Source organism: Schistocerca cancellata, chromosome 7, assembly GCF_023864275.1.
Source record: "Schistocerca cancellata isolate TAMUIC-IGC-003103 chromosome 7, iqSchCanc2.1, whole genome shotgun sequence".
Classification (NCBI taxonomy): domain Eukaryota; kingdom Metazoa; phylum Arthropoda; class Insecta; order Orthoptera; family Acrididae; genus Schistocerca; species Schistocerca cancellata.
In genome coordinates, this window is record NC_064632.1 from 193063182 (window position 1) to 193207360 (window position 144179).

The 144179-nt window shown below is 42.3% G+C and overlaps 1 protein-coding gene across 1 annotated transcript; it reads left to right on the forward strand.

Annotated features, from left to right (window-relative positions):
• The first annotated feature begins 28820 nt into the window (after nucleotides 1–28820).
• On the forward strand, nucleotides 28821–95986 carry LOC126092697 (leucine-rich repeat-containing protein 24-like). Its single transcript, XM_049908420.1, has 5 exons — nucleotides 28821–28920; nucleotides 47779–50027; nucleotides 70370–70553; nucleotides 82447–82620; nucleotides 91002–95986. The coding sequence occupies exons 2-5, from the start codon at nucleotides 48353–48355 to the stop codon at nucleotides 91333–91335; spliced, it is 2367 nt and encodes a 788-aa protein (XP_049764377.1). The 5' UTR covers nucleotides 28821–28920; nucleotides 47779–48352; the 3' UTR covers nucleotides 91336–95986.
• The last annotated feature ends 48193 nt before the right edge of the window (nucleotides 95987–144179 follow it).

Consider the following 144179-nt stretch of genomic DNA (forward strand, 5'->3'; position numbering starts at 1 on the left):
CTCCCCCCTTCCCTAACCCGATCAGTGTTTCGCGCGTTTCTAGCAGCAGATTCCCTGAACGGTGACGGCGTATCCTCGTAATACCTTCGACATTACGTAACAACAAATAAAATTAATCCTACTAGTTTATACGTTTCCATTGCTTCAGGATCCTGTCTCTATGAGTCTCTGCTCACTGTAGCTGATGATGTCGTTGGGTCATCATGGTATACTGTAAAAAACCAGAATATTTGAACAGTATCTATAGAACTGAATGCTGGCTAATAGTTAAAATATTAATTGAATGTCTATAAGTGTTACTGGCCTAGTAAGAAATTATGTTTATAGTCCATCAGATGCAAGGCAAATTAAATTGAATTAGTAATATGACTAGATTCCTCTTCTTCAGAAAGAAATTAACTCTTTATCGTGCACCTGGTTTTGTGATCTCTGTCTTAAATATCATATAAATCTGAATACCGTTAGCTCTTGTAATTCAGCAAACATCAACACTGTGCATGGGGGCTTATTTTATATAAATAATGCAAATATTTTTAGTAGCTGTAAGTCCGATTACGCAAGTCTCGTAAACGGCTGGCCCTGACTAGTATTAGTACGCAATCTGACTGCTTAGAATGACAACAAAGAATGTAAGAAAATTTTCGTTAACACAGTTAATTAATTAAGTCCCCAGCAACTATAAAACCTACCAAACAACAAACTCAAGTGTAGCTGTTCTGTATGTGGAAGTATGACTCAACGCACATCTGGCACGGTTCTTCTCCAACAAGACAAGAATTTTTAAATACCAATTATACTGACGTGATAAAAGAAAATTAGAAATACTATAATTGTTCAAGAAAACCAAAATTACACTCTAATAGAAGAACAAAAGCCAGATGCCTTGTTGACTGAACCTGTAATGGCACATTATTCAGGACACACAAATAATAAAAGAATAAAAGAAAATACCTCCATATATATTGACGAAATGCACTCTGACCATTACAATATCTCTATTAGAACAACATCTGCTATCTCTCCCATCAAACCACTGCATAAAACATGGAACAACACTCTGCACTACCACATCTCACTCTAACTTCAGCTACAAGCAGTGTCCACCACAACTTCTCGGCAAGAACTGCTTGCCGCTACGTCTCAATAATCACTGCCAGTGGAGGCGGCGGAACAATACTCTCTGGCGCGATTTTTGGCGCTGTGGCTCAGTGTAGCCACCTTTCATATGCCCTTCCTCCACGGGCTAGAATTTGATGGTATTTTTGCCAGCATTGGTGGTGAAAATACCACCAAATTCGTCAAAAAAAAAATACAGACAAAAATAAAAGATAATATTAATACGTAAGTATCATATAACTAGATAAAATTTTGGCTTTGCACTGACCTTTCAATAGCCTAATATATAAAATACACTAAGCAAAACAAATTCTTTCATACATGTGACTTTACATAATAGTTTACACAAATATCATGTGGTTAAACAATTCAATCGATAGCGTCAGCAATGACGAATATGTACAGGTAAGAGTCTCATAACTTTTCACAAACAGTAATACACAAAAAATCTGTTTATACAAATTTTCACAACAAGTAGTTCACAGTTCCAGCAGTAGCACCCAGCACTGTTGAATAGGTGCTGACAGCAACAAGTGACATCATCTCAGTAGAAGCAGTCCATCGGTGGCACCCAGCATTGTGGAATAGGTGCAGACACCATCAGGTGACATCATTTCAGTAGAAGCAGTCCATCAGTGGCACCCAGCATTGTGGAATAGGTGCAGACACCAACAGGTGACATCATTTCAGTAGAAGCAGTCCATCAGTGGCACCCAGCAATGTTGAGTAGGTGCAGACACCATCAGGTGACATCATTTCAGTAGAAGCAGTCCATCAGTGGCACCCAGCATTGTGGAACAGGTGCGGACTCCATCAGGTGACATCATTTCAGTAGAAGCAGTCCATCAGTGGCACCCAGTAATGTTGAGTAGGTGCAGACTCCAACAGGTGACATCATTTCAGTAGAAGCAGTTCATCAGTGGCACCCAGCATTGTGGAGTAGGTTCAGACTCCAACAGGTGACATCATTTCAGTAGAAGCAGTCCATCAATGGCACCCAGCAATGTTGAGTAGGTGCAGACACCATCAAGAGACATTATGTCAGTAGAAGCAGTTCCATCAGTGGCACCCAGTAATGTTGAACAGGTGCAGACAGCAACAAGTGACATCATTTTAGTAGAAGCAGTCCATCAGTGGCACCCAGCAATGTTGAGCAGGTGCAGACACCAAGACGTGACTTCATTTCAGTAGAAGCAGTCCATCAGTGGCACCCAGCAATGTTGAACAGGTGCTACAGCAACAAGTGACACCATTTCAGTAGAAGCAGTTCCATCAGTGGCACCCAGCAATGTTGAACAGGTGCAGACAGCAACAAGTGACATCATTCCAGTAGAAGCAGTCCATTAGTGGCACCCAGCAATGTGGAGTAGGTTCAGACTCCAACAGGTGACATCATTTTAGTAGAAGCAGTCCATCAATGGCACCCAGCAATGTGGAGTAGGTTCAGACAGCAGTCCATAATATTCACTATCACTGACCACACAGTTCATCAGCAGAAATTAAACATGTCCTAGTGGCACCAATCATGTAGAAAAAGTACAAGTAACAGTCCATAATTTCACCATCACTAATCAGACAGTTCAAGCATGAACAATAGTTTGAATGTACATACAAATGCTTTTACAATGCTCTTACACTAAACATACAAATCATAACAAACACACAAATGATCTCAGATAATTGTCATATTAACTACTACAAATACACAAACATCAGTAAACCTATAATATTTATGGGTGTCAGTGCAAGCCACTACAAACAAATAAAATAATATTGAGGAGATAGGTGGGTAGGATTAGGAAAGGAAAACACACAAAACACACTCACTCATCTTTCATCCACATTAAGTACTACTGTGTAATTGAATAGTGTTAACTGTGTACATGCACTTCTGTCAAAATTTCATGTTCATCATGTGTATCAAGTAATAGTGGCAGCAATGTATAACAGTCAATAATAGTTAAGTCAACGTCATAGTCATCATGTCAAGACCAATGTTTGCCAAGCCAGATCAAAATGTACGGTTGCTGAACAACTGTCAGTGTGCCGAGATATGCAACTTCCTCTCTCCAAAAAAAAAGTACATACTGCTTAGTGATTTAACAAAGTGTGTGTAGACAATCTTCCTTCCATTTTAGTGTTCTAGTCTGCTATCTTCATCCTCCTTGTTCCATATAGACCAACAAAAAAAAAAAAAAATATGCACCTCACTTATTTTACCTCTTATACACCATAACTCCAATCAACTTCATATAATCTCAATACCTCCATAATACCTCTTCAATACGTCGATACATATAAACCTTATTGCCAGTATCATTTCACTCCCATAACAACTCTTTCCTCTAGTCAGTCTCCTCGATCGAGTACAGATAAAATCCTAATGCAAACCTCCTCATCCCATACAATCCGAAGACACACTGTCAACACACAACCTCTGTGTAATCCATCTGACCAAAATCTTCTACTCATTGTGAATTATAAACAAAGAATGCATACATGACCTCTAACAGACTTAGTTCGAATAACTCTCAGTAATTAAGTACGATTACGGAGTGTGAATGATCCTAATATTTCACAGTGTGTACACCACTTCAAGAATTGTGGCAAACAGAAGCAAACATGTGGAGTATTTCTTGTGTCAAGTGTCACTTCCTATTTCAATTGCTCACGAAAAATGCAGTGTAATGACTGTGTTGGTATGTCATGTCGTTAGCTTCCTTCCTATTGGCATACATTTATACAGCTTTCATAAAACCTCCAGCTCATGTGACTTCTATGAAGTTTCTTGTACTAATGTCATTCGTCGAATTATAGCAGTTCATTTTCTTATCTTAAAAATATAAAGCACTGAGCGTAAGCAAGGCAAGCAATAGCGAGTAAATATACCAGTAGTGAACAGAATGTCAACAAGTGGATGCAGCACAATTCTTACAACGAGGCTCTGCCAAGCGAACAATCTTTAACTAGTACCATAGTGTAACCTAAACTCTATGTTTGTTCACTGTACATCAGCATTGCTATATACCAAATTAAAGTATAGTTATGACAACAAGCAGAAATGTGTAAATGTGCAATCCATACGCATAGCAGTAAACATATATCTTACGTACTAAACAGGTCATTAGCATCGTATCTTTATAAGTAAACATGAAGGCGCAAGCAGATAAATCACAAAGTATAACTTACATACCTAACCACATCAGCACAATTAATCAGGTGACAATTATAATTTAAATAAATAAGCACAGCAGGCACATAACAAAAAAAAATATAACATCAGTGAAAAAGCAGTGCAGTCAAGCGATGCATAATATACACAAGTTACAACCCAGTTCATTAATAATCATTGTCTTAATCAGTTAACGTACGTAAGCACGTCGCTTCACAAGTAATTTCATAGAACATGAAATTTAGCACAAAGTATGAATCACGTAATCGCGAGCAGCAAATTACGTCTAAAGTACGTACCTAAGTGGAAATATGTTACCTGAAAAATAAACTCAATTAATAATTACCTTTTTAGTTTATTACTTTCTTCTTCGAAATGACATTTTTCCTGAAAATTTCTCGATAGCAAGTCGTCTTAACGTCGGACACGCACAGAATTTACCTGAAGTTCTTAAATATCTTATAGAACCGTATCCTGAAAATTACTGAATGTTAATAACAGAATTCATCAAGTCACTATAGCTTTATACTGAATTTAGTCGGAGAAATTAGACTGTGTATTTATTTACGGCTGTCAGTGCATTCGCACTGAGCGCTCGATCAGCTGTAGGCGCGTGACGTAGAAGTGATTGTTTGCGGTAAACGACTGCCTTGTGCGGCGCGCAGACTTGACTGTTGCTTTGAGTATATGCCGCCGCCAAAACACAGCGCGGTATCCTTGTATTCTCCGTGTGTTTACATACAACTGTTAGTTTCTCAAAAGTATGACATTCTACAAAAATTTTTCAAAAGTATATCATTCCACAAAAATTTTAACGTTAGATATATGATGTATTCCTTTAGAGCGTCGTGATTTAAGAGTTTCTACTTCAACAGTGTTATCATGAATAATTTTGCGAATTCTATATGGGCCGTTATAAAGCAGAAAAAATTTGCGACACAAGCCTTTTCCTTTGTGAGACAAACGATGAGCCTTAATTAACACCTTCTGACCAACTGACAAGATTTTTAAACGACCAGGACGCTTAGCTGATTTCTCTCTTCTAGCAGCCGCAGATGCAATATTTTGTAGAGCCAGGTTGACAACTTCAGAATGCCGCAGTTTCCGTGTAGGCAGAAAGGGAACGATTTCAGAAATGCGATTTGTCGGTGCTTTGTTTTTTAATATCAGTATAGGTGGTAAAGAAGTTGAGTCGTTAGGAAGTTCATTCAGAATGTTTTGAAAAATATAAAGATACTGATCCCAAGTTCTGTGATTCTGATGACAATAAAGACGACACAATTTATTGATTTCCTTCATCCATCTCTCTGAAGCGTTAGATTGAGGGTGAAAAAGTGAAATGAAAATTGGTTTAATTTTACGACGCCGTAGAGTACGAAGCCAAATTTTAGAACGAAACTGTGATCCATTATCTGATATAACCTTATCAACATGACCCACTTCTTTAAGAAAATGGTTAATGAAAGCATTAGATACTGAACGAGCTGTTGCTTTGCGTAACGGTGTAAAACACACATATTTTGATGTCAACTCCACTGCTACGAAAATGTACGCAAAACCATTAGTAGATCGAACCACTGGACCGAACAAATCAACTGCAGCCATGTCCTTTAATTTTGCTGGAATGATGGGAAACAACGGTGCTCTGTGAGAAACTGTCGGCGCCTTAGCCTTTTGACATAATTTGCATTTGGCAAGAACAAATCGAATACGTTTTTCCATATTATTGAAGTAGCAATTTTCTCGTAATTTATGAAAGCATTTTCTGGGACCAAAGTATGCATAACTGAAATGCGTATACCAAATCAGCTTATTAACCCACTCATCAGGAATACAAACTAACCAAACAGAGTTGTCGACCGATTTTCGTTTAAAAAGAACTTTCCAGATAGATCGCAAAAACGAGGTGTGACAAAATTGTCCAATCTAACAAAGCGTCTAAGACATTACAGACACCAAGAAAACTACGAACATCACGTTTTGTGGTAGGAACAGCATAGTTACGAATAGCGTCTAATTTTTCTGGATCAGGAATAATACCTTCTGTAGAAATAATGTGACCGAGAAATTTCACCTGAGAACGACCAAATTCAGATTTTTCCAAGTTCACTGTAGTGCCAACTCTTGCAAAAATACGTAATAATGAATCCAAAATTTTGTTGTGCTCACTCCAAGAATTCTTTAGCAATAAGAATGTCGTCGACATAAGAAGTAATATTGTCACGAAGATAAACAGGTAAAATTTCATTTAAACTACGAATGAATGCTGCTGAAAATACACTAAGTCCAAACGGCAATTTTCAAAGTCACTTTTGGGTAAAATAGTCATATCCGGTTATTTTTTAGCGTCTCTCTAGATAGATTGATAGTCGAAGAGTTGTTTTGATAGATGCAAAGAATAGTAAAAGAGTAGGCAGCGGTACAGAAAACTAAAAGAGAAATAGCATCACTACAGCTCGGGGCCCTATGCTCGCTACGGCACATATTCACTTAGAGTAGTGAATCCCCTGAGGACTTTAATAGCCGCACATAAATTCTAGTTTGTGACTTCGTGGCAAATTTGGCGGAAGTGCGTACAGAAATTGAGCTAACCATGAACATGGATGTATGTCATTCTTAGAATTGCGGAAGATCTTAAATTTCCGAACAGTCACAAAGTGTTTATAGTCGAAGTTTTCGCCTCGTGGCGACAAAGACTTACCGCGTCTGTCCCAGTCCCAATGCCGATTATTGTCAAGTTCGCGCGCCTGGCGCTCTCTGGTTGCATCCCGTAAATGAAACAAATTATTTTCTTCAAACCCCTCTGGTATCTGTGATTCTAAATTTCTTTTGCCGTCTTTTCCTACGATTTCGCCTTCAATTTGTTTGACTTGCTTTTTTAATGCCTCAAATTCCCTTTTCACGCGTTCATAAAATTTTCCCTGATTTTCAACATCTTTATTTATGCTCTGGTACTCTTCGGTTTCTGAAAATGGCAATGGAGCTGTGTCATCTGAATCTCTGTCCCCGTTTAAACTAAGATTTGTCAATTTATCTGAAATCTCCTCCACTCTTTCCGATAAGTCACCAATTTGTTCTATCTGTTTATTTACGTCTTCCGTAAGTGTCGCGACTCGCGTTTCAGTATTAACGCATTTAGTAGTTAACTGTTCATACTGTTGTGTTAGGTTATTTAATCTGTCATTTGGTACGGATTCCTCGATTCTCTCAAATATTTCTTCCTTATCTTTTGCACGTTGTAAATTTAACTCTGAAAATTTCTGTACTATCACGCGATCTCTTTCTTCCTGTTCTCTATCCTGTTCCCTTTGTCTAATCTCTACTGCACTTAATCTATTATTGTGAGAATTCAAAATCGGTTGTACTTCTTCTCTGATTTCTTTCTTTAATTCATCTTTCATATTTTTGAAACATGTCCCTATTCGTGAGTCTAACCGTGTTTCCATTGTTTCCGTATCAGTTTCTAATCGTGTTGCCAAAGTTCCCATCTGTGATCCCAGTGAGTCTAACCGTGTTTCCATTGTTCCCATCTGTGTTTTTAATTCAGATCTAAACCGTTTTTCCATTGTTCCCATATCAGTTTTTAATTCAGATCGTAACTGTGATCCCATTGTTCCCATCTCAGTTTTAAATTCAGATCGAAAATTTAATATTGCACTCATCAACTGCTCCATACTAACTTGTTCGAGATTCCTTTCGCCCCTAACATTTCCCAAAAAACCAGCTTCCTTCGTCATGGCTGTAAAGCTATCTGTGTTCGATACTATTCCAGAATCTTCTATCGTTACTCTCGTATTCTGTGAATTTTCTGATTGAGAAAACTCTTGAACTGGTTCCGGACTGTCTTCCCGACTTATTAAATTGTTTTCAACTCCATTATTCATGATACTGTTGTCCTGTGTTGGCGAGTTCGCCAGGTTAACAATTTCGTCATTCTGACTATCTATCATTTTCGCCTTTTTCATCGATCGCGTAATCATTTGCAAAACATACAAAACTCGTTACAATACGAAAATTACGGAGAATTTAACACGTTATCACCAACAATACCATTCACACGATATGCTTCCCTCAAACACGATTAACGAACCATTGAAATAATTGCACTAAATTATCAAACCCGTAGACAACACAACAAAAAATAAATAAATTTTGAAAAATACCATTAGAAGAATACCAATTACCAAATCTACACATGCAATATAGACTACAATTACTAACTCAAATTACTACGACAATACTACGGTCTACTATTTTTACAATCAGAAGATTCCAAGGGACGATCCTGGCAGGGTCACCACGTGCGTGGGGGCTTATTTTATATAAATAATGCAAATATTTTTAGTAGCCGTAAGTCCGATTACGCAAGTCTCGTAAACGGCTGGCCCTGACTAGTATTAGTACGCAATCTGACTGCTTAGAATGACAACAAAGAATGTAAGAAAATTTTCGTTAACACAGTTAATTAATTAAGTCCCCAGCAACTATAAAACCTACGAAACAACAAACTCAAGTGTAGCTGTTCTGTATGTGGAAGTATGACTCAACGCACATCTGGCACGGTTCTTCTCCAACAAGACAAGAATTTTTAAATACCAATTATACTGACATGATAAAAGAAAATTAGAAATACTATAATTGTTCAAGAAAACGAAAATTACACTCTAATACAAGAACACAAGCCAGATGCTTTGTTGACTGAACCTGTAATGGCACATTATTCAGGACATACAAATAATAAAAGAATAAAAGAAAATACCTCCATATATATTGACGAAATGCACTCTGACCATTACAATATCTCCATTAGAACAACATCTGCTATCTCTCTCATCAAACCACTGCATAAAACATGGAACAACACGCTGCACTACCACATCTCACTCTAACTTCAGCTACAAGCAGTGTCCACCACAACTTCTCGGCAAGAATTGCTTGCCGCTACGTCTCAATAATCATTGCCAGTGGAGGCGGCGGAACAATACTCTCTGGCGCGATTTTTGGCGCTGTGGCTCAGTGTAGCCACCTTTCAACTGTCAACTGGAAACTTTGCTGAAATCAGTTATCGGCGAATGACTGTCTCTGTTGTGAAACACTGCGTCTGAAATGTTGGGAGATCATTTAATATGTTATGCCGGCCGGGGTGACCGAGCGGTTCTTGGCGCTACAGTCTGGAACAGCGCGACCGCTACGGTCGCAGGTTCGAAACCTGCCTCGGGCATGGATGAGTGTGATATCATTAGGTTAGTTAGGTTGAAGTAGTTCTAAGTTCTAGGGGACTGATGACCTCAGATGCTTAGTCCCATAGTGATCAGAGCCATTTAATACGTTATGACGAAGCTCATTATGGAGGGTAATCAGGTATTCTGGCCATATTGTTCATTAACATGCAATTCCGTGCTTTAAAAATTTATGTGAATCGCAAGAGATGCGCCGCAGCACTCGACCAACCCGTCAGAGTTCACAATTCGCCGTATCTTACATAAAGAAAGCTATGGCACATGAAATTGGACTGAGTAATTACCTAGAGATCCACTGAACGTTTCTTGATTAGTGTAGACAGTTATATGGCTTCAGAATTTCCACAGTTCACAACGTTAGTATCTTTTAATGAAGTGAGTAGGTCCTCCTCCCACATCGGACGTAATTTGATGAATTACAACCATTCCCTTAACTCGAAGTAATCTGAGGAAAATATCTTAAGTTCGTAACGCTGTCTCATGGATAAAGTACACATCGTTCCAGAGAGTGCATAGCTAACTCGTTGCAGTCACTTTTATATCATCGCCGGCCGCGCTCAAAGAATAGAAATATCTGAGTGACCATGTAGCCAACATTAAAGTGGAATTTTCACGTGTTCTCGAGACGGTTGGTCGATTCACACTGGCTTTCAAGCCGGGTCATGTGACATCAAAACATTTCTCGACGCATTTCAAATGGTTGCATTCACACAGGTTGTCAGAGGATCGGAACGTCGTATCACGGCACGTCAAGGTGTCTCTGGAAGAGAGTTTCGGCGGTACCGTCATCTGACAACATTGTAAGTTAACCTATTCACTAATGTTTTTGTAGTGGATTTTCTGCTTTTCTTCCTTCGTAATATTTATTTTATTATAGCTCATTGGTATCGTGTCAAATTGAAAATTTTCAATGACAACTTGCATTTTTTTTTCATTAGTATTCTTACACAAGCGAGTTCACATATTTAAAATGAAAAATTATTTAGGTTTTACAATAAGAAAACAGAGCTTGTGCCCACAATGTATATAAATAAGAATATAAGTCGACGAAGCAATTTCCATTACATAACATTTTAATGAAGGAGAAAAATACAGTTGCTTATGATGTGATTATTTACGTAAGAAAAATAACGGATAACGTAAACAGGACGATTTATACCTTTATACCTATTGTTTGTCGTCTTTGTACGCCTATATTTCCCCTAGCAAATAAATACAAATGTTTTGAATTGTTTTGTCACTTCTTAGCTGTTTACCAAACAAAACTGATCATGAATATACATTATGAAGTTTGCTTTGGCCATTAATAACATTTTTCTTTCTTAGTTCCTCAATTCACTGACATTTTATATTACAGTAGGTGACTCACAACCCACTTTCGCCGTTCGCTAATGGGATAAGCGAACTTAAGTGATATGACGTGGCGGGCAGCGTGAATACACCCTGAGCTGACAGTATTGTGATGTGATGCCCATTCGTTTTACTCATAAGAGATAAGAGCTCAGTTTAGTTCAGATATTAAATACAAATTGTTATGGGGTCTAGAAAACGGCTGTACAAAATCCGCAACATGTACGAAGGGAATCTGTCTATACTAGCGATATGACGACATTAAAAATTTATAGGGTTCATTACGTACAAACCAACGCCATTCCGAAATCACGTGACCACGGTAGCAATGAATACTGACAACATAAATTCAGTTTAACGCATCAGAATGCTCACTCCAGAGGTATTTCTACTCAGTGGCAGCGCTCACCCGCGCAGGAAAATTTCACAAGATATGAACTCTACATACTTACCGAGAAATTCGTAGAGAGATGGAGATAACATAATGGGAACACGCAAGGGTTGTCTGCTGCGGGGCCCCATGTTTAACAACTTGCGCAGAACGGTATCATCCGAAATACATGGGTCCACTTCATCAGATATGACACAGATCGCAGCGTACCCAGCTTTAGAAAGGAGGCAAGCCACCTACCTCAGCGTTATTTTATGAGCCGTGGACGTCCAACGCCTTGCCTATGCGTGGTTTCACCCCCCTTCAACCACGTTCTACAACGCTCACGACAGTGGCACGCGAAATGTCGTCCAATTTCGTCATTTCCGAGACTCCCGTTACTAAACACAGGGCCGTAACATGCCTTTCGTCAATGTCGCTCATGTCAATGAATGTCACAACCTTGTCGCCACTAGAATGATTCCCCATTCGTCTCTTTTCCGCTCATTGAGGGTGATCAGAAACAGTCTGAAAACTTGTAACGGTGTCGCTATAACGGTTGTGCTGACAAATAATTGTTAAGAAAATGATTGTATACCTTGAGCCGTTTCCGAGTTAATTGGCATTGAAGTTATCCAACCAGGCCGTTGCTTACGCATATCCAATCGGCTCGCTGGATAACGACTGATGTCAGTTGTTCTCATAGCGTAGATGATAGCCCACGAGGCTGCTCAGACTTGTGGTAGGGTTCGATCATTGTTGCCGTCCTATGCCGAATATTTGTATCGCTCTCTTGTTCGGTTTTAGGAAAGAAAATGAGGAACACGTTTGGTGACACTGTGTCTGATAAGCCACTTGAATTTGAGAACACAACGGCCTGTTTAACTAACTTTAAATCTAACTAACTCGGAAGCAGTGCATCGTGCTTAATACTGCTCAGCAGTGTGGGATCCGTACCAGATAGGGTTGATAGAAGAGATAGAGAAGATCCAATGGAGAGCAGCGCGCTTCGTTACAGGATCATTTCGTAATCGCGAAAGCGTTACGGAGATGATAGATAAACTCCAGTGGAAGACTCTGCAGGAGAGACGCTCAGTAGCTCGGTACGGGCTTTTGTTGAAGTTTCGAAAACATACCTTCACCGAAGAGTCAAGCGGTATATTGCTCCCTCCTACGTACATCTCGCGAAGAGACCATGAGGATAAAATCAGAGAGATTAGAGACCACACAGAAGCATACCGACAATCCTTCTTTCCACGAACAATACGAGACTGGAATAGAAGAGAGAACCGATAGAGGAACTCAAGGTACCCTCCACCACACACCGTCAGGTGGCTTGCGGAGTATGGATGTAGATGTAGATGTATCTAACGTTTTTCTTCTTAACAATTATATTTCTCAGTACAACTTAAAATGCAACAATCTTTCAACCTTTACAGACAGTTCCTGACGGTCCTATATACTTTCCATACCACGTTAGGTTACCAACTGTGTTGCCCAGGAAATTATGGCATACGACTCTGCTTTTTACCGGATTAAGTGCTTGCTCAATCTCGCGTTGCGCAGTGGTCACGTTTTCGCACATCATTGTACATCATACGCGAATTTCGATTGTTTTACCTTATATTGTTTGGAGAAAGGGTCTTTAAAGCTATTTTATATGACCGTCGCAACATTTGACCTCGAAAGTCAGATGCCCACTAATTTAAATCACACTCTATAGGTGTAGTAGGTTTAGTGAATTATACTTCTTACTGAGTTCAAAACTAAGCGTCCTCCATGTACTAGAGAAACAATTTAGGATTGAGACGGGTCATAAGATTCGTTCTACTAGATTGTTCTAAACGACAGGTATCTTTGAATAATTGATATTGTATCATTTCCTTTACGCTAGGTTCCATAGCCGCAAAGAATGTGTTACAAGCAAAAATCAAGATTCTACTGGTCCTGTAAACTTTCGTCAAGCTTAAATGTTAACTTATATTCACTCCAGGCTCCTTTCGGGTTTTAAGTCATTTTCAAGTGCTACTTGCACCTACACGTGCCTTTGTAACGTACACTATGTGATCAAAGGTATCCGGACACCTGGCTGAAAATGACGGACAAGCTGGAATTCAGTTTGGTGTTGGCCCTCCTTTAGCTCTCATAACAGCGTCCACTCTAGCAGGCATACGTTCAATCAGGTACTGGTAGGTTGCTTGGGGAATATCAGCCCATACTTTACGGAGTGATGCACTGAGAGAGGTATCAATGTCTGTCGGTGAGGCCTGGTTCAAAGTCAGCGTTCCGAAACGTCTCAAAGGTGTTCTCTAGGATTCAGGTCAGGATCTTGTGCAGGCCAGTCCATTACAGGGATGTAATGGTCATGTAACCAATCCGACAGAAGCAGTGTGTTATGAACGCGTTGGAAGATACAATCGCCATACCGGAACTTCTCTTGAACAGTGAGAAAAATGAAGGTGCTTGAAACATCATTGTAGGACTGTGCTGTGACAGTGCCACGCAAAACAACAGGAGGTCCAAGCCCTCTCCACGAAAACCAGTCCACACCATAACACCAAAGTATCCGAATTTTACTGTTGGCACTAGACACGCTGGCAGAGGACGTTCACAGGGTATTCACCATATCCCCACCCTGCCATCGAATCGCCACATTGAGTACCGTGATTCCTCACTCCACACAACGTTTTTCCACTGTTCAAACGTCCACTGTTTACGTTCCTTACACGGAGCGAGGCGTCGTTTGGCATTTACCGGTGTGATGTGTGGCTTATGAACAGGTGATCGTCTGTGAAATCCAAGTTTTCTCACCTCCCGCCTAACTGTCATAGTACTTGCAGTGGATCCTGCTGCAGTTTATAATTCCTATCTTATGGTCTGGATAGGTGTCTGCCCATTACACATTACGACCCTGTTCAAATGTCGGCGGTCTCTGTCAGTCAACAGACAAGGCCGGTCTGTACGCCTTTGTGCTCTACGTGTCCGTTCACGTTTCCACTTCACTGACACATTGGAAACAGTGGACCTATCGATGTTTAGGAAGGTGTAAATCTTGCTTACAGACGTATGACACAAGTAACACCCAATCACCTGACCACGTTCGAAGTCCGTGAGTTCCGCGGAGCGTCCAATTCTGCTCTCTCACGATTTCTAATGACTACTGAGGTAGCCGATATGGAGTACCTGGCAATAGTGGCATCATAATGCACTTAATATAAAAAACGTATGTTTTTGGGGTGTCAGAATGCTTTCGATCACATAGTGTATCTGAGTTGAAGCCTAATAGAGCTGTCACTCATATGTATACTTCAACGGACCCATTAGCACATATACATCAGTACATACGTGGGCGAAAAGTTGCGAAGAAAAGTATAAAAGCCGTTGCCAGTTTTCAACTGTGAAGTGCAACTTGCTGTTGCCGGCACTGAAGCTAAACTACTGAAATCAACAGCGGCAGCACTCATACGTTGACACTGCGACGTACTCATAACCGCGTTAAATGACTGACAGCGTCACATGAGAGAAGCAGTCGCACCAAGCCCACTAAGAGTGATGACTATTCTTTCACCACGTATGTAAGTCTTCGTATGCATCAACACGTCTGTCGATACGTGGCTGCCTATTATGTAGTTCCGATGTCAAGGGATGGCTCAGTATCTATTAACAAAAGTGTTTGCAATTTGACTTTTCTATCAAATTATTCACAAGTCAACTTATTATTAATGCATACAGTTGTCAGATTTTTAGACCGTAATTATAGAGATTGGCTCACGACAGACACATTCAAGTGATCGTTGGTGAGTCGAATGCATAACTGAAAATATAGTCAGTGTAGAAATGTTTTCACGATTACGGTACATGGAAGTATAGTTTGAAAATGGATTAACAGCAGAAACAGGTCATTTAACTTTTTCTATACTACTGGCCATTAAAATTGCTACACCACGAAGCTGATATGCTACAGATGCGAAATTTAACCAACAGGAAGAAGACGCTGTGATATGGAAATGATTAGCTTTTCAGAGCATTCACACAAGGTTGGCGACGGTGGCGACACTTACAACGTGCTGACATGAGGAAAGTTTCCAACCGATTTCTCATACCCAAACAGGAGTTGACCGGTATTGCCTGGTGGAACGTTGTTGTGATGCCTCGTGTAAGAAGGAGAAATGCTTATCATCACGTTTCCGATTTTGATAAAGGTCGGATTGTAGCCTATCGCGATTGCGGTTTATCATATTGCGACATTGCTGCTCGCGTTGGTCGAGATCCTATGACTGTTAGCAGAATATGGATTCGGTGGGTTCAGGAGGGTAATACGGTACGCCGTGCTGGATCCCAACGGCCTCGTATCACTATCAGTCGAGATGACAGGCATCTTATCCGCTTGGCTATAGCGGATCGTGCAGTCACGTCCCGATCCCTGAGTCAACAGATGGGGACGTTTGCAAGACAACAACCATCTGCAAGAACAGTCCTACGACATTTGCAGCAGCATGGACTATCAGCTCGGAGACCATGGCTGCGGTTACCCTTGATGCTGCATCACAGAAAGGAGCGTCTGCGATGGTGTACTCAACGACGAACCTGGGTGCACGAATGGCAAAACGTCATATTTTCGGATGAATCCAGGTCTGTTTACAGCATCTTGATGGTCGCATACGTGTTTGGCGACATCGCGGTGAACGCACATTGGAAGCGTGTATTCGTCACCACCATACTGGCGTATCACCCGACGTGATGGTAAGGGGTGCCATCGGTCATCTCTTGTTCGCATCGGCGTCACTTCGAACAGTGGACGTAATATTTAAGCTGTGTTACGACCCGTGGCTCTACCCTTCATTCGATCCCTGTGACACCCTACATTTCAGCTGGATTATGCACGACCGCATGTTGCATGTCCTGTACGGCCCTTTCTGGATACAGAAAATGTTCGACTGCTGCCCTGGCCAGCACATTCGCCAGATCTCTCACCAATTGAAAAGGTCTGGTCAAAGGTGGCCGAGCAAATGGCTCGTCACAATACGCTAGTCACTACTCTTGAAAACTGTGGTATCGTGTTGAAGCTGCATGGGCATCTGTACCTGTACACGCCATCCAAGCTCTGTTTCACTCAGTGCCCAGGCGTATCAAGGCCGTTATTACGGCCAGAGGTGGATGTTCTGGGTACTGATTTCTCAGGATCAATGCACCCCAATTGCGCGAAAATGTAATCACATGTCAGTTGTAGTATAATATATTTGTCCAATGAATACCCGTTTATCATCTGCATATCTTCTTGCTGTAGAAATTTTAATGGCCAGTGGTGTATTAATTTCAGTGGGAACACGCCACTTTGTAATAAAATGTGTGATGGATTTCACAGTAGCAGGAAAGAGAAGAAGCTTAGAGGTGAGCGGACCATTGACAATAAAATTATTACAATTGGAGCTTAGGCTGGGGGAAACTTGAGAAATAAAATCAGCCTTTTTTTCATAGTAACTATATATATATATATATATATATATATATATATATATATATATATATATATATAACTTGTTTAAGGAAACACCTTAAAATTTTGATTGTGAGATGGCGATGTAAACCAACATCCTCCGAAAGGTAAGGGCAGAATCTCACTCTCCAGAAGACTTGTTGGGTTCAATCGCTTTCTGTTAGAAAGGAGGTGAAATGCACGTTGCTGGCGAACAATTTGTCCACATCTTAAGAGGTGCATTCAAGTTCTAAGGCCTCCGATTTTTTTTCTCCGGACTGGAAAGGGATAGAAACATGCGCATTGTTTTAAAATGAGGCCGCGTTCGTTGTCAATACGTCCCAGAGATGGCAGCACCGTACGGCAGATGGAATTTTACCGCCAGCGGCGAGAATGACAAGTGTTTTAAATACCTAAAATGGCGACGTTTTCCTTACTTGAACAGCGTGCAATCATTCGTTTTCTGAATTTGCGTGGTGTGAAACCAATTGAAATTCATCGACAGTTGAAGGAGACATGTGGTGATGGAGTTATGGATGTGTCGAGAGTGCGTTCGTGGGTGCGACAGTTTAATGAAGGCAGAACATCGTGTGACAACAAACCGAAACAACCTCGGGCTCGCACAAGCCGGTCTGACGACATGATCGAGAAAGTGGAGAGAATTGTTTTGGGGGATCGCAGAATGACTGTTGAACAGATCGCCTCCAGAGTTGGCATTTCTGTGGGTTCTGTGCAAACAATTCTGCATGACGACCTGAAAATGCGAAAAGTGTCATCCAGGTGGGTGCCACGAATGCTGACGGACGACCACATGGCTGCCTGTGTGGCATGTTGCCAAGCAATGTTGACGCGCAACGATAGCATGAATGGGATTTTCTTTTCGTCGGTTGTGACAATGGATGAGACGTGGATGCCATTTTTCAATCCAAAAACAAAGCGCCAGTCAGCTCAATGGAAGCACACAGATTCACCGCCACCAAAAAAATTTCGGGTAACTGCCAGTGCTGAAAAAATGATGGTGTCCATGTTCTGGGACAGCGAGGACGTAATCCTTGCCCATTGCGTTCCAAAGGGCACTACGGTAACAGGTGCATCCTACGATAATGTTGTGAAGAACAAATTCCTTTCTGTACTGCAACAAAAACGTCCGGGGAGGGCTGCGCGTGTGCTGTTTCACCAAGACAACGCACCCACACATCGAGCTAACGTTACGCAACAGTTTCTTCGTGATAACAACTTTGAAGTGATTCCTCACGCTCCCTACTCACCTGACCTGGCTCCTAGTGACTTTTGGCTTTTTCCAACAATGAAAGACACTCTCCGTGGCTGCACATTCACCAGCCGTGCTGCTATTGCCTCAGTGATTTTCCAGTGGTCAAAACAGACTCCTAAAGAAGTCTTCGCCGCTGCCATGGAATCATGGCGTCAGCGTTGTGAAAAATGTGTACGTCTGCAGGGCAATTACGTCGAGAAGTAACGCCAGTTTCATCGATTTCGGGTGAGTAGTTAATAAGAAAAAAAATCGGAGGCCTTAGAACTTGATTGCACCTCGTTTAAGTACAGTACTAAAGCTTTTTATCTTCAATAACAGCGTCAGTTTTGTCGCTTCGCAACGAACTCGTACACAGACTGTTCCAAGGATCCAAGCCTCCCCGATATCCTTACAAAGATTTGAATGTTGTGGATTTTACAATCATTACTGCCTACTGAAACCACTGCGAAAAGTAAATATGATATTCTGGAAGGTATATCAACTGTACCAGCATTTGCAACTAGAACATTATGTCTAAGGTCTAAGTTAACTGCATAAAACCACTTCATAAAAACAACCGCCAAACCAAGATGCCGCAAATTTTAAGCATTCGTGTCTTTTCTGCCACTCTGAAGAGATATAGTCCAGTGCAAGTAGTCGTCTAACTATAGGATCGCGCCTACTGGTAATCACCAATTTCGTTCAGATTATATAGTACACTGAAGTCCGATATTAAAGCAAGAAACAGCTATTTCGCCGTCCTGTGCCTAATTGACGATGTAATGATACAAACTGTCAACAGATGTCGTTAAGATCATGTTCTGTACAGAAGATGGCAGTCCGATCAACGGTCAACCACGCCAGGAGTGACGTCAGGGTACCTGTCAAGCGCGATGGTGATTACGGGGTAGTCCCACATCCACAATCGCTGTGTACACTGTCGCAGACGGTGCAGTACGGCACAGAGAAGACGCCCAGCGACTGTCTGCTGGGGAGAGCCGTAGGAAGATTGGAAACAGGAGAGTTGCAAACTGATGTGGCTTAATGTGAAACGTTCTGCTGTTTCTCGGGTTAGGCGACACTTTATAGAGACCGAAACTGTATAATTAAGACCAGGATAGGGATGACCACGTATGACATCACAAAGAGTGGACCGTTATTTGGCTGTAAGGGCACGACCATACCGCCTTAGTACTGGCGTCTGACCTCGCAGCATCCCCTGGTCGTGTTGTATCGAGACAAAGGGCGTACAAAAGGCTTCAGCAGAACGTCCTTTACTGTCGGAGACCTGCTATGTGTTTACCTCTTCCGTGTCTTCACAGAAGGGAAAGACTGATGTGGAGACGACTACATCACACTTGGACGTGGGCCAATATTCTTTTCACAGATGAGTGATTCGCGACGGATTCGCATCTGGAGGGCAAGTGGAATACGATTTACGGACGAAAACATTATGGAAAGAGATCGATATCGACGAGGATCCATAATGGCGTGGGCTGCGGTTATTTTGACTTCTCGAACACCTCTTCATGAAACTGTACGGGTGAATAAGAAAGATTTAACTACTGTCAGATTTGAATCCCGTAGAGCATGCATACATATATACATTAATACTTGTTCCACAGATCAAGAATACGAGATTTCGTAATGATGTGGAACGTGTCACTTTAACATAAGTATTCTTTACACAAAATAATCAGTGCTTTTCCTTCGTTTAACAGTTACTACTTCGTATGTAAAAATTCGTCTATTGAGTAGCATGTCTAAGATGCGCTAGCGAGACGGGTTGCATCACGTCAGAATCCACCAATCACTCTCCATGATTTGGTAGCAGCTCTGCGGGTATAATGGTCGTTATTGCCTCAACATGAGATTTATGACGTCATTGTCAGTATATTCCCTCATTGCCAAGCCTGTGTTGGTGCCAGCGGAGGTCACAGCCCATACTGAGCACATTAACCTTTTGTATCCCGCCTGGATAGGCGGTGGGTGAGTCTGAACCTGTGAACAACTTCTGTAATACAGGCCGGGAGTGAAGGAAGCAAGTAGGAGCAGGAGACGTGATGCACTTCGGTACTGCATGTAACTTTGACTCTTTTAATACAGTCAAAAACACAATTAAATATCAAATCCTTACATAACTTTGGCTAGGATCAGCACGTAGTTGTGGAGCTGTAGCCCATGTCTAATCTTGTGAAGTTAGGATGATTATTCTGTATAATATCAAAACTGTCCAAACCTTAATTGAAAGTAACTAATACAAAGTCTCAATAGCAAGCTAGCCCACCTGGTAGTAGAAGCGATATTTCCAGGCCGTCTGCTCTTGATGAAATGGGGAGAAATCAAGACGGCACTCGCTGAGCTCCACAGCGTCGGTCAGAGGGCGCTGTGGTCGGCGTAGTTGGTCTTCTCTCGTAGTGCCAACTTACGAGAGCGTGCTCCTACGTTGTGGCAACGTAACTATCGACGCAACAAACCAGTTGTCAAAATGAGTGTGAAAATCCCTTCAGTTGAAAAAAAAAGAGAAAAACATTTTTATCCACCACTGTGCATGTTGCAGTTAATTATGCTCTGTATTATTTACGTTGTTTCTACTTTACTATCTCCTGTTTTTACTATTTTGCGGCAAAATATACCCAGTATTCCCAAATTTCCTTTTGTTCCTTTAATTTTGGACGCCACTGTATATGCAAGACTCGGCCAGAAATGAAAGCGACAGAAGTGGAAGCTACAGATCGTCAAGCGTTTGCAAAAAAAAATATCATTTTTGATGCGGGTTGGACGAGACAAGAGGTAATATTTATTCTTTTCTCCTTCTTATTTGAGTCATCAGTCACTGACTGGTTTTATGCGGATCGCCACGAATTCTTCTCCTGTGCCAACTGTTCCGTATCAGAGAATCTCTTACAACCTACATCCTCAATTATTTGCTAGATGTATTCCAATTTCTGTCTTCCCCCACAGTTTTTACAGTCTACGTTACCCTCCAATACCACGGAAGTCAATCCCCGATGTCTTAATAGATGTCCTATCATACTGTCCCTTCTTATTGTCAGTATACATATTCATTTACATGCCGAATCTCCTGAGAACCCCGTCATTCCTTATCTTATCAGTACATGTCGTTTTCAACATTTTTCTGTATCAATGCAACTCAAAGGGTACGATTCTCTTCCATTCCGTTTTCACACAGTCCATATTTCTCAACCATACAATGCTGTGCCCCAAACGTACATTCTCAGAAATTCCTTTCTCAAATTGAGGCCTATGTTTCATAATAGTAGACTTCTCTCGGCCAGAAATTCACTTTTTGACCCTGCTAGTCTGCTTTTCATGTCCTCCTTGCTCCGTCCACCATTGGTTATTTTGGTTCCTAGGTAGCAGAATTCCTTAGCTTCATTTAATTCGTGAATACCAATTCTGATCATAAGTTTCTGGCTGTTCTCATTTCTGCTACTTTTCATTACTTTCATCTTTCTTCAATTTACTGTCAATCCAGGTTCTGTACTCATTAGTTTGTTCATTACATTCAAGGGGTCCTGTGATTCTTCTTCGCTTTCGCTGGGGATACCAATGCCGTCAGCGAATCTTATTATTGAGATCCTGTCACCCTGAATTTTAATTCCTCTCCCGAACCTTTCATTTATCGCTGTCTTACACCCTTTCTAATCCGAGCCCATCGTTCTTCGTCTCCCATTGTTATTGCTCCTTCTTGATTTTTCTTCAGCCTTGCTTTCATTATCAGCCGCAACGTCAGAACTGCCTCTGTGGTGCCTTTACCTTTCCTAAAGCCGAAATGATCGTCGTCTAATAGATGTTCACGTTTCTTTTCCATTCATGTTAATGTAATGGCCAAGCAGCATTTGGCACAGCGGTGGGTCGTCGTGAGGAAACCATTTTTTTAAGTTCAATTTTTACGCTTCTTGCGCCACAAATAACCGGAATAATCCTCAATGTACTGTATTTATTCTATTAGTGTAAAAGGTTTGAGGTAACGGGCGAGCTGTGGCGCCCTGGAAATATTCTGTGTTCGGAGCTGGGGCGGCTGCACAGGACGCTCGTCAAAGCCGCGGCTGATTAGCAACCGCGTGATGGCGCACAGTAGCTGGACCACGTGGTGGCGAACGTTAGCCGGGGTCCAGGCGTGGCGTGGCTGCGAATTCCTTGGTGACGCTGTGTCGAGGAAAGAGACTGGTATGTCGAGAGTGCCAAAGATTGCGGACTTTGTGAAACCATCATGGCAGACATTTCACAGTTCGTATAGAAATCAATAGTAGCCAGATGAATCATCACATCTCAAACATTACTATTAATTGCACGACAATTCCGATGGTGTAATCAGATTTTCAATATCTTTATTAGTTTAAAGTTTAGTATCTGACTGTAAATTATACAAGTAACACCAAGCAACGAATTTCCAAAATCTAAACAGTTCATCCGATTTTGTTAGTAGACATGTATTTAGAAAGCTATTAGTGTAAACATTAATCTGGTATGAATTACAGGCATGTAACGTGAATAGTAAATAAGTTATTGGAGGTCAAAGAGGCCGATTACTATCGATCGCGTCAGGCCATAAGTACTCCACAGTTACACGGGAAAAAGAAAAAAAAAAACGGTAGCTGCATGCTTATAAATATATTTATTCATCTATGTCTTTGTTTATATCCTATATATGCTATTCATAAATAAATTGGTCAATTATTTATTGTTAATACAATGTAGGCTCTCACGGCCGGTGTTGTCTTCAGTTGAAACGTCTGTGCTGAGAGGCCGTGGTCGATGTATAAAATTTCCACCTGTCGTTTCGTTTCCATCTGCGGGGGCATCTTCTGAGGTCATCCGGCTACTGCTACTGAGGCTCCAGGTACTCTCGCATTTATAGAGCGCATAGGTGACACCTCCATTCGTCACGTGCTGCCGACCGTATGCCTATCATTGGAAGGCGTCATCATTCTCGATGAAGAGTAATCGATTGTCATTCTGCTGGCGCAACGTCGACATCCATATTTTGTCCAACTTCAGAACTTCTTCTTTTCTATTACAGTTATTATGGTGTTTGTGAATCTCTATTGCTTCTCTATACATGCGCGCCTGATAATTGGATGTTCGTGGTAGAACGCTTGTGTCATGATGCTCAAGACACCTTACCATAATGCGGAGAAAAAAGTGCATGCCACACGAAAAACGTACGTGAAAACGAATATAGGCGCGAAATATCGCCAGAAACTAAATTAAATTCTAGATGATAGGTTAACTCCCAGCAAAATTTATCGTCAGCATCGTTTCGTTGCAGATGACAAGCTACCTGTAGTAAATAATATACAACTGACCTGGAAAAATCATGCACACCAAGTGTAAAGGTATTAAGAAAAAGAAACCAATTATTGCTTGAACTAAACATTCACATAATTTTGTAATAATTTAATAAAAATGTTCACAGTACAGAATAAATAAAACGGAAACCCACTGATGATGGCACAGTGGTGCTGAGACCTGTTTGTGTACTCATAAAAGGCTGGCCGAAGTGGCCGAGCGGTTCTAGGCGCTACAGTCTGGAACCGCGCGACCGCTACGGTCGCAGGTTCGAATCCTGCCTCGGGCATGGATGTGTGTGATGTCCTTAGGTTAGTTAGGTTTAAGTAGTCCTAAGTTCTAGGGGACTGATGACCTCAGCAGTTAAGTCCCATAGTGCTCAGAGCCATTTAAACCATTTACTCATAAAAAAACAGTGTTTTGCATATCTGTCGGACCTCACATCCTACAATTTTAACTGCAAACAGGGTCAACACAAGGAGCTGCAGATCCAAATGATGAGTAGTAGTGATGATGTACAAATTTTAGATTTTGCTGTCGCATTGCGCTGTAATGATGAAGTGCTAATTCAGCTTTAGAATGAAAAATTAACAGAATTGTTAGACGAGATGGGTTTTCGAAATGATGCTTTCTCTGGATAGAAATCAGGAGGGCGAGAAATCAGGAGGACGAGACACGAAGGTTATGTACTCACTTGTGCCGAAGGTACCATTTCTTTCGGAGTACGTGAAGTCCAAAGTCTGTGACCTGGTCTACAGTGTAACGCGCTGCCCGCCGCTCAACCAGGTTTGGTTGTAATTTGGCCAGTGTTAATTGTCCACCCTCTCCTTGTTATTAACCGCTTTACTTAACACTGGCCTGTAACTCTCTTTCATGTATTGCTCGGAAATGCTATCGGTCATCCGGTTGTGACGGGAAATATCTTCATCACTTATCTAAATATAGTCACGTTGCAATTGAAATCAGCGCACTTTGCAACCTTGCTGTGGAAGCGCAAAACTGGTCGTGGGAAAAAAAATGTCCACAAACCACCACAACCCCCAGTTAAGTCATTAATTTTACTGACAACGAGAACGAGACAGATGTGACAGGGCCGACAGAGAAGGTGACAGAAGGTGCAAGCGAATGTTGAGAAGCAATAGTTAAACACTAGAATGTCAACCCTCCTAGTCAGGCAGCATCAAATTCCTCATCAGTTTCTTCTTACACATTTGATGTTTCGACCCCTCTTCTGGGATCTTCCTCGGAATATTCTTGTATACCCAGTTAGCTGAACACTGATACCAACAGAGGGCTCTAAACGTCGACGTTTTAATTTCAGGATGACGCGATCTAACAAGCTGAAAAGGATTTGCCTTGAATGACAACGGTCACAAATGACTGCAGAGTTACATAAAAGTTAAGTAAGTCAGTGAGTGGTGCGCACAATGCCAACACTTCGCCGAGTGGAGCAACATTCGTGTGTCTCCAAAAAGCAGAAAACGTAAAATGCGATAAGTGTTTCGTTGATGGTGGGAATAAAAGTGTCGTTAAACGGCAATTTCTACGGTATTATGAGAGGCGTGCAGTAAGTAATGCGACACATTTTATTTCTCGGTTTAATTCTTTTCGAAGAACGTGAAGTATGAGGTGGAACATCGTGGAATATTCTCACTTCAGCTCCTGTCGTTTCATCAGGTTCCGACAGGTGACGGCACTATACGTACCTGTCAAAATGGCTCTGAGCACTATGGGACTCAACTGCTGTGGTGATAAGTCCCATAGAACTTAGAACTACTTAAACCTAACTAACCTAAGGGCATCACACACATCCATGCCCGAGGCAGGATTCGAACCTGCGACCGTAGCGGTCCTGCGGTTCCAGACTGTAGCGCCTTTAACCGCTCGGCCACTCCGGCCGGCCGTACCTGTCAAAATGGCGTCTGTAACGGAATTGGATTCCAAGCAGAGAGCTGTCATTGGGTTTTTCTGACGGAAAACCAGAGTATTGCAGATATTCATAGGTGCTTGCAGAATATCTACAGAGACCTGAAACTCAACAAGACACGGTTTATCTCTGGGCGAGACGTCTGTCATCGCCGCAACGCCACGCAAGCCCTTCCGGTCTCCCGTGTGCCAGCTGCCGCCACACAACTGTGACTCCTACAACGTTGGAACGTGCGGTCATTCGCATTCGTGGTGATCGATGGGTCAGAATCAAACACCTCGCTGCTCAGTTGGACGTGTCTTTTGGTAGTGCTGTCACGCACGTCCGTCAGTTGGCGTACGCAGAGGTGTGTGACCGCTGGGTTCCCACCACCAAAGCCGGCCGCGGTGGTCTAGCGGTTCTAGGCGCTCAGTCCGGAACCGCGCGACTGTTACGGTCGCAGGTTCGAATCCTGCCTCGGGCATGGATGTTTGTGATGTCCTTAGGTTAGTTAGGTTTAAGTAGTTCTAAGTTTTAGGGGACTTATGACCACTGATGTTAAGTCCCGTAGTGCTCAGAGCCATTTGCACCATTTGAACCCACCACCAAAAGAAGACCATAAATAGCAACGAAGTACCATCTGCGTGGAACTGCTTGCGCGTTACGAGGCTGATCGTGATAACGTTTGTCGAAGATCATCACAAGTGATGAAACATGGGTTCATGATGGCAAACCGAAGGCAAAACGGCAGTCCATAGAGTAGCGCCACACCACCTGTCCTCCAAAGACCGGTAAAATCATGTTGACTGTCTTCTGGGACTCTGAATGGGTTATTCTGTCTGATATCCTCCCTCATGATCCAACGACAAGTAGGAAGCGCGTCGTTTTAGCCTCAGGAAATCGAAGAAACGACTTCAACCTATTCGTTGCCACAAAAATGCAAACTAGCTTCATCCCCATGGCAACGCGGGGCTTGACACAAGCCTGTGTACCCGTGAGGAGCTCACGAAACTTCGTTGGACTGTTTTTCCTCATTCACCCTGTAGCCCGAATCTGACAGCCTTCTGTTTGGCGCAATGAAGAATGTACTCCCCGGGAAGCAGTGCGTGGATGATTGGGAAGTTATTAATACAGCAAGACGTCTGCTTCTGACGACTCCCAATAGAGTAGTACCACGCGCTCATATACGCTCTCCTAACTAGGTGGCGTAAGGCCAACGCATTGAACGAAGAATACGCTGACAAATAGCGCTTACTAGCCAAAAGAATAGAGAATAAAATGGTGTATGGGAATCCTGAATAAGACCAACCTGTTTTTTAGAAAAACGTGATACGTTACTTATTGAACGACCCTCTTCGCAGCTAATGTCGCACCGTAATGGACTTCCAGGCTAGAAGAGTACTCAAAAAAATGGTTCAAATGGCTCTGAGCACTATGGGACTTAACAGCTATGGTCATCAGTCCCCTAGAACTTAGAACTACTTAAACCTAATTAACCTAAGGACATCACACAACACCCAGTCATCAAAGAGTACTCAGTAATGTGGTATATGTAAACGTAGGCTTCCACGGCAGTTGTCACAGTCAATAAAATTAGTCTGGGTTGGAGGCCGCATTGTCGGTTATAATATTCCGACATTTCGGCGACTATTACAAAGACCCCTTCCTCAGGGTGTACTGCTAACTGCTCAATGAGCACGAGGTTCAAATGGCTCTGAGCACTATGGGACTCAACATCTTAGGTCATAAGTCCCCTAGAACTTAGAACTACTTAAACCTAACTAACCTAAGGACATCACACACACCCATGCCCGAGGCAGGATTCGAACCTGCGACCGTAGCAGTCCCGCGGTTCCGGACTGCAGCGCCAGAACCGCTAGACCACCGCGGCCGGCAATGAGCACGAGCTTAGTTACTTATATACTATGGATGAGTGCTGTCATTTGATATAAGGGTGAGGAGGAAGGATACTAGGTGTTCTTTTATTGGTATTTGCATAGCGTGTTGTCATTGGCGGAAATAGGCGTTTTCCATTGGCGTTTTATATATTACTTGCCATTGGCGGAAATGGGCGAATATGAAACTGAGCGGCGACTGCAGTGTAGCGTGGTTAACTAACTGCCTAGTATCGTCTAGCCCTCTAGGGCGTGTCAGCTCCCTGTCTACCCTCCGCCGCTGTGGATTATCGAACGCCTGTTGCTTTGCGAGAGCTGTCCTTCCGCAAAGCTGTCACTGCTAGAATCCTCTTCGCTGTAAGTCCGTACTCGTCTTATCTAATCATATTGTCGAGTCGGTTGGCTATTTCTATAGCTTCTCTGATTTTCCTCCTCGAACTAAACGGCTGTTTCGCTAGTTTGAGGAGGAAGATTAGAGATGCTACACGTGCTCTTTATTTTCTAATTGAGACATCAAATACCAGTTTTCGTAGTTATGTCTTCAAAATTCCCTTAATAGTGACACACTTTCGAAAAGCTTTTCATCCCCTGGACTTTCCCCTTAGGAGTGGAATTTCGGACAGTCCCTTCTTAAAAGATGTCTACGCCTCCTCGCCAAACTTCAAGTTTTTATCCATAGTGGTTTTGGGATGTGCGATGATGAGTCAGTGAATCAGTCTGACCCTGTTTCACTCCCTTAGGGGTCGAATTTTCAAGAACAGTGAAACACTTAATTGTTTCATGTCTAATCGAGAAGACAAATGCAAATTTTCAAGGATTTAACTTTAAGAAAGCATTCGAAATGAAATAGTTTCATAAAACCTTTCACCTCCTATTTCACCACTTTAGGGGTTCAGTTTTCAAAAACACTGAAATAGGTTCCTTTTGTAACTTGTAACTGAGAAGTCAAATAACATTGCTGATTGATTTAGCTTTAAAAATATTGTAGTAGTTCTTTAATAATATGCTTTCACACACTATTTCACCACCATAGGGTTAAATTTTCCGAGAAACCAAAACCAATTTTCGTAGGTGTAGCTTCAAAATAGCCTTAATAGCGACATTTCTTAAAAGAAAAGCTTCATCCCCTATTTCACCCCATTACAGTGGAAATTGCGAACAATTCGTTCTTACGCGACACCAAGAGTATAAGGTCCACACCATCTCCAAATTTCGAGTTCTATCCTTAGTGGTATGCGCTGGGCGAAGATGAGGCTAGTCACTCAGTTAGTCAGTCAGCCAGGACGTTGCGTTTTGTATAGAGAGGTAGGTGGCCATGACTTTAAGGCAAAATATTGTGTTAAATGTGACCCTGAGTCCGGATTTTCCGTTTTGGTACCTGGCAGCCATATACGGAATGCTACTGGAAGGCTGTGTGCTGCTATCTCGGTCACATGCCCGATGACATCAGCTGGCGATTCCCGGAATGGCGGGGCGTTTAACGGCGCGCTCGCCGTGACGACTGCTTGCCGGCCGGGTCGCGCGCCCAATCCACTTGTACGAAGACCGATAGCGCAAAAACAGTAAACAGCGGGACGAGCCGCCATCTCGCTGACCCGGGATATCGGCCGCTGAGGCGCATGCCTTGTGTGAGTGGCGTCTTCCAGCGTGCTTTTAGCGGAGTGTGACGTAAGGGCTACCGCTGACGCTGTGGATGCACGATTCGCGGCACTTACTTACACAGGCCAGGCGCCATTCGAACGCAGTCGGTCGCTGGACGCGTGGACCGAAGCACGTGAAACCGACGTATACTGTTACTGCGAACCCCTTCAGCGGATTTTCGAAGAGGTTAGTAAATAGAAACAATGTGCAAAGCAACATTGTAAGAAGTAGTTCTGAACACGGTATTGTTAAAGTGTCAATCTGATCTTCTGTTTTTCGTAACATTATGTGCACTATTTCAGCGAATTCTGGTGAAGTTTTTTGTACTAAAATCTTCAAATCGTTGCTAGTGGATCAGAATGCCTTAGATTCTACATCGTCATCACCTCAGTTAATAGCAACTCCATATTATAGTACCAGTCGCTACGTTGATCTCCCCAGAACAGTTCACTGACTTTGTTAAGGTAGTTGTCGGAAACGTTAGGAGCTGTGGACCTTCTAATGTAATAGTTAGCATTAATGCCTACCTTGTCACTAAAAACAGGTGGACAATTTTGGAGCCACAAGCGTTGATTGACAAATTCTCCACTCGAATTCAATGCAACCAGTTTACACAATCGCGCCTCAACTACTTCGGTAACTTCCTAACAACATACCCGGATCAGAAAAACAAAGTGATTAACCCAGGAAAGCGCAGTCCAGCTGGAAACGGGGCGATGTTGTCGGTTTGTTGGTGTGCACACGCGCAGTATGGCTGTAGCTCAAAATTGGTTCAAATGGCTCTGAGCACTATGGGACTTAACTTCTGAGGTCATCAGTCCCCTAGAACTTAGAACTACTTAAAACTAACTCACCTAAGGACATCACACACATCCATGCCCGACGTAGGCTTTGAACCTGCTACGTAGCGGAAGCGCGGTTTCAGACTGTAGTGCCTAGATCTGCTCGGACACTCCGATCGGCTATGGCTGTAGCAGCAATAGCTGTGCGGTTACATAATGGACTACCTTCTCATGCCTGCTTTTCATGTCCAGTACGGAGTTCGCTGTGCAGGATCGTAATATCCTTGTGGCTTAAGAAAAGTACTCCTGTGTATTAAATGATATCGTTTTCCCATTCTACTGAAGAGCCGCGGAAACTAGTACGCATGCCTAATATTAAGTAGGGCCCCCGCGGGCAGGCAGATATGCCGCAACACGACGTGGCATGGACTCGACTAAAGTCTGAAGCAGTGCTGTAGGGAATTTACACCAGGAATCCTACAGGGCTGTCCATAAATCCATAGAAGTACGAGGGGGTGGAGATCTCTTCTGAACAGCACGTTGCAAGGCTTCCCAGATGTGTTCAATAGCGTTCACGTCTGGCGAGTTTGGTGGCCAGCGGAAGTGTTTAAACTCAGAAGAGTGTTCCTGGAGACACTCTGTAGCAATTCGGGAAGCGCGAGGTGTCGCATTGTCCTGCTGGAATTGCCAAAGTCTGTCGGAATGCGCAATGGACATGAATGAAAACATGGTGAACAGACAGGATGCTTACGTACGTGTCAGAGTCGTATCTAGACGTATCAGGAGTCCCATATCACTTCAACTGCACACTCCCGACACCATTACAGAGCCTCCACATTCTTGAACAGCCCCTGCCGATATGCAGCGTCCAGGGTCCATGGATTCATGAGGTTGTCTCCATACCCGTACACATCCATCCCCTCGATACAATTTGAAACGAGCATCGTCCGACCAGGCAAAATGTTTCCGGTCATCAACAGTCCAATGCCGGTGTTGACCGTCCGAGGCGAGGCGTAAAGCTTTGTGTCGTGCAGTCGTCAGGAGTGCAGTAGTGGGTCTACGGTCGGAAAGCCCATATCGATGATGTTTCTGCGAATAGTTCGCACGCTGACACTTGTTGATGGCCCAGCATTGAAATGTGCAGCAATTTGCGAAAGAGATGCACTTCTGTCACGTTGAACGATTCTCTTCAGTCGTCGTTGGTCCCATTCTTGCAGGATCTTTATCCAGCCGCAGCGATGTCGCAGATTTGATGTTTTACCGAATCCCTGATATAAATGGTACACTCGTGAAACAGTTGTACGGGAAAAATCCCCACTTCATCGCTAGGTCCGTGACGCTCTGTCCCATCGCTCATGCGCCGACTATAATATCACGTTCAAACTCACTTAAATCTTGACAACCGGCCAGTGTAGTAGCAGTAACACATCTAAAAACTGCGCCAGGCCCTTGTTTTCTTATACAGGCGTTGCCAACCACAGCGCCGTTTTCTGGCTGTTTACATATCTCTGTATTTGAATACGCAGTTCTATACCAGTTTCTTTGGCGGTTCAGTGGATTTGTATGTCGCAACAAAAGCAACAGCTATCGCATTGTCGTTTACAATAATAAGGACGGATGACGTTCAGTTGTCGTATTCGTTACGAAAGGGATGCCACAATGTATCTGAATCGTTCATGTAAATACAATGTCAAAAAATATTAAAATAATATAACTGCTTAAATAATTACCAATCACTGTAATGTGCATTTAGAGTGTCATACTTGTACAGAGGAGTATTCCTTAATGATTGGATGAGGATTATTGTGCAAGCGCAATACACTACATTCAGTCAAAATTATGAAACATAAACACAAAAATAAAGAACAATTATGGCAAACGGTAAATGCCTGTCAACCTCGATGCTATCATTGTGGGCTTTGGTCCGTGGAAGTCACTGGAATTGTCCAAATACACTCATGCTCATAAAATAAGGTTAATTCTGGTACATGGTGAAAAAACGCTCTGGTGGGCGATTTGCGGGTTTAAGTCACCTCGGGGTATGACCATGCGGTGCATTTGACCTGTGGTCGTCGCACGGTGGGGCTTGCAGCAGAGGTGTGCTAGCGCACGTCAAAGTACGGCGCAGCGAGTAAGTGTGCAGCCGTTTTGAGACGTGCTAATGGAGACTGTGTATTGAAAGTGACTCAAAGAACACATATTGATGACATTATGATGGGTAGAATACTAGGGCGACTGGAGACTGGTCAAACACAGCAGGTCGTAGCACGGGCCCTCCGCGTGCCATAAAGTGTGACTCAAGATTATGGCAACGATTCCTGCAGACAGGAAACGTGTCCAGGCGCTACAGCACGGGACGTCCACAGTGTACAACACCACAAGAAGAGCGATATCTCACCATCAGTGCCCGCAGACGGCCACGGGGTACTGCAGGTGGCCTCGCTCGGGACCTAACCGCAGCGACTGGAACCGTTTTCTCCAGACACAGTCTACAGACGACTTAACGGACATGTTTCATTCGCCAGCTGACCTGCAAGGTGCAGTCCACTGACTCCTGGTCACAGAAGAGCCCGTAAAGCTTGGTGTCAAGAACACAGTACATGGTCATTGGAACAGGGGTCCCAGGTTATGTTCACGGACGAGTCCAGGTGTAGTCTCAACAGTGATTCTCACCGGGTTTTCATCTGGCGTGAACCAGGAACCAGATACCAACCTCTTAACGTCCTTGAAAGGGACCTGTATGGAGGTCGTGGTTTGATGGTGTGGGGTGGGATTATGATAGGTGTAGTACAGCCCTGCATGTCTTTGACAGAGGAACTGTAACAGGTCAGGTGTATCGGGACGTCATTTTTCACCAGTATGTCCGTCTTTTCAGGGGTGCAGTAGGTCCCACCTTCCTCCTGATGGATGATAACGCACAGCCCCACTGAGCTGCCATCGTGGAGAAGTACCTTGAAACAGAAGATACCAGACGAATGGAGTGGCCTGCCTGTTCTCCAGACCTAAACCCCATCGAACACGTCTGGGATGCTCTCGGTCGACGTATCGCTGCACGTCTTCAAACCCCTACGACAATTCAGGAGCTCCGACAGGCACTGGTGGAAAAATGGGAGGCCATACCCCAGTAGCTGCTCGACAACCTGATCCAGAGTATGCCAACCCGTTGTGAGGGCTGTGTACGTGTGCATGGTGATCATATCCCATATTGATGTCGGGGCACATGCGCAGGAAACAGTGCCGTTTTGTAGCACATGTATTTCAGGACGGTTTTCTCAACTTATCTCCAATATCGTGGACTTACCGATCCGTGTCGTGTGTGTTTCCTATGTGACTATGCTACTGGCGCCATTTTTGTGTAGTGCCACGTTGTATGGCACCACATTCTGCAATTATCCTTAATTTATGAGCATGAGTGTATACAATTATATTATCAGTATTACTTTCTACACTAACTTTACTTTTCCGTGCTTCTTCATCGACCGTTTCTGTGTGGCGTATAACGTTACTCCCGTTCTCTGGCGTTATTTGTACTAGAGCTTCCTGTAACAGTTTTACCTTTGATAACTGAGTGGTATGGGGCATAATCCATTACAATGATAGACGGCCGATTTATGTTTTCCGTTAGTTGTCCCTTGAACCACTTCAGAAAACCTTCGTGGTTCATTTCCTCGACCTTGTTGCTTGTTTTCTTCGGTTTGTGAACGAGGAGGCACTTAGGAACTAAACCAGATGCAGTTCCAGTATGCAAGACAATAATTCATACGCCCTTTCCCAAAGAGAGACTGCAGAACTTCCACATATGCTATCATTTCCAGTCCTTTGTGACGGAATGACCGGTGTTTCTGCAGGTCTCGTTGAGCTACAGAATGTTTTCAAACGGCACATTAACGATACTTCTTAAAAACTGACAACATCACACTACGATGTCACCTATCTTCATTACAATTTTCCGTCTATTAATTTTTTTGCGCCGAAAAACAGGGCTCTGACAACCGTTAACTAAGGTGTCTTGCTACCACTGAATTACTCTGCATAGCGAAGAGTAACGCACAGCTATTTTTATAGGTGGGTCTTCTTTTTCTTGTAATATCCATATTTGTGGTTACGAACAGCAACAGAAAAAGAGTCCAGTTTCGTTACTGGTGGTTCTGTCCTCCTTTATTCCCCGAGAGTCCGCAGTTTGGATAAACCACGCTCTTTCCCTTCTGCACAATAAATCTCTTTACAAACTTTGACGACAGTGTCCTTGTGTATCTTCAACGCTTATCCAGTTCTTTTGACTACATTTGTGAGAGACAATAGATTCGCACCGTATCTCACTCCTTCTCGAAATACTCCCGCACGGCGCATACATACTCACATGTCTCACCAGGCAAAACGTGAGCAGATCGCAGAATTTTCCGTTACGAAACCTCACTTTTCCACATAGTTTCGCTGCAGCCTTCAAACATTTTGTAGCTCAAGATAAGCTCGCCGTACAGAGGGAATAAGCTCACAGAGAAACGGATCACAACTGTTTACGGTACCGGCAGCGGGCGTTGTCTACAACTGGACACCGTAGGCGTTACCTGCAGTAGCAGAGACATTTGACAACGGTGAACGGAATATGAAGCGCGGCCAAGCAAGTTTTCTGATTGGCTGTTGCTACGGTAGTAGCCGTGCAAACACCTAGACATCAATCACTTTGTTAATCTGATTCGGGTATAGTAGCCGATGGATAGACGCACGTCTGTATAAATTTTCGATAACGTACATTTTAATTTCCCACGGTAAGGTAGACGTTTTAATGTGTCATTGAAGTTGCTCATGCGATAAAGGCAGCAGGGAAATAGACCTTCATTTCACTTTGCCATGTTGGGGCTGTTGCACCGTTTTTCACAACAAATCTGGGATTTTCAGCTCTCTTATAACAATTTCTAGGCTTACATCTGGGTAAAATCTCGAGTTGTCGACGGTCCCCACCATCATCTACGTCGGGAACGACGAACTGTCAGAGCATTTGTAGTCGATAGATCACTTATGAGTGATAGCTATATAGTGTTGTCTCCCACTACCAGAGGTAGTGACCGTATCTACACTGATGATGCTATCCGTGGAAGTAGAAGAGGGACTGTCATTACGTCACAGATTTAAGGACGACATCCATCATGTTACTTATTCCAACCATTGGCTAATGGTGGACGTGTTGGGATAAAAAATGCTAGCTTATGTCATTTACTTGTGTGGCAATCATTCTGATTGTAGGATAAACATAAAGATAACGGAATGACGTTTGATTAACAAGTGGCCTCGTTCAAGCGATCTTTATTTTATATGCATGATTTTTTGTTGCGATACTTACTTTTACCATACTGGTATTGTTTCCGTCATTTGACTTCAGGTATCCTATCAGCGCAACTCGAAAATCTCTCTGGGTAAACACTGCGAGAAGGAATTCCTGGAAACAGACCAAATATAGCAAAATGTGAGGGGCAAGCAAGAAGTTTCCCTTCGAAGGCCATACAGTCCGGAATCGATATGCCAGCTGTCATTAGCACTGAGGCACTCATACCATTGGCACACCAGGTTGAAGGTACCCATTTGGTAAAACATCGTGTCCTTTTGTGTGAAGGAGCCCGTAACTATCTGCTATACATACTCGTCCAACAGAAATCATCGACCTTTAAAGCCCTTCTTTAAGGGAGCAGAGGCATGACAATCGCGTGGAAAGAGATCGGGATTTTAGGGCCGACGCTCGAGTGACACCGACTTAAGTTGTCCTTAATGGATGAGGCTGGCCTTCGACATCGACCGGTTTCTTGGGTCGAAACGCGCCAAGCACGAAACTCGGGACACCATTCCATTCCGTTTTCGACAGACATGTGGCCTCACACAAATTCTTCGTTCTCCGACGGACGTCTATCGGTGTTTGTCGTCGGCATCCTAGAAAAGATTAACAGAGCGTTGATCCTGTTTGGATGCATTTCGTAATAATGTCGCCATTAGTCACATTTCCACATTCACCACACGCAAGTCGTAAAGACGTGGATGCCACACCAGTAACTTGCTTACATATCGGTGCTTATATAACCACATCAGACGTAACAAATAGGCTGCAGGAACGCCCACAATCTTTTTACTCCCACATTATATGTTCGGCATACATGGTTCGGCAGTCCGTATTAAGAAAATTACTGTATTACGAAAGAAGTCTTTTCAAATCACATACTTCAGTCCTTTGTTGTTTGAAACGTATGAAGAAATCATGTTACATTAACGACACGAAATGCGTTGTATTACTGGATCAAATAAGCACTTAAGGCAAGAAGGGGAAAACACCTGAAAATGCCTTCCTAACACTGTATCATGCATGGAAGCACTGTAAAATTTTCTGTTTAAAACTGTTGCCCGCACGCTACAGAAATTACGAAGAAGAAGCAATCGTCTGTCATTGTTTTGGGGCACCTCACATGGCGGCACCCACTTCCAAACAACATATAACGTAAATGTGTAGCGCCACTCCCCTAATTGTAACCCAGTGGTGCAAGCGCTTTTGTGAGAACCAAACAGTTCAGTACATTTCTCTACACCTTTTTAGCATCCAGAGTTCGCTTGTACTCGCCACTACGATTATGTTGCCGCTGTGCCTGTTGGAGCTGTTCACACACGTTTTCATCTCTACTGCTTCTCTAACTACGGCATAATTGCGTGTGCAGGACAATGTTTCTGTTTCACTTAATATTATTCTTTATCCACACAAGGAAGTGATGCCGAGAAACTTCGATCTGATTCTTCACTTCTTCCAACAAGATGGTCAAAACAAATGAAAAAATGTAAAGACAAATGGTTTATATATAATTTCAGCTAAATGAATAGTGGCAACTATAGTTTCTTGACTTCCACAAGGCGTTGATAAAGTTCCCCACAGTCGTTTAATGAACAAAGTAAGAGCATATGGACTATCAGGCCAATTGTGTCATTGGATTGAAGAGTTCCTAGATAACAGAACGGAACATGTCATTCTCAATGGAGAGAAGTCTTCCGAAGTAAGAGTGATCTCAGATGTGCCGCAGGGGACCGTTGCTATTCACAATATATATAAATGACCTTGTGGATAACATCGGAAGTTCACTGAGGCTTTTTGCGGATGATGCTGTAGTATATCGAGAGGTTATAACAAGGGAAAATTGTACCGAAATGCAGGAGGATCTGCCACGAATTGACGCATGGTGCAGGGAATGGCAATTGAATCACAATGTAGATAAGTGTAATGTGCTACGAATACATAGAAAGAAATATTCTTTATCACTTAGCTACAATATAGCAGGTCAGCAACTGGAAGCAATTAATTCCATAAATTATCTGGGAGTAGGCATTAGGAGTGATCTAAAATGGAATGACCATATAAAATTAAACGTCGGTAAAGCAGATGCCAGACCGAGATTCATTGAAAGAATCCTAAGGTAATGCAGTCCGAAAGCAAAGGAAGTAGGTTACAGTACGCTTGTTCGCCCACTACTTGAATACTGCTCACTGGTGTGGGATCCGTACCAGATAGGGTTGACAGAAGAGATAGAGAAGATCCAACGGAGAGCAGCGCACTTTGTTACAGGAACGTTTAGTTATCGCGAAAGCGTTACGGGGATTATAGATAAACTCCAGTGGAAGACTCTGCAGGAGAGACGCTCAGTAGCTCGGTACGGACTTTTGTTGAAGTTTCGAGAACATACCTTTACCGAGGAGTCAAGCAGTATATTGCTCCCTCCTACGTATATCTCGCGAAGAGACCATGAGGATAAAATCAGAGAGATTAGAGCCCACACAGAGGTATACCGACAATCTTTCGCTCCACGAACAATACGAGACACGAACCGAAGGGAGAAGCGATAGAGATACTCAAAAGTACCCTCCGCCACGCACCATCCGTTGGCTTGCGGAGTATGGATGTAGATATAGATATAGATGTACAGTGATTGGAATGTAAGTACATAGATGAGTTAAACTACGATGTAAACCGAAAAAAGTTTTACTACTATTAATTGCTGCACTACTACAACTGACAGCTCTACTACTACTGCTACTACTATTACTACTACTGCTACCACCACTATTCCAAATAGTAATGATTTTTGAAAGTAGCGGACAGGAAGAAAGGGCCACAAGAATAAGAGGTATAAGTTATGGTGAACGAAAAAAAGGAAGTCTGTAACTTACGGACAAAGAAACCAAATATCGTTTATTTTATTTCATTTTGTTTTATTGGCCTTCGAGTTTTCCCCATACAGCCATTCACGTGAGTAAGTCATAATGACAACTTGTATAGATAGCAAATCTTGAAATAACGTACTGAGATTGCACAAAGTTGTTTAGTTCACGTGAGGTAGTACACATTTTTGTAATCGCTTCCGACAGAGTGGAGGAAGTTTTTATACAGGGTGAGTCGCTAACTATTGCTACCAAGAATAACTCCGAAAGTATGATAGTAGCTGAAACGTTTGCGGGAAAAATATTGCATGGGACAATAGGGGCCATAACATGACGTTGGTTTTTTGTTTCTAGGTGGGATCGCTTCAGATATATGAAGGTCAACTTTGTTTTCCTAAATAGGATGCTATAGTTTGGAACTTATTTTCTGATAGCGGCTGTCGAGACGAATTCAATGACGTGTAACAGTAAGGCCTTTGAAGGTCAACGAAGGCCACAAAGGTAGCATGAACGTCCACTTACATAAGGCGTTCGAAGTAATAACAATTGGTATAAATGCAGTGCTGCAATCTTTTATCATGGATTGAATGGCATTCCTTATGACTTCTGCACTTATCGAAGCCAATGCTGTCTTGGTTCAAAATGGTTCAAATGGCTCTGAGCACTATGGGACTTAACAGCTGTGGTCATCAGTCCCCTAGAACTTAGAACTGCTTAAACCTAACTAACCTAAGGACATCACACACATCCATGCCCGAGGCAGGATTCGAACCTGCGACCGTAGCACAATGCTCTCTTGTATATCGTGCAAACAGTAAATATTTGCCGAATACGGCGTATCCATCTACCGTGCCTTTAGCATGTAAATACCATTCGACAGTTGGCAGTACAACACTAACAGGAACGGTAAGACTAGTATCGTCGAATCAAGCGAGTGTAAATGATATATTCATTCGAAGCACAAGTCGATATGCTTCTCATTTACGGAGAATGCCAATGAAATTTATTGGAGGTAGAGACTTAAACGCTGAAAGATATCCTCAACGTACCCACCCTACACGTCGTTCATTTAAATAGGAGTATGATAAACTGGGAGCAACTGGAACTTTAACGCATCGGAAAAATATCCGGCAAAAGAAAGTCACTAACGAGGAAACGGAAATTGGTACCTTGTGTTAGTTCGCGTCATATCCCAAGGGACTCTGGCATGAGCCAGAGTAGTGTTGTTCGCCATAAATATCATCCTTACCATATCAGTCTCCACCAAGAATTAACTGGTGCTGATTGTATGCGTTGTACTGAATTCTGCCGATGCGCTCAACTTCAGATTCAGAGGGATGACACATTGACACATTCATTAATTAGATTTTATTTACTGACGAGGCTATCTTCACAAAAATGGTTCAAATGGCTCTGAGCACTATGCGACTCAACTTCTGAGGTCATCAGTCGCCTAGAACTTAGAACTAATTAAACCGAACTAACCGAAGGACATCACACACATCCATGCCCGAGGCAGGATTCGAACCTGCGACCGTAGCGGTCACGCGGTTCCAGACTGAAGCGCCTTTAACCGCACGGCCACACCGGCACTATCTTCACGAACCATGGAAATGTTAATTTGCATAACATACATTACTGGGCAACAATCCATGTTGGCTGCGGCAAGTTGCTCACCAAAAACCGTGGTCGGTGAATGTATGGTGTGGGACTCTGTAGGACACAATTATACGCCCCTATTCATCGAAGGAAACCTAATTGGTAAGAATTACACCACATTACTGCAAGAAGCATTAGGTCTGTTATTGGAAGAAGTACCTTTAGCAACAAGAAACAGAATTTGGTATCAACACGATGGGTGTCCGGCACATTTTCCGCTGATAGCTGGAAATGAGTTGCAGAGACAATTCCCAAATCGTTGGATTGGACGCTGAGGAGTTGTGTCGTAGCCGGCTCGTTCGCCGTACTTGACACCTCTGGATTTTCTCTTGTGGGTATTCGTAAAAGACATTGTTTATAAAGACGTTCCAACGACACCTGAAGATATGCGAGGGAGAATTGTCGGAGCATGTGCTTCGATAAGTGCGTAAGTGATAAGGAATACCACTCAGTCCATCATAAGAAGAAAGCAGTCTTCTGTAAATGGACGTTGAGGCCACTTTTTTGACCTTCAAAGACCTTCCTGTTACACATCATTGGATTCGTCTCGATAGCCGCTATTAGAAAATAAGTACCAAACTTCAGCATCCCATTTTAAAAAACAAAGTCGACCTTCGTATCTCTGAAGCGACTCCACCTACCAACAAATAACCAAGGTCATATTATGGTTCCCGTTGTCCCATGAAACTTTTGTCGCGCAAACTTTTCAGCTCCTATCGTACTTTCAGACTTGTCCTTGGTGTCAATAGTTAGTGACTACTGCGATGTCTGTGGTTGCCAGTGGTATTGGCACCGATATTCGTAACTTCTTTCTTGCAATTTTGATGTGAGATCCTACCGGCTGACGCGTGCAAATGATATATACATTGTAACTTTAACTTCGCCGCAGTCATCAAGGTGGATGACATCGTGCGTATACCGTGGAGGTGCTGTGCTGATCGACAGTGGTTGAACTTCATCTGCGCTGCGGTAAATTTTCGCGAACGCTGAAGTCGGTAGTACCAAGGCTGTACTGGTGTTACCTGGTTATAGTATTTCCCTTGATTTGCTTGGGAAGCTTTCCATTCTTTGGACCACTCAGTCAGATTCATCTTCCTGTAAATCGACAATAGATCCTGAACTGGAGAAAATGTATAGTCCCTTGAGGTCATTGCTTATTTAGAAAGAGTGTCAGTGGCCTCAGTGACCAGTACGTTGTTGTGCTCTTTAATCCAGTATATGTAGATTCTTTGGCCATTATTTTGCAGTTAATTTACGTATGCTGTCATATCGCCGGCTAACGAGTAGCTTTTATGCCCTCGATAGACATAATTGAGGAGAGTGAGCGCTGGTTTAGAGATCTAGAGGATAACAAAGTTTTCCCTCGAAATCATATAGCAGTACTTAAGGATTTCACAGATGGCCATAAGCTCTTCCGTAATTTTAGTTTTTTTTTCCAATGGCTGCTATTGCTTAAATCCTGCTCACTCTTAAGTATTCCAAAAGTATTCCTGTCAGGAGTCTGTGTAGATTATCCTAGTCTGTGGAATTTTTGGCTCGCAGCTCGCGCAAAGCCTGATTTGAAACAGTTGACGAAAATGGCAGACTAAATCTCACGCCAACTTCAACGACAGTACATACGTAACATTGATCGAAAACAAGTAATCGCCGGACAGAGATGGGTACTCGAAAGTCTGGTGCTGCCTCCGTAAATTGCAGGCAAATTCTTACAGGATCAATAATTAAACATGTAACATACAGTACACTGAAGAGCCAAAGAAACTGGTACACCTGCCTAATACCGTGTAGGGCCCCTGCGAACACTCAGAATTGTTGCACAACGAAGTGGCATGGACTCGACTAATGCCTGAGGTAGTGCTGGAGGTAAGTGACACCATGAATCCTGAAGGGCTGTCCATAAATCGGTAAGAGTACGAGGTGGTGGAGATCTCTTCTGAACATCACATTGCAAGATATTCCAGATATGCTCATTAATGTTCATGTTTGGGGAGTCGAGTGGCCAGCGGTATTGGTTAAACTCAGAAGAGTTTACCTGAGGCCACCCCGTAGCAATTCTGGACGTGTGATATGATGCATTGTCCTGTTGGAATTTCCAAAGACCGTTGAAATTCAAAATGGACAAACGTGTCACCTGTCGGAGTCGTATGTAGACGTATCAGAGGTCCAGTATCACTTGAACTGCATATGACCCACACCATTACAGAGCCTTCATCAGATTGAACAGTCCCCCTGCTGACATGCAGGGTCCACGGTTCGTGTGGTTGTCTCCATACCCGTACACGTCATTTCGCTCTATACAATTTGAAACGAGACTCGTCTGACCAGGCTACTTGATTCCAGTCGTCAACAGTCCAATTTCGGTGTAGACGGACCCAGGCTAGGCGTAAAGCCTTGTGTCGTACAGTCACGAAGAGTACACGACAGGGATTTTGGCTCCGAAAGCACATATCGATGATGATTCGTTGAACGGTTCGCAAGCTGACACTTGTTTGATGGCTCATCATTGAAATCTGCAGCAATTTGTGGAAAGGTTGCACTTCTCGCACGTAGAACCATTCTCTTCAGTTGTCGTTGGTCCCGTTCTTGCATAATCTTTTCCCGGCCCCAGCGATGTCGAAGATTTCATGTTTTACCGGATTACTGATATTCACGGTACATTCGTGAAATGGTCGTACGGGAAAATGGCGACTTTGTCACCTTAAAGGCATTCTTGACTAACATCACATCACCACGCCCAATCTCAAAGGTTACTAACGCTGACAATCGATACAGCGCGTATTTAAAACAAACCTTATTGGCATTCTCACTAGAAACACGCTTACCAACCTTCGTTTATGTCGCCCAACATCTTCGTGGTGTTTCGATATTTCTTCCGTCAGTGTATACTGAGCGATCGATAGTATTTTCATCAAAATACTCTTCAGTACATAGTGCAATAAATACTGAGCGTGCGAGGGCCCCCTAAAGAAATATTTCAGTGTAAATGAATATTGATAAGGAATTATATAAACTGTAAATATTTTCAATCGACTGTTTTATTTAAAAATGTTCTCAGAAGCGGCATCAACAAATGGTGTAGCAGATCGTAGCAAAGGAAAGTGTGCTCGTACCGACTCTGCAGTAAAAGCGGTGCCAGGTGGTCGTTAGGAAAATCCGCTGGCCCGTGCATTGCTTCAAAGCAGAGCGGCCCGTCGCGGCCCTGCTAAGTGCGACCGTTCCTCTGTAATGAATATTGCTGTAATCGGATTTCGGATATCGAATAATAAGGCACCTGCGAATCCAGGCGACGCCGATAATTGGAAACGGCGGTAGCGATTAGAATTCGTTAAATCGGACGTAGTAATTGGCAGAGCAGCAAAGCGGCAAACATATCACCGAAGGCAAATCGGTGGCGACTGACGCAAGCGCTCTCCATAACGTTAACAAGCCATGTTCTTTGTTCCTGGGGTGGCAAGCAAACAGAGTTCAGCACGAACGCTATTTTGTTTACTGCTTGGAATAACCGTGTTCTGGGCGCCAATATAGGGGTGTACGAAAGCCTGCGTCATCTAGGTAGTCAAACAGGAGATTACAGCAACATATTTCGTAAGCCTTAGCATAAATGTTAAGGAGTGTGATATATATATGCAGACTGAAGTGACGAATGAAAATGTGTACCAAAGTCGAGATTCGAATCAATGTCTCCTGCTCATAGGCTGGTGTACTAGCCACTAACCACTAGCTGGGCAGTAGCTCTGCACAACGTCACGGTCTGGCCTAGTGCACCTCGCCCCTCCATCCTCATTCCCATTCACGCCTCAGCCCACTTCGTATTCCCCCTGAACGCGAATACCTCCGGAGAGGCTCTTCAACTACAGTGGAGTAACACTTCAACATCGTAGGAAGTGGGGTATTGCTGCCTGAAACTCAGACATAGGTACTCAAATTAGATGAAACTACACTCCTGGAAATTGAAATAAGAACATCGTGAATTCATTGTCCCAGGAAGGGGAAACTTTATTGACACATTCCTGGGGTCAGATACATCACATGATCACACTGACAGAACCACAGGGACATAGACACAGGCAACAGAGCATGCACAATGTCGGCACTAGTACAGTATATATCCACCTTTCGCAGCAATGCAGGCTGCTATTCTCCCATGGAGACGATCGTAGAGATGCTGGATGTAGTCCTGTGGAACGGCTTGCCATGCCATTTCCACCTGGCGACTCAGTTGGACCAGCGTTCGTGCTGGACGTGCAGACCGCGTGAGACGACGCTTCATCCAGTCCCAAACATGCTCAATGGGGGACAGATCCGGAGATCTTGCTGGCCAGGGTAGTTGACTTACACCTTCTAGAGCACGTTGGGTGGCACGGGATACATGCGGACGTGCATTGTCCTGTTGGAACAGCAAGTTCCCTTGCCGGTCTAGGAATGGTAGAACGATGGGTTCGATGACGGTTTGGATATACCGTGCACTATTCAGTGTCCCCTCGACGATCACCAGTGGTGTACGGCCAGTGTAGGAGATCGCTCCCCACACCATAATGCCGGGTGTTGGCCCTGTGTGCCTCGGTCGTATGCAGTCCTGATTGTGGCGCTCACCTGCACAGCGCCAAACACGCATACGACCATCATTGGCACCAAGGCAGAAGCGACTCTCATCGCTGAAGACGACACGTCTCCATTCGTCCCTCCATTCACGCCTGTCGCGACACCACTGGAGGCGGGCTGCACGATGTTGGGGCGTGAGCGTAAGACGGCCTAACGGTGTGCGGGACCGTAGCCCAGCTTCATGGAGACGGTTGCGAATGGTCCTCGCCGATACCCCAGGAGCAACAGTGTCCCTAATTTGCTGGGAAGTGGCGGTGCGGTCCCCTACGGCACTGCGTAGGATCCTACGGTCTTGGCGTGCATCCGTGCGTCGCTGCGGTCCGGTCCCAGGTCGACGGGCACGTGCACCTTCCGCCGACCACTGGCGACAACATCGATGTACTGTGGAGACCTCACGCCCCACGTGTTGAGCAATTCGGCGGTACGTCCACCCGGCCTCCCGCATGCCCACTATACGCCCTCGCTCAAAGTCCGTCAACTGCACATACGGTTCACGTCCACGCTGTCGCGGCATGCTACCAGTGTTAAAGACTGCGATGGAGCTCCGTATGCCACGGCAAACTGGCTGAGACTGACGGCGGCGGTGCACAAATGCTGCGCAGTTAGCGCCATTCGACGGCCAACACCGCGGTTCCTGGTGTGTCCGCTGTGCTGTGCGTGTGATCATTGCTTGTACAGCCCTCTCGCAGTGTCCGGAGCAAGTATGGTGGGTCTGACACACCGGTGTCAATGTGTTCTTTTTTCCATTTCCAGGAGTGTATATCGTTCCAGAGACCTCTTGAAGTGTGAAATATCTGTGATGTGACATTCGTCGCTTCCTCCTACATAGTGTAGCATGTAGATGTTGAGACTTGAATAGGTCTCTGGAACCATATTGTTTTATTTCTTTGGGAATAATTCAACAGAAATGGTATCGTTATTGGGAATAATCGTAAAGAGAGAGAGAGAGAGAGGGATAGTGACAGAGGAAGAGAGAGCTATATCGTATTATGAAGATATACAGTTAATGGCTCAATACATTTATTTTATAGTAAACGATTACGAAAAGCGTCTCACATTCGTTGGTAAACCTTAGAACGTGTATTTCTTTATGTTTAGCTTGTGATGGTTCATACTCTTTATCTTACTATTTTACGTAATTCTGATTCTACATTAATTACGGGATTGACAATTTTGTTATTTGTGCATTGTGTTAATAGAAATTTGTGCATTTCATCTGTTTTTTGCACATTTTTATTAGTGTGTAGTGTTTTATTTGTAAGGATGTGTCTCAATAATACTACCTTTTTTCTCTACCATGTTTATCTTTTTTTCATATCTATCGCAAACTTGCCGTGCTATGACTACACAGACATGCCCATCGTTCATCCGACTTATGTGCAATGTGTCACAATTAATACATCTTAAAAGCTTTTTTTATCTGTTAACTGATCTTGAAGGGCAGGCTGAATGGACGCCAAGGATTCATAGCCGACCTTGTTCAGTGGCTCGTCACATACCTCCGGGATTTCGGCGGGAGGAGGTCGTTTTGGCCCGGTTACGGATTGGACACTGCCGGTTCAGCCACCGCCTTCTGCTGACGGCTGCGCCGGCGCCGTTCTGCCCATGTGGGCAGTTGCTGACGGTACGCCACATTTCAACGTCCTGTCCGAATCTTAATACACTGCGCATTGATCTTGGCCTGCCATGTTCTCTGGATGAAATTTTAGCGGATGACCCAGGAGCAGCTACTCGCGTTCTTCGTTTTATCCACTTGATAAACCTGTCTAAGGACATTTGATTATGCTGTTTTCTTTTAATCCCTTGCCTGTTAATGTGACTTTTATAGTGTTGCCCTCTTTAGTTGCTGTTTCAACATTGTGCCTTGCAGTGAATTCATAATTTACTCCGGGCGGTAATGACCACTGTAGTTGTGCGCCCTAACACCACAAAAAAATTTCCCGCGATTTGGGGAAGTAACTTGTCAAACAGAAACATTATTTCGTCGCAGAGGGTCATAAATTTGCTCATTTTGTCCATGGCTGATCGAATTTTGTGAGCTATACTCTCGATTTTTCCAGTCGTGTCTGGTTTCATTCTTGTGACTATATGTGTCTTCATCTGTCTCAATGAGCCTCCAATGGAAGTGACATCATTAATTCCGTACTCGTTCGTCGATTGGCTGGCTGTGGCACGTGCGCAAGTTTGTGCATACTGTCTTTGTGTTGATTGTCGGTCTCGATTGTCTTCAGTTATAGTCGGTTATGGCGGTTGAATTAAGTGGCTAGATGTTGCAGTCTCGCTTCGAACTTTTGTGGTGGTGCTGTAAGGTTATAACGCCATTCGGTACTCTGGGCAAACTTTCCAGTTGGCAGGATGGCTTGTCAGATGGCTCTGAGCACTATGGAACTTAGAACTACTTAAACCCAACTAACCTAAGGACAACACACACATCCATGCCCGAGGCAGTATTCGAACCTGCGACCTAGCAGTCACGCGGTTCCGGACGGAAGCACCTAGAGTCGCTCGGCCACAGCGGCTGGCAGGATGGCTTTTATTCCTACAAAGAGTACATGCAGGTTGTTCTGTTGATGTAATGTGCCCCGGTTTGTCATGTCAGGGCCTGTGCATTTCACGCGTCTCGGTAGCAGGCAGCAGTATTTTGTCATATCCTGAAGCCTCTGGCAGTTCTGTGTCGTACGTCTTCTTCCGGAAGCTAGTATCCAGTAAGTAATGTTCGGTATAGATTCTGTCGTTGTCGTTACGCTTTTTATGCATACGCTCGATCTCGCCGATCGCTACAACCTTTACGCTCATTTGTTTTTCGGAGCTCGCACTGTTATTTAATGAAAGGTCCATTAACACAGTGTTTTACAACTCTGCTGAGTCACTGCACCAGACGAAAGTCTTGTTTAAATTGAAATCTGAATATCGGTACTTTAGATTTTAAAAGTTCTTTATTTCAATAGAACGCTTAATTACGCTGTCAAACAAATTCTACGTTTCCACCAGGGTCCTTCATTCGTCGTGTTTCATTTCATGATTAAATTCGAGGCAGTGCTCGATGACTGCCGATTTGCTGTTTGTTTCAATCGAATGCGTCACTACAGTTCCTAGTTACCTTTCCTCCACAAAAAACATGCCACATTCGGAGGTGGTTCATGCCCGGATTTTGAACATCTAGAGCGTCTTTAACATGACATCAAAGACTCTATGTTGACGAAAGAATGGGATCAAATGCATTTAGAGGGCTCCGAGAAACAAATGAGCACCACTAAGAGCGTAGCGGGCGCTACAAGTCGAACTTGGACGTAGATAACGGCGCTATGGCAATAATAGTACAGTCTGGTTAGAGTCCACGCAGTCAGTAGGCATAATATAATACAGCTCGTATCACCTGCGGAAAGCGGCTGGGTCGATCGTCGAAATGCTATGTAGATGAGAGGAGATAGGAACATTGCTGAACATCGGATAATACACTATCAATCAGTGGAGTAGAGAAATCATGAGAGAGCAGATCGCTTGACATCCCAATAGGTCCAGACTCCGCGCACATTGCATCAGGGGACGTTTTGTGTCGAAATTTTCCTGTCATCTTGGCTTGGACGAACATCAGCGCAAAATAATTCACAGTTATTGTAAGATCCAAGCTGATTTTGAGTTCATTTTATATTTCTCGGATCAAATAAGAATCAAAAACTTACTTTTATACCGTTTTTAACTTAAATTGAACTATTTACATAGTAACTACTGTCCTATTTCGTGTACAATATTTACTATGTGTTGTCTAGTGTTTCTGATAAATTTTTTATTTGAATAAATTTTTTTTTGTTCGCAGGAGTCTGGAGCAATGTAATCTCTGAAGCTTTTCCATCATTTCCCCAAAAAGTGGATTTATAAGGTGGGTCGAGTAGCTTATTTCGATACGACACTGTGCCAACGGAACTAGTTTTGGAGAGCTGTGTTCATGGTGTAGAAAGGTAGAAATAATGTTGCAAAAGAAAAGGACATCACAACAACGTCATCTGCGAACTGTTGTAAGACATCATCCTATGAATTCATCTGAGACAGCAGCCTTTCGATGTTATGACGATGTTGTGCAGGAATAAGTGTCCCTCCTCCTCCTGGGCCCTCAAGGTATCTCAGGTTCTTATGTGCTGACGAACTGTAGTTTTGGAAGCTTTGTATCCAGTGGTACTAGAAAGAATGTAACATTCGTCGTGATGTGGTCCCTGTGGACTGCTCACGAAAATGGCAGTTGAAAGCACCATAGGCGTCAGTGGATCATCTGGAGTGGCTCTCCTTTGAGTTCTGAAGACACCGTGAGTTGAGGAATCCCACTGACTCTCCGCCGCATGCGGCGGCCATGAGAGGCCCGTCCGTGGAAAGGTGAGCCGGCTCGTGGAGCCGCCATGCTGCGGCCATCGCCGCCGCCGCCGCCGCCTCCGCCGCCCCCGCTGCCTCTGCTGCTGCTCGCCGTTTTCGTGCTGTTGATCTCCCTGGAACACCACTTGGCCGCCGCCTGCCCGTCCGCGTGCAAGTGCATGTGGAAGGGTGGCAAGCAGACCGTGGAGTGCATCGGCGAAGGTCTCATCACCATCCCAGACGGAATAGACCCAGGCACGCAGGTGCTGGAGTTCTCAGGGAACAACCTGCAGTCTCTCCCCAGGGAACGTTTCCAGAGGATGGGCATCATCAACCTGCAGCGTATCTACCTGGCTCGTTGCCGCATCGTTCAGATAGACGACCGCGCCTTCAAAGGACTGACCAACCTGGTGGAGCTAGACCTGTCTCAGAACCAGCTGCGCTACGTTCCCACAGCAACCTTCAGTGACTATCCTTCGCTCATGAGGCTCATCATGAATGGGAACCCTATCCGATCTTTGGAAGCGGGTGCTTTCAAATCCTTGCCGTTTCTCACGACGTTAGAATTGTCTGACTGTGAAATTGAAACTGTGGAACCTGGAGCTTTTTCTGGTCTAGATAATCTGGAGTGGCTCAAGTTGGATGGGAACCGTCTCAACAACATCAGGGGTACCGACACTCTCCCGAGTACCCTTCACGAGATTTATCTGCACCAGAATCCTTGGCAGTGTGACTGCAGGCTAACTGACCTGAGGGCATGGCTGGTGACGTATAAGGTTCCACATACAGAAGAGCCCAAATGTACATCACCGGGGCGGCTGAAAGGGGAGCTCATAAAGACACTGGACTTGAACGATCTCGCTTGTCTCCCAGATGTCTCCCCTACGACTCTGTATCTTGAGATTGCCGAGGGTAAGAACGTTTCACTCTTGTGTAGGGTGTCTGCGATACCAGAGGCACGAGTGTCGTGGTGGTTTCAAGGGAGGATACTTCAGAACGATTCACTGGTGGCTCCCGGTGTTCACCTGTACTACTTCGTAGAGGAAGGTTCAGAAGAAAAGAAGAGTGAGCTGTTCATCTTCAACACCAACACAGAAGACAACGGCACCTTTGTCTGTGTGGCTGAGAATCCAGCTGGGAAGAGCCATTCCAACTACACTATACGCATAATCGTGAGGGAAGAACCCATTGTAGGGCCGCCGCCGTTCCCTTACGAGTACGTAATAACGATAGCGTGCTCCATATCAGTAATAGTGCTCTTCTTGCTGATCGGCGTGGTGGCGTGCGCGATACGTTGCCGACGGAGGCGCATGCGCCGCCGGAAGAAGGAGCGCAGCAAGGTGGTTGCCCTGCAGCAAGGCAAGGGCGCCCCTCTGAACCCCATCACGAGGCTGGGCGGCGCCGGTGGCCTGGGCGGCGCGCGCGCCCCAGAGGGAACAGCGGGGGTGGTGCCGCCCCCGGCCAAGGCCAACGGCGCGCTGCTGATGGGTGCGGGGGCGGACGGACGGTCGCATGCCCTGCCGCCGCTGCAACACGACGTCATGATGTCGCTGGCGGCAGCCGGAGGCGGCAGCGGCGGAGCGGCCAACCCCTGCCTCGCTGGCAGCCCCCACTCCATGAGGTCATACGCGCTGGAGGCCAACCCGGACCTCATCAACGACACCGAGAGCATCGGCAAGGAGAGGCATCGCGGGGACGGAGACGGCGGGGAGGAGGCTGGAGGTAAGCAAATAAAAGTCCCTCCAGCTGATTCTTGCAGTGTACTTTAGAGTTCTGAAAGAATAGGTGTGTCTTTGAGATGTTTTTACTATGAACAGTTTAAAGGTGACATGTCGTTATAAATCTTTGTCCAACGTCCAGTGGAGGCGGAATAACGCCTGTTATAAATTCCAGAAGGACGTGCTCGAATTATTCACACAGACGTCAAGAAATTATTAGTTCTGTACATTGATTATAAGCGTTAATATTTGGAGTCATTGGGCAACAGTTGCTATTTCAGTTATCAACAATCATATAAATAAGAAAAAATTCCGTTTTTGTATACAAATATTTTATTTGTGTGCACCACAAACGTTTCACCTATTGGGGAGAGGCATCTTCAGTGGTCTACAATATACAAGAAAATTATTTAATTATTCTTATTTCAATACCAGATTTGTAGTGGATCTCGAAAGCTCATTTAATTATGTAACCATTTACAACCCTATTTTAGTATGGTTCTTTTACATTTAATTCGTTTTTATGTCCTTTTCATACCCTCATTTATTCTTCAGAGCATGCTAGATGTGTGTACTATAAGAATCTTTAGTACACGTTTCTTCCAATTTAGATGTCACACAGTTAAATAGTTGTAAATATAAATGAGTAGTGAAATGAAATGCCAGAATCACTACAGATATCTTATCAATATAAAATTCAATAATTTTCTTTTATATATACATTACTGAATTTGCCTAGCATAAATAGATGAGACATGTTTGGTACATGCCAATAAAACATTCAGTTGCAAAAGACAGAGTTTTTTATTATTTATATGACAAAAATGATATTTCGTTTATCGTTAGGTACTCTTAGGCAATCACAAGTATAGTCCGAAGAGGACCCGGTGCCTGATGTGCGGTGACAAATTGTCGTCCAGAGCTCTGGGCGAGTTCATTCGTTTGTTTGGAAGGGAAGACTGACATTGTCCGACCCCTTTCGGCCGGTCGGTGACGGCAGAATCGAGAAGCATGTAATGCAACATTTCTCATACGATTTTACTGAAGTTATTACGTAAAAAAAAAAAAAAAAAAAAAAAAAACATTTTTGAGTTTCTTGTAGCTTCATATGTCAGCTTCATGATGATGTGTCCAGCACTTCGTTAATAGTCACAGTTGTTGTGAGATTTACGCGGAAGTAAGACACTGCGCGAAACTCAAAAAAGTTTGCAATGAAAAATAGAGATAGCTATCATTTTCTGTTTGGTGCATATTACGTAATATGTTGGCGCATGTGAAGTTTAGCTAACATATTGACGCTTTCATCAGACTTGAGTGGAGACCTCTCTCTGTCACCAATCTCGAGAAAAGTGAAATAGTGTAGCAGACTCGTTTACAATCGCACACTCTAGCGACAAAGCCAGAGTGAAATATCCACAGTATTCCCGGTATTTCAGAAACGGTTTGAAATATCGAAATGAGATTTTTGCCGAGCACTCAAAGAAGAGAGTAGCTTACCACGCTGTTATTGTGCAAAACTTCATCATTCCAATAAGTAGAGATTTTTTCAATGAAAGAGTGAAATTTTCAAGAGCCATCGATAGATGGTGAAACGAGAAATGCTATGTGCTTTGGAACAACATAAGGGAAGACATTACACGTTTATTTTTGCTCCAGAGATACGTTTTATCACAAACCACTGATCTTACTGTTCCTCAATTTCTCGCTTAATAAACTTAATAAACTACTGTTTCAGAACTTCCCCGAAATTGTGTCTGCACATTATATTAGTGAGGTGACGCGTTGTAAACTTCGCTATGTTTTGGCAAAAGAAGCAGATTTTGATATGGCAACAACAGAAATGTTTAAGTTTTACTGAAAATTCGATACTCATGACGCTTTTCTGAAAGTTACATTCAGTTGAGAAGGCCGACATGAATAAATCTCTGCCTTTTTCATCGGAATACATTTTACAAACTAACAAAAGCAGAGGCGACAGATCTTTTTAAATGGTCTCCATGAAAGTGTGGATGCAGAGGGGCTCCAATTAATATTTACAAAGTATGTCAGTGTAGGTTTTAGTTTAGAACGACATTTCCCCTCCACCTAGCCGTTACCTCCCCTACAGCGTCTGCCTGTAACCGACACCACTACTGACCTCCCGATGTATGCCATGACGGCTGTGCATCTACCAGCCACGTTATTCTGCGTGGACTCTTACATTAGCAAATACAATCAATTAAATTACGAAGTACCAGTAATCGAAGATATGGTTGAGGTTTTCCATCTACTCAGTTGCTTTATAGCCATCTTGCTGTATCTTTTCCTAAGATCTGGGGAAAGCACGTAAGGGGTAGTATTTAACAAGTTGTGGCGCCGTCTGTGGCACCCAGCAGTAGCTACAGGTTGGAAAGTCTCACCATCGCTAGGTGCGCAGAGTGACAGTCGTTCTCATGTTCCATGTCTGATTCAGATCAGTCAGCACCAGGTATCGCGAGAAACATCGAAGCCTGGGATTTTGATGGGATTTTTTGACGCACTAGAAGCCTTACCGAAATGAAAATGATAGTTTTCGGTTCTTGGATACCAGAAAAAGCGCTGGGAGTCAAGCTCGTGGAGGCTATCCAGGCTGAATGAGGGGATTTTTCTCGCCTTGTAGAACCGGTCTATGTGTAGTGGTCGATTCTTTTGTAATGTTGTCCGTACCCCAGTGAGATCTTACATTATACACTCCTGGAAATTGAAATAAGAACACCGTGAATTCATTGTCCCAGGAAGGGGAAACTTTATTGACACATTCCTGGGGTCAGATACATCACATGATCACACTGACAGAACCACAGGCACATAGACACAGGCAACAGAACATGCACAATGTCGGCACTAGTACAGTGTATATCCACCTTTCGCAGCAATGCAGGCTGCTATTCTCCCATGGAGACGATCGTAGAGATGCTGGATGTAGTCCTGTGGAACGGCTTGCCATGCCATTTCCACCTGGCGCCTCAGTTGGACCAGCGTTCGTGCTGGACGTGCAGACCGCGTGAGACGACGCTTCATCCAGTCCCAAACATGCTCAATGGGGGACAGATCCGGAGATCTTGCTGGCCAGGGTAGTTGACTTACACCTTCTAGAGCACGTTGGGTGGCACGGGATACATGCGGACGTGCATTGTCCTGTTGGAACAGCAAGTTCCCTTGCCGGACTAGGAATGGTAGAACGATGGGTTCGATGACGGTTTGGATGTACCGTGCACTATTCAGTGTCCCCTCGACGATCACCAGTGGTGTACGGCCAGTGTAGGAGATCGTTCCCCACACCATGATGCCGGGTGTTGGCCCTGTGTGCCTCGGTCGTATGCAGTCCTGATTGTGGCGCTCACCTGCACGGCGCCAAACACGCATACGACCATCATTGGCACCAAGGCAGAAGCGACTCTCATCGCTGAAGACGACACGTCTCCATTCGTGCCTCCATTCACGCCTGTCGCGACACCACTAGAGGCGGGCTGCACGATGTTGGGGCGTGAGCGGAAGACGGCCTAACGGTGTGCGGGACCGTAGCCCAGCTTCATGGAGACGATTGCGAATGGTCCTCGCCGATACCCCAGGAGCAACAGTGTCCCTAATTTGCTGGGAAGTGGCGGTGCGGTCCCCTACGGCACTGTGTAGGATCCTACGGTCTTGGCGTGCATCCGTGCGTCGCTGCGGTCCGCTCCCAGGTCGACGGGCACGTGCACCTTCCGCCGACCACTGGCGACAACATCGATGTACTGTAGAGACCTCACGCCCCACGTGTTGAGCAATTCGGCGGTACGTCCACCCGGCCTCCCGCATGCCCACTATACGCCCTCGCTCAAAGTCCGTCAACTGCACATACGGTTCACGTCCACGCTGTCGCGGCATGCTACCAGTGTTAAAGACTGCGATGGAGCTCCGTATGCCACGGCAAACTGGCTGACACTGACGGCGGCGGTGCACAAATGCTGCGCAGCTAGCGCCATTCGACGGCCAACACCGCGGTTCCTGGTGTGTCCGCTGTGCCGTGCGTATGATCATTGCATGTACAGCCCTCTCGCAGTGTCCGGAGCAAGTATGGTGGGTCTGACACACCGGTGTCAATGTGTTCTTTTTTCCATTTCCAGGAGTGTATAATGTTTCTTAGCATAATGAGCCACTGCATATGGGTTGGCAGAAGTTTACTACATTTAGTTCGCATGACTTGTCGAAGGTGAACTTTCTCAAGGCGAGTTGGTGAATTGTTGAATCATACAGATAAACAGCACCTAGCTGACTAATAAACTAAGGCCATTGTTTCACTTCTCAAAGTATTAGCGCCAACTGCTCTTAGCAGTATCGTGTACCTTTTACAATAAATTATTTTGGCTGCTCACTTTTGTTGCAGTTTTCACAAGATGGTGCCGGTAGGTAATCGACCTCTCTACGGTGACGCCCAGGTATTTAGGATTGATCTACCATTGTTTTATATTTTGTCCGAACAATACCAGCTGACAGTAATGAGCGGATATTTTGCTGAGGTGGAATGTTGTAATTTGTGCCTTTTGTGGGTTTCACTTAATTATTACGAAGAAACTAAAAGCTGGAGCGGGTCACCATCAGTCTGCTACAAACGGAGTCTTTCGGATATCACTACCGCCGAGGAGTTTGTAACATACACTCTGCGACCTGCACTTCATCCTGAATTGACCATCCTGACGTAACATAGTGTTCGCACACCACCGCTGTTCCACGTGTCACAATGAAAGATTAGAAACAGCACGCATGCATAGTCAACTGATAATATGAATAACTACAAAAGTAATAAGACTAAGTGCAATGTACATATCTATTTATATACATTGTCCTAGATATTTTTACAGAATTAAGTCAAACGAGAAGAACAATGAGCTCCTAAGCAAAAAACAAAAGAATAACGGAAGGTAACTGTGCCTATATAGGCTTCCCCAGAGTAGTAATTCTTGATAGTGTCGTCGAATTTGTTCCCGTATCCCAAAATCACCATGAAGCGATACTTCGGCGATCCATCTGTTCACAATCTTCAGTTCTAGGCGCTACAGTCCGGAACCACGAGACCGCTACGGTCGCAGGTTCTAATCCTGCCTTGGGCATGGATGTGTGTGATGCCCTTAGGTTAATTGGGTTTAAGTAGTTCTAAGTTCTAGGTGACTGATGACCTCAGAAGTTGAGTCCTATAGTGCTCAGAGCCATTTAAACCATTTTGTTCACAATCTTCAAGACATACAACGCTGCTGCTACTGAGTGCCGCTCGAAACTGACACAACAGCTCTCTCAGGAGGGTCAGTATGGAGCAAGGTCAGCTGCTTTGGGAGTCTACTTTGCAGGCACAGGTTTGGTTCCTGTTGATGGTACTGGTAGGTGGGACTTCACAAGACATAACCTGCATCTCAATAGGAAATGGAAGGGTAAACTGGCTGAGACGATAGCAAAATCTTTATGGGGAGGGGGGGAGCACTGAAACTCGGAGGAGTACCTTTTTAGGCTACGATCAGTGTCCAATCATCCTAAATTGATTGTAATGGAGCTTTATGAGAAATTCAGACAGGCAGGTTCTAGAGATGTGAAAATATCACAAGATTCCCATAACAATACAGAGAAAAATAATGTTAATATGTCACAAGATTCACATAAAAGCACAGTGAAAAATAATGTATATATATATATATATATATATATATATATATATATATTGCATCAGAATATCAGGTGATTAAAAAACAACGTAGATGAACTTCATGTTTGTTTAGAAGATTTAGAAACTGAGGGTGGAATAGATGTACTATGCCTGTCTGAACATCACATAGTCACAGGTACTGAAATGGTAAATGTAGGTGGATATAAGCTTTCAGCACAAGTAAGTTGAGAGACACTATGGAGAGAAGAGGAGTTGCCGTATATGTTAAAATCTGTCATAGTGTGAAAAATTTGGAAGCTATGTAAAAAATATTGCAGTAGAGCAACATATAGGAGCATGTACATGTGATTGTAAACTAAATAATGACACTTTTATAAGTGTAGCCGTGTATAGGTCCCAATTGTGAAATTTTCAATTACTTTTGAAAAACTTGGATTCTTCGTTGTTCTACCAGTCAGACAGAGGTAATCAAATTAATGTTTGTGGGGATTTCAATGTAGATTTTCTGAAAGAATCCGATAGAAAGCTTGACCTTGAATTATTACTTGGTTCTTTCAATGTCGTGTCAGTTATTGCTTTTCCTACTCGAGTGGTACAGGAAAGCAGCTCACTGATAGATAATGTATTCATAGACCAAGACAAATTTAATCAAATAAGAACTATTCCTGTTACGAATGGTCTATCTGATTATGATGCACAGTTAGTTACAGTACATGATATAGCTCCTCCAAAATATTGCATTAAGTTAACGATTTAACAATTCAGAAATTTAGGGAACGCACACATCAACTAGACTGGAATGAGGTGTACAGGGAACATGATGCTAATTTAAAATTTACCCTATTTCATGACACCCTTGTGAGTATATTTGAAAACAGTTTCCCTAAGAAAACAGTGAGATATAAAACTTCCTGGTAGATTAAAACTGTGTGCCCGACCGAGACTCGAACTCGGGACCTTTGCCTTTCGCGGGCAAGTGCTCTACCAGCTGAGCTAACGAAGCACGACTCACGTCCGGTACTCACAGCTTTACTTCTGCCAGTACCTCGTCTCCTACCTTCCAAACTTTACAGAAGCTCTCCTGCGGACTTTGCAGAACTAGCACTCCTGAAAGAAAGGATATTGCGGAGACATGGCTTAGCCACAGCCTGGGGGATGTTTCCAGAATGAAATTTTCACTCTGCAGCGGAGTGTGCGCTGATATGAAACTTCCTGGCAGATTAAAACTGTGTGCCCGACCGAGACTCGAACTTGGGACCATTGCCTTTCGCGGGCAAGTGCTCTACCAACTGAGCTACCGAAGCACGATTCACGTCCGGTACTCACAGCTTTACTTCTGCCAGTACCTCGTCTCCTACCTTCCAAACTTTACAGAAGCTCTCCTGCGAACCTTGCAGAACTAGCACTCCTGAAAGAAAGGATATTGCGGAGACATGGCTTAGCCACAGCCTGGGGGATGTTTCCAGAATGAAATTTTCACTCTGCAGCGGAGTGTGCGCTGATATGAAACTTCCTGGCAGATTAAAACTGTGTGCCCGACCGAGACTCAAACTCGGGACCTTTGCCTTTCGCGGGCAAGTGCTCTACCAACTGAGCTACCGAAGCACGACTCACGTCCGGTACTCACAGCTTTACTTCTGCCAGTACCTCGTCTCCTACCTTCCCAACCTCCCCGAGGCTGTGGCTAAGCCATGTCTCCGCAATATCCTTTCTTTCAGGAGTGCTAGTTCTGCAAGGTTCGTAGGAGAGCTTCTGTAAAGTTTGGAAGGTAGGAGACGAGGTACTGGCAGAAGTAAAGCTGTGAGTACCGGACGTGAATCGTGCTTCGGTAGCTCAGTTGGTAGAGCACTTGCCCGCGAAAGGCAATGGTCTTGAGTTCGAGTCTCGGTCGGGCACACAGTTTTAATCTGCCAGGAAGTTTCATATCAGCGCACACTCCGCTGCAGAGTGAAAATTTCATTCTGGAAACATCCCCCAGGCTGTGGCTAAGCCATGTCTCCGCAATATCCTTTCTTTCAGGAGTGCTAGTTCTGCAAAGTTCGTAGGAGAGCTTCTGTAAAGTTTGGAAGGTAGGAGACGAGGTACTGGCAGAAGTAAAGCTGTGAGTACCGGACGTGAGTCGTGCTTCGTTAGCTCAGCTGGTAGAGCACTTGCCCGCGAAAGGCAAAGGTCCCAAGTTCGAGTCTCGGTCGGGCACACAGTTTTAATCTGCCAGGAAGTTTCATATCAGCGCACACTCCGCTGCAGAGTGAAAATTTCATTCTAGTGAGATATAGTTGTAAGAAACCATGTAGAAAGCCATGTGTTACTAAATGGATAAAAGTATCTTGTAAACAGAAAAGGGAAACGTATCTCAAAGCTAGGAAATAGTGAAACATTGTAAAAACTACTGCACTGTATTAAGAAAAGTTATTAAAAACTCCAGATGTATGTGAATTATGTCTGAGGTTAGCACATCTGATAATAAAATTAAAACAATTTGGAATATTGTTAAAAAGTAAACAGGGCAACCAAGAGCACAGGATGACTTTATATCTATCAAACACAATGAAAATTTGTTAACAAGATGTCAGAAATAGAAAACATTTTTAATAATCATTTTTAAGTGTTGTAGAGAAAATAAGATCCAGCTATTCATTAGAAAATGCAATGCAGTATATGGAAGAGGCAGTACTTATGCAATTTGATAAAATTGAAGTTCAACCCAACTGTTCTACTGAAATTAGAAAAATAATAAATTCACTATGGGACTTAACATCTGAGTTCATCAGTCCTCTAGAACTTAGAACTACTTAAACCTAACTAACCTAAGGACACGCCACACATTCAAGCCTGAGGCAGGATTCGAGCCTGTGACTGTAACAATCGCGCAGTTCCAGACTGAAGTGCCTAGAACCGCTCAGCCACACATGCTGGCATGAAACTAGAAGCTCACATTGAATTGATGGCATTTCCAACAGAGTACTAAAAGTTTGTTCCCAACAAATAAGTAGGAATCTCAGCAACATAAGTAGTAGCTCACTGAAACAGGGCATTTTTCCAGATAGACTGAAATGAGCTATTGTTAAGCAACTGCATAAAAATGGGGATAGATCTGATGCTAACAACTGCTTCCCAATCTCACTTCTGACAGCTTTATCAAATTTTCTTAAAGACGTAATGTATTCAGGAGTAGCATAACATATTTACAAAAATTAAATACTAACAAAATGTCAGTTATGTTTTCAGTAGCGCTCCTCAACAGAAGATGCTATATTTGCTTTCACTGATCAAGTATTGAAAACATTGAATAAGCAAACATCACCCATTGGGGTATTATGTGATCTCTCAAAGCCTTTTGATTGTGTGAATCATGAAACTCTTGTAGATAAACTTAAATATTGTGGTATGAGTGGGACAATGCACAAAGGGCTCAATTCATACTTGTCTGGAAGAATGCAGAAGTTTGAAATTAACAGTACTGATACTCTGAAAAACCAGCAGAGTCCTCTAACTGGGGAGGTATCAAGGATGGTGTCCCACAGGGTTCAGTCTTGCGTTCCTTATTGTTCTTAAGATATACTTATTAACGACTTGCCAATCTATATTCTTGAAGATGCAAAGATAGTTCTTTTTACTGATGATACAAGTACAGTGATCACACTCACACTCAAAATGCAAATAAAGTCATTCAGAAAATTATTGAGTGGTTATCTGCAAATGGACACTCACTAAATTTTGAGAAAACACAGTTTATACTATCATGTACAGTAAATGGCATAACAGCATTGATAAATATAGATTATGAACCGAAGTCTGTTGCTAAGACAGAGTACTCAAAATTACTGGGTGTGTGCATTGATGAGAAATTGAACTGGAAGAAAAGCATCAATGATCTGCTGAAATGGTTACGTTCAACTACTTATGTTATCAGGGTTAAGGCAAATTTTGGTGGTATAAATAACAGTAAATTAGTCTACTATGCCTATTTTCATTCACTGCTTTCATATGGCATCATATATGTGGGCAATTCGTCATTGAGAGAGAAAGTATTTATTGCACCAAAGCGTGTAGTCAGAATAATAGCTGGAGCTCAACCGAGATCACCTTGAAGACATTTATTTAAACAACATGGGTTATTCACAGTACCTTCGCAATAAATTTATTCACTTACGAAATTTTTCATTAATAACCCATCCCAAATCAAAAATAACAGTGAAGTGCGTTGTTACAACACTAGAAAAAAAGGATGATCTTCACTGTTCTGGATTAAATTTCGCTTTGGCACAGAAACGGGTGAATTAGGATGCCACAAAAATCTTTGGTCATTTCCTAAATAGCATTAAAAGAATGACAGATACCCAGCAAACATTTAAAAGCCAATTAAAAGAATTTCTGAATGACAACTCCATCTACTCAATAGATGAATTCTTAGATATGAAGTAGTATATGTGAAAACAAAACAAAAAAATCATTATTTTGTGTAAAGAGAACTTACGTTAAGGTGACACATTCCACATAATTACGAAATATCGTATTCATGATCTATGAAACAAGGATTAATGTATGTATGTATGTATGTCCGCCAAGGCTGCAGTCTAGTTCTGTGCCAACCTAACATCAATTGACTCCTGATGAATACTGTCTCCAAACCCGGACATAATAGCAACTATGAATTGTCTCGTCAGATTTAATCCGACGTCCCTCGTTTAAACAATACTTCTGTACCGCAAATTTTTCACGCTGTTGTATCCTCGTGCGATGGCGGTGTTCGATAGAACTGCTCACAACTGTGAGAATGGACAGGCCGATTCAAGTTTTCCGACGTTCACTCGGAACTTTTTGTGTACCAGGATTCCTAGACCCCAAATAACTCCCTACATATCCGAGCAGTGGCCTAATATGTAGATGTAGATGTAAAAGTAACATAGACGGAAGAACGGAAGACTTTTTTAATGTCAAATTTCTGTAAAATTCTTCTAATCATAAAGGATATGCCTCTAGCATATGGAATAGTGGACACAGATCCTCTTCATGCACTTCCAAGGATGTTCAAAACATCATATCTCGAGGAATCTGAGTCTTGGAATACCCATTTACCTTAAATACAGACGCCAAGTGTTCAACGTATTGTGTTAGACAATCCACATCGGAAAGCTCGGTAAGTGGCATCGCCTTGCATGCAGAAAACGACTGCTATATGTTGGTTTCCGGTGAACACAATGTCCTATGTAAATCGTCACATCTAAAAATGGAAGCTTCTCATCAATTGCAATCTCATAGCAAATTTAGTGCTTGGATGAGGAGGGCTGAAACTTGGTTAAGAGCATCATGTCCATGTGTTCCAACAAAAAACTTATCATCAACGTATCTTCAGAAAGTCGCTTGTTTCAAAGTCTAAGTCTTCAGTCCCCTATCCTGAAAGTTCCAAAGTACCTCTACGGAAGAAATGGTGAAAATTGTAAGGAGGTTGGATAAATTTAGATGGAGGCTCGGGAAGCTCCTAGGTGCATTCACCTTCTTGCTTTGATACCTTGTGGAAGGTATCATACGTTCTTTTGCCAGATTTGTTCTTTTTGTCGATAGCAGGATGGTAAAAGGATGACAGAGCGTCCTAGCCAATTGCTGAATACGCCACATTTGTTTTACCCGAAGACAGCTGCATAACAAGTGGGACAGCCACATAGCAGCAGTGTTGGGTGAAAGTTTAAATTTTACTTGATCTCCGTGGAGACTACCGTTTACGGAATTTTTTTGGTCTCTAGAAAAAGCACCATGCAGCATGCCTGAGGGAGACGAAATTAGACATCGGTTGTACCAAAGGCTGCGTCGGTCTCGACGAACGCGGGAAAACATCTTTTCTTCAAAGAGTGTGGTTGTTCGTTCCCTCAGATATTTTGACACAGGGAAAGATTACATCCTTGGAACAGATGCACTAACCAATGACGCATCTTAATAAAGATTACGTAGAAGATTTGTGCAAGAGCGTCTTTGTACTGGCTTATTACGTAGAAGATTTGTGCAAGAGCGTCTTTGTACTGGCTTTCCTCCAAGATTGTATGGTGTCCCAAAAACATTTGAGGATGGAATACACTCAGACTCTATACTTAGCAATTTCGGGGCGCCAAAGCACTATCTGATGAAACCACAAACGTGTATTTGTTGACTGCGAGCACCGCATCTCTTATTCTGTGGAATTTATTCGATGACTGACATCTTTGTGGCTGCATCATTCGGAGTTCTTCTCCCCATAATCCCCAGTCCTTATGGAGGCTGCATACTGGTTGTGCTTTTCATGTGGAATCTCTATTTACACGGGTGCCTCGGATGAAGTCGTTGAGTTGGATTAGTGAAAAGCTGCGTGAGGGTTGTTGAAGCTATTGCATGTGTGATATCCAGGCAATTGTTATTTAATGGCAATATTTTTGAACAGATTGAATGACTGGCTTTGGATACATTTCTGTCACACACAGTTGCGAGTATATTCACGGAATATTTTGGGCCTGGGACACGGGGTACTTTGGCTATGAAACCAAGATCTTGCTATAGATCAGTCTGGCCCCGTGGACGTGATTCCCATAACTGATTTTGGATCACTTCATACCAGCATTAAATTTTCCACTGAAGTTGAAAGTCCTGGGAAGCATCCATTTTTAACGTCATGGTTTACAAATATCATGATGGTTCATATAAAAATGCATCAAATGGCTCTGAGCACTAAAGGAGTTAACATATGAGGTCATCAGTTCCCTAGAACTCTACTTAAACGTAACTCACCGAAGGTCATCACACACATACATGCCCAAGGCAGGATTGAAACCTGCGACCGTAGCAGTCAGGCGGTTCCAGACTGAAGCGCCTAGAACCGCTCGGCCACTGTGGGTGGCTCATGACGGTTTACTCGGACACAACATTCACTAAAAAAAGAAACATACCGACCGTTATCTGCATGAAAATAGTTGGCCCCAGAGCACCAACGCAGTAAAGTCCTTCGAACTCTGATATGCACACTGTATTTGTTTCTTATGTGGATAGTTAACACGGGTATTTGCACACTTGGGGTCTGTATTTAAGGAAATTAGACGCTCCAAGAAGCAGATTCACGCTACTCGGAAGTTTAGACCTTCCGTGAAGTTGCGTGAAGAACATGTGTGACCATTACTCTTCACACTGGACCCATATACTTTAATATTAGAAAACTTTTAAAAGTATTTACCATTAACAGAGTGTTCCGTTTACCTGCCATGATTAGGGCAGTATTTGGCTTTTTCAAGGGTGATTTGGGACTTAGGAACCAGCGACGTACAAAACTCGATGTGCTTGTGGGTGAAGGCTTACATCGACCGGACAGTTTGGGCTGTTCAGGCTTGATAGACTGACAAACAACTGGACTAATAGACACAAGAGCTTTCCTCAGTAGTGCGTGGAACGCTGTATTACTGTAAATCGGAGCGCAACTTTCCTTGAAACTACCCACGTGAGCATTTGAGGATAGTGCTTGACTGCGACACTTTGTCTGCACCAGTGTTACTGACGGTGGCACCACAAGTCCATACTATGGGGCGAGACCGGTGGTGGATGGCGCAGGCGCCGCCCATGATATGCTGGCCTTTAGGATATAAGCCTTGGTGTCAGTTTTCAGTGGGATTCGGCGGCAGCAGCTTCTTCTGAATATGGCGGACTGCTGGATCCTCAAAATACCCTGTCTTGTTGGTTTTAGGATATGGAAGCTAACTAACTACAGATCAGTTTAAAAATAAAAACGAATTCAGTTGGTTTCGGTTTAGGATAATCCAGAGGCATAACAAATACGAAAAATGTTTGTAATGTTTATTTATCTACATCACAAAGATTCTGTTTTAGCCTTACATTTGTGTTTGAAAAAAATAAACTTTTAATTAATGTGTTAATACGCTAGGGGATATTTCTGTTAAACACCAGTGCTAATAGTGATTTTTGTAGTAGTTAACAATTCACATGATTCGACCACTATTCAGCTATGCTGAAAGTCAAGTTGCGGTCGTTATAAATCTTACAAAATGTAGTTATGGAATTTAATAATTCATTGCACTCATTTGAATTTGCTGAGTAGGAGGGCCATTGCATGAACATAACAAATAAGACTGAGGAAAGTAATATATTTGTGCCCTAAAATACATGTAGCGATTCTGAATATATTTGCAACTGTTAAAGATAGTTAATTTTCTCAGTATTTTTTCTTAATACGCATCGCCGTCCCGTTTGCTGATAATGACTAATCATTCATACATTGTTTCCTTAATTCTTTGCTGCGACAAAATAAGTTGATGAACGTCCATTTCAAAACTGAAACAGGTTGTTAATTGTTTCTTTATGTAGAAATGAATGGTTTGTGGGGGGTGATGACTGCCTGTCGAAGATACCACATAGTTGAAGTTTTTGCATAGAAAGAGCATCGCAAAGTAAAGGATAAGAAGAATATACTAAAGTATTTTACTGATGCAGGAATGCACAATTAACTCAGAACAAAGTAAAATTTATTGAATGTCCATCATTAAACCTCCTGAGAGGTTGTAGTGCAGCGCACAATTGAACTTATACTGCTGTATTTAGTAGGGAAAACGGATACCACTTGAGCTACCTTGTCAAGTCACACAACCTAATTTTACAACTTCAGCTATACCCGTACGTCTTCCCTCTTTCCGTCTTTCCAAATTCATACCAACTCTCCTGCGAAAGTCACTCGTCCAGCCCTACTTGGAGAAAGGGTCTCTGATAGAAAGACGTAATCACAGGCCAATGCTGGTTTTTGGGAGTAATCTTTTAGTTATCAGATGAACTAACTTCCTGACGTTTACATCATGTGCGTCCGACTGTCATTTGACTGTGGAGATGGCTAATTATTGAGGTGAAAACTGACTCATTACTTTGCGATTTTAACTCTGCCTCTTATTCTGTTGAAGCTATTCTAGATTTGTGTAGGCTAAAGTATTATCATAACGCAAGCATGACCAAAGATGTCGATTAAACACTTCTTCTATTATACAAAAATTTCAGAATCCTGTCTTGAATTTGCATAGAGTCGATGTGTCTGGTTGTTCCGTGGGTTCCTGTGGGACTATATAGACAACACCCATCAAAAAACCTCACAAGAAAATTGAGATCTCAGACATAGCTTATCATAACGATTTATTGATTTAGAATCACAATAAATTTGAATAATTTAATTTAAATGTAGAAAACCCCATCAATTGGACCAATAAACTTCCCCTCCTTCTGGTACACAATGATATGTTTTTCTTTGAGATTAACATTATCGATAATGTGAGTGAGCAACTCAAATATAAAGAGGTCTTTTTTCTGCAGACTTCAGTTTTCATCTTAGACAGGCAACAATCGAATGTCGTAAGGAAGGAAGGACTGAATTAGAGTATAACGTCCCGTCGACAACGCCCTAATTAGTGATGGCGAATGGAACAGTAAGAGTGACACCGGTAAGTGATGAATGCGATCAGTAGAGATTATTCATCGTCCAGGAAATGTTAGAATTACGTTATCTATTTTACCAGAATGCTGGACAAATCGATTTTTTATGTATAGACATAGCTTGGTTTGACTAGGTTTTGTAATTATCGTATTTTCTGTGTCATACCAATGAGCGTGGCATCTGTAGACCCACTCCGTTTTTGCTATCAGCCCTTTTTTACATTTAAATGTTTTCCCCTCCTGAAGGGTGGCACTGAACCGAATATTAGAAAGGGTTTTCTTATGTCCTCTATATTCACAGGGGGTCCTGGCAGTCTTTATTATGCGAAAAACTGTTAAACGTGTTCAATCTGCGTGTGTACCGATGAAGTGAGACCGATGCAAATACTAACTCCTCTAAATTTTCCTGCCAAATCGAACTTTTCTTTTTCTTCCAGGAAGACTCCTTCATGTAAAGACCTTGATAAATATTTCTACCTAGTCTTCGGTTATATTATATTCCTTCTTCTCTGTGACTTACAATTGTAAAATTTCTTTGGTAATCTGCCATGGTTAATCATGATAACCCTCTTCCCTCTCGTTACTCTAAAGACGGGCTGTTACCTCTGTTATTGCGAAAAACTTTTATAATGTGCCTATTGTATCATATCTTTCCTTATCATGCTGATTATATCCTACAAGGTATCTCAAGAAATGCATTTCGAAATTTCTTGTAATGATGTGTTAAATTTAGTTAATATCCATGTCACATTTCTTTGCACCAAATGAGGTAAAGAAATTATTTTATAAAATTTTAACACACTTTGTTTTCTTTTCTTTATTGTGATCATTTTATTTAGCAGTTCATCATATCTAGTTTCTACTTCATGCTTTGTATCTCGCTCCACAAAGTGACTTAACATACATGCCAAATTTTTTACTTGCTATATGGTGTTTACCGTTTGTTAGGAATTTTTATACAATCCAGTCGCTTCCTTTGACCATTCCAATAGTGGAGTGGGTCCTTAGTCAGATGTGTTATATTTTGATGACAAATTCAGAAGTAGGAGTTCAGGACGTTACAGATTAACGAATCGCTAGATGCTATAAATTGTTGATGTGCAAAATGTAGAGTTAGCCTTGACAGATACATTATTTTTTCTTTTGTGATTATGCACACCGCATTCAAAGGAAAATAAGTAGAACCCGTCCTTTTCCTAAGAAAGAAAATCTGCGAACAAACTGTGATTACCACTGTGGTACTTCACAAATACATATGAGAATGACAAGTCACGCCACTGATTGTGCCTGTTGGAAGGCTGCTTAACAATGTATAAATTTTAATCAGAAAATTCCTTAATCAATAAAATACGCAGTCCCGCAAAACAAACAAACTGGGAAAGTACAAAATTTAAATATAAATTCCAAACGAGACACTTCAACAGAACATTGAAAATGACTTTTAAATAAAATTACTGTTGTTTAATATACAGGTTCAGTTGAGAGTACATGCGATTTAAATGTAAGTCCCAACCAGTACAGACCAGCAGGAAAGCTGACAATGACCTTTAATAAAAATACAATTGCCCAAAATTCAATGTAAGCTGAGAGCTACAGCAAACGGGGAACAGGGAACAAGGAACGAGCGGCCAGGTTTCACAATGAGTGGGGACTACCAATACAAGTTGTGAGTTTAACACTCCTTGAAGTTACTGTAACTTAGAAGCGAAATTATCGGCGCTGTCTGATGCAATAACTCAAGCATACTCATCTACAAAGGTTGCTTGGCATCCCACACAAATGAAGCTATAATTTAATTCCGTCCATGGAACTTATAACAGGGAATACTCGTACACTTGAGCGACATATGGCCTGGATCCATACACTAACCGATGATCATGCACTCAAACACTCATAGGCAAGTTACTATAACACGTGAAATACTATGTAACAGAGAATTGGCCTTACGATGTCAAAGACCCATAATAAGAAAACAACACTGAACTTCACTCAGGTGGGAAGGATGTGTGACTTGCAGAATTCCAGCCAGGGTGTTATTGCCTCCAATCCGTACAGGCTATCGCCGAGGAGCAGTAAAATTTAAGCTTGCAGGTTATGCCCGACGTCCGTAGGTCTTCCCGCAGCTGGCTGCTACCAATTATTAAGCTTTTATCCTTCGTTTTCAAAGCGCAGGATTATATGTCGTTACTTATACCCGTTGTTCCCAATAGTTTTTCTTCTGAATTTGTATAAATTATATTATAATCCGTAGCCTCAAACTTAGTTGCTGTGTAAAGAAGATCCCTCAGAGTTGATTACAAATTTGTTGAAAATTTTATGACCGATTTAGTAGATAATTCTCATGCTATAGCGGATAACGTATTTGCTAGATACAATCCATTAAGAATGTAGTGTGAGTTCTATATCTCCAAACGGTTCCGTTAGGTATGACAACAGCTTTGCTGTGGTCTTACGAAAACCATTCAGGAGGGAGAAATACAGATTGGATAGAGCGTTATACAATCTTTAAGAGCTGAAGCAGGTGTATTGATAACATATGAACTCAGCATTCAAGTTCTCTGAATTTCTCTTTAAGCTGCGATGCTCTCAGGACACATTAATTGGCTGGTGTGGATTCATCTGGCAGAGATAGTATCACCTTGTCACAGTGCATTTGATAAGGCACGCTGGGAGATATGTTAGGCTTCACCCTACCTGTAAAACAACAACTCTTAACCAGTCCTTTAGACAAGGTTTCTTCATTAGCCTATATTTTGACTTAAATGTCGTATTTCTGTTGAAGTAATAGTTAGATTCCTTGTTTAGTAACTTGTACCGAAAAGTCATCCGGTCATCGAGATTCACTAGAAGCTTGCCTAACAGAAACCTCGTCTGTGCGAGATCCTGATTGTACAATGATATTTCAGGTTTCGCCACGAACGTTTCTTCCAACATTCTCTGAAGGCAGCCTTATGTTTATGAATCTATGGGAAAGAAACCGGTCGGATTAGCTCCCTCGAACGTCGAAACGAAGCTTGCCATCCTTCTGTAATGAGTGCTTCGACAACGTGATGCTGTAATTAATCTCCCGTCCACCCTTCTGAAAAACAGGTATCTCAAACACTGTTAAGCTGATGAATTCCTCCATTACTGTACGTAGCGACGAGGGTTACGCAGAACTTAAGCTTTAGCCTTCATGAACCCAACGGAATAAATGTTAGTTTCCTCCTAAAAGAACTCGTTTTTCGTATTCTAGCACTGTAGATGGTATTCCACTGCCCATGTAAGTCATAGCGGAGAGGTGATACGCGTCTGCCAGTCAGTTTTATGGAATAAGCGCATGAAGACGTAAAAAAATTGTAGAAAGGAGTATTATATTTGGACGTGCCGATGATCACACTGTGACTGAATTAGCTTGATTTGTTGGTGTACCAGTGAGGACTGTCAAATGAGTCCACACAGAATTGTGTACCAGTCATAGCCATGTAACGAGGCATAAGAACAGTGGTCGTAAAAATATCCTAACCGACAGGGACCGGAGATAAGTATTGTGCCTTGTCATTGACGGTCGGTTTCGCACGGGACAGGAACTCGTGCTGCAGGTTATATCATTCAGTTCCTGAGAAAATATTTCGTGATGAACGTCTCGATTCTACTGTCTTGCAAAAGTACATTGCTGACAATGGCGTATTAAGGAGCACAGTCTCATTCAAACGGTCAAAACAAAAACTTCACAGAGCTAACTGAAGGCCTGTATATATGTCCGATGAGTCACGATTTTGTCTCTCTTCAATCGATGCAAGGTATCGAGAGCACTGGTGGCCAACGCCGTCCTTCAACCTACAGGGTGTGAAAGGTTACTGTTCAGTCCACAGGTGGTTCTGTCGTATTTTTGAAGTGTTTTTCTGTACCTTGATGTGAGCTCACCCACTCATGTCACCGTGGACATGAATCATAATGTTTATTTCAACATTATCGGTATCCATCAGTTGCTCTCTGTTCTGTAACTTCATGATGTCTTCTTCGGACACTTTTGTCTTCCAGGATATCGATGGGTCCGCAGAAATACGTTCCTGATTTAACCCACACTTCGGTAAGTTATCGCATTTTCAGTGGCTCGCCATATAACTCGACGCGAATCCCATAGAAATGTCTGAGACGATTTACGAGGGTTATTCGCAAAGTAAAGAACGATCGGACGCTGATTGGAAAATACAGTGAAAATATGACGAAGCTTTGCTGAGATACGTTGGGCACTGTGTCTAGTACGCCCGTCAATCGCTTTATGTCGCTCTTTTCAGTTCCGAGGTCACAGTAACAACGTAAAGATGGCTAGAAATTAGCGTCTTCCGCCAAGTATGATGGCCTGGCGGAAGATTTCGCCTGAAGCTATGCAGTCCACCAAACATAACTCTCAATGCGGTTCGTTGTACTTGACAATTCTCGGCCGCACTCTTCAGGAGCAATCAAGATTCTCTTGCAGCGTTTTCGATGGTATGTGTTTGATCACCCAAAATACAGCTCATAATTGGCTACCCTTGAGGTTCATCTCTGCTCAAATGAACCGTTGGCTATGAAGACAATGTTTTGACACAGACAACGAGCTGCAATCCAGAGTAGAAATCTGTCGAAAAGCAGTGGCTGCTGTCTTCTATAACTAGAGAATTGAAAAGTTGGTACGACGCTAAGTCTGAGCGGCGACTGTGTAGAGAAGTAGCTGGAAGGTGTGGCTAACCGTTGCAAGTAAAACAGTTTAGATTTTCACTGTGGTTTCCATTTCGCTACCTATCGTTCCCTACTTTCCGAATAGACCTCGTATAACAACAGATGAAAAACAGCAATCAACAACAACTATCTTTGGTAGCTGGACAAGACCAAATCCGCAATGAGTGGCTTAAATTGGAAGTGACCTGCTTTGATAAACTTGCAGACTCTCTCCCTCGCCAAATTGACGTCATCATTAAGGCTAGAAGCGATGTTAGTTTGAGGTCTACTTGGGGTAAATATCTTTTTGTCAGGTCCGCTTAATACCTAGGTCTTTGAGACGGGATTTTAGTTCACCAGCTGTGATGGCTACCGTTATTTTCTGGAGTTACTTGCCTTGTTAGTCAGTCACTTGTCCCATAAGCTACAGTTACCACGAATTCACCATTTCACTGTGAAAACCGAGTTTTTAGTGACACTCTGGCAACGCAAGAACAGTAGTTTTTACTTTAGCTTTAGAAGCTAGCTGTGAAGGTAGCCCCTGACGTGGACAGGGACGTGTGCAGGCGAGAGCGGCAGCTACCAGGAGGCGATGGAGAACGTGGTGCCGCTGCACCCGCTGCGCCACCACCAGCTGCCGCACGGCCACGGCCTGCCGCACCAGCACCACACAGCGGACGTGCACCCGTCGCCGGGCGCGCTCGACCCCTACCACGACCCGGACGGCTACCCGCTGGACTTCGGGCTGCCGCGCGTGCCTCCGCCGCCGCCGCACGCCGCCGCCGTGCCGCCCCCGCACCACCCCTTCATGTACCGCACGCTGCCGCACAGCAGGTCAGTGCGCCACGCGGTGCAAATGCTTGTCAGTTGCCAGCATTATTTCCATCTTGTAACTGTTGATACCTCGTCTTAAGCCTGTACTGCAACGTGCAACTTCGGCTCTACGTGCAATGGCTAATAATTTGAGGTACGTTGAAAGTACTAGAGGAGCCTGCTTCTACTTCAAAATATATCCACTAGCTTTGGCTCAGGTAAGCTGCTTTGGTCGTGACACGACCAATGTTGAATGTGCCGCGCGGCTCTAACTGCAGAAGTAATAAACTGCTTTTCGCACGTTTACGTCATTTTCGTTACCATCGACGTCCAACTTTTCTGTCCAGTGTTATGATGGGAAGGAATGGCAAGATTAGAAACACAAAGAAGGGTACTGAGCTAGAATTCAAAGAAAGTCGTATGTAAGAAACAAAGGAAATGCTACTTTGTCATATCATGACATGATGGAGACCGTGGCTGTTGTTTGAAGACAAATGTTGATGGCGTTAGGACAGCAACCAGCCACAAATTTACTTTCAGTTCCTTTATTCAAAGGGTACCGTTAGCGGTTTAGAATCGTTGTGATTCATCCTGAGACGGTTTACACGCTTTCTTTATGACATGTGGTGTGTTTTTTACAGATTAATTGTCCTACAATATAAATAATACATAATTATAAACACGCCACACACAGATGTTTGCGTTACAGATTCTCGTTGCCTGTGGCTTACGTGAAGCGTGGGTTTGGAGTGTTTGTTTTCATAACATTCGTCCAACAGATGTAAATGCATTCCCACTGCATTATTATTGTTGCACACGTAAATTGTTCTCACTGAACATTTTAGATTTGTCACTGAGAACATTTCTACCACGCACCACATGTTTTGATACATACAATGAGCTTACAAACATATGAGTATCACAAAATTTCAGTGTCTCTGTACTAGTGTAAAAGGCATTACAGTTGCGTAAATGAATATATGATCCTTTCCAGACATAGGACCATCGTCAAATGTTACGATATATCATAGCATCTGTGATTCTCCAGGGCTGCCTCAGCGCATCAGAGATTCCATGCGACGGAGGGTGGATGCATGTATTCTCGCTAACGGAGGACATTTTGAACATTTCCTGTAACAAAGTGTTTGAAGTCACGCTGGTACGTTCTGTTGCTGTGTGTCCATTACATGATTAATGTGATTTGAAGAGAAGTAATAAAATGAGCTCTAACATGGAAAGTAAGCGTTTTCGGACACATGTCCACATAACATATTTTCTTTCTTTGTGTATGAGGAATGTTTCCTGAAAGTTTGGCCGTACCTTTTTGTAACACCTTGTATACCCAAGGGTGGATTGTACTCGCCAGCAACTGACCGAAGTGAAGTCGATTCTTCATCCTCAACGCGGCCCGTGGTGCTAATGGAACTGGCGCAAGTGGCGCCAGCTCGCATCTTTGCGCCTGTGGTGCTTTTTACCTGGCTGTGTCTTGTTCGGGCGACACAACACATGGTACTGAATAGTTGGAACCAATAGCAAGGTCTCTCATTCGCTGCTAACGGTTTACTAATAACTCAGACGACAACTAACAGGAAACATTAAAGATACTTTGGTATGGCTGGTTACACATGTAGTTGACACAAGCAGCGAGTTGTCAAGGCCCGAAATGCAGGAGAGACAGCTTCGGTGAACAACTGAACAACGAGGAGGGAACCAGTCGGATGGTTTGGTGCAAGTTATTATTGCACTCTCAGATGAGCTACTAGATTCAGAACTGAGTTTGTGAGTTGCTTTCAGAACATGGCGTTTGATACAGAACGTCGAAACTGATACCGTGAGAGGCTGTGTGTTCGAATGAAACTCTAATCATGAGGTGGAAAAAAGTCAGTGGGAAGAAATAGTTCATAATCTAACTTAGTCAGCGAAGAAACTACTCACAAACTAAAAAGATTTCTAGGTAAACAGCGATTTAAATTTAGAGGCAATGTTTGTCCAGTAGACGTACCTACAGTAGGCCTAATGTTCGTATAGCTTAACGGACAGTACTGTAGTTTGCGAGACAAATAGTTGGGCGACACAAATATCATCCATGTGACTGATTAACAACCACTGATCTGGTACAACTTGACGGGTATGGTATTTAGGTGATTTTTAACCAACCTTTGCGCAAACACTACGATATATGTGTAGCGCCCCGACTGAAGAAAAGTAGCGATATTAGAAATGTTTTCCTAAGTGCTTATTAAATGTATTAAAAAAGTATCAAATATTCAGTTAGTCAGTCTCAAGCAAGTCACGATAATATCGCTACTACGTACTGCCTCTGCACTGCGTAGGGTACGTAGAATTCTGAGACACCCCGAGATCCTCGACATTCAGTATTTACAGACAAGAACCAATATAACTTTTCTATGTAGGGATGCGTGAAGAAATGTACTTTCGTCCCTCCATTAGATCAAAAACAGATTTCTGTCCATGAAGCAATCCCACATACAGGTTCAGAAAGTTTTAGCCATCGTATTGGTAGTACACGTACGGGTAATGGCACTGACGTAGAAAATAACAATGTAGGAATTTTTTTTACAAAATTTTGTGATCATTTGCAATGTGCTTTCTTTTGTAACATGTATACATCAATAAATATAAATTGTGGAAATCAGGCCACTCTTTATGAAACAAGTTGTAGGTTTATGCCCTTGTTGAAAATAATTCATTCCATAAATTTTTTACAACACATGTAATAAAACACACATCATGCATAAGGAAACATTTACTTGTCGACTGGGATTAGAATCGTATCATGCGTCTGTAGACTACACAGTAAAAAAATTAGCTTTAGATGCAGAAAAAAGAGAAAGATTATGGCTGTTGTCAGTTACTAAAAGGCTGAGTACCTGCGAATAAACTGCCTCTTATATTATGTTTGATGCACACGTTTTCAAGTACACATGTGTAATGTTTCGAGTGCATCCACTGGTAACTTCATTACGCTATACCTCTCTGACTGCCACTCTAACATAACAGATCTGTTGTAAAGTGTTTCACGTTCACTGCAGTTCGGATGAAATGTCAAGGGTCAGTGCCAAGTACCACAGTTTGTTAGAGACGATTGCAGTTGGATACAGCGCCGAGGAACTAGAATATTTGTAAAATGTACATATTGCTGCGGTTACGCTAAACTTTCTCACTTTAACCGGATGACCGATACTGCAATATCGAGTACTGAGCATGGTGCGTGGTCATTGCCAGTGTCCAAAAGCTTCGCTTTACAAAGCGCAATTAAGTGCAGAGAGTCAGATGGTTTTGAAGTCCTCCCTTCGCAGGTTACTGAGGTACAATTTCTATAATAAACTTTCATATCTTGATGTAGAGGCTTGTCTCACTAGGGGTAAGATAGATACTGCCTACAGGAAAATTAAAGAGACCTTTGGAGAGAAGAGAACCACTTGTATGAATATCAAGAGCTCAGATGGCAACCCAGTTCTAAGCAAAGAAGGGAAGGCAGAAAGGTGGAAGGAGTATATAGAGGGTTTATACAAGGGCGATGTACTTGAGGACAATATTATGGAAATGGAAGAGGATGTAGATGAAGACGAAATGGGAGATAAGATACTGCGTGAAGAGTTTGATAGAGCACTGAAAGACCTGAGTCGAAACAAGGCCCCGGGAGTAGACAACATTCCATTTGAACTACTGATGGCCTCGGGAGAGCCAGTCATGAAAAAAATCTACCATCTGGTGAGCACGATGTATGAGACAGGCGAAATACCCTCAGACTTCAAGAAGAATATAATAATTCCAATCCCAAAGAAAGCAGGTGTTGACAGATGTGAAAATTACCGAACTATCAGTTTAATAAGTCACAGCTGCAAAATACTAACGCGAATTCTTTACAGACGAATGGAAAAACTGGTAGAAGCCGACCTCGGGGAAGATCAGTTTGGATTCCGTAGAAATGTTGGAACACGTGAGGCAATACTGACCTTACGACTTATCTTAGAAGAAAGATTAAGAAAAGGCAAACCTACGTTTCTAGCATTTGTAGACTTAGAGAAAGCTTTTGACAATGTTAACTGGAATACTCTCTTTCAAATTCTGAAGGTGGCAGGGGTAAAATACAGGGAGCGAAAGGCTATTTACAGTTTGTACAGAAACCAGATGGCAGTTATAAGAGTCGAGGGACATGAAAGGGAAGCAGTGGTTGGGAAAGGAGTAAGACAGGGTTGTAGCCTCTCCCCGATGTTATTCAATCTGTATATTGAGCAAGCAGTAAAGGAAACAAAAGAAAAATTCGGAGTAGGTATTAAAGTCCATGGAGAAGAAATAAAAACTTTGAGGTTCGCCGATGACATTGTAATTCTGTCAGAGACAGCAAAGGACTTGGAAGAGCAGTTGAACGGAATGGACAGTGTCTTGAAAGGAGGATATACGATGAACATCAACAAAAGCAAAACGAGGATAATGGAATGTAGTCAAATTAAGTCGGGTGATGCTGAGGGAATTAGATTAGGAAATGAGACACTTAAATTAGTAAAGGAGTTTTGCTATTTAGGGAGTAAAATAACCGATGATGGTCGAAGTAGAGAGGATATAAAATGTAGACTGGCAGTGGCAAGGAAAGCGTTTCTCAAGAAGAGGAATTTGTTAACATCGAGTATAGATTTAAGTGTCAAAAAGTCGTTTCTGAAAGTATTTGTATGGAGTGTAGCCATGTATGGAAGTGAAACATGGACGATAACTAGTTTGGACAAGAAGAGAATAGAAGCTTTCGAAATGTGGTGCTACAGAAGAATGCTGAAGATAGGGTGGGTAGATCACGTAACTAATGAGGAGGTTTCGAATAGGATTGGGGAGAAGAGAAGTTTGTGGCACAACTTGACTAGAAGAAGGGATCGGTTGGTAGGACATGTTTTGAGGCATCAAGGGATCACAAATTTAGCATTGGAGGGCAGTGTGGAGGGTAAAAATCGTAGAGGGAGACCAAGAGATGAATACACTAAGCAGATTCAGAAGGATGTAGGTTGCAGTAGATACTGGGAGATGAAGAAGCTTGCACAGGATAGAGTAGCATGGAGAGCTGCATCAAACCAGTCTCAGGACTGAAGACCACAACAACAACATCTTATGACTGACTGCTGCTGTCCGAATTGGAGTATTACTAACAATATCAGGTGTCACTTAATCGTATAGTTTCAAAACCTGTTGAAATGAAAGGACCATCTTATAAGTTATAATTAACAGGGTATTGGCATTGTTTTAAATTATTTTTTGGACGGTTTCTATTCTTTTGCAATTTATTACACACCTTAAGATAGAGGGCAATGAGTCCCGCATTGACTCCTAGCATAGTAAGTGAGGTTTCCCTGTCTCAGTAACAATTTATTGCATTTTGCCTTAAACCTAGGATGCTCATTCTTTAAAAATTTTTCTTGTCAATTTCTTTTAAAAGGTGCCTTTCTAGTGATAGTTACAGGCCAAGGGGACTTGATTTCATTCCAACATCTCCTCTGTAAAAGACATAAAACTTAGTAGCACGCAGTCGCACTGGTTGTGCAAATTCAGTGTTCTACTGAAATCGAGACCGAGGGTTGCGGCAGATACACGAAAAGAATATGGTTAGTAGCAGATTCGTGTATGAGCTCTGTGGTTTGGAAAATTGCGTCCAAAGGCTACTATTACAACTTAAATTTATCGAATGTAATTCCGCCGCTCCAGAAAGCATAGTTACGATAACCTAACGTAGACTACATCAAACTGAATGTCGTGATGTACTGAATGTTGGAACAGGCGGCAATTAACAGTCACGGAAATGGTTAGCCAATTAGCCAACCACATACAGCGAAGGTTTTTGTTGCCACACTACACATTTTATTAAATAAATATGAAAAATAATTCGCTACTTCGGTTACTAGTGAATTACATGTAATATTCGAGGCGAAGGCTCGATTTATTATTGGCGATCACAAGGTAGTCTCTAGCCGATACTATGATCACACTAAAAGAGACGGTAACTAATAAGTAGAAAACTCTGTTTGTGACGAAACTCGTATGAACCACTGTCACTGCAACTTCCTACTGAGTAGTAGTTTTAAGTAACTCATTGCCGTCCAAATGTAGTTTTAGGGCGTCCAGGTCTGTTTACTAATAAAATACGTATGACGTATTCCAGTCAGCGGGCTTCATATTTGCTTTTTAGGTCTGCAGTATGTTATGGCCTTCAGAGAGTTAAAGCTCCATCTTCAGATATCTTTTTTACAATCCATTGAATCAGCTATGGAATTCAGCGGTCAAATCGTACACCATACACAAGGAAGTTATGATGTGCTAGACGACTACAGATATACTGATGTCGGGATACTTACGGCTGTCCGACAAACTAACGGTGTTGCGAGGCATGTAACTCAAGAGACAGTTTTTAAGATAGGTGATCGCCAATATACATGAATACATTGTTATTGTTAATATCCGACGAAATCTGTTAGAAATAAATATGAATGTGACGGATAATTAAACTATTACCGAAAGTAAACGGTCTTCACCTAGACATAAATGCCGTTCTTTCCAGTCAGTATCGATCTTGTCAGTCAGTACATCTGTTGTGAACTATCTCCGCCTAGACATAAATGTCGTTCTTTGCAGTCAGTATCGTTCTTGTAAGTCAGTACATCTGTTGTGAGGTTCCACAGTACACATTCTCTGAGAAAGTTACTCTTTTGCTACCTGAATTCCGTAGTTAATTGACTAGATAACCAAACGGATATGCGAAGATGGAGTATAAAACTCTCAAGTAGGTAGCATGCTGCACATGGTTGGAATACGTCAAACACATACAGTAGTTTAGGGAAAAAAAAAACAGTCGTAATAAAGAAGTCAGTTACCGCTGAAATGATTTCTCAATACTAGTTTATTTTCCGACACAATTATGTACGATTTGAACAAGAAATTATCTGTTTCCGCCGTTATAGGCCATCTTCAGGTCATGAAAAGGAAGTTGTAGTTCAGTCCCAAATACTGAAGAAAGAACACTGACGAGGTGGTCCTCTCATTGTGTGAGACTACGAACTCAGCGGTATAGAACAATGTTTTAAAGTATCTTCTAAAGGTGAACTGCATGAAATAGGACTCCGCCCTCTATTTTGAAATAAACTACATCTTCCTAATTATCGTCTGTAGATGACTGTCGACGACCGAAACCGCTAGCTTCTTGTTGGAATCATGTGTTGCTATTAAACAGGCATGGCTTTGCTCGCGTATCGAAGGTCGGACGACTTTGCTGGCGTGGCGGTAGTAAATTACATAGACAAACCTTCCCCTTGAGGCTGTCTAACTATTAATGATACACCGTTTACAAACAGATTTCCACGTGGTTTGTAGACGCATCCACAAACTATCGGTTGTGGCTACAGACTGTTGTAGACTAAATATTGCCGACTGACCACATCCCAGACAATCTCCGCACATCCTTCGTCTGGAGGCACTGGACAATTGTTACTGTTACTGTGTATTATGTGTAATAAGGCTAACACCATTAGCTGTATTTTACTAGTTTTGTTCATATGGTACCGGTGTCGGTGTTACAGTACATCTTCAGGCCTCTCTTTGAATCTGAAGCCAGTTGTCGCCCCAGGTGATCAGAAGTGTGGCAGATGCCGCTTTCTTTGGACGTTCTGCAAAAGGTATGGTGGTGGTTCCCGGTATCAAAGTGATCACCCAGAGTCTTAGAGGAGCCTGAAGATGGTAACTCTGAAACCATACGCATGTGAATAAAACCTGTAAATGTAAATGATGGTTCTGGCCTTATTACATACTACATGTCCCAGACATGTTCGATGGCCGACGTATCAGGCGAATTTGCAGGCCGGGGAAGAAGTGGTACGTGTCGTTCATCGAAGAAGTCTTACACAATCTTCATCACCTGCGGTCGGACATTGTTCTGCTGAAATATGGCATGTAGAGCTGCCTGCGTGGGGAGGTGATGTCTCGGTTCCTAAACCTCACTGATAGCGATTGCTATTCAGATTGCCCTCAGTACAGAGCTGGCGAGATACGATTGGCATATTATACCCAGAGATATCCCAAATCATCTGGATATTATCAGACGTCCGAATACACAGCCATGAATGCAAGGCGTTGACGCTTTGTTGTATTCAGAAGCGCAAAGTGATTTTAAGCTTGACGCGGTACAAGAAAACTTGTACTCCAGATTACATTTCTACAACTTTATTTCCTTCCATTTTAAGTACGTACCACAGTTTTATCGTTGTTTCTGGACCCCAGCAAGAGAGTGTCACCAGTTGTTCCACCGTTTTCCATGCTAGGGTTTTCAAAGTACGTCTTCCGCCACCATTTACAAATTATGATGCGGAACTCTATGACATTATGATGACAATGGAGAGGATTCACAGGCAGCACATTACGAGGTTTTTTGTCTGTTCTGACTCGCTTAGTTCACCATAGGCACTTCACCAAATATATCCAGTAGACCAGTTGAGTCGGGTCATCCATGACTCCTTACAGCGGCTCCAAAACCGTGGCAAGGATGTGATCTTATGCTGGCTACCTGGCCACAGCGGGATACAAGGAAACGACATGGCCACAAAGCGGCCAAGGAAGGATGTCGGGTTGGTGTTGTCGTCAATGTCCCATCCCACTGAACACCGTCATCTTATTTTCTGACAGGCGCATCACGCGTCAGTGGGAGACTGAATAGTTGAAGGAGACAAAAAGCAAACTGCGGTCGTTCAAATCAGCCAACAGGCATGGCGGACGTAATGTTAGCTTCACCGCTGGAAGACGGGTCTGCTTACCAGGTTGCTCATTGGTTATCACTTTAACACGTGGCGTCCTCTTCTGGCGGGAGGATCGACAACTCTGTGAGGCTTGTGGTATGCTACTATCAGTTCAGAATATTTTGGCAACGCGTGTCTTACATACTGATTTCAGAGCAGCCCCCCAGTCTCGATGGAGGTCTGGCCACCATCCTCACCGATCTGATTCTAGTGCTGCAAGAGTGGCGACATTTTGAGAGCTGTCAGGACTCATCCCTAAAAAGGTGATGAAGGGAGGCAGACTTTAATGCATTTTAAACTGCTCCGCATGAGGGGACAGCCATCGTCCCCATCCATGGGAGTGGCATGCTGCCTTTTCGTCAGGACGCTGATGATAGTGATGTTGAGCGCCCTCACCTATGACCATCATCATCATCATCCCAAATCATCACACGTGTCGTTTTCCTGCTAGCCAGCTCAGTAGTGTAATATGCCCAATTGAATTCTAACGCGTAGGCGGCGAACAGTGAAAAACAAGTTGAAGCGGACCTCGTCCGAATACACATTACATGTTGCCATTTGCCCACTGTAGTTTGAGTTGTTGATTATTTCTGGCTAGATGAAGCCGACGCAATGGCATACGTCGCACCAATCCAACCCTAAGGAGAAGGCGTTAAAACGTAGACACGATCATGTCCACAACTGTTGCAATGCTCTTACATCGAGCTAACGCTGTAGGCGAAGCTGTAGTGCCTATTACTTCCAAGCGAACAACATCTCGATGTGTGGCCACATGGTGTGGTCACTCTGTCGTCGCTGTGTACGACCCTCTTTTATGCAGCGGTTCCACGAGCGCATCACTGCCGTATCAACGTTCCCTGTACAAGCCGCAGTTTCACTTTACGTAAAACTATTTTGCGGTACCCCACTTATTCTGCTGCATTCTAGCTCACTCACATGCTGATATTTCCCTGTTTGTCGGCGGCGAGGCTTGCGAGCACCTGATTGTGCGTTCCCATTTCTTTTGATGGATCGGAACGGACTGAGCCTGGTGTAATAGTGACCTATGCGGTCGTATAAAAGAGGGCCTGCTGGGTCTATGGTCGCGCTCCCTCTCTGCAACATTAGTCTCCTATTATGATTCTACGGTATGTCGTTACCTCTGAACTATAACTTCCAAAGACCTTTTGTTGGTTATTATAAATATTTCGGTCGTAAAGTTTCTTATAGCTTTATTACTTAATAAGTTTTCTCGTGTGCTGTAGCCAAATTTTTCTAGCATTAAAATTACAATTACTTAATCTACTGCTAGTGGTTATGGTTTTGTTACAAATTTGGTTTTCATTTAATTACTCGAAAACTATTCGAGGTAGCTTTAAGAGGTCTCTAGGTACTTATTTTTAGGTTGAACTGAAGCATCATATAAATTTTTACATTTCTGAGTCTAATATTTAGCTTCTTCAATTTTTCTTAAAAACGTGGAGTCCGACTATAATTTTTATTCTATCCTGTTGAAACTTGCACCATCTATTTTTGATATGCATTTTCTCATTATGACCAAATTCTGGCTCACTAACTTTATGACTTAGCGTTATTTTCTTGAAACGGCGTTGTTATGAAAACTATTGATGTAGTTACTTTAAGACTTGACATTTAAAACGTTATTACAAGTTAGTATATGTGGACAAAGATTGAAGAATAAATTTTGGCTTTTAATTTTATACTTAATTATGGTGCAATACTTGTGCGCTACGCGCAGACGCGTTAAGGTGACGTGGAGCTACTAGCAGTGAACTGGGGTAAGTCCCGGAACACCCGCTCGCCTCTGTATCTCGCAAGCGATACAGCGCTTGTTTCACCTACAGGTATCCACCTACTTTTGATAAGATAGCGTACACAACGCTGGTCTCCTCTGCTCTCAATGGGTGACAGGAAACATACCAAGGCATTACCAGTACTTCAATATAGGGGAGAGCGGGGCAACGCCGTACAGCGGAGTAATACCGTGCACCGCTTTATCCAGTTTCCCAGAGAGCGCTGCATGGTGCTGCGACATAGCGAAAGTAACTATAATCGGACACAAAGGGGTCTATATCGTTCAACGGCACAGACGTCTTCGACAATCGGTTCCAACTGATTTCGACTGTTTTCTTACAAAATAACAAGATAATAAGTCTAGAGGTGAGCAAAATATGTAATAGCAACAATATTTAAAGTAGCTCTATTTAATTACGCATTTCTTGATCTTCTTTTAAACATCAAATGCTAGACGTTAAATTTCGTGATTGTTGGGTTAGAATTTAAAATGGCGAGTCATGTTGTCTCGGGGCAATACCGTGCCCGAAGCACGGAATTTTGAAATTTTCGTGAACTACATATTTGGAAGTGTTTGTGTGTGTATGTGTGTCATCTTACAAGTTTTCCTTGTGTAGTGCATGTGAGACAGCTGAAAACTATATTCGCGACTACTGCCATTAAAACAGGGGATAAATGTGTTCAGAGACTAGTTGACATCAAAATCCAATAATTTTGTTTTACGAGTAAAAGGATTTTCCGTCTTTAGAAACTTCAATGAGTTGTAAAATTTATGTGTTTCAATTCTAAATAAATTCTGAATTCCTAATTTCTTAATTTGATTTATTCTTACAGAGATTTTGTCATTTTATGTGCAATGCTGTATCATAAGATATATTGTGCGGTATTACCCCACCCCTCGGGGTAATACCGTGCAATGTAACACTTTTGTAAAACAGCTGTAGGAACGTAAATCGGTATAATATAGCAAATATGAAGCCATAAACGTGTGGGGCATTGATTTCTTGTCCAAAAAAAAGGTTTTCAGCATTTCAATTGAGTTCGAAAAATACGAAATATTGGAAAAATGGCTTACGTGCACGGTATTTCCCCGCTCTCCCCTAACACACTCAGCACACGCCATTCAGCTCACCGGCAACGAAATTTGCCGAAAAGTTTGTCACACTCCACCATGCATGAACCGAGGTCTGTGGAGCAGCTGGAGGTAGGCAGTGTGTAAGCAGTGGCGGCGCTGTCCTCTGTGAGTGCAGGTCGGTGGGGGCTGCGACGCCGTCGGCGCGGTTCTCTCGCGAGGCGGAGTTCCTGGCGCGCACGGCCTACGACCTGCACTACAGCCCACCCGACGTGCGCTACACGCTGGAGGGGTACCCGGCGCCGGCACCCGCGCTGCCGCCCTTCCCCGGCCCCGCGCAGGACTCCACAGGGTAGGTCGGATTACTGCTCACCACACGCTCACTGCCGCTCCTCTGCTTGCCACCTGCAGTCCAGTGCTGCAACTGGCAGGGTCGCCACATGAAACGACACCTTAGAAAAATTTATGAATCATTGTGCTGGTAAACCCCTTACGTTATTTGATTTTCAAACAGCTGAGCAAAACTGAACGTACTCAGACATTTCTCTCTTTACGTATTATGATCATAGCGCTCTGTATGAAAATCATTGGCTGTGATGTGTGAAGTCTGTGGCTGGTTTGCATTGTTGGATTTTGCTATTGTAGTGTTGGGCAGTTGGCTGTTAAAAGTGGTGGATGTGGGGAGAGAGATGGCGGAGTTTTGAGAGTGGATTATCTGGACGTGTGTCCATCAGAGACAGTAAATTTGTCAGACTGGATGTCATATATTATGACTTTTGAACACTATTGAGGTAAATACATTATTTGTTCTCTATCAAAATCTTTCATTTACTAACTATGCCTATCAGTAGTTAGTGCCTTCAGTAGTTAGAATCTTTTATTTAGCTGGCAGCATTGGCGCTCGCTCTATTGCAGTAGATCGAATAATGAAGATTTTTGTGAGGTAAGTGATTTGTGAAAGGTATAGGTTATTGTTAGTCAGGGCCTTTCTTCTGTAGCGATTATTAAAAGTCGGACTGCCTTGCGCTAAAAATATTGTGTGTCAGTTTAGTGATAATCAGAATAAGTAAAGAGAGAAATGTCTGAGTACGTTCAGTTTTGTTCACTTGTTTGAAAATCTAATAACGTAAGGGGTTTACGAGCACAATCATTCATACATTTTTCTAAGGTGACGTTTCAAACTTCAACCCAAGAGATCCCCGCTTTTCTGCTTGTTTGGCTCTTCGAACGATACTTTTACAAATGATAATTTGTCGAAAATGAACATGGTATGACCGTCGCTATGTAAAAACATAGACTACTTCTTAAAATAAAGTGAAAATAGGAATCTGCCACCGTTTATAGTGCTATTTGTGAGGTATAAATAGCACCACTACAGGTTCCGAATCAATAGTTTAATCCTCTTACAACCCGCCCAGATAACCGTGCTCATTAGAGCGAGGTGACAAAAGTCATGGAATAACAATATGCACATATACAGATGGCGGTAGTATCGCCTGCATATGATACACTACTGGCCATTAAAATTGCTACACCACGAAGATGACGTCCTACAGGCGGGAAATATAACCGACAGGAAGAAGATGCTGTGATATGCAAATGATTAGCTTTTCAGAACTTTCACACAAGGTTGGCGCCGGTGGTGACACCTACAACGTACTGACATCAGGAAAGTTTCCAAACTATTTCTCATACACAATCAGCAGGTGACGATCATAGCCTGGTGAAACGTTGTTGTGATGCCTCGTGTAAGGAGGGGAAAAGCGTACCATCACGATTCCGACTTTGATAAAGGTCGCAATGTAGCCTGTCGCGATTGCGGTTTATGGTATAGCGACATCGCTGCTCGCATTGGTCGAAATACAAAGACTGTTAGCAGAATATGGAATCGGTTGGTTCAGGAGGGTAATAAGGAACGCCTTGCTGGATCCCAACGGCCTCGTATCACTAGCAGTCGAGATGGCATGCATCTTATCCGCATGGCTGTAATGGATCGTGCAGCCACCTCTCGATCCCTGAGTCAACACATGGGGACGTCTGCAAGACAACAAACATATGCACGAACAGTTCGACGACGTTTGCAGCAGCATGGACTATCAGCTCGGAGACCACGTCTGCTGTTACCCTTGACGCTGCATCACAGACAGACGCACTTACGATGGAGTACTCAACGACGAACCTGGGTGCACGAATGGCAAAACGTCATTTTTTCGGATGAATCCAGCTCTATTTACAGCATCTTGATGGTCGCATACGTGTTTGGCGACATCACGGTGAACGCACATTGGAAGCGTGTATTCGTCACCACCATATTGGCGTATCACCCGGCGTGATGGTATGGGGTGTCATTGGTTACACGCCTCGATCATCTCTTGTTCGCAATGGCGTCACTTCGAACAGTGGACGTAATATTTCAGCTGTGTTACGACCCGTGGCTCTACCCTTCATTCGATCCCTGTGAAACCCTACATTTCAGCTGGGTAATGCACGACCGCATGTTGCACGTCCTGTACGGGCCTTTCTCGATAAAGAAAATGTTCGACTACTGCCCTGGCGAGCACATTCTCCAGATCGCTTACCAACTGAAAACGCCTGGTCAATGGTGGCCGAGCAACTGGCTCGTCACAAGAGGCTACGCCAGTCACTACACTTGATGAACTGTGGTATCGTGTTGAAGCTGAATGGGCAGCTGTACCTGTATACGGCGTCCAAGCTCTGTTTGACTCCATGCCCAGGCGTATCGAAGCCGTTATTAGGCCAGAGGTGGTTGTCCTGGGTACTGATTTCTCAGGATCTATGCACTGAAATTGCGTGAAAATGTAATCACATGACAGTTGTAGTACAATATATTTGTCCAATGAATACCTGTTTATCATCTGCATTTCTTCTTGGTGTAGTAATTTTACTTGCCACTAGTGTATAAAAAGACAATGCACTGGCGGAACTGTTATATGTACGAAGGTGATGCGTGCGAAAAGGTATCTGATGTGATTATGGCCGCACAATGGGATTTAAGAGAATAAAATTAAAATAATAGCCGTCTTCGGTCGCAAAAATGGAGTCTTTTGACCTATGTGTTCAAACATGGCTCTGAGCACTACGTTGCTAAACAAATCTTAAGTTTTCTGCTCAGCTACCAAAGCACGAGGCAACTAGCGCTGCTGAACTACAGTGCAGTTTGCTGGTTAATGATAAATGGTTCACATGGTTAAAATGGTTCTAAGCACTATGGGACTTAACATCTGAGGTCATCAGTCCCCTAGACTTAGAACTACTCAAACCTAACTAACCTAAGGACATCACACACATTCATGCCCGAGGCTGGATTCGAACCTGCGACCGTAGCAGTCGCGCGGTTCCGAACTGAAGCGCCTAGAACCGCTCGGCCACCACGGCCGGCTGACCTAGGTGTCGGCACCGCTATGAGTGCCTTCATCAGATGTAAATCACTTAAACAGGCATCAGTGTCTGACGCTACGTAGCTCGGAGCGTATGAGGAGCCCTTAGTGGCTTTCCTGCTTTGTATTCTGCTTTAAAATTTTTGTGATTAAAGCTTTATCGCTTGATGTGTGATTTTATACGTGACGTGACGTTTGAGTGTTATACTTCTGATGAAGGCACCTATAGCAGTGCCGAAACGTAGGTCAAAAGTCTCCTTTTTTGCGACCGAGGGCTGCTATTTGTTTTAATTTTGTTTTGTAAACTGAGGATGACCATGCAGGCACGTTCAAAACTTTAGGAATTAGCAGACTTTGACCGCGGAACGGTAACTGAAGCTAGACGCTTGGGATACGCCATTTCGGGAATCGTTAGGGGACTCCGCCATTGCGGAGCGAATAATTTGACCACCCAGACCGCCTGATATGGATCCCATCGAACACTTATGGGAAATAATCGAAAGGTCAGTTCGTGCACAAAATCCTACGCTGGCAACACTTCTGCCATACACGAATGTCAGGCATTACCTCTCACCGCGGACAGCAGTGTCCGACGGCCTTCACTTAAAGACCGAGAACAGATGCGTCTTCGTAGAGTTGTCAGTGCTGAAAGACAAGCAACAGTGCATGAAATAACCGTGGAGAGCAATGTGGGACGACGAACGTATCCGTTTGGACAGTGCCGCGAGTTTTGGCGTTAATCGCTTGTGGCCGACGTGAGTGCCTTTGCTATCAGCACGACATCGCCTGCAGCGTCTCTCTTGGGCTCGTGACCATATCGGTTGCACCCTACTCGACTGGAAAAACGTGTCCTGGTCAGATGAGTCCCGATTTCAGTCGCCAAGAGCTGATGGTAGTGTTCCAGTATGGCGCAGACCCACTAAGTCATTGCCCCAAATTGTCGACAAGGCACTCTGCTAGCTGGTGACGCCTGCGTAATGGTGTGGGCTGTGCTTACATAGGATGGACCGGATCCTCTGGATCAACTGAACCGATCATTGACTGAAAATTGCTATGTTCTGCTACTTGGAGACCTTTTGAAGCCATTCATGGACTTCATGTTTCCAAACATGTCACCAGGCCACAGTTGTTCGCAATTGGTTTGAACAGTTCGAGCGAGTAATTTGACCAACCAGACGTCTGACATGAATCCTATTGAAAGTTTATGGGACATAACCTGGAGGTACGTTCGTGTACAAAATCCTACACTGGCAACACTTCCGCGATTGTGAACGGCTTTAGAGGCAGCATTGCTCAATATGTCTGCAAGGGACTTCTAACAACTTGAGTCCATGCTACATCGAGTTGCTGCACAACGACAGGCAAATGGAGGTCCAACACTATTTCAAGACGTATCCCATGACTTTTGTCACTTCACTGTGTAATGCAGCGCAAGAAATTCAGCATAATGATTTTCCAGTTTTTCGCTTGTTTGGCTCTTCAAGTTGTCGACAGTTAACATGGTGAGACCGTGGCTGTTTGAAAATGCTGGTTGATTCGTACAATAAAGTTTAAACATCGACCAGCTACTATTAAAATGCTATTTACCATCGATGAACAGTGCCACTACTAGTTCCAGACAACAGGTTAATTCACATATAGTTGTTCACAGGCTGTGGCGAAAGTTCTATAACAGAAAACGATGTAAGAAAAATTATTGTTTTCTTGTAAATAGACCAAACAGTGTTTTACAATTCCGTAAACAATTTAATAACATAAGAAGTGAATTAGTTTTGTGTTACTTACATCTAAAATATATTTATAGAACTGGACGCTGCTTTTGAAAAATTGTTTATTTGGGCAGACAATATTTAAGCTTTTTAGGACTTTGCAAGCACAGATACACACATAGTTTAGAGCACAACAAACCAGCATGCGCGCGCCCACGCACACGCATACACAAACACACACACACACACACACACACACACACACACACACAAACACACACACACACACACACACACGGGCGCGCACGCGAAAGCTATGTATCAGTGCATATTAGTAGCTATGTTATCAAAATTGGCGGTAGATGAGATTATGAGGATTTCATGGTTGTATTATATGTTACAGAGTCAGCTACCAACCAGTAACTTGACGACATTTCTCTTTCATACACCTTCCGTTCCTTTCCATTACCGGTTTCTAATATTTTGTTCATGAAAAGGTATCTGAATAGTACTTACAGTACATACCGTTTATTGGCTGTTGAATTCTTTGAATGGCGTGGTGAATTACCGTGAAAGCACTGAAGAACGTGGGTATTTTATAATGCAATGGGACAAATTTTTGCTGTTTTATAGCGAACCCTGTCGTAAAATAGCAGAACCCTCGTAACGTCGTACTGCTAGACCTTATTTTTAAATATTCACTATTTTGAAGAATATGTAATACCAAATACAAGTCAAAAATACAAAAAAAGCATAAATTTCGCACGTGTAGTATGAAGATACAAAGTGGCTTCTTGAAAATATTTAACAGATGGGGAATAAAATGCTATCAATATTATGCTAAACTTTTCAAAAATATTTAACAACTTTCGGCAGTAATTGCGTTATACATGACGTATTTCCGGCAAATATCGATATTACTTTCCCCCCCCCTTTAACTCATCTATGATAGAAAATATAAACAACACGTTTTTCAGCTCATTTGCTTGCTTTCAGTGGAGGTGGAACATATGGCATTAGTGTGAAGTTTCGCTGTTCAGTTCGTTAGTGCAAATGGTGATTAACTTTTAACTCTGTGCAGCTGCGATTATGATTAAAAACCATCCTATATAGTAACATAGATGTGTGTATTCAGTATTTCGTGCTACACTTAAATGTAACGGACCCCTTCAAAGCAGCTGGGTCACATTTCCTATAAGTATATAGTACATATGAACAAAAGTACATGAGGAAGTAAGTTTATTACACAGCTACAACTTGAATTTATGCTCGATTTTGATTTCCTTTAAGAAACTTCTTCAGTTTTAATGTTATCTCTGCTGAGCAGTATGGTATTCCCAGCATTCAACAACTGATTCACGTTCTAACTTTAAATATAATGCAGCGTTCTGATCATGAAGGAAGTTAAAGTAACATATGATGAATGTAGTGCTTGGTAGCTGTTTGTGGCAAATATTAGTTTTCTGTAAATTTTTCGCTTACGGCGACCGTGACTTTTCCATTGCATTAGTAACGGTTGTGCGTGGTGAATGATGGGAGGTGAACACGAGTAATCGTGATTCGGATGTGGATACCCAATCATTTCCCTCATTCGTAATTTTCTATGCTTTGTAAGTGAAAATAAATTACATTTTGTACAACCTAAGCATTTAGGTTCCAACCAAACCTCCATCTCGGAAATCGTGATATACTACGGAAAAATGTGAAAGTTTGTGTTAAAAGTGACTGTAAACTCTTTTGCAGCTCCTGATCTCAGGTCCCACCCTAACCACCACCACGGAAATTGTGACGTATTCGTAAGAACACCAAATATCTGTGACAATCAAGATTATAAGGTTGTGCGATTGTCTTTGGGTAGCATATATAACCCGACTGGCTACGAATTTTCGAAATTATGGAACAAATACCAAATAACCGTCGAAGACGCAATGTTAATTTTCATTATTGACGACTTATTTCGAGCCTAAGCGCGTTACCAAATCATTCTAAAAAAAGAGAAACCGAATAGTAAGTGCTCTGTGCACTATAAAACAGTGTCACAGTAGAAAGATAACTGATGACAATTCGTGTACACCACTAAGCTATGGAATACCATCCATTTCGACGGCCACATGACTGTTCATTCTAGCTAAACACATCTTGTAAAGCAGTGCAGGACTGAACTTTTGCACCCATATGAGACGTTGTGTTGCGGAAAGTATTAGGAAGAGTAGGACAAGGAGCGCTAATCAGAAGAGCCCCGTGTAGCAGCAGCTTTATTTCACATTTATTATCTCTTTTTAATTTTATCACGTGTGGTAACAAACCTTACATAGTACATATTCCAAATACAAGCAAAAATCTTTACATGAAGATATTTAAGCTACAATTTGTAGCGGAAGAAGAAAGGCGCCTATACGTCATCATGCCAGCGCCGTACTCGGCAACCCAATGAAACAGACTTTCAACGTTTCTACGACGCTAGTAATACAATATATATATATATATATATATATATATATATATATATATATATATATATATATATAAATCGAAACACCAACAAATAGATCCACAAACATATATTTTTACAAACAACTGAATACGATACTGCGAGATATGGAACTTGAACATTATTAAAGAGATAGATGATTAACTTCAAGTTTATTAAAACCAGACATACAGGTATGAAACAATTACATGAAGTCAGATACAAAATAGTAGTAAACCACATAGTCATGTGTAAACCATTATATAAAGTCGCAAATAAAAGAAAACAAAGTACGACATGCAAGACACGAAAGTGCATCATGAACAAAATCGCACAGGCAGCTTTAAAATATGAAAACATGAAAATTAGATAAACCACACAGTCAGGTATAAAACCATTGTACACAATCGGACATAAATTACAGACAACGTATTCATATTAGAAGTACATGTCTTTGAGTAATTGGAAACAAAACTCCATATCCACAGAAAGACCATATATTGACACAGTTTGAATATTATCGTACATACACGTACGGTTTTTATCACATTGTAGAACTCGATTGTCATATGTTAAAAAAAAACTAAGTTAAGAGAAATGTCATTATTAAATATTAAGATAATAGAGTAACAGTACATTTCAGGCAAAACTTTAAAATAGTGCTTCACCATTAATAAACGGCGTTGTGCGTGTAAAAGTGAGACGTAAAATGTTGAATAACTAAGTTCTTATAGCATGCTGACCATCTAGCCAAAATACATCACTTATATTTCTTATGCCTTGCGTAGACATTAAAGCGTACCAACCAAATTAAGGGCCTCCGGAATAGATACGTATTAAGGAACCTATTTAAAATTAGTATCCTAAAAGCAAGGCTAATCTCATATGATATACCCGATATCGGAAAGCAAGGAGGTTGAGTTGAGTGGGACAGGGGGGGGGGGGGGAGGTAGGAGGAGATGGAGGAAGCAGAGGGGGGAACGAAAGAACAATAGACACATTCTAAAGCCGAGGTTGTGAATGTACAGGTAGGTATGCGAATTGTCAATAGCAAGCAGCATGCTACGGAAGAAGCGTGGCCACCATAACTGCACTGTAGCATAGTTTTTTATTGTTCGGCGCAGTCATGTAACACACTTGTTCCTGGTGCTCGTAGATCGTACCAGGACGCTCCGTACCTGCCCTCGCCGCCGGCGCCCTACAAAGGCGAAACGACGCACTGCGTCGGCTCGCAGACTAACGGTGAGCTGCCCAACAGCGCGACTCTGTCACCGACGGTGTCTCCTTCCGTCCCCGACGCGGCGGGCGTCGCGGCGCCGCCCACGGTGGCTACTTCGTCGTCCACCGCCGTGGGTGACGCTTCCACCAACACCGGAGGCGGCGCCGGGGCGAAGCCGCCTCTGCAGAGGGCAGCGACCGCCGCCCACTCTCTCACAGAGTCCCCTGACGAGGGTTACGTGGGCGACGGCGCGGACGGGTCCGACATGTGACGTCAGCAGCCGAGGGCGGCGGCGGCGGCAGCGGCGGCGAGGCGTCGCTCCAGCGTGCCCGTGGCCGGCGAATTACGCTGGCGCTTCGACGACGCCGTCGACTTCTGCAAGGGGGACAACGTCGCCCTGTGATCGCTTACCGCAAAGACATCCCCTCCGGCGCAACATAGCCCTGATGACCGTCTCTGACACTCACAGGGGAGCAGCAGGAGGCGACATAAAGTTATCACACATTGTCTCTCAAGCGTCTTTCTCCTCCCTAGTCGTTCAGTACGCCCGAATGACTGCCATGGCGTTAACTTTCACTTGCCCTCGGTTATCACCACAGAGTTTGCCTCTATTGGAGTACAGAGGTCGTTCCACATAATTCAGGTATCGAAATTCACCATCAACAGCCGCAAGAGTCGTGTCCTGATGATACATTTCACTGGTCCTTTTATGCACCGCCTTCGACTGGTCGATTGTCGTTGCACAGTCGTCTTATATCTAGGCTTGGGGTTGCGTTTCCTCTCCCTTCCAAGACACTGTATTAGTGAGGGTGATGAGAAATCTGAGGCGGTCGGTGGAAGAGACTGACGACCAACAAGAGCGTATTTTATGATATTATACGTTAAATTCAGAGTGCAATATGGCAAAAGAGTTTATATATTGTACAGTACTCTCTAGTCTTACATTTGAGATTAATTGCTACTGGCATGTGATACATTCGAAGCACAACAGATAACTTGAACTTAACATTTCTTACTAAATTCAGGGCTAGTAATTTCTTCCTCTGACGCTTCCAATGGGGTCTACACTGTCATAATATCAAACATTCTTCATATCCTGAGAACCACGTCATCGAGTTATCTCACGAATTATCTGATATTCCACCTCATTTCTGTTCTACTTAAATTTGTCAGCAGTGATGCGCACATGAAGAGCATACTTTCTGCACCACTTAAATATTGTGCATCAGATAATTTGATACAGTTTATTATATCTCCTGTTATTCTCACAGTATGCTGTTGTTCCACTCACATTTGTGAATAACGAAAATGTTGCTTTTCATGTTCTTTGCTGTAATGGATAAATCTAGAAAGAGACCCTTACACCTATATCTTTTTGCAAAAATAATGACGCACCACCGGCTTCTATTCAATCCATTGTGATTGTCATTGTTGCTCTACCTTTCACCTACCTGCGAACATAAACCTCCTCATCTCTATAACGTCAGTAATAGATTTCAATCTGAAAAAGTTTTCAATTAACAGAAAACATTACGCGCCTCGCAGAGACAATAGTAAGAAAAATCTGAAAAGAAAACTCAGAAGAAACTCTTTGAAACTTAAAGTGTTTTGTTGACTGTGTTCATGAGTTTCGTCTGTTACTCAGTAGTGGTAAAATACGTAACACTGTTCCATCTCTGTGCTAACACGTAGTTGCTGATTTCAGTAACAGACAACAGGAAGGTGTGGATGTGAACTGGAGATTGCTCTTTTGTTCTGTCTGAAATGGAGTTCTGAAATATGTAAGTATTGCCAAATAATATTAGCTCCATTACCTCCATCGCTGGACAACTACCATGTCAACACAACTTTTTGGATTCCTACAGTCGTTGGTAAAGCCCTGATTCATCATCGCTGACTGTTACCAAGAACCTCATTAGTATCTACATGACATATCCGAAATATTGCTTAACTATCATTCTTTCGTTTGAGTGGATCTTAAGTGCAGCATTGAAGTTTTATTTTCTATTTGAATGAGAGGGCAAAAGCTGTAAATAGCATTCATTCGCACCAACTCATTCCACAACATTATCTCACCACATATACGACGGGTTAATGAAGTGGAGTCTCCACCAATTCTGTCTCCTGTTGCTGTGTAAAAGGCGTATTTGTCAGGAATTGCTTATAAGAAACCGGTTGCGTCGCACCGCACTACCACATTAATTCCTTCGCGTTCGTTATTTGGATTAAACACTTACCAATTAACATTACGAAGAAGGGAAATTATTATATGTGGAAGGTTGTTAGAACTTGCGTTTTCGTTGTAATTATAATATCAGTTTCCATAGTTTTCAGTCATTACTTCAGACAGCTACCAACTAAATTAATAGGCAACATTATAGTTTTGTTTTTGTTGTGCTGAAATAATTATGCTATTACTAACCCATTAAAGTGCAAATGTAGCATTCCACTCGCTTCTTACGACGAATTAGCGTCGAGATCTCTGTAGTGAGATGGGTAATGAAACGTCTGCGTTCCCTGTATCTTTGTTAAATACAGTCTAATATTAGGAGCTAACACTGGAGTCATCTTTCCATAATTTTGTTTCTTCAATCACATGGCAACCCCGTCGACTTATTTTGTTCTTACTTTCATTCATTTATCATCAACAAAACTCTGCACAGTGTGTAACTGATTTAATATAGTGTGGGGTACAATTTTACGTATGCAACAAGCATTGAGATTTTGGAGATAGTGTTTTTGGTGAACGCGGTGTCCAGGAGAGAGATTTTATCAGCAGTCGTCAACCAGAGACAGCAATGGAGAAATAACATCTGTTCCATAACTGGAAATTGTATTATTAATCTTACTTGATTTTTTGAAAATTTCTGGCGAGTAACCAGTATCAAGATGATGATGACTGATTTTTTCTTCTCAATGGCAAACATTTAAGCTACTATGCTTTCAACTCATGTCATACACTGACGCCAAAGATGAATTTCTTACTATGCAAATAGTGTTGTGAGTAAGATTGTGTCATTCCCCTGTGTGGGACGAACTTTTCTGTCACTGTAGACTTTTCTATTAATCACAAATGTAAAATACGAAGAAAATCGTTACTCTCACCTGTGTGTAAATGAGTGTGTAATACAGAAATGGTACCTAGGTATTAATCACATCTGTGATAGCCTGGGTATGTATTAACATCTAAATACTGAACTGTGTTTTTTACTCTGTAAATATTCTTTGACATTAACACGAATCTTTGGTAAAATGCTTGTTCATGTGCAGAACAAGCTAAATGTTTTAGAGTCTTTGAAGTGTTGAATCTGACATATACGATAACAGACTTGATGTGTATGTAAACATAGGAAAAGTGTTAAAATAAGCATGGATTCTGCACTATGGGACAACGATGATCAACTTTGACTTTCTTCGGAACAGACCGTTTTGTTCTCGAAATAAATTTGCAAAAAAAGGACGTAACAGTGTCACACAGGGTACAATTTTCAGACACTAACGAGCAAAGGGAAATCTTTTTTTACATAGTGGTACGAAGTCAGGATCCCATACATGACAGTCCTTATTTTATAATGCATGTAGCACAGTGCAATAAAGGTACCTTTTGTACAAACTGTGTTTGCCAGTACATTTATAATGAAATGTATTGAATGTTTTGTAAGTGTAAATAAAATTTTGACTGTAAACAGAATATATTTTCTACGAAAGAGAACGTACGATTTGCAGACTGGTGAGAGAAGAGAAGTCGGGATGCGGGTTTCGTTAAAGATTTGCACTTGTAAATGAGCGCCATACCCAAAGTCACCCTAGTTTTAAATGCCCTGCGTCCATGTATATTTAATAATTGTAGCAGTGAGAGACTTCAATAAAATGTGTTTCCTTTGTGTTTTTGTACAAATGTCTTCAACATGAATGTTACTTCTTTGCAGTTGTTACAAATAACACAGTTGTTTTTTGTAAGAAAATGTTGTTGCGTACTTGTTGTTACTTTTTGTTCATGACACTGAGTATAATTACTTTTGTAAGTCGACAGATGAATGGCTTGACTGATCTAATGTGGCATTTATTTCTATTACAGTCACCAAGTTTTGAGCGTAACCGTAAAAATGTTCCTAGCTCTCCAATCAAAAATGTACATCTAAAACATGTAAAAATACAGATTTTGTGTGTTTCTTTGATCAAATATATACCTAAATTTTTATGGTTAAAATGCATTATGCATATTTTCATAGAAGAAGCAATTTAAAGGAAACGTTTGATTAAGCAAGCCAAGTCTCTTGACACGGGAGAGACTTCCCTGATTGTCCTGGATATTCCGCATACATACTTCCCAGTTATTGCTGTTCTATGATACCCTGTCAGAATGTATTTAGTTGACTAAGCACTGTGACTATGAACTTAAGAATATACAGCATAATGCTAGGCTTTAGCAATATCTCTGTACTCTTTCAAGGAATACAACGTTTCATTTACAGTTCTGTCCTTCGCCAGCAACTTCTTACCTAAAGCAACTGAGAGTTATTCGGTTCGCATTTCATAATGTTTGAACAACCACAGTAAGTACAGAAAAAATTATCTCACAAACATTCGTTAATAACTGAAATGAAACGCAAAGAAGATTAAAATCACTAAGAAACCACTACTGAAATAGACGTAATAGAGTTTTTATACGGTTACATAGACGAAAATGTACACAAAAGAAATTCATCCAGTGAAGAACTGGTCGCTCAAGTACTGCTAAAGTTTCGCACAGGAGAAAACCAAAGACGTTACGTTATAAATATAAGTGACTTTAATATTCAGTAAATGATATGTGTAATTAAAAATCTGTTTCATTTTTGTGTGTATAATTATTTGGAAAATAATGTTTTTTGTAGTTTAGATTATAGTAAATGTAAATAAAAGGCAAAGTAAGACGTGTATCTTCCTAAATGCAAATGATAATACCATAATATATTAAAACCTATATCTGAAAATTTTGTTTTTTGGAGAGATACTAGACTTCTTTTCACCCAGAAGAGTCAGACATAATATTTAAAAACGTAATTTCAACAGACATGCAAGCTACTCGTTTATTATTTGGTTACAAGAACTCGTTTTACTTATTAATAATCTAGATAATTCATTACAGCAAAAGCTAAAAGACTTGCCCAACTCTTGGCCCTACTCCTTACGTAGCTTACTGATTTGTTTAACGTTTGAAACAAATTCTCTTTTTGACTTTTGAGACTTTTTTCGGAGAACTGACTGACTACTATTCCTCACATTCTTACAATTATGTTATTTGTGCACATCCGTTCCTAATTTGAGAGACATGTGTCGCACACACACAGAGAGACGCTATATATATATATATATATATATATATATATATATATATATATATATATATATATAGCATCTCTCTCTCTCTGTGTGGGTGTGTGTGTGTGAGTGAGTGTTTCACATCTCCCTCTGGATCGATTCCAAACAAACTTGGTATACATACTGCTTACTGTTTGGAGAGAAATAGAGTGGTGGTATGAACCACGACGGGCCAACGGCCTTGCCGCACTAGTAACACCGGTTCCCGTCAGATCACCGAAGTTAAGCGCTGTCGGGCTGGGCTACCACTTGAATGGGTGACCAACGCTGTTGGCAAGAGGGTTGCACTCAGCCCTTGTGAGGCAAACTGAGGAGCTATTTGACTGAGAAGTGGCGGCTCCGGTCTCGTAAACTGACATACGGCCGGAAGATCGATGTGCTGACCTAATGCCCCTTCATGTCAGCATTCAGAGACTCCTATGGGTGAGGATGACACGGCGGCCGGTCGGTACCCTTTGGGCCTTGCAAGGCCCGTTCGGATGGAGTTTAGTATGAACCACTAGCCTCCTAGGATAGGGATACGCATGATAAAGGAGTGATGGACAGAGGAATTGGGAGGAGTTAATGGACAAAGAAGGGAGGAAGAGGATATGGATAGCGCGAGGGAAGGGAGCAGGAGATAGATAGAAAGAGCGGAGAGCGACAGAGAAAGAGAAAGAGAGGGGAGCAGGGAGAGGTGGCTAGAGATAGAGCGTGCAGGAGATGGACTAATAAAAGATACAAGGTTGAAATATATAAATACCACTGCAACACTGGGGCCTCAGCTAATATATAAAATATGCGTAAATCCATGAATCATTTCATGCACAGTGACGCTATTTCCAGCGCAACACAAAGGAAATAGCGATACACAGAAAGAGGAGATGCTGGTGAAAGACTAATTACGTTTCATTACACCAACAGCGATTAGTCACTGAACTCACTGCCAACCGAAAATATTAAGGACTATGTCTACGTTAAAAGCCAATATATTTATCTCTTGTATCAGCTGGTATGCTACAGGAAGTATTTCATTTAATAGAATCTTTTTTGACTGAATTCGAAAGCTCATATTAAGTCTAGTTCAGTAATACGACGATTGTTGGGAAGTTGGCTCTGCAACATCCAGCAAAAGTATCTACAAAGTGGGCTAAAATTAAGAGATAAGATTGCTAGAATTCTTAATTGAATCTCAGAAACTGCTAAGAAGGAGTATCACGAGAAAAAGTCGAGATTACTAGAATATGGCGTACTTGCTCTGAACACTATACAGCACAGATAGATGAACAAATGAGATTGTAAGAAACATAGCAGGGCATGTTTCGTTACAGCTGGTATGTATCGTCTGGTGCGTCTGTCTTTGAGTGTTCCACACATAGCGAGTGTTAGCAGAAAATGTGTCAAATCGGGCGGACACCCAGCAATACATTCTACTGCAGCCCTACGTGCTATCCAATCGTCAGAGAAATTTTTGATTCAGTGTTTTGTATTTCAACGTGGGAGACAAAGTCGCTTCTTGGAACTTTACGCTTTTTGGGGATGAAGATAGAACGCGATCTAATTCTGAAAAGTTCTGGTATGCAAGACTATACTTTTACATTCCACAGCTGGCGAAATCACGGAAATCAAAAGGAGTGGTTACTACCCAGAAGGACTTGTTATGTCTGTATACGTTACTACGGTCAACAATCTAATAGAGGAATCACGTTTCAAAATTCCGCTGTAGTACAGTAGATAGCTATCTGCGACATCCGCTTAGCGGTGTTCGTACTGCAGTAGAGAGCCCCGCCCATTAGACCTCCCAATTTTAACGCTTTTTCGAAAAGTTTCGAAGCATCCTTTAACAAGCGTTCAATCACTGTACGCATCTTTTCATGAGCTTTCGAATTCCATTCAAAGTAACTCCGTTAAATTTTAGAATACGATATATGCTTCAATATCTTGGGTGATACGACAGTGCATCACGATAACAGGACGTTCCGATTCTGTAACTGTCTGAATTCTTATCAACTCTTCAGGAGAGTAAAGGTGCATTGCGTCTTAAGCGAATCACCCTGTAAGCCTCACGAATTTGCCATGCCAGCAAACACAGACAGTCGTCTTCCACCATGCTTTTCGCCTCTAGCTGATAAGAGAATATTTTGATGTGTGTGTGTGTGTGTGTGTGTGTGTGTGTGTGTGTGTGTGTGTGTGTGTGTGTGGACGTTGTGTTGAGGGAGGGGCAGCTAGTTGAATATTAATGACAACATTAATTTTTACGACAGACTTTATCTGTAATTAATAAGAGACTGAAACAATCTGCACTAATCTTCAGTCAGGCATTGAAAAGATTTAAAAGTGGCGTTAAGATTGGCAACTTGCTTTAAATGTTCAAAAATATCAATTTTTGCACTACAAGCACCGATTAAATATCTCATCGTATGGGGGAGATAGCAATTCATCAGGACATCTGGACATCAGGAAAGCCAGTCAGACTGCAGATGAGAGAGTTACAAACCACTCATGCAACATAGCCTGCAAAATCACTCAAGTGTGGGGGACACGTACCAAATAGGTCGAGCAGAGCATGGAGAACGTACAAATAGGTCGCCACGAGCGATTTCAGAAACGGAAGTCAGATCGCGTTCAGAGTAAAGTTAATTCGTCTGTAAAAGTGATATCAGTAAATTGTTGAGCTGTTCGTAACAAAGTTCCCGATTATACTGCTCTCCAGGAAATTTCTCACGATCAAATCATTCTGGGGACCGAGAGGTGGCTAAAACCCGAAACAGAAAACTCACAGATATTGAGCGAATCATCGAATCTTTACCGGAAGGACAGCTCAGACGCCATAGGAGGAGCAGTATCCATTACAGTTGACAAAAGTAATGTCTCTATTGAGGCTGATATTGAGAATGACAATGAGGTTATCTGATCGAGTAAAACAGGTCTAGGTGAAACAAAGTCAGTTGTTGTATGCTTTTACAGGACACCAGATTCCGCTGTGACAGTTCTAAAGTCATTCAAAGAAAGTCTACGGTAAGTAGCGCGTAAATAGCCACATCACACTGTGCTGGTTGGAGACGACTTTTAAATTCGAGACTGGGACGTCTGCTGATTCACTGCAGGGGGGCTGACACAGTGTCTAGCGAAATATTTTTGAACACGTTTTCCGAAAACTGTTTTGAGCAGCTAGTTCAGCAGCCCACACAATTCTCAGATATTGTAGCTACAATGCCCAGACCTTACCGATGATGTCAGTATAAAGACCGGGATCAATGATTATGAGGTCACCATAGCGATTATCGTTACGAAAGTTAATAAATCAGTCATGAAGTCTAGGAGAGTGTTTCTGCTGCAAAGAGCTGATACGTAGTTGTTAGCATCTCACTTAGACAAGGAATTGTAGTCTCCTAGTTCCAGTATGATGAAAGTAGAGGAATTATGAGCAAAGCTAATGGCGCTCCTGACAGTTGCGTGCCTAGTAAGTGGCTTAAGAACGCAAAGAACCCACGGTGGTTTGGCAATGAAATTCGGAAAGTGCTCAGGAATCAAAGCTGTCGCATTTCCGGTCCAAAGGAGTACGTGCAAATGACGACGGGAAAAGTTAGTAGATATTCGCTCGTCTGTGAACATATGTATGCGCGAAGCATACAACCACTACCTCCGTCTGGCCAAGAACCTGAGAAAATTCTGGTCCTATGAAAAATCACTAAGCAGGTCTGAGGCTTCCGTCTAGTAACTCATCGGCCAGTCTGGTGTGGCAGTTAAAGATACCAAAACGAAAGCAGAAGTTTTAAATTCCTCATTTAAGAAATCGTTCACTTAAGAGAATCGTACATACATTCCGTCGTTTGACCATCGCACAGAGTCCCTCTTGAACGACAGAGTATTTAGCAGCCCTGGCTTAGAGAAACAACTAAAAGAGTTGAAAACAAATAAATCGCCACGTCCGGATGGAATCCTAATTCCGTTTTACAAACTTAGTTAGCTAGCATTTGTCGCGAACGGCCCTAAAGCCAAACTGATCATTATCTAGCGCATCCACAATTTTCTTTTCCATTCTTCTGTATATTATTCTTGTAACATGGACGCATGAGCTGTTAAGCTGATTCTGCGATAATTCTTGCACATGTCAGCTCTTGCCATCTTCGGAATTGTGAGAATGTTGCTTTTCCGAAAGTCAGATCGTATGTCGCCAGACTCGTACATTCTACACACCAACGTCAATAGTCGTTTTGTTGCCGATTCACCCAATGATTTAGAAATTCTGATGGAATGTTATATATCCCTTAAGCCGTATTTGATCTTAAGTCACCCAAAGCTCTGTTAAATTCTGATTCTAATACTGGATCCCCTATCTCTTCAAAATCGACTTCTGTTTCTTCTTCTATCACATCAGACAAATCTTCCTCCTCATAGAGGCTTTCAATGTGTTCTTTCCACTTATTAGCTCTCTCTCTGTATTTAACAGTGGAATCTCCGCTGCACTCGTAATGTTATCACCCTTGATTTTAATATCACCTAAGGGTGTTTTGACTTTCTTGAATGCTGAGTATGTCCTTCAGACAATCATTTCTTTTTAGATGTCTTCACATTTTTCCTGCAGCCATTTAATCTTAGCTTCCCTGCACTTCCAATTTATCTCATTCCTCAATGACTTGTATTTATGTATTCCTCACTTTCCCGCAACATTTCTGTACATCCTCCTTTCATCGATCAGTTGAAGTATGTCTTCTGCTACCCACGGTTTCTTCGCAGTTACCCTCTTTGTACCTATGATTTCTTTCCCAACTTCTGTGATGGCCCTTTTTCGAGATGTCCATTTCTCTTCAACTGTACTGCCTACTGAGCTATTCTTTATTGCTGTATCGATAACCTTAGAGAACTTCAACCGCATCTTGACATTCCATAGTACTTCCTTTGCGTATTGATTCTTCCTGATTAATGTCTTAAACTTCAGCCTACTCTTCATCACTACTATATCGTCATCTGAGTCTATATCTGCTCCTGGGTACGCCTTACAATCCAGTATTTGATTTCGGAATCTCTGTCTGACCATGATGTAATCTAACTGAAATCGTCTCGTATCACCCAACCTTTTCCAAGTATACCTCTTGTTCTTGTGATTCTTGAACAGTGTACTCGCCATTACTAGCTGAAACTTCTTACAGAACTCAATTAGTCTTTCTCCTCTCTTATTCCTTGTCCCAAGCCCATATTCTCTTGTAACCTATTATTTTACTCCTTCCCCTACAACTGCATTACAGTCTCCCATGACTATTAGATTGTCATCCCCCTTCACATACTGTATTACCCTTTCAATATCAAAATACACTTTTTCTGTATCTTCATCTTTAGTTTTCCTTTATAAATGTAGAGATCAGAAACGAACTTCTTCTGGTCGCTTTAAACTTGCTTGTGAGACCTGTGGCGTTATCTGAGAACTCGCCGCTTTCATGTGGCCATAGACTCTACACGTGAGTCTTCACCGCAGCCCACACGCCACTTGCGTATGTTGCTGGGTAGACTTGGTCTCCATTCGTTCGGTAAGGAGATCGAGAGAACGAGTTTGCGGACTCGCGGCATTCCCGCTACATACGCTTTGGAAGAAATTTTCGCCATTAACTTGTAAACTACCATAATTTCTTCCACACAGTCAAGATTTCGGCTTTATATCCGTTCTCAAGTGCAAGTTAAAACGTCACAAAATGTCCGGCTTGCCTAAACGAAAGAAGCAGGTTGTGTACCAATTCATCGACTGATACGTTATCAGTGAATATTGTTACGTTTAGACATACATTTATATAGATCAATCTATTTCGAAAACAGATTTAAATTTATTTTAATGCTTAATATCTGTTTCGCGAATGTCTAAGAATTACGTTGACATACAGACATTTCCGAGGCGTTACCGAGTCTGCAACGACACACAACTTGAGCATGAAGTATATCTCCAAATGGTGCTTAACTATAAACATAAATTACAGGAACGAATAATAGGCTACACAACTCGCTGTTAGCTCATAAACGCAAGCTGACATGACCAAGTGAGTACAGAAATATTACGCGTTTTCGTCACAGTGATACAACAGAGACTTTCCTTTGTGCCCAGGTCTCGTTGGAGGCAGCACATACGTTTCCCCATGTTGGAGGAGAAATAGGCAAGAATGCAACCATTTTATCTATACTGGACGAAATTTCTGATTCTTTTGTCTGAAGTGTGAATTATATCGGGAAACTTATTCGAGATATCACTCCTACTGAAATAGATCACATTTCCAATTGTGTGTTATACATCAGTTGATTTTCTTCTTACACCGCCTACAATCTCACAAAAAACAGCCTCGTTAAAAGCCATTTGATTCCGGAAATAGGTCATTGAACCTGGTCAGTGTCACTGAACAACAGGAAGATCGCGTACTCATTAACGATAAGTCAGGGCTACTACTACGCTCCTACACGCTTTACTAAGAAAGAACGACGTGTCGGGTTAGAAAGCGACTCCAGCGCCGCCGTTCTAAGGCTCGTCGTACTGGCGAAACTAGAGCGGGAACGCATGAAGGGGAGGGGGGGGGGGTGGCGCTGGTTAGCACAGATGTAACAGCGGCGCCTTCGTTTGAGAAGCATGCACCCCGAACGTTATACTCGTTCTCGCTCCGTATCTCATGCCTATTAGATCTAGACCACGGCGGCTTGTGGGGTACAAATCTTCGAACATTATGAATTACCTCGAAGAGAATTGTCTATTGACGCAAAGTCAACACGGATTTAGAAAACATCGTCCTTGTGATACACAACTAGTTCCTTACTCACATGAAGTGTCGAGAGCTATTGACAAAGGATTTGAAATTGGTTCTGTATTTCCAGATTTCCAGAAGGCTTTTGATACTGTAACACACAAGCGGCTTGTAGTAAAATTGCGTGCTTATGGAATATCGTCTCAGTTATGTGACTGGATTCGTGATATCCTGTCAGAGAGGTCACGGTCTGTAGTAAGTGACGGAAAGTCATCTAGTAAAACGGATGTGATTACTGGCGTTCGCCAAGGTAGTGTTATAGGCCCTTTGCTGTTCCTTATCTACTCGTATATAAGCTACTTAATCTTAGCAGCCGTCTTAGGTTATTTGCCGATGATGCTGTCATGTATCGACTATTAAAGCCACAGAAGATCGAAACAAATTACAGAACGACTCAGAAATGATATCTGTATGGTGGAAAAATTGGTAGTTGACAATAATTAAATAAAAGTCTATGGTGATCCGCATTAGTGCCAAAAGGAGTCCGTTAAACTTTGGGTACACAATAAATCAGTCAAATCTAAAGGCCGTAAATTCAACTAAGTACCTAGGAATTACAATTACGAACAAATTAAACTGGAAGGAACACATAGTAAATGATGTGGGGAAGGCTAACCAAAGAGTACGTTTTATTGACAGGACACTTAGAAAATGTAACAATTCTACTAAGGAGACTGCCTACACTACGCTTGTCCGTCCTCTTTCAGAATACTGCTGCGCGGTGTGGGATCCTTACCAGATAGGACTGACGGATTACATCGAAATAGTTCAAAGAAGGGCAGCACGTTTAGTATTATATCGAAATAGTGGCGTGAATGTAACTGAAATGATACAGGATTTGAGGTGGACATCATTAATGGAAATGCGTTTTTCGTTGCAGCTGAATCTTCTCACGGATTTTCAGTCTCTAACCCTGTTCTCCGAATGGGAAAATTTTTTGTTCACGCCGACCTACAAAGGAAGAAACGATCATCATAATCAAATGACGGAAATCAGAGCTGGCACGGAAAGGTATAGGTCTTCCCTTTTTCCGCGCGCTGTACGAGACTGGAATAATGGAGAATTATTGTGAAGGTGGTTCGATGAACCCTCCACCAGGCACTTAAACGTGATTTGCAGAATATCCATGTAGATGCAGATGTAGATGATGTACAAGAGGAGCAGGCACAGCTGTAGGAATAACCATGGATGGGATGACTAAAATCCACACACACTGGTGTGTGGAGCCTGTCAACAGAACTACTGTGAATGAATGGGCTGATAATGTGAACGAGTTTCTGACTGGACTTGAACTACTTCCTGTTACACTGATCGGAGTCGTGCACAAGTGTTCTTCAAGATGTGCTCCCACATGTTCTAGAAGATGTGTTGCTGATAATTAGTTATCTTATGTGGTTTCAACATGATTGGGACTCCCGTGCATTCGATGTTAGGGATCCACACTGAGGCACGGTGCGGACGACAACTGACTGGTCACGGGGGTGTTGTTCCATGGCTATCTCCGTCACCACACATGACACCAACGGATTTCTTCTTGTGGAGGCAGATGCACTGCCTGGTATATGAGACTCTGATAGATACTCTCAGGGATCTGGAAGCTTGGACTGCCGCAGCTGTGGAAGTAGTCCTCCGAACTCCTGGAATAAGAGAAAACGTAGGACAGTCGATGCTGCATCGTTTTACAGACCGTCGTGATAATGGTCGTCGAAACTGATAACGGTAGCTGCTGTTAAGCAGGTCTGCATTAGTGCTGCACTGTACCCTGATAGAACAGATTGAACATACAGTGATAAAAGTGTGCCTTTTTTTTTCAATTTCCATCACAGTTGGGTTCAAATATATCTTATTTGTAGTGACAAGTTTCGGACTACATCGTCCATTCTTAAACCGTAGCCCTCATTTTAAAAGTTATCATACATTTCCAGAAATGTACACATATACAACACCCATAACTACTATTTTTACAGGTATAGATTAGCAATGTGTATTCAGGATCCAGTAACTCCACAAAAACGAGTCGTAAAAGCTTCCTCCCATGGCCTTTTTGAGATCCACTCCGTCAGATGATGATAATACCGGATCACACGAGTTCACGTGGTCTGCGTATTATTCACGGTGATCAGTCAGTATTTGAAACTATTCACGCCGTTTACATACCCTATAAGGTCTGTTAACAACACTAAACAGGAACAATAATACTGCACTCTTGTGACCGTCACGTAAATTGCAACTCTAATCATACACACGCTGGTCATTGGTGTTTTTTAGTACTTGTATGAAGTAACGTTGACATCCGTCCGTGTCTTCAAGGCTTTTCACCTTCTTTTATGAAGTGTTGACATATGTGTACCAAGTTTAGTAGAATCTTCTCCAAAAGTTCCTAAGTCATAAATTTCATGTCTACGCATCCTGCTTGCTCTCACATTCCTGTTGTTATAGGTATTCTTGACTGTTCCTCTAACAGCAAAAACTATAAATTCGAGACTAAAATAGCTCGTACATGATTTTTGTGACGTCACAGACTTCACACTCACGTAAGGGTGCTAGGAATGTCTTAATTATCGCAATGTTTTTAATATAAAAAGTCTTATGTGAAAGGAGTAAGGTAACTGAATTCGTGTGGAGCGTTGAAAATTGCATGAAGTTGATAATATATGATGCTGTTGCATACAGAGAAGGCACAACGCTAGAAATTTATAGCAAAATTCAGGAATACATGCAGATGATCGACGCTTCGTGTAGGGTTTGGCAGGTGAACCGTAACAAGAAAAGTGTGTTTGTGTGTGTGTGTGTGTGTGTGTGTGTGTGTGTGTGTGTGTGTGTGTGTAGAGTGAATGTGAGTGTAAAGTATTCCAGATAGTTGAAGAGAAAGAGCAGTTATTGTTACATGATTACACGACTGCCATAGAATCTCACTGTAAGCAGTCACATATACTAAATATCTGGGTGTACGCCTAAGGTATGATTTCAAATGGAGCGGCAGCGTACAACTAATTGCAGTAGAGATATCTGACTTAGAATCAATAGAATAATTATAATGAAACGTAGCTGCTACAGAAGGACGTGAGTTGTGAGAACATCGACGGACAGATATTTATTACTTGGATATTTGGAACTTTAACACATAGAATTGGTTGAACAAATAGAGAAGATCCAAAGAGCAGTGAGTTTCGTCATAGATTTGTGTAGTAACCGCTAAGAAGATGCGCAGCCAACTCCAGTGACAGAGGCTACAATACATATGTTTCGCTTCACCTAGTGGTTTACACTTAAAAGTCCAAGAGGTAAGGTTCCTAGAAGAATTTGTTCTACCCGCGTGTATGCCGGCCGGAGTGGCCGAGCGGTTAAAGGCGCTAGAGTCTGGAACCGCACGACCGCTACGGTCGCAGGTTCGAATCCTGCCTCGGGCATGGATGTGTGTGACGTCCTTAGGTTAGTTAGGTTTAAGTAGTTCTAAGTTCTAGGGGACTTATGACCACAGCAATTGAGTCCCATAGTGCTCAGAGCCATTTGAACCTACCCGCGTGTATCTATCGAAAAGACCATGATGATAGTATCTGAGAGAGTCGAAGCTCACACGGAAGCTTACCAACAATGGCTTCTCCTATCCATTATTCGCGACCGCAACGGGATGGGTGGATGTGTATTAAGTGATAGAGCAATGGTAAAAGAGTACCCACTACTACAATCCACAACGTGACTTGTAGAGTATAGATGTAAACGTAGAAACTGCTCTCTGCAAGCCACCTTGCGATGTGTGGTGGGGGTTACTTGGTGTACTAGTACCACTTCACCTTTTTCTTCTTCCAGTCACGAATGGTTCGTGGAAAGAACGACACCGTTAAGCCTCAGTGTGGGTCGAGTGTCCCTAGCCTCTCCCCTCGGCCCTTTCGTGAGATATATGTTGTTGTGTACATAGTTCCGCGTAGTCAGCGCGTACTCAACTTTCCCACTACAGCGCGCCCCGCTAAGCACAATAGCGCAGGCGCAGAGCTCGTCCGTCTCTGCACTACTAGATGGCGCTGCCTTAAAGACGGACCAAATTCTGCTTCCGCCGATCCGCGTATTAATATGTAACACAGCCAATGAGATTGCTGGTAACGTAGAACCTTTTCTCCTCACGGATCACACTCGCGCCGTGATACCTGAACGCGCGAGGTATTATAACGAGTGTACAGACCTCCGATTAGTCAGTCTGCATTAGTCTGCATCATTCTGCATTAGTGTGCATTAGTCTGTAGTCAAGCTTCAGTCTGCGCCTAATAAGACTATCATATTCCTGTACATAGCCATGAAGACAAATGTATAGACACTTTGTCAAGTATCAGAGATATGTGACAATAAGATTAACGTACCAAGACCAAAGGAACTTCAGATTGTCAATTGTAAATAGCATCCAGAATCAAGTTAAGTAATGTTTATGATTGTTATTATTTTAATAAATGTGTGTGAAAATTAATCAAGTTATGTTTAACGTTGGCCGGCCGGGGTGGCCAAGCGGTTTTAGGCGCTACAGTCTGGAACCGCGCGACCGCTGCGGTCGCAGGTTCGAATCCTGCCTCGGGCATGGATGTGAGTGATGTCTTTAGGTTAGTTAGGTTTAAGTAGTTCTAAGTTCTAGGGGACTGATGACCTCAGAAGTTGAGTCCAATAGTGCTCAGAGCCATTTGTTTTTGTTTAAAGTTGGTCACCGTCAATGTGCTACTCTAAGCGTGCAAGTGGCATTTCTATCGTCTGACCTAACGGCAGAAGATAAAACACGCCACGATAAGACCACGAGACATATTGCTGACACTCGCCTACTTCGTTAGAGTGACAAGTCAAATAATATGATGGTGTGTGTACCGAAGGTCTTACAGTACGCACACCACATAGGTAGAAGAAGGCCATATACTGATCCAGTCTTCTAGGAAATAATACTCTAGGAACTTCAACAGTAAACTACACGGCGCTGCACAACTCCTCTGTTGGAGCGTCTTCCACTGGAGTTGCTTGATTATCTTCGTAACGTTTTCCTACATACTAAGTGAAACTCTAATGAAATGGGCTCCTCTTGTTCCGATCTTCTCTCTCCTATCTAAAATCCTGTCTAGTACGGATTCCATACTAACGATCAATATTCAAGTATTGTTCGAATGAGCGTCTTCTAAGCTATCTTCTTGTTTGAGGGGCTGCTTTCCTAAGGATTCTTCCAAGGAATCTGTCTGTCATCTGACTTACTCGCGATTAATTTTATGGATTATTCCACTTTAAATATCCTTGACAATGGCCTTTCTGCCAATGTGTTCCAAGAAAGTTGCACTTATCGGTAATTAGGGTCAACTTCCACTCCCTGCGCCAAGCATCGATACTCTCCAGCTATTCCTGAATTACGCTTCAATTTGATAGCGTTGCTACTTCTCTGTATAAAACAGAATCATCCATGAAAACCCCATGGAATTTCCGACGTTGTCTACCATGTGAGTATTATGTATTATGAAAAGCAAAAAACTTTTCATAATCCCTTGGGGTACAGCCGTAGTTAATTTTACGTCTGAAGACTTCTCTCCGCTGAAAACGACGTACTGTGTTCTGTTCGCTAGAAACAACTACATCCAATCACACAACTGGTCTGATATCCACACACACGTATTTTATTCGTAAGGCGGAAGTGTAGAACTACACTCCTGGAAATTGAAATAAGAACACCGTGAATTCATTGTTCCAGGAAGGTGAAACTTTATTGACACATTCCTGGGGTCAGATACATCACGTGATCACACTGACAGAACCACAGGCACATAGACACAGGCAACAGAGCATGCACAATGTCGGCACTAGTACAGTGTATATCCACCTGTCGCAGCAATGCAGGCTGCTATTCTCCCATGGAGACGATCGTAGAGATGCTGGATGTAGTCCTGTGGAACGGCTTGCCATGCCATTTCCACCTGGCGCCTCAGTTGGACCAGCGTTCGTGCTGGACGTGCAGACCGCGTGAGACGACGCTTCATCCAGTCCCAAACATGCTCAATGGGGGACAGATCCGGAGATCTTGCTGGCCAGGGTAGTTGACTTACACCTTCTAGAGCACGTTGGGTGGCACGGGATACATGCGGACGTGCATTGTCCTGTGGGAACAGCAAGATCCCTTGCCGGTCTAGGAATGGTAGAACGATGGGTTTGATGACGGTTTGGATGTACCGTGCACTATTCAGTGTCCCCTCGACGATCACCAGTGGTGTACGGCCAGTGTAGGAGATCGCTTCCCACACCATGATGCCGGGTGTTGGCCCTGTGTGCCTCGGTCGTATGCAGTCCTGATTGTGGCGCTCACCTGCACGGCGCCAATCATGCATACGACCATCATTGGCACCAAGGCAGAAGCGACTCTCATCGCTGAAGACGACACGTCTCCAATAGTCCCTCCATTCACGCCTGTCGCGACACCACTGGAGGCGGGCTGCACGATGTTGGGGAGTGAGCGGAAGACGGCCTAACGGTGTGCGGGACCGTAGCCCAGCTTCATGGAGACGGTTGCGAATGGTCCTCGCCGATACCCCAGGAGCAACAGTGTCCCTAATTTGCTGGGAAGTGGCGGGGCGGTCCCCTACGGCACTGCGTAGGATCCTACGGTCTTGGCGTGCATCCGTGCGTCGCTGCGGTCCGGACCCAGGTCGACGGGCACGTGCACCTTCCGCCGACCACTGGCGACAACATCGATGTACTGTGGAGACCTCACGCCCCACGTGTTGAGCAATTCGGTGGTACGTCCACCCGGCCACCCGCATGCCCACTATACGCCCTCGCTCAAAGTCCGTCAACTGCACATACGGTTCACGTCCACGCTGTCGTGGCATGCTACCAGTGTTAAAGACTGCGATGGAGCTCCGTATGCCACGGCAAACTGGCTGACACTGACGGCGGCTGTGCACAAATGCTGCGCAGCTAGCGCCATTCGACGGCCAACACCGCGGTTCCTGGTGTGTCCGCTATGCCGTGCGTGTGATCATTGCTTGTACAGCCGTCTCGCAGTGTCCGGAGCAAGTATGGTGGGTCTGACACACCGGTGTCAATAGGTTCTTTTTTCCATTTCCAGGAGTGTATACCGAACGCCTTCCGGAAGTGAATGAACACGGCATATAAAGTCCGGTATCTGCGCCCTCCGCATCTCGTGGACGAGAGGAGTGAGCTGCGTTTCTTTGTTTTCAAAACTCATGTTGATTCCTCCACCAGAGAATTTCGGCCTCCAGAAATGTTATAACACGCCAGCATAAAAATTCTCTAACAGACTGTCGTCATGTTATAGGACTATCACTCAGTGTGTCAGTTCAACGATTGCTCTTCAAGACGGGAATGACGTGCCCATTTTTCCAATCATCAAGTGCACTTCCCTCTTCCAGGTATCTACGGTAAGCTGTTTCTAGAATAGTGGCAATTTCTTTGGCATTCTCTTTGTACAATCGTACTTGTATGCTGTCAAGTACTGTGATGTTGCCTTTGAACGATTTCAGTTACTTTTGAATTCAATGGTAACTTACTTCAATGGCAGCCAATTTTGTCGCTGGTGTGACGATTTGGTGAGGGTACTTCAGCGGACCTTCCTCAGTGAAACTGTTTTCTCAAATAAACTAATTCTGCGTCATATTTCCAAATTAATTTAGCCTACAGAGAAATAAAAATGCTTGTTACTCGAATATGATATTACCATCTGAAATTATTTATATCACGATCCTTCTACAGAGCCTTTGTTTGTATAGACAGCAGAACTCAAATCGAATACTTATATCTTGTTGCATTAACGGCATCCATCTTGCGTGTTTTCTGTTCCTGGCATAGTAACGGAAAGGAATGGGTCGCACTGGCAGCCGATGTGAAATGTTTGAAACCACAGTGGCAAGTGGTGTAGTACAACCTTAAGCAGACATCATTGGTGAAACAGTCAATTATATACAACTTGTAAAATTCGTTGTGAGTCATCTGGATAAGATGTTTTCATAGTGTCAACACATAGACAGTACACTGAAGAAGTTCAGTTTCGCATGTTTTACTTTTTGTATAGTGAGCAACTCAGAAGAATGCCTGCAAAGGGTGAGGAGAATGTTGAGGAAACAGAATTTCATCTCACTTCTCGGCACACCACCTGAGCTCAGAGTCTATATTACTGGCCATTCGTATCGTGTTGCCAAACAAGAAGACTTTATTGTCGACTATGTTATCTTTTCTGTCCATCACGCACACTCTATCTTCCTGTATTATTTTTATATATATTGGGCCGGTTCCAAAGGAGAAATTCCTGTGAAACTGGTACAAAAAAATGGTTCAAATGGCTCTGAGCACAATGGGACTTAACATCTTAGGTCATCAGTCCCCTATAACTTAGAACTACTTAAACCTAAGTAACCTAAGGATATCACAAACATCCATGCCCGAGGCAGGATTAGAACCTGCGACCGTAGCAGTCCCGCGGTTCCGGATTGCAGCGCCTAGAACCGCACGGCCACCGCGGCCGGCGAAACGGATACACAAATGTCAGAACCTCACTGGAAGCATCAAACGTACGAGAAAAGTGCACCACTTGCTATTCAATAAAATAAAACGAGTAACGTGAAGAAAAAAAAAAACGGGTTGCTCTGGTTGTTTTACAGTGTCAATATTCATAAAGTGTTTGTACACTAGAAACTGTAGATACAAAAATTAAGCCTCTGACCGATATTATTAAGGAAATATCATTGCCCTAAAGAGGTATTACCGTTTTATATATTTAAGTTGTTCTAGCCTTATCCAGCTACAGGGCCCATGATATCGGTTAGTTTCTTATGTATTCCATAAAACATCTGAACGGTACTTTTATCAACAAGATGTGAGACGAGTCAGTTTACAAATAATGTGTATGTGATAGGTGCTGATATTAATGAAAAACCTACTCTTTTACCTCACAACTACACTTAACTACCAAGTTATTTTACATGCTACCAGTTTTTTAATAAAAATTCGTCCGCGGAACAGAAGGTGCTGTCCATAAAAAATGATTTTAAGTTAGATTTAAAACTGGCTTTCTTGTCTGTCCGATAGTTATTGGCCAAATGATGAAAAAAATTTATTCGTTCAAATTGAACTCCTATTTGAACCACTGATAGTTTTAAATATGGACAATGTTGTGAACTGAAAGTTGTTTGATCTTTTGCGTAAAACGATACGCAGATTTTAATGAGATCGCCTATCGCTGGGAGCCACAAATGTAGTGAATTGAGAATTCTTTGATCTCTTGAATAAAATGACTTGTGGATTAATGATTATCTTGCCCTATGCTGTGCGTCAAAACGTAGAGAGTCCTTCGTAAACTCTGTGGTACCACATAGTATGTGAATTGCCAATGTGATAGTCCATCCTGGGAGCCACTAATTAAGAGACATAAGTAACTTAGTGAACTCAAAAATCAACAGGTTATGAGAATAGAGGATTGATGTACGAGTGGAATAGATTAGTTATAGTATTGTAACACGAACAGATAGCATGTTAAAGGCTACACGGCCATTAACCTTCTTCTCTGCGAATGCACACGCTTTGCCCGAACTCCTAAGGGACTCGTCAGCTTAGTGTGGCGTGAGTAGTGAGTGAATGGGCAAACATCTATTAGGGTCACTACGAATGTAGGTTGTGGACAGTTGGGAATGTGGGTCTCACGGGACGCGTGCAAGGGATAAGTCTTTGCATTCGTACTATCTCTGTGCGCTCGGTGGCTCAGATGCATAGAGGGTCTGCCATGTTAGCAGGAGATCACATGTTCGTGTCCTGGTCGGGGCACACATTTTCAGCTGTTCCCATTGCTGTATACAACAACACCAGTAGGCAGCTATGGGTTTCAATTTAATTATCATTTGAAATGTCTGAGTTTATTACAATGCATTTTACACAGAAGCGGAAATACACTACTGGAAATTAAAATTGCTACACCAAAAAGGAATTATACTAGAACTGACATGTGATTACATTTTCATTCAATTTGTGTGCGTAGATCCTGAGAAATCAGTACCCATAACAACCGCCTCCGGCCGTAATAACGGCCTTGATACGCCTGGGCATTAAGGTCAAACAGACGTTGGATGGCGTGTACATGGCGTGTACAGGTACAGCTGCCCATGCAGCTTCAACACGATACCACAGTTCATCAAGTGTAGTGACTGGCGTAGAGTATTGTGACGAGCCAGTTACTCGGCCATCATTGACCGGACGTTTTCAATTAGTGGGTGATCTGGAGAAGGTGCTGGCCAGGACAACAGTCGAATATTTTCTGTTTCCAGAAAGGCCCGTACAGGACCTGCAACATGCGGCCGTGCATTATCCTGCTGAAATGTAGGGTTTCGCAGGGACCGAATGAAGGGCAGAGCCACGGGTCGTAACACATCTGAAATGTAACGTCCACTATTCAAAGTGCCGTCAATGCGAACAAGAGGTGACCGAGACGTGTAACCAATGGCACCCCATACCATCACACCTGGTGATACGCCAGTATGGCGATGACGAATACACGCTTACAATGTCCGTTCACCGCAATGTCGCCAAACACGGATGCGACCATCATGATGCTGTAAACAGAACCTGGATTCATCCGAAAAAGTGACGTTTTGCCATTCGTGCACCCAGGTTCGTCGTTGAGTGCACCATCGCGGGCACTCATGCCTGTGATGCAGCGTCATGGTAAGAGCAGGCATGGTCTCCGAGCTGATAGTCCATGCTGCCGCAAACGTCGTCGAACTGTTCGTGCATATGGTTGTTGTCTTGCAAACGTCCCCATCTGTTGACTCAGGGATCGAGACGTGGCTGAACTATTTGTTACACCCATGCGGATAACATGCCTGTCATCTCGACTGCTAGTGATACGAGGCCGTTGGGATCCAGCACGGCGTTCCGTATTACCCTCCTGAACCCACCGATTCCAAATTCTGCTAACAGTCGTTGGATCTCGACAAACGACAGCAGCAATGTCGCGATAAGATAAACCGCAATCGCGATAGGCTGCAATCCGACCTTTATCAAAGTCGGAAACATGATGGTACACATTTCTCCTCCTTACACGAGGCATCACAACAACGTTTCACCAGGCAGCGCCAGTGAACTGCTGTTCGGATATGAGAAATCGGTTGGAATCTTTCCTCATGTCAGCACGTTGTAGGTGTCGCCACCGGCGCCAGCCTTGTGTGAATGCTCTGAAAAGCTAATCATTTCATATCACAGCATCTCCTTCCTGTTGGTTAAATTTCACGTCTGTGGTGTAGCAATTTTAACGGCCAGTAGTGTACACATATCAGGGCAAATTTGATTCTGCGTGGATACGACTCAGTTATCTAGGGTAAGGAATGTGGGATGAATCATCTCACCATTCTTCGTGATCATTCATCTTGTGAAGGTATTGGCTGCAGACGCTGGGTCGGTGCAGCAAGTTGGCACGGAGCCCTGAGGTGGAGCGTCGGCCACTCTCCACGGTGCCCGGTAGATGAGCAGCGAGTCATCGGAACGGCGTCCGCGTTCACAGGTCATCGTGAGTTTTGTAGTCGGGGCTGCAATACCGATCTTTCGGGCGGTGGATGTAGACGGTGGATGGAAAGAGCCCGCATTTTCTTTTGCTTCCACTCTGTCTCACCGAAAGAACTTCTTCACTTCGGATCTCTCTCCTAAGCGAATCTTTCTCTCTCGTCTCTTGTGCTGAGTGGTGTGTAGCCGGAGAATTAGCGTCTTTCTCAAGTTTTCACTCTCGAGGCTGTGCGCAGCATTGGTCACAGTTTGTTCCGATGTTTTACTGAGTTCCTTAGGTGCTGTGAAAGCAGCCACACAGTTCTCCTTTGAAACGGCTACCTCCGCGTGAGGCCTGGCCGGGCTCAAGTTTGTGCTACGTCTTAGAAACTGCGTGCGTTTTTGTTTTACAAACTACGTACAGTAAAGGGTAGCTATGAAAGTGAATTTAAATTGCTGGTAAGTCACGTACGTAATAGAGATACATATCGTAATCATTCCTTTACTGTGCTCCTGACACGTTTTGGGTATAGCCCACCATCAGATGCAAATATTGAGATCATATAATACAGCTTTATCGAAGAAATGAAGTTGTATAAACCTCAAATGAAACTAATTGCACACAATTTTTAAAAAATCAAGTACATGCCATCTAATGTTATTATATGCATTGACCTAACCGTTATATAATGCCCGTATAAATGTCAAGCAAAACATGTGATGTCGTATACAAGCAGCAGATGTAACCAGTAGCTGACTACGTTTACAATGCCAAGGAAGCATTAAAGGAACTATAACGTAACCTCATATCGCTAGAGGGCAGCACTCTTGATCACGTGTAAAATAGAAACGCTACCATAAAATAATGAAAGCTCAGTCAGCACTAATGTGTAACAAAGTCAATTGTAGAAACAGTACAATAATAAAAGACATTCCATTTACAAGAGCGTCATATAGAACCACACACGGTACGACTTGTCAGTAACCTCATTAGAGAGAATTACATGCGATACACAGTTAAAATTACTGTTTTTCAATAAAAGAAAATTGATTAAAATATTCATTTCGTTTTCACCAGCACAGTTGTGCAAGAAAGTCAGCAGTAAATCACAAAACAATACTGCAGGCTTCATTAGACAAACAGGTCACCTTCACGTTTGCAGCATGACTTAAGCGAAAGTGTTTGCTAATAAAATTACGTGTCGCTACTAAGAAATCAATGAAAGGTAGACAGTGTTAAAAGCAGGAATAGCCGGGTGAGGATTCTCATAGTTTTTTCTTACCCACAAAAAACCACTGAAAAAAAAGGAATTACCTACGACTGCTTTAAATCTGCGGCCCTACCTGATTTCAGTTTGTTCTAAAATGCCCAGTACTATATATTTATTACCAAACGGCAAAGTGGACATGCCGTTTTCGATGTCATAAGCTGATTTTGGTCCTCTTCTAAATGATATTCCAAGCATTTCCACTACTTGCGTATCCATGTTTACGAAATCTAACACAAACTCACAACCAGTTTGTCAGGTGTAATCTTTTTGCAGTAACCCCAGAAAATTTATACTTGTTCTACAGAATCTATTCGGCGACGGTTCTCAGCTATTTCGCAGCAATGTCACAATTTATTATTCGTTCGAAGTCCCCTGTAATATTATATTTGTGGAAGACATCTGCCATCTCACCATACTTGGGCGCGTAGCATGACAACGAATTATGTTTTCCTGCCTCCTTGTTAACCACCACTTTCTTTTCTGCCCTTTAAGAGTTTTTTCGTCCTATCGTGATTTCCTCGTCACTGAAGCCATTTGCCACTCCGACCTGAACAATCAAGTCAGTTTCCTTCTGAATCCCATCTTTAGAGCAACGTAGCCAAGCTACCCGATAAAACACTGATGGAAAAAGTACACACTTTTGAGCTTGTAGGTTGCATAAATCTTACGGCATAGTCAAATTCGAAGCAGTTGGTTTACGATCTGCTCAATGTTAACAGTGTCAATTGTTCAGGTGATTTGTAAAGCTAAAAATTTAATAGAAACCTCCACTTCTGTTTCATGACTGAACTCCTAATTGCTGTGTAAGGAATCAAGAGTGTTTGCTAGTTAATGAACGTCACTTTCATCGCCTGACTAAACTATGAAGATGTCGTCGACATCCCCATGATACGCAGTAACCTTTCCGCATACTGTAGAGTACAAATCAACCAATTTTCTCTCTAAAACTTGAACCCATTGGAAGACCGTTTCTGGTCAGAAGTTTCCTAATTATGTGTAAGATAATGAAAAGATAAGGATTGGTTAACTAACTGCAATACCTCAGAAACATACATGAGACCTACTTTCTCGAAATGAATAAAACTGTTATAATTTTTGTCTCGTGTTTCATCTAGTTGCCACATTCATATAAATATTCGTAATATGAAAGGATACAAGAAGTGAATTTTCAGGAAACACTGTGTTTTGTAAAATATTTACCATCTCAAAGCTATTTTTTACACTGTAGAATTTTTGAAACGTAAACAATTCTCAAATTTTAGCTTGACAAAAGCTACTTACGAAATAATTTCGACTTTTGCAAGCGCTAGTTACAAGGCGAATCGCGTGGTATTCTTTGCAGAACTGATTTGTAGTCGCAACATTGGCATTTTTCTTTACCCTTTTAGTATTTAGAAATACACGAGAACTATTAATAGCATTCCTAACATCGTTATCAAAAGCCGAAAGTGGTTGCTTATTTGCTGTAGGGTTTCATTGTCTTAATTTTTTTTAATGTAATTTGCAACGATAACGAGAATAAGGTGGAATTCTTGTCACCCTCAGTGAGCAACACCTTATTGTTTATTAGTCTGTAATTTAATTTTCTTACGGACTTAGAACGCAAATCATGCTCCATAAAAAAAACATCGTTTGGTCCTGTAATTAGCACTTGGAAAAATTCAGATTAACTTGTTAATAGCTTTTATCAAGCTAAAATTAAAGAATATTTAACATTTTCAAATCGTACAGCATCCAAAATCGCTTTCGGATGGTAAATATTTTGCAAACACAGTATTGCCTGAAAATGCGTTTCTTCTATCCTTTCACATTAAAATTATTTATATGAAAGTCCCAGTTGATGAACCATTAGAAATAATTTATAATAATTTAATGCAATTCGGAAAAGTAGATCTCTAGTATGCAGTTGAGCTATTGCAGTTTGTTAACGTATCTTTACCTTTTACTTATTTTACATTTAATAAGAAACTTTATGACCAGAAAGATAGCCTTGCAATGGATTCAAGGCTTTCAGGCATTCTTCCAGAACCTTTCGTAAATTTTTTAGAGTACACTAGAATTTGCGAAAATGTTGTAGTCTACTGCAGATTTGTCGATGACATTTTCATACTTCTGAAAATAATGTTCAGGATCTAGCGAATATTCATAACTTTTTACACAAAAATATAGAATTCACTCATGAAATCAAAGTAGAGGATCTGCTCAATTTTTTGGATTTACAAATTACCGGAAGAGGACTTACTGTTAAAAAACTGATATATATCTTAAGTCAACAGCCACCAATTGATTCATGCCACCCACCAGCTGAAAAACATGCACTTTTTACATCAATGTTTTATCGGGTAGCTAGGCTAGGTCGCACTAAAGATGGGATTCAGAAGGGAACTGACTTGGTTGTTCAGGTCGTAAAGGCAAATGGCCTCACTGAGGCGGAAATCACGATAGGAAGAAAAATTTCGTACAGAGTAGAAAAGAAAGTGGTGGTTAACAAGGAAGCGGAAAAGTATGTTTCGTTGTCCTACTATTCATCCACCTCTGAAGGATGTCTTCCGCAAATCTAATATTACAGTGGGATTTCGAAGGAATAATAAACTGGTCACTGCTGCGACATAGCTTAGAAGCACCACCGAACATATTCTGTTGTGCAGTCACAAGATTTTTTGCTGTTCCGGCAAACTGGAGGGGAGTTTATATTAGATTTCGTGAACATTGATACTCAAGTTGTTGGAATGTGTTGGGATGTCGTTGAAAGGAGAGCCAACATCAGCTTGTAAACAGTGAAGTTGGCGTGTCCATTTTTCAGTTTGGTAATAAAGGTGTAGTATTTTAGTTTTTTGAAGATAAGGACATATATTGCATATATTGTAGTAATCAGGTAGACCCAGACCTTACAATAAACGAGCAAATTTTAAGCAGTCATAGGTAATTGTTTGATTTTGTTAAGTGATTTAGTTCTAGGTAGGTAAAAACAATAAGAATCGCCACTCAGCTATTCCTGCTTCTAATATTCTCTATGTTTTGCGGAATTATTAATGGCCACATGTAAATTTATTAGCAAACTCTTTTTCATAAGTCACATTGCAAACGTAAAGATGACATGCAAGCAGCCGGTTTGTGTTATGAAACCTGAACTACACTACTGTGTTTTACTGCCGACTTTCTTGCTCAGCTGTAATGCTAAAAACGAGATAATTATTTAAATTAATTTTGTTTTATAGAAAAATAATTATTTGAGTGAACTTAACGCGTATGATTCTTTTATGGAAGTGATGAACACATGACAGAACATGTGGTTCTATATGATGTTGTCGTAAATGGCATGTCCCATACTATTATACTGTTTATACAACTGACCTTCTTTGACATTACAGTTGATTGAGCTTTTGCCGTTTTATGTTAACATTTCGAATTTACAAAGTGCTCTAGTGATACGTGTTTTCGTTATGGCTCCGTCAACCGTTCCTTGACACTGTAACTGTAGTGAGGTACCAGTTAAGTCCGTTTCTTGCATACGATAGCACATGTTTTGCCTGACATTTGTACAGACATTATTCAACGGTCTTGTGAATGCATATAATGACCTTAGATAGTGTGCTTCATTTGAGATTTACATAGCCTCATTCCTTTGGTAAAGCTGTATGGTATAATATCAATATTTGCACTTATCTTAATTATTTGTTACCAATATCCGATGACGGTCTGTACCCAAAACACATCATGAGAACAATAATGGGATGAGTATCATACGGATGAGTATTACTTATGTGGATTACCAGCATTATTAAATTTACCTCTATAATTACTGCTGGTACTGTTACACAACTATACCAGAACTTCAAGTCGGCTTTATAATGTCCAGAAGACATTGGATTTAAGCAGAATGGCTTCTTCCGCCAATCTTTAAATTTGCATGCGCCCCTGTTCGAAAGCTTTCGAGCTTTGTGTCTATGTTGCAAACCAGTGCCGCTGGGGATGCTTGAATTCTCGACACACTCTTGCTTCTTACAGGTGGGTGAAAATGGCTGCTGGCAGCTAGAAAATTCACACACCTTCCCCTGCGCAGTCTTTTCTGTCTACTTTTTACTTTAGCCGATGCATGGGTCCACTGTTATCTGCAAGGCTTCTAACTGTCAACTAGGCCCTTCGCAAGGTGTCTGTTCTTAGGCAAGGTGAGGGCATCTGCCAGCCTATACCGTGTGTGGCTGCAGAAAACTCTCACCCTTGCATACTGAATGTAGTCCAGCTTTCCCCTCATTCTGGGCTGCACGTACTGGTAGTTGGCGAAACTGGACACAGGCACAGGTATCACAGCAATAAATGACAATTTTTCCTCTAGTGTCGTAGGTGTGGACATGATTGTTCTTCTAAAATTGTGACCGATTATTTACGAAGAACATCATTGTGAATATATGTATTGTTATGATCCAGTTAAAATGCTTAGCTGCTTGAAGAGGAACCTACATGATAACCATGGGTGGACTCCACGTGCACTAACTGATCAAAAGTATCCGGACTCCTGGCTGAAAATAATTTACAAGTTCGTGGCGCCCTCAATCGGTAATGCTTGTATTCAGTATGGTGTTGGCCCACCCCTAGCCTTGATGACAGCTTCCACTCTCGCAGGCATACGTTAGTCAGGTGCTGGAAGGTTTCTTGGGGAATGGCAGCCAATTCTTCACGGACTGCTGCACTGAGGAGAGGTGTCGATATCCGTCGGTGAAACCTCGCACGAAGTCGTCGTTCCAAAAAGGTGTTCTATAGGATACAGGTCAGGACTCTGTGGAGACCAATACATGTATGTTATTGTCGTGCATTATGAACAGATGGTCTATCGTGTTGAAAGATGCAGTCGCCATCCCCGAATTGCTTTTCAACAGTGGGAAGCAAGAAGGTACTTAAAACATCAATGCCGGCCTTTGCTGTGATAGTGGCACGCAAAACCACTAAGGGTGGAAAAACACGACCACACCATAACACCACCGCCTCCGAATTTTATTGTTGGCACTGCACACGCTGCCAGATGACGTTCACCAGGCATTTGCCATACCCACACCCTGCTATCGCATTGCCACATTGTGTACCATGATTCGTCAGTTAACACAACGTTTTCCCACTGTTCAATAGTCCAATTTTTACGGTCCTTACACCAAGTGAGGCGATGTTTGGAATTTTCAGGCGTGACGTTTGGCTTACGAGCAGCCGCTTCATTATTAAATCCATGTTTCCTCACTTCCCTCCTAACTGTCATAGTACTTGCTTTGGAACCTGATGCCGTTTGGAATTCCTGTGTGACGGTCTGGATAGATGTATGCCTATTACACAATACGAACCTCTTCAACTGTTGGTGGTCTCTGTCAGTCAACAAACGAGGTCGAGTTTCCACTTCACTCTCATATCGGAAACAGTGAATATAGGGGTGTTTAGGAGTGTTTGTATCGGGCGTACAGACGTATGACACAAGTGACACACAGTCACCTGACCACGTTTGAAGTACGTGAGTTCCGCAGAGATCCCCATGCTGCTGTTGCGCGATTTATATTGATATATTTTATATATGGAGTACCTGGCAGCATTTGGCAGAAAAATGCACCTAATATGAAAAAGTTGTGTTTCAGGATACTTTTTATCACATAGTGTGTGTGTTCTGTCTGCCCACTTTTGTGCAATCAGCATTGTTTTTGTAATTGGCGAATTCACCCAGAAAATAGTTCAGTGAGACATTACTGTTTGGAAATTTGGAATGTACGATCATCATACAGTAATTATAGAGACAAATTGGTCGGAGGAAAAAACTGTTAGTAGGATAAGTTTGGAACTTTTATGGCTTGATCAGCTGAAGTATCAACATTGTTTTGTTTATAACCTCAAAATTACCTTTGAAGATGGCGAGTCTGCTTAAAACGTCCACATTAGTTGAACAACGTTCTGTTGTTAGTTTTTTACTTGCTGAAGCGAGAAACCAGTCAATATTTACTCTTGAATGTATAAAGCTTATGGTAAAGGTTGTATGATTCTTGCAAATTTTTACAAGTGGGTGGAGCAGTACAAAAATTGTCGCGACTGAGTGACTGACGAACACCGTTCTGGCCTACCAGTTCCAATTTCAACTCCCTCACTTGAAAGTCGAATTGATGACATTATTCGTACCGACCGCGGTGCGACTGTGCAAATGACAGTTGATAATGTTCAAGTTAGTACTAGTACAGTTCATAACTTTATCTGTAACAAGCTGAAGTACAACGAAACATGCGCAAGATGCTTCCAAATGGAGTTGGCACGGCTGCACAAGGAAACAAGCTTGAGAGTGTGCACAGAGCTAAAGGAATGTTTTGAAAGAGAAGGTGAGCACTTCCTCAACAAATTTTTAACTTGTGATGAAACTTGGGTTTATTATTATGCGGCAGAATCTAAAAGACAGAGCATGGAGTGGAAGCACACCAACTCACCTGTCAAAAAACATTCAAAACCCTATCATCACAAGGAAAAGTCATATTGACGGCTCTTTGGGATTCTGAAGATCCAGTTCTTTGTGATTATCTCGAAGAGCAGCGTACAATATTCAGCCAATATTACTCAGATTTGCTTTTAAATTAGGTGAAGCCAGCGATGAGAGAGAGAGACGCCGTGGATCTCAGAGGAGAGGTGTGGTTCTCCAGGAAGACCACGAAGACAACGCAAATCCTGATATTGGCCAACTAACCTGTGAAACCATCGACAAAATATGCTGGGAAGTACCGCCTTATCCTCCTTACAATGTTGATTTAGAACCTAGTGATCTACATTTGTCTGGTGCACTCAAGGAGACATTACGTGGGCAGAAGTTCCAGGACAACAAGGTCGTGAAAAAGCTGGCGTGGAAGTGGTTTAAACATCAAGATAAAGAGTTCTTTGCATCTGGAATATGAAGCCGCTGGAAGAAGTGCACAAATGTTAAAGGGGATTATGTTGAAAAGCAAGAAATGTATTGTTTTGTAAACATAAACGCTTTTTTCTCCAGACCAATCTCTCTCTTTAGTTATTGAATGACTAGCAATTGCATGTAGAGCAAATGCATCTGAACTTCATTTCTTGAGCAGTTCAGTAACATGTTTCTCCCAGTTGCAGTTTTCATCGGTACATACACCCAGAAATTTGGAGCATAGTGCACTCTTTACTGATTGCTGTTCATATGCTGCATCTGTTGTTGATATGACTTTATTTCATGTACAGAACAAAATGAGGATATTTTCTCAAAATATCATGTACAGAACAAAATGAGGATATTTTCTCAAAATTACAGGGAAGTCCGTTTTCTGAGAAACACATAACATTTCTTACAAAAACATTATTGAAAATCCGCACTGCTGCTTTCTCTCTAATGGGATTTATTATACGAGTAACACAAGTATCGCGACCCAAAACTAGAAATTCTGGTTGATGAATGTTAAGTGGATATTTATTTACAAGTATAAGGAATAGGAGTAGACCAAACGTTGATTCTTGTGGAATTCCTCATGATATATCCACAGTCACAAAAATGTTTTTCTGTTTCCAATATCGTTTTCATTACTCTGCACAATTTTTTACATTCTCTTTGTTAAACATGAATTAAACCAGTTATGTGTAAAGCCATCAGTCCCATGAAACATGTCTTTTTTAAGGAGAGTAACATTTTCTGTGCAATAAAGGGCCTTGTAAAGATAACGAAAAGTACGAGATTGCCATACTTCATTATTTACGACTTGTAATTTTTGGTGAATTAATTATAGATGGTTGTTGAACGTATAAACGGCTTTCTCAATAGAGCAATCCATCTAGAATCTAAACTGTGATATGCTAAGTGAATTTTTCCTACATAACTGTGAAATTACTCTTTTTACTCTGTATTACTTTTTGGAATATTTTGCAAAAAGTTGTCTGTAAGGGAAAGATAATGGCTCTGAGCACTATGGGACTTAACATCTGAGGTCGTAAGTCCCCTAGAACTTAGAACTTCTTAAACCTAACCAACCTAAGGACATCACACACATTAATGCCCGAGGCAGGATTGGAATCTGCGACTGTAGCGGTCACGCGGACTGTAGGGAAACTGGACAGCAATTGTTCAAGTTTTTCTTGTCACTCTTCTTATAAAGAAGTTTTACAATTACAAATGTTAATCTGTCTTGGCTCTGAGCACTATGGAACATCTATGGTCATCAGTCTCCTAGAACTTAGAACTACTTAAACCTAACTAACCTAAGGACATCACACAACACCCAGTCGTCACAAGGCAGAGAAAATCCCTGACCCCACCGGGAATCGAACTCGGGAACCCGGGCGCGGGAAGCGAGAACGCTACCGCACGACCACGAGCTGCGGACAATCTGTCTTAAAAGCTTATCTGTGCTAAGAATGCAATTCATGTATAGCGAAGGACAAAACTTAATACGCTAGAACAACTTTTCAAAGTCTCATCAAGGGTTTGTGAGCTTCTGTTTTTTAGAATAGTCAGACTTCTATTAATTTCAGGGAAGGATACATCTGCTTGTTTAATGGTTTTTGGAATGACATCTCAAATGTATGTTCTTGCTTGTTCAACTACAGGATCTCATTCTATTTTCCCTGCTGCACTTAAAAAGTGATTGTAAAAATACTGGCACATTGCGAACATTGAATCACAATACTGTCATTTAGTTTGATAGCAATGGAATCTTTCACAATGACTGGTTGTCTTGGCTCCTGTTTCGCAATATCCCATACAGTTATAATCTCAATACCTATTTTATTAATTTCTTTCAGGATGTGCTTATTTATGGATGTTTAGTGACTTTCCCTGAAACAGTACAGCATTATTTGTAGAATGAAATTACTGCTGAAGTCTCACTTATTCTGGCCACTGTATAATTTTCCATTTTCCTCTTACATTTATTTTAGTGGACTCTCTGGATACATTTTTGTAAAGCTATTTCCATACACTGACAAATTTGTTTTTTATGAAGCCTGTTACATTTCACATTAGGATCTTTTCCTATATATACCTCATCATACAGCCACTTTTAAAGTATTCTGAAACCACTAGATCCAGTTCTCATAAATAAGCCTGATCTGTCTTTATGAACATTCCAAAGAGCTAATTGTACACCATGGTTAGGTATACTGCTAATAATGGAATACATATTAAATGTTTCATTCTCAGCACAGTCTATAAAAATATCATCCACCAAGTGAATGCTGTCTTGCTGCATGTGTGTTGGAAAATTAACCACTGAAATCAGCTTGAAACAGCCAAATTATTATTACCATTCATTTTGCTTGTTAGACTCTCTAAAGAAATCTGCATTTAAATCTCCATATAGTATTAACTGCCTCTACTTATCTGACATGTTGCTTAGCAATTCATCTAGATTTCTAATATGAGCTACTACATTGCTAGTACGAGCTAATACATAGCGGAAATTTTAGTGCTGGGGGATCTGTATATTGTTACAATTACATGAGGAACAGTCTGCAGTAACAACTGAAAACAACATCCTACATAAAAATAATCTGAGTAAGGTGCCGCGTCATAATGTATAAAACTACTGCTGCAGACAAAAAACCAACGTTTCGGCCACGGTTGCAGCAGCCTTCTTTTGGGTCTACCGTGCAACCGTGGCCGAAACGTTGGTTTTTTTGTCCAGCACCAGTAGTTTCATACGTGACGACGCGGTATCATTCCCAGAAAACTTTTATGTCGACTGACTCTGGCCACTGAAGCCTAGGCAATTATATCAAAACAACATGCTTGTAGGTTCTAATCTACATAACAATTTCTTGTTCCAGTATATTTTACTTTGTGTCTATCTTTTACAAATGTTGCTACTCTTCCAATTTCCACTTTATCTCTACACAATACAAATGCTAGTTTATAATCGTTTATTTGAGTATTTAATTAGTCTATCGCCGTGGTTACATGGTGTTCAGAGAGGTACCGAAAATCTGTCACTTCAGAATTTTTCATGTCTTCTAGACATACGAGAAGTTCATCTACTAGGTTTTTCGTCTCCTAGTGTTTTGACGGAACAAACTAACATTATTTTTCGAAAACTAGTTCTGTTCTAATTTCTTTCAAGAATGTTATGTACAACCTAACTCTAACATAATAAACGTGCGCTTCTGGCACCAATAATCATATAAATTTGCCTTGTGATATTGCGTACCCCATTACATGTCCTGTAAGAAACGCAGGTAGTGTGTCCTTCTCTCTCATAGTAAGGTGCAGACCATGATTTGTGTATCCCCATCTCCGAATTGCTGCAACAAGCACAGCACAGTTATGAGACTTTGTATCACTTCTTTCTATACGTGCCTGACAAATGTGTAGAACAGGGTATGGCCATGGTGCTGCAAAATCACCACAGACCCCACACGAATGTGTGCTGTTGGTGCTGCTATGTTCTCGACGTCACCTATGATACTGTACTCTAAGTTGCTATCCAGACTGTTTGCAGTTCCTCCCACCGTAAGTATCTGATCTTTTTCATCAAAATCTCTGCACGAAGCCCCTGTGTCCTCTGTCACCTGGCTAAGCTTGGCACTAGGTTTCACTTTGCCTGTGGCCTCGTATTGTACATCCAGCATTCTCTGTAGCATTTGGCGTACATCTCTCCTGTGTTTGCTAACTAACAGCAAAACACTTTTCTCTCTACTGGTCATTTCTATCGACCGAGCCTTAAAGCTGTTCCAACCAGACTTCTGCACTCTGATTTTCTAAAAAGCTGGTTGAGGCTCTCCTCCTATTTCAGGTAACAAGTCAAACTTATTGACAACCGGAACCTGAAAGGTGATTTTTTAAGTTTTCTTCTTTCGCTTATTATGTGTCACCTTTCCCCAACTCCCATTCTCTCTTCACCCTTTCAACCTAGCCGGCCGAGATGGCCGTGTCGTTCTAGGCGCTGCAGTCTGGAACCGCTAGACCGCTACGGTCACAGGTTCGAATCCTGCCTCGGGCATGGATGTGTGTGATGTCCTTAGGTTAGTTAGGTTTAACTAGCTCTAAGTTCTACGGGACTAATGATCTCAGAAGTTGAGTCCCATAGTGCTCAGAGCCATTTAACCAACTTTTCAACCTACCCATTTCAAAATACGCCATTCCTAATTCTGCTTGAAGGGTGCAAATCATTCTTGCTTGTTCCATGATCCACCCATCTCAGCCCAATACTCTAGAACTCCATGGGAGAGCTCCATCTCATACTTTATTGCCACCCATCCCCCCGCCCCCAAAGTCCAATCGACCCACTGAAAACACCTTATATACTAACTAATCTACGAGAAAATCCGCGTTCATCAGATGTGACGCGCCTTTACAGTAAACTAAACAAACGCTAACACACGCTTAATCTGTAATAACGTGAGAACTCCAATTAAAAGCGCAGATAAATTGCAAATGTCGGACGGTTACACACACGAAAATATAAACACCACATGGTGTTTACCGAACATAAATCTTAAATCGCATAAGATATGAAACAAATGAAAACTAAGACAGTACGCAACTTTTTGTAAAAAAAAAATATTAAACAGTAAATGTCCTAAAATAATGAGAAGGCATTATAATGTATCTGAAACAACACCTACCATCCTAAATATTATTCCAGTACATCCCGGAATAGTGGTAGAGCAACCTTCTATGGGTACTATTTGAATACAAGTCGTGAGTTGTAGAACATTCCTCATTAACATAAGAACGTCGCGTTTCGGGCGAATAGGGCATCGTCATGACTTTGTAACATAGCCTGATGATGCCCTATCCGGGCGAAACGCGTCGTTAAGTTAATCAAGAGCATTCTGCAACCAGCAACTGTCTTTTAAATAATACCTACCGTTCTGCACGGATGGTGCGGAAGTCAGAGCTAGTGGCCGGTCATCTCGACTGTCAACTCCCAGATGAGTCTTTAACCACTAATGAAAGCTTCATGGGTCCTGGGTTCGAGCACAGTCATTGCTTCTACTCTGAATAAAAATTATCAGCAATGGCAGCCAAAGACTCCCAGTGCAAGGGGTACTGTCGTACTGCTCACGATCTTCTCAAAGAGGGTGGAAGAGTTGACACAGTTTCATTGCGACGTCTCACCCTTTAGGGTTGAAAACTGCTGATTCTTCAGCCTTTTTGGAGCAATGATCAATGACATGGGGAAGCAGTATGTAGAGGAAACTACTGCATTAAAGACACACTATGCGTATCCACAGGACATGAGACCAGATACTGAAAATGTATCCTGATGAGCCCTCCAAAGCTTCCTGACTAGTCTCCATTTCGGATTTCCGGCGGGGTCTGTAAAGGCGAGAGTAAGATTAACCAACGAATGAAGTGCTCGGATTAAAAATGCTGTAAGCAGAGATGTATTCTCTCGCTGCTACTGTTCTGCGTATACGTGTCGAAGAAGGATGACTGAAATCAACGAAAATTCTATGAGTGGAATTAAAATGAGACCAGTGATGAGATTTGCTGATGATATTGCCATTCTTAGTGAAAGTCAAGAAGAGCTACAGGTCGTGTTGAATTAAATGATCTAATGAGTATAGAATATTCGTTGAGAACAAACCGAAGGAAGATGAAAGTAACGAGGAGCAGCAGAAGTGTGATTAACGATAAACTAATCATCAAATTAGCGGACCACGAAAATAGACGTAGGTCAAGAATTCTACTGCATTGCAAGCAAAATAACGCATGGTGAACGGAGCAAGGAGAATGGTGATAACAGTTTAATATAGGCAAAGACGGCACTCCTGCCAAAGACAAGTCTCCCAGAACTGAAAATGAAGACGCAACTTCTGAGAAAGTACGTTTGGTGTACAACATTGTATGCCAGTAATTCATAGACTGTGACATAACAGAAAAGAAGATAATTTAGGGGTTTGAGATATGGTGCTATGCAAAGAAAGTAAAAATAAGGAGGGTTGATACAGAACTAGGAGTTTCACTGCAGATTCGGCGAAGAAACTCACATGTGGAGAACACTATCATGAAGAAGGATCAAGATAATGAAACGTGTTTCGAAACATTAGAGAACAACTGCCGTGGTACTAGAGGGAGCTGTAAGGGATAAAAATTGTAGGAGAAGACAAAAATTGGAATACAAACGACAAATAATTATACTCGTAGGTTGGAAGTGCTATTTTGATATTAAGTTGGTAGAAGAGAGGAATTCATAGGCTGCCATACAGAATCAGTCAGAAGACTGGTGTGCTAAAAAAATCGTTTTACCCTGTCAGTCACAATTACCATGTCCACATATACGTAGTCACGAAAATGTTTCTAATGGGACATTGTGTTCTGCTGTACTGCGTCACAATGCCTAACTGATTCGTTCCCGCATATTTTTTATGGGCATTCTTGTCAGCACGGGCACTAATTGTGATGGTTTTTACTTCATTACAAAGGCGTTGCCTCATTTTATATATCTTACATCCCTTTTGTTTTATACAATTATCTTTTGAAACATTTTACCTAAAGAGAATTTTCATGCAGAAGAAGCGAACTGAAAGAGACTGCATGAGGCACCTTGCAGAGGTGTCTTCAAGGATCTACGAAGTCTTATATACTCGGCCTTCATAATGGTTCAAAAGGTTCAAATGGCTCTGAGCACTATGGGACTTAACATCTGTGGTCATCAGTCCCCTAGAACTTAGAACTACTTAAACTTAACTAACCTAAGGACATCACACACATCCATGCCCAAGGCAGGATTCGAACCTGCGACCGTAGCGGTCACGCGGTTCCAGACTGAAGCGCCTAGAACCGCACGGCCACAACGGCCGGCTCGGCCTTCACTATGTGATCAAAAGTATCCGTACACCTGGCTGAAAATGACAAGTTCGTGACGCCCTCCATTGGTAATGCTGGAATTAAGTATGGTGTTGGCCCAACCTTAGACTTGATGACATCTTCCTCTCTCGCCGGCATACGTTCAATCAGGCGCTGGAAGGTTTATTGGGGAATTGCAGCCCATGTTTCACGGAGTGCTGCACTATGGAGAGGTATCGATGTCGGCCGGTGAGGCCTGGCACGAAGTCGGAGTTCCAAAATATCCCAAAGGTGTACTATAGGATTTAAGGTCAGGACTCTGTGCAGGCCAGTCCAATATAGGGATGTTATTATTGTGTAACCACTCCACCATAGACCGTGCATTATGAACAGATGTTCGATTGTGTTGAAAGATGCAGTCGCCATCCACGGATTGCTCTTCAACAGTGGGAAGCAAGAAGGTGCTTAAAACATCAGTGTAGACCTGTGCTGTGATAGTGCCACGCAAAACAACAAGGGGTGCAAGTGCCCTCAATGAGTAACACGACCACAGTCTAACACCATCGCCTCCGAATTTTACTGTTGGCACTACACGCGCTGGCAGATGACGCTCGCCAAGCATTCGCCATACCCACACCCTGCCATCGGATCGCCACACTGTGTACCGTGATTCGTCTCTCTACACAGCATTATTCCACTGTTTAATCGTCCAATGCTTACGCTCCTTACACAAAGTGAGGTTTCATTTGGCATTTACCGGCTTGATGTGTAGCTTATGAGCAGCCTCTCGACCACGAAATCCCAGTTTTCTCGCGTTCTGCCTAACTGTCAGAGTACTTGCAGTGGATCCTGGTGCAGTTAGGAATACCTGTGTGGTAGTATGGATAGATGTATGTCTATTACACACTGCGACCCTCCTCAACGGTCAGCGGTCTATGTCAGTGAACAGATAAGGTCTACCTCTACGCTTCTGTGGTACACGTACCACTTTATGTTTCCACTTCACCATCACATTGGAAACAGTGGACCTAGGGATGTTTAAGAGTGTGTAACTCTCGCGAGCAGACATATGACACATGTGACAACCAGTCACCTGGCCACCTTCGAAGTCCATGAGTTCCACGGCGCGCCTCATTCTTCTCTCTTACGATGTCTAATGACTACTGAGGTCGCTGATATGGTGTATTTGGCAGTAGGTGGCCGCACAATGCTGGATACTTGTGATCACGTAGTGTAATGCTCCTTAATGGTATTTGTTGGCTTCTATAAAATAAAGTTTCAAGAGTTTGATTTGGCGGTCACAATGCAAGAGGTAATTTTCGTGACGCATTTGCCTTGAGTCTGGTGTTTCAGAGTGGTCTTTTTGGCGACATATTGGTACTGGGTAGGTTATAGGCAACGCATTATGATGTCAATTGCGCTCATTCACTCTATTCCTGCATGCAGTATAATATTACCAATTAATGTACCGTTATTTCGTCCAGTCGGTCTTCTCTTTTCTCGTGGAATATTAAAATGAAAACGTCATTGCTCCTTTTATGGCTCACTCGCCAGGCTACGTGACCCGTCTACCTCCTCTCCAATTTCATTACGTTAGTAATCGTGCCTGACATTACTATGTGTTCCCCCACCTGACCGAGCGAGGTGGCGCAGTGGTGAGCGCACTTTACTCGTTTTCGAAAGGACGACGGTTAAAAACTGCATCCGCCCATCCTGATTCAGATTTTCGGTGATTTCGCTATATCTCTACCGGCAAATTCCACGATGGTTCTTCTAAAACGGCACTGTTTCCTTCCCCATCGTCCCATAATCCAAGCTTGTGCGCAGTCTCTACTGACTTTGTTGTCGACGGGATGCTAAGCAATAATTGCCTTCTCCCTTTCTTCCTGTCTTTCCTGTTAATCTTCCACTTAGACCTCTCGATTTCTTACCGATCAACCCACAGCTTTTGAATGGTTTTAGACGATATAAGTCCATTTCCCAGAACCGTAAGGTAAATTTTGTAATACACACCGCGTATAAATTTTCATACTGCGACTCTCTGTTCTAAAAACTCTGTTTAATTTGCTAAGAAAACTCCGCGCTTCCTTTGTTCTTCGTTTCATATCTTTCACTACGAATCCAGTCACCTTTAACTATCCAAAATACATACTCCTGAACTGGATTTAATGTCGTACACGTGTACCTTTCTTTGCAGAGCGTTCTTTGAACATTATTTTAGTGTCATTCTAGTTGTTTTTAGACTCACTTTCGAACTCGTTGTAGTCGTACGTTGATATTTCGTGAATCGTTCACGTTTATCTTCACTAAAGGCAAACAGTCTTATCAAAGCAATATTAGTTCACGAATGTTCCATTCCTTCGTCTTCCCTGGTTAGGGAGTTCAAAACTTTCTGAAGAAATGATGAGAATTTTGTGTGGTACGGAATACCCTCACCTGATCCTTCCTTAAATTCTGAATATCTCACTGTCTTGATGGAATAGAACGGAAACAGAATTAACTGAGGTAATATAGGCTAAATCAGCGTCTTGTTTCGCAACAGCTGTTAGGGCATACTATACTGTTGTGAACTGAGATGTGTTCCTTGCTGTCGGACATGAAATGACGGGTAGATGACTAATGAGATTACCCAACGTTGGGCGGAAAAATGTAATTAATTCCAGAAATTCAACTCCGCTCTATTACACAACTTGAAAATTAGCAATGAGATCGCCTCCCACTGGGAGCCAACAAATAATTGATATCAGTAACTGAATGAAATAAGATACTAAAGCTTCTGAGTAAAAGTGGTTGATGTATGAATAGGTGATTAAAATCTGAAAGAAATATATTTATATCACTGCTGTTTCCACAAACCAAATCTCCAGGTGGATTTGACTGGGCTTGGACATGACTCACTCATAGAAGGAAAGGGGGGAATGAATCGTCTCACCATTATTTGTGATCATTCGTCGAATAGTGGCATCGGCGGCAGGCGCTGCGTCGCCACGGCGAGTCGTCTCGGAGTGGCAAGGCCCAGGTACGATCTCTCGCTTTATCGGACCGTTGTCGGGTGCGTGGTGAAAGCTGTGGCAGATGTTGACTATGAATGGAAGAGCACTCATGTCCTCTTGCTTCCGTGCTGTCTCGCTGACTGTGATCTTATTCTCACCCGTTTCTCAACTTAACTCTTCTTCGAAATTTTCTCCTCCCGCGGTGTGACGTTGGCGGCCTCAGTTTGCGATGCAGGCGAATGGTAGATCGCCGTTTCATGGCCACGCCTATCCAAGTGGATGGTAGAAATACCTTAACTTGTGTGAGCTGTTGTGTGTGTAGGGAATTCACATCTTTCGCACGATTTCACATTCTTACAATGTTTTCCTGCATTCCGACGGTGTTGTGAGAGCAGCTAAACAACACTTCTTTGTAACAGCTATCTCTGCATGAGGTCTGGACAGACTCATATTTGGGATTCGTGTCAGATTCTGCTGGTCTTCGTGGTTTATGAGAAACGTCCTTACTGTCGAGAAAAACTCCATCTTAATAACACTGACTTCTTTTACAGGCCTGCCTGCGCGAATTCCCCGTGCTATGTGTACGCTCCTTCCAGTTCCCGTCGCGTGCTGAAATTGTCGGCACATTCCTGCTTTCTAAGGCAGCTAAATTGGCTGCTGCCAGGCCAGAAGAACTCACATGCTTCCGCGTGTGCATTCTTGACGTTCCGTCACAATGAATGGCTGCAGGTATCCAGCATTTCTCGGCACGCTTCTCATTGTCAGACAGGCCATTCGCAGCGTGTCCTCCTTCAGGGAGGCGAGGAACGTCCGCGCCCGGCTCGCAGAATGGCAGCGGTGTCCTCCTCCTCGTGCACTCGCCGCTTGGTACTCAGCTCTCTCCACCTTCTAGGCCGCTGGCGCTGCGAGTTGGTGGTAGCGGCCGCGGTTGGACGTATCACAATATGGTTTAAAGCGAATCAAAATCTTCTAAAAAATCAGCGAAATCTTCACTCAGTGGTAATTCATTCACAATCCTCCGTTATATATTTTCATTCATTACTTGCTAATAATCAACTGGGCTACTTAGTCAATTTGGCTACATACTCTTCAGTTAGTCTTTTGTCAATTTTCCTATTTAAAATATTATACTTCGTTCTGTCTATTAATGCTCATTTTAGTGAATATCTTGCGCAGCATGAAGAGGAGGCCGACAGGCCAATAAATTTACATTTCTTGAACCTCTCTTCTCTTGTGAACTGAAAAGAGTCAATTAGTTAGTTACTTTCATGTTCGCTGAACATTTCTAAGGTTTTTTCTTTTCCTTCCTTCATTTTTCTTTAAATATACAGATGTGAGTTAGTTATTCCTATTCGTCACCTTTTACATATTTGAGTAATAAAAATTCTACTACAGAACAGATACAGCCACCAAGGAGCAACTTTTTCCGTTTCTTTTCTAATTTTACCTTGATGTCCGTCAGACATTTTATATCGCTGGGTAAGTGACCAAATTTTTTGTTGCAGAATTGTGAGTCTCCTATTGTGTTAACCAAAATCTTAATTTGAAGTAATGGATGCTATTTTCCTTTATGGTATTGTAATTATGTACATCATTGTCCCTTTTGAATTGTAGTTTCTTATTTACAACAAACCTCATGAGGCAGTAAATTTACTGTGAAGCAGTTGTCAGGATGTCTAACTCTTTAAACAGATGCCTGCAAGATTATCCTGGGTGAGCACCACATATTATTCTTACAGAACGTTTTTGAGCAACGAAGACTTCCTTCCTTAAAAATAAGTTACCCTGGGAGTTTAAGCCATATGACATTATTCAATGAAAATTTGTAAAATATGTCAGCTTACTTTCTTGTCTCTCCTCAGGATTTGCAATGATTCTAAGTGCAAATGTGTCTTTCTAGGAGTTCCAATTTCGGCTTTCTCTAGTTTAAATTCTCATCAATATGGACACCTAAGAATTTATAAGTTACTTATTACACTTATCACTGCTGTAATACCCCTGGATGATAAAAACTTAAAAAAGTTGTGCTGTTTTAAACCATTTGTAGAAAACTAGTAAATTACGTTTTCTAGAATATTGTTTACGATTTCTTTGGTTTCTCTATGTTTGGTTGGACTGATTACAATACAAAAAAAACTAATTCTGTTCGTTGTGTATTACATGGAAGATTGTTTATACATAAAATTTCGACGAGAAGAAACAAAGACTTTGAATTGTCAGATGACACTGTGCATCCGTCAAAGATGGCAAACGAATAAGAAGAGCAGCTGAATGGAGTGAAAATACAATGACCCTCTCGCTCTCTTTCTAGTCCTCAAAGCTAGCATTCTCTTTAAACCTGTTTTTATGAGTCTGGTTTGTCTAGGAAGCAGCGTGACCTTACTACGATTTGATCTCTCTTCCGCAGCGTCTAATTCCGATTTCGCGAACTCAGGCCACAGTACCAACCCTCTGAACACTATGTTAAGTGCACTAATTAACTATAATGAGTACTTAGCTGACTAAATTTTAATTTGGCTATCGAACATCTTCTTATAGTCCGCCCCAGTAGCTGAGTGGTCAGCGTGACGGATTGCCGTCCTCCGGGCCCGGGTTCGATTCCCGGCTGGGTCGGAGATTTTCTCCGCTCAGGGACTGGGTGTTGTGTTGTGTTCATCATCATTTCATCCCCATCCGGCGTGCAGGTCGCCCAATGTGGCGCCGAATGTAATAAGACCTGCGCCAAGGCGGCCGGACCTGCCCCGCGAGGGGCCTCCCGGCCAATGACGCCAAACGCTCATTTCCATTTCCATCTTCTTATACGCCACTTCACTGCTCACCATCGGTTATTGTTTTGGTAATTTATGTTTTCATTAAACACAGTGAGTGCATTCACCAATGCACCTGGAATCACTTGACTCACCTTGAGAAATCTCTCCTTAAATTCAACTCTACTATTTGATATTTGCGATCGCCAATATTTGCAGTCGCCATAGTTTATTGAAGCTGGAACAAATATTTAATATTTTGTTAATAAAGTTAGAACCTGCACTTCACAACCAGAACGAAACTAAATACATATTAACGACATATTTTTGTTATTTTAAGTGTTTTCAAAACACATTTAAAGTTAATATTTGTTATTTCACTGAAGTTAATATATCCTAGAATTTAATAAACTGATTTCATGTCAACCAGTGTTACTCAGAATGAAATTTTCGCTCTGCAGTGGAGCGTTCGCTGATATAAAACTTCCTGGCAAATTAAAACTGTGCGCCGCACCGAGACTCGAACTCGGGACCTTTACCATACCAGTTCGAGTCTCGGTCAGGCACACAGTTTTAATATGCCAGGAAGTTTCTAGTTTTACTCATTTGCTGCATGACTTATCAAAGATAAGCTATACTCGACCTCAACGAACTGATTATAACATATAAATTACTGTTGCTGACATTACGTTCAGCATCGGAAAATCTGATGTAGGATACAAGAATAGTGAAATGGGACTTGAAATTAAAGTTTTAAAAATGAATGTCTCAAAACTCACCAAAAACACACTTGTTCAGAGTAGGTACTGAAATAAGTTCGTCTCTACCTTTGCAAGCATTATAATAAACAATAGATAGTAGCTTGGCTTGTTACGACCGGTGCAGTGAAGGATATGGTGCCAAAAACATTTCTACAAAATCTTCACGTCTTTGGTTAAAATTATAAAACAATAGCGTCCTAATGGCTGCCCTTTATAAGCCTGCTTGAAGTAGCACTTGCAACCTACGTCCTCTGATATTTGTTGGAAGTATTCCAATCTCGGTGTTACTCTACAGTTTTTAGTCTGTACAGCTCCCTTCATTACTACGGAAGTCATTCCCTGACGTGTTCACAGATTTCCTGTCATCCTGTCCTTTCTTCTTATCAGTTTTTTCACACATTCCTTTCCTGCCCAGAGCCTCCTCAGTCTTTACCCTCTCAGTGCATCTAATTTTCCACATTCCTCTGTAGCACCACATCTCAAATGCTTCGATTCTCTATCTTTCTGGTTTTCCCACGGTCCCTATTTCACTGTCACAAAAGCTGTGCTCCATGTTGGGAAATTTCTTCCTTAAATTGAGTCCTATGATTGTTGATACTAGTAGCCTTCTATCGGTCAGTAATGAACTTTTCTGTAGTGATAGTCTGTTTTTTATGTCATCCTTGCTCTGTCCATCATGGGCTATTTTTCTGCCTAGGTAGCGGAATTCTGTAACATCATCTACTGCGTGATCATCAATTATGAGGTTAAGTTTCTCGCTATTCTCATTTCTCCTACTTCTCATAACTTTTGTCTTCCTTCGGTTTACTCTCAACCCATATTCTGTAATCATTTGAGTATTCATTCCATTCAACTGAGTGCTCATTCCATTCAATAGATCCTGTAATACTTCTTCACTTTCACTGAGGACAGAAAAGTAATCAGCAGATCCTTTCATTGATATCCGTTCACCTTGAATTTCACTTACACTCTTCAAGCTCTGGTCGCGCGGGGTAGCCGTGCTGTCAGAGGAACCTTGCACGGTTCGCATGGCTCACCCCATTAGAGGTTCGAGTCCTCCCTCGGGCGTGGGTGTATGTCTTGTCCTTAGCGTAAGTTAGTTTAAGTTAGCTTAAGTATGAGTAAGCCGAGGGCCCAGTGACCTCAGCAGTTAGGCCCCATAGGAACTTACTACAAATTCCCAAATTAACTACTCTTTAATCTTCCTCTTACATTCGCCATTGCTTTTTAGATGTAGAGATTGAACAATAGAGGCGAAAGACTACATCCCTGTTATACACTGTTTTTAACTGGAACTCTTCATACTTGGTCTTCAGTTCTTATCGTTCCCTCTTGGTTGTTGTAAATATTGCGTATCACTCCCCTTTCCCTATACCTTACACATTTTCCCAGAATTTCGAACATCTTTCGCCATTTTCCAGAGTCAAAATATATTTCAAGGGTAACACATCCTATGATCGTGTCTTGATTTTTCCTCATTCTTGCTTCCATTATCAAACGCGACGTCAGAACTGCCTCTCTGATACCTTCACATTTCCTGAAAGCAAACTGATCATCATCTAACGGATCACGAATTTTCTTTTCCACTCTTGTATATATTTTCTTGCCAGTAATTTGGTTACATGAACTATTAAGCTGACTGCGCGATCATTCATGCACCGGTCGGCTCTTGCACTCTTCAGAATTGTGTGGTTGATGTTCGTCAGGAAGTCTTATGATGTATCACAGTCTCATAAATTGTGCACACCAACATGAATAGTAGTTTTGTTGCCAGTTCGCCTTATGGATTTAGAGATTCCAATGGAATGTTACCTATCCCACTTGCGTTATTCGATTTTAAACCTTCCAAGCTCTTCGCAAGTCGGATTCTAATATTGGATTCCCTATCTCTTCTCTATCGACTCTTGTTTCGTCTTCTGACACGTCGTCAGACAAGTCTTCCCCGTTATAGAGGTCTTCAGTGTGCTGCTAACACCTGTAACCTTTGTGCTCTGCATTTAACAGTGGAATTCCCATTGTACTCTTAATCTTACCGCTGTTGCTTTCACCGATGGTTGTTTTGACTTTTCTGTATACTGAGTCAGTCCTTCCGACAGTCATTTCTTCTTCTGTATCTTCACATTTTGCATGCAACCATTTCGCCTTAACTTCCCTGCTCTTTCTGTTTATTTCATTCCGAAGTGACTTGCACATTATTGCCTTCCTTTTTTCGTCTATCAACTGAAGTATTTTTAAGTTATCTATGATTTCTTCGCAGTTACCTTATTAATACCTATATGTCTCTTTCTAGCTTCTGTGATCGCCTTTTTTTATAGAGGTGTCCATTCCTCTTCAAATGAACTGACTACTGAGCTGTTTACTATTCCAGAATGCCACAGAGAACTTCAAGTGTACTTCTTCGTTCCTTAGTGCTTCCTCTACCATTTCTTCCCCCCCCCCCCCCCCCCCCCCCCGATTCTCGCTACTGCTCTCCTAAACATCAGCCTGCCCTTCATCATTATTAAATTGTGGTGCTGGGTATAGCTTACAGCGCAATATCTGATTACGAATTCTCTGCCTGACCATGATGTAATGTAATTTGAATCTTCCCGTATTTCCCGACATTTTCTACGCGTACCCCCTCTTCTGGTGGATCTTGAATAGAGTTTTCGATATTATCAGCTGAAATTTTGTTTCAGAACTCAGTCTTTCTCCCCTTATATCTATTACCAAACTCATATTCACCCGTAACCCCTTCTTCTACTCCTTTCTCTACAACAGAATTCCAGTCCCCCATAACCTTAGGCTTTTTATCTCTCTATTTGTGCTGAATTACCTGTTCAATGCTCTCATGCTCTTTCTCTGTCCCTTCATCTTCTGCTTGAGGTGCCTGCATGTATACCTGAACTATTCTTGTCGATGTTCCTCGGGCGTCAGGTCTGATGAGAAAAATCCTGTCACTGCCCGTATTAGTACAAAACAGTACTGTCTTTCAGAGTGCACCAATACGCAATCTCTCACTGTCAGTGCTGACTGGTTACTGGTCACTTCTCAGTGCGTCCACGTAAACTTTTTTAAACACAAGCGAAAGTGAACGTGATAAGGTCACCTGTTACCCCTGTCTCAACACTGTCGACCTACTCTTCTCTGCCTATTCTCTTATAGAAATGGCGTTCGCAAAACGGAAACGACAAGGGCAAAAGCTTGGTCTCCCTCGGGCTAATAGCTTCCTTCTTTCTTATGCATCGTTTTATACTTCTCACAATAATAAGAACGGAATGTTAAGGATGAGCTCGGACCGAACAGAAATAATTTTTACTGTCTACTTTATTCTGTAGAAATAATTTAATCGTGCATTTATCATGGTAATTAAACTTTTTGTAAAATTACTACATAAACAGGTCAGATCTCGACAACATACTATATACCTGAACATTAAGAATTTCCCATAATAAATACTGTCTTGTAGATATAACTCGGATGTCAACCAAATATATATCGTGAATATAAGAGATTAGTTGAATTAAGTAAGGTGATGCGGTAGGATACAGATGAGCAACTGAGAAGCTTAAAGTAGTAAAGAAAGTTTCCTACTAGAGTAGCAAAATGACTCGTAACGGCAGAATGAAAGAGGGCTGACAACAGAAATGAATGAACAGATTTTTCTGAAAGTACTTGCATGGAATGTATCGTTGAAATGTGGATGATAAGCAGGTGCAGACCAGATAAGAATATGCTATGTGAGTTGTTGTTACATAGGAGAGTGCTAATCGACTATCTAACGAATACATGATAAACCAAATTGCGCGACGGGGAGGGGAGGGGGAATCTTTATGGAACGATTTGTATAAGGGAAACGTCACTTGATATGACTCTAGGAAAACCCAATATGGTAAAAGAGGAAAAGGGTGGTTAAAGGGGAAGATTGTAAGCGAAGACAGTTTTAAAGCATTAAGCGGGTTCAAATGGATGTAGGCTGCAGTAGCCACACTAATCTGAAGAGACTTGCACGAGACACAATTGGCTAGAGAGCTATTCAAATTGTTCAAATGGCTCTGAGCACTATGGGACTTAACATCTAGGTCATCAGTCCCCTACAACTTCGAACTACTTAAACCTAACTAACCTAAGGACATCACACACATTCGAACCTGCGACCGTAGCAGTCGCGTGGTTCCGGACTGTAGCGCCTAGAACCGCGTGGCCACCGCGGCCGGCTAGAGAGCTGTGTCCAACGAGTCCTTGAACGGAAGAGTACAACAACTTCAGAATTTTTACGGTACTTTCGATTCTGGAGGAATCTTCTTACTCTGCAGATATTCTCCAAAGAGTTTTAGACATCTCTCCCGCATACCCTTCCTTCCAGTTTGTAAGATGACTATAGACGGGCAGGCCTGAAAGTACCAGAAACAAAAACCAAGACAATAATTCTGCAGACAAATCCTGATCTTAGTGAAATTATAGTCTACAGGCTGAACACATCGCATATTTTTGGCACCCTATCCATAAAAGTTTTGCACAGAGGATAAACCTGAGGACGAGACTCGTAATCCGCCAGGATAGAGAGATTGCAAATTTGAGCAATTGAGTATTGCTTAGAATAACCCTTTTTCTTAGTTTGTGCAAGTGTTGGTGTGTTTCGGCTTTCGTGTAGTAAATGAGGACGATACACAAGTATAGCAAAAGCTGACAGAATAATTCGATTGTGATACGGCGAACAATATTTACCATGTTAGCAACAGCATGGAATAGAGCAGCAGTAGGTAGTGAGCGCCAGTAGAGTAAGGTAGAGTAAGGTTTTACTGCAAGAATTCCCTTTTGAGTGGCCCCGACTACGGAATTTGGCACAATCATTTGAAAGACATATTCCAGTTAATTCAATACATTTTAAGCCACGCATTCTGAACCAACCATCAACTATTTGCTGCACTTTTGCCTTGACAATGACAGGGTGATTACCTGTAGAAATATCTGCAGTTGTCGACGACGTTGCTTCATTCTCGTAAGACATTTCAACAAAAAATGTAATACAGAGCTTGACAATTACGGCTTCAGCTTAAACTAAGTGATTACAACAACAAAAGAAGTTTTAAAACCAATAAGAGTGTAAAATAATTCAGTTACTGTTGTAAATACCTTACTTGGATACTAGCGAGATTGTTAGACAGGTTTCAAGACAAATGAGAACACATGATCATCTCTTCGGTAGGACAGGCACCCAATCAAGTCATCAAATTAGCTCAAACCCGTGCTGATGTAGTGTCTCTTACACGTTACGAATACCACTAGCGCCAACGGCCTATCTTGACTACAGCTTGAATTAAAAGGGACGTTACACACATGCTGTACACTTAAGTACATAAGAAATACAAACATTCGCTCTACGTTAAAACAACAAATTTCACAGATATCGTCAAGTTATGTAGTATCAGTGTCTAGTTGGCTCATACTTTCTGCTGCTAATCTTCTGGGAACTAACCAGAATACAAGCTGGTATCACCATACAAAAATCCAGATGAGAAAATGTTCAGCAGAATCACTCCTAATGTCTCCATAACTGGGTCAGGGACAGTACAGTCGAAACTCGACGCACTATCTCGGACTGTAAATGAAATCTCGCCAAATGGAACACTACCCTGCTGCGCAGTTGAGACAGATGAAATGGCCCTTAATCATCGGTGCGTATATCTCGTCAACCTTCAGCCACGTTTAAATCGTACCAGGCAGAAATTATCAGTATAAGCGAAGCAACAAGCTACTGTCGACGCTGCTCAGTAACGCCGTTCCTCATGGGCACCACAGACCGATAAAGAGCTGGTACACGGATCAGATTGGTTAGTTTAATGGCGAGGGGTAAGACAAACCCAGGGCTACTTCAGCTCAGAGCCTGATCGGAGAAGATGCGAAGATAGACTCGACAGTGGTACATCATGGTGATAGGCCTTACCTGGGGCACTCCAGTAGAACAACCTGATGAGAGGTAAGATACGAGGCAAAGGTAGTCGCTCATGACTTCCAATTTGCATGTATGCAATGACTATCTTTTCAGGATACACCATGGGCTCCTAGAAGGGACAAGGCCGCATAAAGCCGGATCACTAACCCTTAATGGCATCGGTGCTTTGCCATAAAAGTCCAGCTGTCAAAGTTTCGTTTATCACTAAGAAGGGGAGGCCGCCAATTGTGAAATTCAGATTCAATTCATACTGCGCATAATAAAAGCTCATGGCCAGAGGTGTAATGTGGCAAAGCACCAAAATGCACTTCTCAGCCGTTGTCGAGAAAATCGACAGTTAAAATAAACCGTTGCGGTGAAATACTCTCTACGAGTAACAGTTTTCTACAGCCTCGTGGCGCAGCGGTAAGCGCTCGGGTTCGTAATCCGAAGGTCGCCGGATCGAATCTCGCGCCATGCAATTTTTTTTTGTATTTGTTTTTTGTAATTCAAATGTGTGTACACACACACACACACACACACACACATATATATATATATATATATATATATATATATATATATATATATATATATATATATAAAATTCCCGGTAATCAGTCGCAACAATTATGCATATAATAAGTAGTTGAACGACGTTTGTCGTGGAAAAACTGGCGACTTCGAACATCATTATGTTTTCCGCAAACAAAGTTGTATTTCACAAATGTTATTGATTGTCTTCATAATGTTAACCGCGTATAGTTAACGGAAGACGTAGAAACGATATTCCGAAACGAATACGTATAGCGTAAGTCAAACGTTCGAATTAGAATAGAGACCCCACGAACACAAATTTGCTGTGGCAGGTATGACATATAAACTCCGTTACTCGCTCGTTACACTTGAAGGACAGATGTTGAATGGGCCGAAACGAGCCGCCGCATAACAGCGTAGTTGCCTGCTAACTTCGAAAGAAGGTAGATGCGGTCCCTAGCGCTACTTATAACAGCGCTACTTATAACATCGTCGAAAATCAGTGCGGACGCGAGAGCATTGGTACACCCTGTTAAACAAACGGAAAAATGGAGGCGGTACAATTGGAGAGCGATCCGCCTTCACCAACATGCGTAAGCAATTCATTAATAGTTTATATATATATATATATATATATATTTGAATTACAAAAAACTAATAACAAAAAATGTTGCATGACGTGAGATTCGATCCGGCGACTTTCGGATTACGAACCCGAGCGCTTACCGCTGCGCCACGACGCTGTAGAAAACTGTTAATCGTAGAGAGTATTTCACCGCAACGGTTTCTTTTAACTGTCGATTTTCTCGACAACGGTTGAGAAGTGCATCTTGGTGCTTTGCCACATTACACCTCTGGCCATGAGCCTTTATTATGCGCAGTATGAATCGAATCTGAATTTCACAATTGGCGGCTTCCCCTTGTAAGTAGTATTAATACCAGCAAAGCGGCTCAGAGATCGTCATAAGTGTATCGGAATGTTTTTGTTTGGTTTCCATCTTAGTGCTTGTTGTGAAACGTCTCCTTAGAAAAATTTATGATTGACTGTGCTGATAAACCTCTTACATTATTTGATCTTCAAACAGCTGAGCAGAACTCAGCGTACTCAGGCATTACTCTCTTTACTTATTCTGATCAACACTAAACTCACACACAATGTTTTTAGCGCAACGCAATCTGACTTTTAATAATCCCTACAAAAGAATGGCCCTGACTAACAATAACCTATACCTTTCATGAATCACTTACCTTACAAAATATTCGTTACTCAAAGTACTGCAATACAGCAAGCGCCATTAATGCCAGCTAAATAAAAGATTCTAACTACTGAAGGCACTAACTACTAATAGGCGTAGTTAGCAAATGAAAGATTTTGATAGAGAACAAACAATGTATTTGCCTTAACAGTGTTCAAAAGTCATAATATATATCAGTCCATGACATCCAGTATTACAAATTTAGTCTCTGATGGACACACGTCCAGATCATCCGCTCTCAAAACTCTGGCATCTCGCTCCCCAAATCCACCAC

Coding starts and splice junctions, on each gene's coding strand:
- LOC126092697 (XM_049908420.1), top strand. CDS start 48,353: ATGCTGCGGCCATCGCCGCCGCCGCCGCCGCCTCCGCCGCCCCCGCTG. Junction 50,028..70,369: donor CGGCGGGGAGGAGGCTGGAG/GTAAGCAAATAA, acceptor GGACGTGTGCAG/GCGAGAGCGGCAGCTACCAG. Junction 70,554..82,446: donor CCGCTGGACTTCGGGCTGCC/GCGCGTGCCTCC, acceptor CTGTGAGTGCAG/GTCGGTGGGGGCTGCGACGC.